At 41.8% G+C, this 126,624-nt stretch overlaps 2 protein-coding genes across 5 annotated transcripts; one reads left to right on the top strand and one right to left on the bottom strand.

Annotated features, from left to right (window-relative positions):
• The first annotated feature begins 16,349 nt into the window (after positions 1-16,349).
• On the top strand, positions 16,350-44,028 carry CNN3 (calponin 3). Its single transcript, XM_079151210.1, has 7 exons — positions 16,350-16,631; positions 37,423-37,544; positions 37,751-37,817; positions 38,999-39,136; positions 39,509-39,625; positions 41,531-41,677; positions 42,923-44,028. Exons 1-7 carry the CDS (start codon positions 16,575-16,577, stop codon positions 43,262-43,264), a joined length of 990 nt encoding a protein of 329 aa, XP_079007336.1. The 5' UTR covers positions 16,350-16,574; the 3' UTR covers positions 43,265-44,028.
• On the bottom strand, positions 43,593-121,225 carry SLC44A3 (solute carrier family 44 member 3). Of its 4 annotated transcripts, XM_079148224.1 has the most exons (16): positions 120,757-121,223; positions 120,298-120,405; positions 116,428-116,570; positions 114,374-114,510; positions 113,198-113,291; positions 102,961-103,121; positions 101,008-101,097; positions 99,665-99,789; positions 94,707-94,893; positions 81,470-81,635; positions 74,279-74,435; positions 71,746-71,829; positions 54,517-54,639; positions 49,562-49,699; positions 47,054-47,290; positions 43,593-45,769 (listed from the first exon to the last, which is right to left on the bottom strand). In XM_079148224.1, the coding sequence occupies exons 1-16, from the start codon at positions 120,781-120,783 to the stop codon at positions 45,665-45,667; spliced, it is 2,082 nt and encodes a 693-aa protein (XP_079004350.1). In that variant the 5' UTR covers positions 120,784-121,223; the 3' UTR covers positions 43,593-45,664. The 4 variants fall into 4 exon arrangements, with proteins under 4 accessions (XP_079004350.1, XP_079004351.1, XP_079004353.1 ...); XM_079148225.1 differs by lacking the exon at positions 54,517-54,639 and having other exon boundaries at positions 120,757-121,220; XM_079148227.1 differs by lacking the exons at positions 43,593-45,769; positions 47,054-47,290; positions 49,562-49,699; positions 54,517-54,639 and adding an exon at positions 66,668-69,016 and having other exon boundaries at positions 120,757-121,224.
• Positions 121,226-126,624: the final 5,399 nt, after the last annotated feature.

Raw genomic sequence — 126,624 nt, 5'->3', positions numbered from 1 at the left:
CTGCTTGATTTGGCTCTCTCTCCCTTTCCCACCTCATCCTTGCCCCCCTTGTTCAGTGCCTCCAGTCACTTCTCTCTGGTTCTTTCTTGGTTTCAAGACCATTCTCTCAATACATTTGCTCTGCCAACTTTTTCTGCTAGAAACACATTTCTCTTTTATCTTTCCAGCATTCACATCAACACTTGAACATTTCCTCTTCCCCAGAGCACCCTCTCTTAAGCTGCACATTCACACACATGTACAATGTTGGTTCACTGTCTTCATGGTGTGCTTGGATCCCTGAGATAATCTTCCCTACAGTACTTGATTGATTTTGGCTAGTGCCCTGCCCCCACTAGACTGAAAACTCCTACCGAACTTTTTTTTTTTTGGTACCAGAGGTTGAACTCAGGGGTGCTTAATCATGAGCCACATCCCCAGATCTTTTTATGTTTTTTCAATTTTGAGACAGGATCTTGCTAAGTTGCTTAGAGCCTTGCTAAGTGGCTGATCCTCCTGCTTCAGCCTCTGGAGCTGCTAGAATTACAGGCATGCGCCACTGGCCCTGCCGGAAGAATCAACCATTTCATTTTCCATGTATTCCCAAGGCCTAAAAGAGTGCAATACAGAGTTGGCACTCAACAAACAAGTTAATGAATAAATTGAATAAAATAATGTTAGCCAAAGGAAATAGTGATATGCTTCTAAGGATGCTCTCTATAAACTATATTCTAATATCTGTTATTTTATGTTCATTTGTTGGATTGTTAAAAGATAAGTTTAGGTACATTAAAATTTTAAGAGTTTATTTGAGTAGACTGCAATTCATGAATTGGGCAGCAGCAGGCCGCAAGGAGTTCAGTGCCCCACCAAGAAGATGTGAGATGTTGATACTGCCATTTATCAGTGACAAGTTCTGCTTCCTCAGATGTTGAAGTATAACATCAGAGAAGCACGCCAAGGCAAGCATATATTAAGCAGATTTTATTTAAAAGTAGCAACACAGACTTCTCCCCGGAGGGAGAAGAGGGTCACAGCTGAAGTTCTAGAATCCCAAGAAGTGAGTGTGCTATGCATCTTTTATAGATTAGGGTCTCCTTTGTTCTCCTGTTCTCTCCCCCTTTATCTCTCTCCTTCTGCCTATGGGACTAGGCCCAGGAGAGGGCAAAAAGGTGAGAAGGAGATGGGCAGAGGGAGGGCCAAATGGAGTGAGTCAGAAAGATTGGGATCCTAGGGACATTAATTAGTAATTCCCTGCCTGCAGGTTTTTGGAAGGGTCATTTAGGCAGGTGACCTTGGTGATCAAAGAGGGCACTGGAGACACTGACATTCCAATCTTGGGGTGGGGGGTTGTGGGAGGAGGTTCTCCAACTTCCCAGACTCAGATGGCCTTCCTTTCTCCATTCGATTAGATTTCTTATTCTACATTAACTGTCTGTCCTCAAGTCTGATTTCCTCCATGAGGAAGCAAGGGGAATAAAATATATGATTGGTTAAAGTGCAGAGTACCTAGTTAAGAGGACGGTTGGTGGTTATCTGACTTCTGATTGACTCAGCTCATGTTTTATTTCACTCCTTTTATCGAGTTGAGTTTTAATGGCCTCTCAATTAATTATTTGGGCAAGATAAATATTTATTGAATGATTACTATGCATAAAGTGTGGGGGATACAATGCTGAACAGAATGATCCCCAGTCTCTAGTAGTTTATAATGTATACTTGATCTTAGCCAAAAGGCTGATAAATGATTAGGAGTTAACAATGTAATGAGAAGTAAAAATTTAAAAATTCAGTTAGTTGATTTTTCTGCTCCTCTTTTAATGTTTTTGATACCATTGAACTAAGTGCCTATTTTCCCAGCTTCTTCATTATCAAAAGGTAAACACAGTTTGAGTTTTTGTTGTTTTGTTTGTGTGTGTGGTTTTTGTTTGGGGACTTTTTTGTTTGTTTGTTTGTTTTTGGTGCTGGGAATTGAACCAAACACATTTATTTCAAGAAACAGATACTGAACTTTCAGCATAATCTGGAATTACCCTCCTTTGTCAGAACAATGCTACAGGAATTGCATTTCAATAGGGAACTCTGGCCTTTGCACTTCAGAGTAAACAAGTTTACAAAGGAATTAAACAGCATTAGTATTCTGATACCATCTTAAATCAATTTATCTAAGGTTTCTAGAAGATAAGCAACAAAGAAGACTGGAATGTCACACTGGAATTTGAGTCATTTTGTATTTCAAAATTTTCTTAGCTGAGATTCCTATGGTTAACCCTACTCTTTACAAACAAAAGCTTTTGAGGTATGTCATTATCAAAATCAAGGACGTAAATCATTATAAAGAAGCTGAAATTGAGGAAGTACGTTTGACAGAGGCAAAAGGCAGTGGGGCTGAGAAACTTTTCGATCCTTCTTCCTTCTAAGAATAAATAAAAGCAGTGTAATCTCCATGCCCAGAGCCCCTCCCCCCCCAAATGTACATGAGCACATTCACATGCAAAATCATTGCATCAGTGTCTTAGGAAGGTTTCAAAGTCCAGACAAGATAGCCCTGACTGGGGCCTTCCCTTCTGGCTAAACTCGCTCTTCAAGCTGCCTAGTCTTAGGGCGTTGTGTTTTGTTAACACCTCAAGTAGATAGTCTGCAATTTCTTTGATTCTGAATGACAATAAAGTTAGTGGGGTCTTACCAATTGCTTCAGGGAGGAATAAGACAAGACAAAAGTAAAAAGAGAGAAGGAAGAATGGGAGTGAATCTATGAATGAATATGGGAACGAGAAGAGAAAGGAAAGAGACCAAGAAAAGGAGAGAGTGGCAGGAGGTGGGAGATAGGGGAAGTGGCCTGTTCTCCCTCCAGACATTCAGGATAAGTACTTGGCTCTCTGGGCTCCTGCTAGCCCCTTGAATTCCTTGGACCACTTCCCTGGGCTCCTGCCCCCTTCCTTTAGGATCCTCTGGATTCTCCTCTCAACCAGGCTGCCTTCTTAAGGACCTCCTCCTTTTCTTCTTCTTCCCACTGCCATGGCGCTCTAAGCTGCCTTCATTTCTTTACCATTTCTTCCCTTCATTCAATAATTAGATTTCCAAGTGGACCTGTGCCCTTGAGGCTTTCAATGAGAAGGACCATACTGAAAAACAAAATGGTCTTTTCTTCTGTCTCTGTTTACCTTGTATGGCTACTACTTTTCCCTTAAAACATTCTTCTTGCTTTTTTCTTGGGTTCATATTAGTGATTTTTTTCCTTGTAATTTGCAGATCTATTTGCTTTCTTTTTCTTTTCCTCCAAATCTGAGTAGCCCTAGAATTTAACTCTCACTTTTCTGTTTTCTTTACATTCCCTCCATGAGGAAACTATTGATTGTAATGATGTAATACCGTGTGGCAAGAAAAACGTAGGTTTCAGCTAGGCATGGTGGTGTGTCCCTATAATCACAGCAACTCAGGAGCCTGAGGCAGGAGGCTCAAGGCTGAGAACAGCCTCAGCAATTTAGCAAGGTCTTAGGCAACTTGGTGAGACCCTGTTTCAAAATAAAAAATAAAATGGACTGGGAATATAGCTAAGTGGTTAAGTACTCCTGGGTTCAATCCCCAGTACAAAAAAAAAAAAAAAAAAAAAAAAAGAAAGAAAAAGAAAAAGAAAAAGAAAAAGATTTCAGAAGCAGGAAAAAAAAGTGCTAAATTATAGTTCTGATCTCACTGCTGTGTAACCTTAAATTACTTTCTGAACCTGAATTTCTTTCATCTGAAAAAAACCAGGGCAATATTATATTTCCTCATAAATATTGTTTTGAGGATTATATGGGATAAAATTTGTAAAATTTTCTAAGGAAGTGCTTGTCATATTGAGCAAACATTTGGTTGATCATCTACTTTATTCCACATTCAATATAAAATCCTAAGGAATGAAGCAATGAATAACAGTTTTCTTCCCCAAATCTGCTTGCAGTGTTGGAAGGGTCATGGAGACCCATTACCTAGATAACACTGCGTCAGGAGCAAAACCAGAAATATCTACAAACTGAAAGGACTTCTAGAAAGGTGGGTGAAGGCATCTATTGGAGGCAAGGAAGTCTTCTAGGGTAAGGTGAGGTTTGATTTGGATTTTGAAGGATAAATGTTAACAAGTAGAAGCAAGGAAACAACTTGTGTGACACATCTGTGTGTCACCTAGTCAGCACTCTTACTGAAATTGAGACATAGGGTTGAAAAGGATGGAGGACAAGACTAGAAAGGTAGGGAGAAGCCAGATAACACTGTAATAATCATGGTAATAACATCCAATTATTGAGCTCTTATCCTGTATTAGATGGTGCTACATAATTAAGCACTTTGCATTTATGATTTGAAAATCCTCATTAGAGCAATCCTGAGATCTGATGAGCTTGGGCTTGGTTCAGTGGCCAGATGAGGAGCCACCGGACTTTCATGTGTAGGTTGGATACCATAATCACACGTGTATTTAGAAAAGTTATTATGGCATCATTTTTTGGTTTGTTTTTTTTTTTTAAATCATGGCAAAATCTACATAAAATGAACTATCTTAGCCGTAAAAGTGTACAAGTAGGTGGCATTGAGTACATTCACACTGTTCTGCTACATCACCACCATCCATCCACTGAACTCTTCTTATAAAACTGCCACTCTCTCCCCATGAAGCAATAACTTCCCTGCTGAATCTATAGTATTTGGAATACTATGTAGTATGGTATGGTAATCATTTATCCTTTTGTGATTGACTTATTTCAGTTAGTATAATATTCTCAAGGTTCTTTGGATTGTAGTGTATGTTAGAATTTCTTTCCCTTTTGAGGCTGAATAATATGCAATTGCATTTATATTCCACCTCTTGTTACCTGTTCACCGATCAGTGGACACCGTTTGCATCTACCTTTGTTGTAAATTATGCTGCTATAAACAAAAGTATATGAATATCTTTGAGATCCTGCTTTCAATTATTTTGGATATATGCCTAGAAGTGGAACTGCTGGATTGTATGATAATTCTATTTTTAATTTTTTGTTCCTTCTGGAGAAGGATCTGGGAGAGTCTGGAGGTAAGATGCCATCTGTGACAGATGATAAGAACCTCCTTTTCAAGCTGTTCGGTGGAAGGAAGGCAATGTTGTTAGGCCGTTGACAAGAACTTGGTTTCTGATTGGCTATAACAGAAGGGGATGTGGACATTATAGCTGTAGATTTGGGGACTCCTGAAGCTTATTTAACTTTAGGAGTCCTCCTTGAGCAAAAGAAAATAAAATAATAAAAAATGAAGTGCAGTACTCTTAAGAAACCCAAGGAAGGGAGGGGCCCTTCTAATGTGAACCTGAGGAGGAGAAGCAGGAGGCATTTTTCATTTCCCGGCCAGCCCCTCCTGACTCCAGTTTTCCTCTGGGGAAACTGCCACTGCTTCTTCCCTCTCTCAGCCCCCAAGGAGTTGGCTAAGCTGCCTACTCACCTCCCACACCATTGTCAGTCACATATCCAGACCCGCTTCCCTGTGGCCACTGTGATAAGTGTGAGATGTAGGTGTAATGGTATGGATCTGAAATGAACCCCAAAAGCCACATGTTAAAGGCTTGGTTGCCAGCCTTTGATGCTACTAGGAGGTGGTTAGAACTTTCAGGAGGTAGGAACTCATGGAAGGGAGTTAGTTAGGTCATTGAGGACTTGCTGTTGAAGGGGATGTTGGAACCCCAACCTTTTCCTCTTTATTTATTAACCATAGTTATGAGAGAAGCAGCTTTTCTCCACCATGTTCTCTCTGCCATGATGTTCTGCTTGGCTCTAGGTCCAAAGTCACGGGCCAGGGAACCATGGACAGAAACATCTGACATCATGGTCCAAATCATTTCTCCTTTTAAGTTGATTTTCTCAAATATTTTGTCGCAACAACGGAAAGTTGACTAATACAGAAGGTGACCCAAACCAACCCGTATCTGATGCTATTGTTGGAACTTTGGGGAAATTATTTACTTTTCTGATATGCTTGCTCTTTTGTTGGGCTGCTGAGAGGTTAGGGGGTAGGCCTTGACTTTGAAGTGGTGAATTCCACACCAATGGGGAAGGAAGTCATCCACAGAAGAAAAAAGGTATGTGGAGACTCACAGGCTTATGATGCCTTTGATTGAGTCCCTGTATCCTATCATGGTGGAAGCTAGATCTCCTTGCTTTTCTGTTGCTTGAACCAATTGAGTCTATTTTTGCGAGTCAGTTTGACTTAATTTTATAACTACTGTAACCAAAACATTTAGCTTCCATGTCTGTTCCATAAAGAACTCTGGTGGGACCTGCTTGGTAATTGGGCCTCGGAGGATAGCGTAATTGCTTGACATCTTCCACATGACTCCTCTGTAGGAAAAGGGGCATGTGATTGATATACTATAGTCCCCTACACATGATTTCACTTTCCACATTTTCAGCAGTGAGCCATGATCCGAAAATATTAAATGGAAAATTCTAGAAATAAACAAGTCATGGGTTTTAAATTGTACACTGACCGAGCAGCATGGTGAAATCTCACTTTGTCCTGCTCTGTCCACCTGGCATGTAAATCATGTCTGCTTTGTCCACCTGGCATGTAAATCATTGCTTTGTCCTGTTCTTTAGTCATTTAGTGGTCTTGGTTATCAGATCTACCAGCGTACAACACTTGTGTTCAATTAACTCTTATTTTACTTAATAGTGCCTCCAAAGTGCATGAGCAGTAATGCTGGCAATTTGGATATGCCAAAGAGCAGTTGTAAAGTGTTTCCTTTAAATATCATCTCACATAATCACAAGAAGAAAGGTGAGTACAGTATAATCAGAAACTTAAGAGACCACATTCGTGTAACTTTTATTACAACATAGTTTCATATTTTACTATTAGACTGGGAATATAGCTCAATTGGTAGAGTGCTTGCCTCATATTTTACTATTGCTGTGAATCAATCTCTTACTGTACCTAATTTGTAAGTTAAACTTTATCATAGGTATGCGTATGGGGGAGGGGATACAGTATGGTATGTATAGAGTCCTGGGTTTCAGGCATCCCCTGGGGGTCTCAGAAGGTTCTGAGGGGTGTGAAACAGTACTGCTATACTAACATATCACCTGGAGTGAGTGGCAGGCACTCTCAAAAAGGAAGAAAATAAAGTAAGTGGGAAGGGGTAGGAGTAGATGTGCCTTATGGGAGGGATCTCGGATAACTTCCAGAGACACGAACACGGAAGCTCCTGAAGGATGGTGTGCCTGGAGAGAGCATGGAAGCTCTCTGCTGCTTCTTCCCTATGATGCCCTCTGCTTCTTTGTCACCTGACTGTTCATCCTTTAGGGAAATTGATTTCACATGAAGATGAACAATAACAAAAGATCATGATCAAATCCTGTACAAAGTTGTTATTGTAAGAAAAAGACAATAAGAACAGGAGCATTTTAGTAGTGAATTCCAGTAAGCATTGTCCCAGGAAAGTGATTTCAGATTCTTCAGAGCTTTGGGAAGTTGGTTTTTAAGAAATCATCTGGGTTTCAAATTCCAATCCTGCTTTCTATTAATCATCTTACCCTGGACAAGTGGTATATCCTTCTTCACTAAATCTTAATTTTTGACTGTAAAATGGTCATAGGTAATATTTACCATTAGAGGGTTTTTGTGTAAGGAAATCCCACGAAACCACGCCAGACACGGGAAATCACATAAGGGAATTTATTAAGCAATCAGAGTGTCTCCCTGCCGGGTAAGAGAGAAAATGAGAGGAAAATAGAAAGGAAAAGAAAGGGTGTGCGCTAGAGAGAGTGGAAAGCCAGGAGGATAGAGAAAAGTGAGTAGGACAGACAGAAGAATGGAAAAAGATGGCGGGAAAGCTACAGTAAAACAGTTGAATTCCGCCAGGTTAACAGGAGACCAATATCAGAGAAGGATACTTGCAAGCTGACTGATGAACCAATAGCTAGCTAGGATGTTCACAGATTGACAAGTGGTTGGGAGGTGGGAAAAATGACTGTACTTGAGGGTCCGGGGAGCAGCTTTATACATTACAATTCCCCCATTTCTTTTTTTATAAGAAAATCTTTTGCTCTTCAGTTCTTTTTGAAGCCTTCTCTCTCCTTCCTGCCTAAGTGACTGGGGTTGGTTTTGCAGGTGAGATGGAAAAAGTCCATTCTCCTTCCAGACTTCCAAAGGCAAATGGTTTTCATGGACTTCATTTCCTCAATTTGACTGATCCCCTATTTCTACACTAACGGCCTGTCCCCAATTCTGACTTCATTTACCCCTCTAATTCTAGGAACTCCTTCACTGCTGTACGGAAAAGGGGTGATGACCGATCTGGCTTCTTCGAGCTGGAAGGGGGCAGCGTGGGGCAAGCAGTTCGAAGTTCCCTTTTTAGAAATCAGGTCAATTGAGGGGTTCATGGTAGAAGTCCAGCTGGGGAAGAGCAGGTTGTAAAGTCATCTGGGGATGGGTGCTTCTATGAAAGAAGAACAAAAAGATGTGAGTACTGAAATGAGATTGATAACAATATAAATGTTGCAGAATCTGGAACGTGCCAATGAATATCATAAAGGTGACAGAAGTTAATAATTCCTCACCAGGGGGTGGAAGAACTGAGAAGTTGTTCCCATAACAAGGCCTAGCAAAGGCTGGAGAGGACAAGGCCTTTATTTGGGAACTTTAACATTGTCCAGGTTATCAGGAATGTAAACACAACATTTAGTAGAGATCTCTATACTTGTGTTACTAGCAAACATAGATTAAGCCTATTTGTGTCTATAGGCCTTAAACTGACTAAAACTTCTGACTCTGTCAGTCTCTCTTGATAGTTATCAGGCACATTTGCCTAAGAATCTCTCTTTTGTAGCTTTTAGTCTTTATTCTAGCGGGCTAACACAAGTGTACATCTTAAGTTACATTTAAGTATTATTTCTTTTAAATGCCCAAGAACGGCTATATGTTGGTTTTAAGATCAAGCTGGTCAAAGTGACCTATTCCTGTCTTTAACTTCAATGTCTATGACTTTACAGTTATTTACCCCCTTTTATCTAATTGGGGTTTACATTATCTGTCCTATAGGCGATGGCTTACTCTTCCAAGTTAATTTATGGTATTTGCTCTTGAAGCAGTACTTCTGCAAAATATTGATCAGGCAACAATTAGAGTTTACAAGGAAAATACAAAATGGAATCACCAACAGTAAAACATTGTTTGTGCAATAGCTGTCATGAATTTTGGCTGAGTTATTCATTATATCCCCTGTTTGAGATCACAGTAATCTTTACAACAAACATCAAACTTTTGAACCAACTTTAAATGAGTTAAAGTCTGGCTTACTTTGGAGTCATTCTAATGTGCAGCAGGGTTGTGAGGCAGAGCCTTATCTCAGGTAAGGCGGGGCTTTTAGCTCTGTTCTCTGATGGAAATGCAAATCTAAAGAGTTATGTCAGCAATCTTTATTATATGTGCAATGTTAGGTTCCAAAGTTACTGTAAGGTGGGCAGGAACCAGAGAAGGGAGCTGATGAAACACTGGTTATCTAGCAAAAGAATTCCTTCCTGCCCAAGAGCTGTGTGCCTGAGATCAATGTACTGCCACAGCAGTTAGGCATCTTGTGCCCCTGCACAGGAGCACTCCCAGGCAACAGGCATGCCACAGTCATGAGGTCAGAGACCCCAGTCTCAGTCACTGTTGTCCCATTTTTTGCTACTGTGCATTACACTCTTTCTTAAATGTCATTTTAAGAAGTTTACATATATTGACTCCTGAGTCTATATGAACATTAGTTAACACAATTTAACATTATATCTAAAACATGAATTAGAGAAAGGCTGAGAGAGCTTTGAAGTTTCCTTTTGTATGGCAAAGTGGTAAAATGCTTTCATGCTTAACCTTTAAACAAATCAGGCTCTCAATAACTTATAGAAATACATTTAACAAATTTTAATATACCCTATTGATGACAGGTCCTATATAGAACATTAAATGGTTTGTTTACCATTACAGACAAGTTTAATTTGAAGAATAGCAGTTTGATAAATTTTCTGTTTTAAAGGCTTGTATACCTGGAAAATATGAACACATTTAATATACAAAGAATAATGTTTAAGTATGTTACCCCATGGAATAACTTTGTAAATTAATCAGATGTCTCTAACAAACACGTTTGAGTAATCCCATACATGTCAACTCTAATTCACGCATCTTATTGTAAAAAAAACAAGATATCAGACAAGTGTAAAAAAAACAAGATGTCAGACAAGTGTAAACAGTATTTGCCATCTCTTTCCTGTTGAGGAAAAGTCCTGGAAAAATTGATGTTAGACATTTTATAAACATCAACATTTTATTAGTTTGACCACCTAGAGACTTGTGAGTTAATTTTGAAGACATTTTATATCTATTAGTTTACCCAATTTAAATTGAACCTTTTTAAATCATGTGAATTGAAAATATTTGGATCCATTTTTAAAATTTTAATTTTTATGCACGCTTATATTTGACACAAAAGCAAAGGCCTTGTAATGCTTATCTCCATTGCAATGTAACAGATGTTCAAAAATAACTCCAGAGTTAGATAAAAAGAACTGATCAAAAATCATTAACCTAGTAAGTAGGATCAAAATTGTGAGCTCAAAAATATAGCATTTAAGAAAAAAAAAGTCCTAGAAGAAAAATGATAATGGTCATTAATTATAGCATAAGAAAATGAGAAAGAGAAGAGGTGAAAGGGAGAGAAAAAGTATTCTGAGTTGCAGCCCAGGAGAAATTTAAAATGGCCACTTTTTTCCTTGGGTTTGAGACTGGTTTCCCACTGAGCGATCTGGTTTCCTCCATTTACATTTCAATGTAAGCCTTGACTGAGATCTGGATCTGAAAGGGGCTAAAATGTTCTAGCAGAAACTTGATGCCTAGGGCATTTTAATTTAGGTTTGGAGGTGCTTGAGCCTGCAGGGAGAGCCAAGAAGCGAGAAAGAAAAGACTTGAAAATAAGGAATCCCTTTCCATCTGCCCGCTCGCTCATGGAAGCTGTGTGCCATTACACAAACGAATTTTGATGGCTTTAAGCCGAGGGTCGGGCAAAGGGTTCCCAGGGTTGAATCTGCCAGATTGGAGGACACAGATCCCATGGTGGGGACTGATGCAGCCGAGTCTGTGGCCAGGGCATCCTGAGGCCAGAGTACTGGGCTGGAGATGAGGGGCAGCACATTGATTGTGTCGTCACACAAGCATGTGGGGCCAGGCAAAAGCCGAGAGGAGTTGAGGACCTGATATCAGGGTTTTTGAGTGCGAACGAGATGAGCCTCAACCCTGAGAGAGATCTCCACCATAAAATCAGGAATCAACCCAGCAGATAAACCAGCGTACTCACCAACCTGAAGTCCAGTGATAAATGCAGAGCAGAGCAACTGGGCAGAATAGCTGTGTCCGGTGGGGCACTGGGGCATTGGATGGGGTTCCACTTCTTAGTCAGCGGAAGGACCCATCCCCAGTCCATGGCACCAGATGTAAGGAAATCCCACGAAACCACGCCAGACATGGGAAATCACATAAGGGAATTTATTAAGCAATCAGAGTGTCTCCCTGCAGGGTAAGAGAGAAAATGAGAGGAAAATAGGAAAAGAAAGGGTGCGCCCTAGAGAGAGTGGAAAACCAGGAGAATAGAGAAAAGTGAGTAGGACAGAGAGAAGAATGGAAAAAGATGGTGGGGAAGCTACAGTAAAACAGTTGTATTCCGCTGGGCTAACAGGGGACCAATATCGGAGAAGGATACTTGCAAGCTGACTGATGAACCAATAGCTAGCTAGGAAGTTCACAGATTGACAAGTGGTTGGGAGGCGGGGACAATGACTGCACCTGATGGGCTGGGGAGCAGCTTTATACATTACATTTTGTGAGTGATGCCTGTAAATGGGGTGACTAAGTACTTGATCATCTCAACAAGGACACGGACACTTTTGAGGGTGAAAGTGAGCAACCATTATGGGGTTTTATTGAACTGCCTGACACTAAAAATGATACTCTCATCAGTGCCTTTTTCTGTTGGGTGAGGTGACTCATGCCTGTGATTTCAGAAGACTGAGGCAGAAGGAATCACAGGTTCAGTCTTGGCAATTTTGTGAGAGCCTGTCTCAAAAATTGAAAAAAAAAAAAAAAAAAAGGATTGGGGATGTAGTTCAGTTGTAAAACACCCCTGGGTTCAGTCCCAGTGCTGACCACTCACCCACAGACAAAAATAGTGCCTCTTTCACTCTCAAAAGTGTCTGTGTTTGGGTGATAATCTCACCACCCATAATGCTTAGTACACAGCAGGTACTTAAATTTCTCTTAGTCTCTGAGCCTTCTAGGCTCTCTTCTGTCTTTACTAAAGCTGATCAATTCCTAGATCTTTGTAATTCTCAGGCATTGTGGATTGACCTGTTGCTATGATTTGAATGTGTTTCTCAAAAGTTCATGTATTGGAAATAAATTCATATCTTGGTATTTGGAGGTGGGGCCTTTGGGAGATAATTAATTAGGATTAGAGAAAGTCATGAGGGTGGGGCCCCAATGATGGTATTAGTGGCTTTATAAGAGGAAGAGAGACTGAGCAGACACACTCTCTGGCTATGTGGTTCCTTCCACCATATAGTGATGTCGCTGGCACCCTAAGAGTCTGCACTAGCTGTTGACTTCCCAGCTTCCTGAGCTATGAAATAAATAAATCTCTATTCTTCATAAATTACCTGATCTCAGGTACTTTTGTTAAAACATGGTATAATCCCCCAAACATTTGTTATTATCATCCTGGTGGCAAGGGATATGAAAATATCATTCACAGCTTTGTATCTATGGAAGAATACTTTGTCACAATTCTCCAATACCTGTTTTTAACTAATGGGAATTTGGAAGAATTGACCTACTGAAGAGCATTTATTTCAATTTGAAGTGTTCAACATATTAAGGAAACATTCCATGAAAATGCTTAAGATTACTGGGTTACACACTGCCATTATTTTGCTGATACCTATATTGTTAGAACTTGGTCAGGATTTCATATTTTTATCTTGAGAGTGATAAGGTAAAAGATATGTACTATATTAAGAGTTCGGCAATGTGGCTCAGTGGTAGAGTGTTTGCCTAGCATGCATGAGGCCCTGGGTTTGATCCTCAGCAGCACACACACACACACACACACACACACACACACACACACACACTTTTTAAAAAAGAAAATAGGTACTATATTAAGAAAACATACAACCCAATAAAAATAGGCAAAATATGTAAATTTTTTTGAAAAAAACAGATAGCAAGTCAGCACATAAAAAGATGCTCAATATCATTATTTATTAGAGAAATACAAATTAAAACTATATTGAGATACCACTCTACATCTATCAGAATGGCTAAATTTAAAAAGATTGACCTAGTATTGACTAGGATGTATAGGACCTGGGACTTATATCTGCTGGTGGGAATATAAAATTTTACATTTTTGTATATAAAAATTTTGTATATAAAAATTTTTGTATATAAAATATACAATCATTTTGAAAAGGTTAGTAGTTTCTTAAAAAGTTAAATATACACCTTTCACATCATCCAATCATTTTCTCTTATAGCTATTTATCCAAGAGAAATGAAAGTATATGTTTGTACAATGCCCTGCCTGTGAATTTTCATAGTAGCTCTACAGATGGTTTCTGACTTATAATGGTTTGATCTAATGATTGTTCAACTTTAGGGTGGTGATATGAAAATGACACATATTCAGTACCAATTGTACATTCAGGCTTTGAATTTTTACCTTTTCCTGGGCAAGTCATATGTAGTGTGATATGCTGTCCTGAGGCTGAGCAGCAGCAGTGAGCCACAGCTCCTAGTCAGCCATGAGTGATCACCAGAGTAGGATGTTCTACAGTGTACTGTGTTGCTAAACTAGGGTGTCTGGTAGGTGCATCAAAACCCTTTTCAATTTATGATATTTTCAACTTACCATAGTTTTGTTTGGGACAGAACCCAATTATAAGTCAAGGCATATCTGTAATAGCTCCAATGTGTAAACATCAAAATGTTAATCAACAAGGGAATGAATGAACACACTGTTGTATTTCCATATGATGGAATACTACTAAGTAATAAAAAGGAATGAACCAATGATCTATGCTACAACATGTGTGAATTTCAAGATAATTTTGTTAGCGAAAGAAGCCAGATAGGGCAGAGTATATAATGAATAATTCCATTTATGTAAAACTCTATCATACATTATGTATAGTGACATAAAGCATAGCAATGGTTGCCTTGTGTGGTGTAGTTTGCAAGAAGGGGCAAGGGGAAGGGGTTACATGAGGAAACATTTGGGGCTGATGGATACATCCATTGGTTGTATGATGAGTTTTGCAGTATGTATGTGTTTATGTGTATCATATTATGCATTTTAAATATGTGTAGATTTTGGTAATTGTATATCAACTATATCTCAATAAAGCTCTTAACAATTATCCCCAGCTTTTAAAATCCTTTCTCATTTTCTTCTTAAGCATAGCATTACTTTTTCCTGTGCAATGAGGTAAACTGGAAAAAGGAAGCCTCAAGACCATTAGTGGAATCCAACAGGATCAATAGTAAATAAGTTTCAGTAGTAATGTCAGAAAGAATTTCAAGTACCTTGGGGAGGTAATAATTGACCAAATGAATGCAGCAACTATTAATGTTCATTTTAAAGTGTATGGTGGCATTAGGTACATTGTGTGACCACAGCCAATGTCCATCTTCAGAACTACTTCATCTCAAACTGAAACTCTATTCCTTAAATAACTCTTGTTAAACAAAATTCATGTTTTTCATGACAGAATTGGACACAGTTCTTAAACATACTGTAAGGAATAACTTTTAAGTAGATTACAATGGTTTTGACAGTGCTTTCCATCTCTGTTGTGGTGGAAGAGAAGCTGTCAGACTTGCTTTGCTGTAGGAAGCTTTACAGGTTGCATACTGTGATTAGAACTTGGACTACCATTTCTCACACATATTGGTCTTGAAGATAAGTGGGTGAGGTTTTATGGATGACACACAGCCACTGTCACACTACTGGAAAAACAGCCCAAACTGCTTGCCCCAAAAATAGTGGGTCAATTGTGACATCTTTGTGTGGAAAGAATGCCCTAATTATACTTATTACCTCCAGATTCAATTAGCAAATCATTTATAAAGCATTTCACTTTCCTCTTTATTTGCTTCCTTCCACTTCCCTCAAGTTCTACCTTCCAAAGTCATTGGAAAACTCTTACAAAGTTAATTAGTAGCTTTGTACATTTCCTTTTCAATCTGCCTTAATCATTTCTATTCCAGGATGGCTCAACTATGATGAGATATCTGGGTTCCTCTTTTCAAGCATGTTGCCACACCTGGTACGGTGATTTCTTCCGTCACATTATCTGGTATTTGGCAAACAAAGCTCTCACACTTGGATTTAGAGGAGTGAAACCAGTCTTAGGTGTGCAACAAAAAGCAATGACAAGACGTGAGTGAAGTTTTGGAGGTAGCAGAATTTGACCCGGATACTTGGGGGTCTCTGAGTTTCAGTTTTCTCACCTCTTAAGACGGGTATGACGTTCACCTAATAGTCCTTTGGGGCAAGTAAATGGGACAACCTTTGGCGGACATATAGTGTAATACAGTGCCATGCACACAAGAAGAAGGCGGCTCTTTTGAACTAAAGGACAACTGTTTCCATGCAAAAGACTCTGATTCAAAGAGCCCCGAGGCTTCGCACATTTTCCAGTTTCTTCCACACTTTGGACAATTAGCTTGAATTTAGCCAAGAACCTTGACCGTTTCCGAAGTCAGACCAACAGGTGGGGGAGGTTGCGAGGTGAGGAAGGAACAAGCAGGTGTCAGTGGAGGGCCTCTGTTTTTCTGGCCCCTGGGTTCCAAAGTTGTTCATGGTGTTTCCAGAGGCGGATGGAGGGGCCCTGCCCTCGGTCTGGGCCTCTGGGAGCCCGAGAGGATGCAGACGAGGATGGCGGTCAGTCTTGGGCCAGTCCGGGTGGGGTATCTCTGAGCTCTGAGGGCCCGGAGCACCGCGGCGGACGCCTGGAAGTTGATGTGAGCCACCGCGGCTCGGAAGCCCCAGCGCCAAGAACGGGGGCGGAGGAGCGGCCGCTTCCAGACCGCGAGCCCGGCCGGGAGGAGGGGCCCCCTCGCCGAGGGTCCTGGTGGCGTGAGGGCTGGGGCGGGAGCCCGGGACCCGCGCGGGGAGGGAGCGCGGCGCCGCTGCCCTTCAATTGGCCGCACCGCCCCCTCGCGGGAGAGGCGGGAGGAGGCAGCCCTCTATTGGTCAGGCTCGCGGGCCAATCCCGGAGAGCCGGGGGAGGAGGCGGGGGGCAGTGTGTGCGGAGCTGCTGTGCGGGCAGCGAGCGAGGCGGCCAGCGCGACTCCGGAGCGGACCCGGAGGCTCCTGCCCGATCGAGTCTCCCAGGCACCGCCCGCGCCCCACTGTCGAATCCGGGAGTCTCCTTTGCGGCCCAAAGGAGCGAGCTCCGAGCATCTCCCTCGCGGCCACTCCCGGGCCAGGAGCGGGGAAGCCGAGTGCTAGAGACTTCCGAAGCCCAGCGCAGCCGCTTCCCGCCACCCGAACCACCATGACACACTTCAACAAGGGCCCTTCCTACGGGCTCTCGGCCGAGGTTAAGAACAAGGTACGCCCGGGTTGGGTGGACGGGGGATTCTCCGGGAGAGAGGGCTGCGAGACCCTGTCCCGGGGACCCCACCAACTGGGACAACGCGGAGCCAAGAGTCACCAGGAGCGCTTGGCCCTCTGGCTTCGCTGAGAGGAAACGTCGAGGTGGCCTGAGAGTTGCTCCATGTTCCCTTCGCGTCCTATCCCCGGGCTCGGGGCGCTGGCTCCCGGGCGCTGTCCTGGCTTTGTTCCTGCGCGCTGGGCCGGGACTAGCGGCGGGCTGTGGGTTCCCGAGTGTCTGGAATCCCGCAGCGTCGGCCTCTCCGGCTACGGGGGCTGTTCGGTGGCTGTAGGTCGCGCCCCTCTGGGAAGGGGGCGCTCCTGCGTGGCCATTCGTTCTTAGGCGGGGCCTGTCCGCGCGCCTGGGACCCAGCTTGCTGCGGCTGGCTCCCCCGCCATCCGCCCGGCCCGGCCGCTGTCGGACCCTGAGCCTCCTCCCACCTCAACCCCCTCCTTCCAGACCAAATTGTGTTGTGAGCGAAGTTAGGCGGTTACGTGGCCAAAGCGGGCCCCTCATTGTTCCTCTGCTCCAGGGGCGGGAGACCTGAGTGTCGTGTTGACCCCTGGGCCCCTCGAAGGATCGGGAGCCAATCCCTGTACCTTGAGGCAATTCTGCTGAAAACCGAGACAAAGCCTGAGAGCGCCTCTCTGGGAGTGGTATCTGCTCTAGACTTGAGACTTTTCGTAAAACCCTGAGAACTTTGTAGTACAAGAGATTGTCAAAGATATCAAAGAGTGTATTTGTGGGTTGCTTTTGTTAAGGGTTTATTTGCTGAGGCGGGTTGTAGTTTGAAGTGTCTGAGATTTGGTGACACTCAGCTTTGCCACAGAGCATAAGAATGCGTCGGGTTTATCTTTGGGACTTTTGGCCTGGGAAAGAGATGAGAGGCGTCCCCCTCCCCAAATCCTCCCCTTCCTTCCTCCCTGCCTGCATTCCAAGCCCATGACATAAGGGGTTTCTAGGGGGAGAGACCAGCCAATCGGCGTGGAACTGCGCACAGACCGCTCATTGTCTCCTTTCTGCTGTTCCGGCCAAAGCGCCACAAAGGAGGGCTGCTTTGGTTTAATTCCCATTAACCTCCCGGGAGCGCAGGCATGTCAGGATTGCCACCGCTCGGTCCCACCGCTGGTACAATACTCTGACGTTGGCAGAGCTGTAACATCCCAAGGATGCGGGTGTCCGCGGTGTGAATTACTGAGGGGTAACGAAGCGCACCGTTGTCAAACCCAAGGGAGAGTTGGGAATCTTCTCTCCCGCATTCTAATCAGCTAATAGATTTTGAACAGTCTTTGAAACAAGGAGTGGATTTTAGTCCCGTTTATGTAAAATTGAATTCTTTAGGTCTTTTACCTTTTCTAATGTGTTGTCCATGTTAGAAAACAGTTTTCTAGACTGTTTTGTGAGTGGTTCTTGTGTGATTGAGTACTCACCTCATCAGCTGAAAACTTTACTAAGTATTGAACCTTCCTACCAAAGTTTACAAACCAACTTTAGGAAATCTTTGAGGGTATCAGCATGTCTAAACTGTTGGATGCACCCTCGCCATGTATACATTAATTTTAATTCCTTTGGTGATTCTCCAACTGCAAGCAGTTAAGCCTCTTTACCTTTGTATTGTAAATAAGGTACTGATAATTTTGGCTGTCCTTCAGATGACTTGCTTTTCTTGGATGTTAATATCCAAACTAGTTTTCTTTTTGCTGACTAATGTATTAGCTTTTGCCTTTCTCTTTCTTTTTGAGCAAACCCTAGGAAATGCATAGATTAAGGCTAGATCATTATAATTATAAAAGTTTTTAAGAATAAAAACAGTAAAATTTCAGTTTTCAGAACCTTTGGAAAGTTAGTTATAAAGGCTGTGGGATTATCCCTTTAAGCACCAAACCCACTTTTTAATAACCCCTTTCATTAATTTGGTCCTTCCGTACAGTATCCTTACATAGGAAGTCTTTTGATCTGAACAGCAGAGCAACTATGTGAGGTGGGAAGGACTGCTGGGATTATCCTGCATCATTTACAGATCAGGATGCTGAAGCTCAGAAAGAGTGTGAGGGGCTCAGGATCACAAAGTTGTAATATTCTAAGAATTTCAATCCTAAAATCTGCGTCTTAGTTTAGTGAAGGACTTAGACTTATTCTACCCCAAGTCACTATTATTTGCCCCCTCCCCCTATTTTTGTTGTACACCTGTCATTTTGGACATTGTGATTATTCATGTAGTGCTGTTTCTAATCTGGGCATGGAAACCATGCTTACTATACTTTTGTGTGAGGTGTTGCATTTCAACTAATGGCTTCGGACTGTTGGATAAAAGAGTGGATATATAGAAACATGAACCTTGACGTTGCTTGGATTGGGCATCTTTCGATTTCTGCTTGTTGCTTGTTTATTGCATAATTCATGTGTTGATTAAATGTCAGATTAGTTTTTCTTAAAAAAACTTTTAGTGATGGAAACAAGTAATAAACATCTTGGGGAGGCAATGTGGAGTGGACTTCGAATCAAGCAAATGTGGGTTCTAGTCCCTCCCTTCAACAAACTACCTTATATGGTGTTAGCAAATTGTTTATGACCTCACTCCTGGTTTCCTAATCTGTAAAATGGGGAGGAATAATAATTACCACCCCAAAAGCACTGCATTGTCGAGGTTTATCTTACTTTCTAAAAGTTATTTAATTGCTATATTGTAGCTATTAACCCTGTAATAGAAAATTAGTTTCAGTATTACATTTATTAGATTTGTCTCTACCTCCTTTAAGGGTCCAGTTTATATTATTAAGCCTTTGATCTTTATGTAGTTTAGCTGTGAAAGCAGTTCATCAGTAAATTGAAGGAGCCTTTGATTTTAAATACTTTTACTCAACATCATTTCAGGAAAAATTTTTAAACTTAAGACATTTTTTCTGGTAAGCTGATGATACCTAAGAGAACATACAAATTAGCGTGTTTTTTTTTTTTTTTTTTTTTTTTAATGAGGCAAGAAGATGTCGAAACCAGCCCTCCAAAATTTGATTCCTTTAGCCTAGAATATGAACAAAGCCTCTTTTAATGACAACAAAAGAAAATAACAACAAAAGGATCAATACCTTGCAATTTACAAAGAACCATAATAAGATCAGGGAGAAAGTAGAAACTGTTATAGATTGTTCCTCAGAGGATGGAAATACTCATAAAGTGATAGGCACCTATATATATATCATGCAAGTTGAGCCACGCCCTTAAAATGCATCTTGGGGACTAAATGTAAAATAGAGTCAGCTCTGTGCCTAATCAGCTATTAAAAAACAAAAACAAAAAGTAACAGATTCTCCAGAGAAGCACAATATTTCCTGACAGTTTACTGTAAACAAAATATTGAGGTCTGGGTATTTCCACAAATTGAGGATGCAAGGAAGCATGCTTTCACCAATCAGGGCTACAGAAACCTTTCTTATAGATCTCAGGGAAAGTGGAGGAAATAAATTGGAGTGGAAAGGATGTTGCAGGGGTGCTGAAATGGCCTTTCCTCAGTATGTTTTTGGGACGGAAGCTAATTGAATTGTTAAAAGAATGAAATTGGAATATACATTCTTACAATCTTCTGTTCACATGAAATATCTTATTTGAGCAAAGTAACTGCAGACCCTTCTTGGTTACAAAATGGTATTCCTAGCCACCTGAAAACCACTTTGGAAGACTTATTACTTACGTGTTAAGTTGTTGAAGAACAAGTTAAACAATCATATAGTAAGTGTTCGTTTATATTAATAAACTTGTGCCCCACAAGGTCCTCCCAGCTGTCTACACAACTCGGAGTGAGAGTAAACCCAAAGTGACTCCAGCTATAAATTATATCTTAAGGTGTAGCACCAGTATCCGTTATAAAATTACATAGAATTACAAAAATTGTTTTTTGTTTACCTCAAGGTCTATATTTTAGAATGTAATCTGGCACATAATAGTTGCTCAGTAAACCTTTGTTGATTTAATGAATTTATTCACCATCAATAGACTATGAGACCTCTAGAAACTAAAAATTAACCCTGCTAAAGTATTCTACATAAGACAATTCTATAGTGCCTGAAGGATGGTTTTGAAGGTTGCTTTTATAGCATTTTTTCTTCAGCATTTCATTTTAAGATTACACTGAAATTTTATCACTAAGATAATTCTGTCTTTGTTGCTGATTTGTCTGGGTTCTTTCCTAGACTCCCCAGTTAGGGGAAAATGGTAGAGGACCCTTCTGCAAGGCAGTCTCCCAGAGGACTGCCAGAGGAGGAGTTGCCCACGTCAGGGTCTTTGCTTCTGGTAGGGTCTGACCATTGAAGTTTGTCTGCTTGGGTTTTTTGTTTGTTTGTTTTGCTGTTGTTGTTTGTTTATTTTTTAACCTATCTTGATCAGAGCAGATAAAGAATATGCACTTTGCTGAAATTTGAAGAGGTATCATGTTTCCTCTTTAAAGTGTTCATTCAGACTTACTCTAGAATTTTAATGAGGATGGTTATCATACTTAACTGTGCTGTGATCTACAGCTTTTTGTACTCTCCCCTTTGCGGAAATTATGTCTGCCTCTATCCACGTTTTTAGAGTTCAGAAATAGGCTTCATAGTGAAGATATTCCCAATACTATTATCATCAACCAGAGATAATATACTGGTTTTTCCCCTATGCCTATTTCTCTTCCAGGTTGTGACATGAGGATAATATACTGTTTTTTCCCCTATGCCTATTTCTCTTCCAGGTTGTGACATGAGGATTATTGAGTATTTTTTCCCCTCCTAACCTACCTACCCCACTTAACAATGACCTATGATTGATATTATCTGAGACTTAAAAAAAAGAAAAGGCATAATTGAATGGTTTGGGTTTTTTTAATCTGTCATTACCATTTTATTGAGAAGAGTGAGCAAATGCTATTTATTCCTTCTCATTATGGCTAGGTGGTAGTGGGAGAGAGCTTGTCCTTAGAATTTTTTGGCAGGTTCTGCTTTATTCTGGACATTAGCCTCCTAATGGCATGCATGTTGATTTTCCTTAATTCTGAACTCATTTTGTAACCATAAGTAGGCTCTTACTGTTAATTTTATTTTCTCGTACCCTCAGATTTTTAGGATTTCTGGAGCCTCAGTACAGACTTGGGCTTATATAGTGTTGAGTTCCTCATTGTAAGAAATGCAAACATGTCTTGCAAGTTTTATAAAAAAATATAACAACTGGGCATGGTGGTGCACACCAGCAATTAGGGAGACTGAGGCAGGAAGGTTGAAAATTTGAGACCAGCCTGTGTAACTGAGTGAGACTCTCTCAAAAAATAAGGGCTTGGATTGTAGATCAGTGGTAAAGGGCCCTGGGTTTAGTCACCAGTACTGCAAAACACATGGACACACATTACCACTGCCATATGAATCTCTGTGAACTGGAAGATGTCCAGGCAGCTCTCATCCATTGTTCTCATCAGTGAGAAAGTGAACCTGGTGGCTAGGAACATGGTCACTATGTTGGTATCCTGGTTCTGTGTCTCCTAATGTGGCCTTGGGGCCAGTGAGCATATGGTAATGCTCACCTTGATAGGGTTGTTGGGAGAAATAAATAATGAAGATAATTCATACAAAATGTTTAGAGTAATGCCTGGAACCAGGAGTGGACATCGTACAAAGATAACCATTGTTCAACTTTGCTGGCTGGCTCTCTGCTTATAGGTTTGGTCCTATTTTCTGAGCTTTGTTTATCTTGCAATTCTGCTATCTCCAGAAGCCGAACATTCATTTTCAAATCTGTTGTATCTGAGTGATGTTTCTGGCAGGTAGGGGACCAGAACACCAAAAAATACTTTTTCGTTTTTGAGTCAGAAATGTGATCTGTCCTTGGAGTCCTTATCCAGGATCTCTGCTGGTGCTCCCTTCTGTCCAAATTGTCCTTAGCACATGGGACTTTCTATAAAGCCTGAGTCTTCACTTGGGCATGGTAATTTTCTGCCTTTTTTTTCCCCCTAAAGAGGTGATTTCTCTTAAATAAGATAAATCTTTCATATCTTGATTTTATACAGGACTTGTGTTCCTCCTCAGCTCACTGGTAAACTTTTTTTACCTTTGAATGTTTGCATCTTGCTTGTTACTGGAAGCTTTCAGTTTTAAATGCTTTTATGAAGCTAATGTCTTTTTATGAAGCTCTACGTCAATGCGTGTGAAGCAAGTCCATGGTTAGAGAGTACCAATTCCTGGTTTTCCTTTATGAGGTAGGGAGGGAGCTTCCTCTATATCTCCCCTCTGCCCCCAGGACTGGGAAGTTTTAGGGTGTGGATGTGACTCTTAGCTACAGCATCTGCAGTGGGAAGACAGGGAAATTGTAGAATCCCTTTGTGTTTGAAAGGACTTTTCTGACTAGTCCTGTCCTAAGTATGAATAGTCATTTCCGTGTCTCTCTTTAAGAATTTTTAAGGGGAGGTAGCTGTGAAGTAGCTGGACTGAGCTGACTGGGATACCTGCATTGTCTCTTCCCCTCTGCATCTTTGGACTGGGGTCTTTCTTTCTTCCTTACCCCCAGCTTCTCAGCCCTCCTTGGTGCTTTACAGGCTCCACCAATGGCTAAAGTATGAGCTTCCTTGTTGCACTTTCCCCTCTCCTTTTGTTTCACGTGGGAGGAAATAGGAGAGAAAATAATGAGTACCATGTGTGGCAAGTCTCTCTCTTGCTGTTGGTTAATTCAGACATGTGATTTTACTTTGAATGCAAAAATAGCAACAACAATCATATTATACTACTGATCAAGTATGGAAAGCACAGGAAACCTCATATCGTGAGCTTCTTGTGGTCCCTGTCCCAAAGCAGCAGAGCTGGAACGCTTGGGCTGCTCCTCAGTCTACACGTGGCTGGAGACCTTCCCCCTGAATGTGCTGTTCTCTGCTCTGAAGTCTGGGTGCATTTGGTCCTGGTTTATCCTTGCCTTTCTTCAGAAACCTGAATGTTGTATTAAACACCCTTCACCCTCACCCTATTCACACACAGGCATATACCTTGCCAGCCAGCTTTTCATTTTTAATTTTCTTCTTTGGTCTTGATTTCTTTCTCCTTCTTTTTCTCTTTTTACAGGCTGTGGAACAGTCTTTCCTGCAGTTGGTCTTACAGAACCTTCCAAAACACTCTTGTGGCAGGAGGCTACTTTTTAGAGGGGTTAGTCTGAGACATCTTTGCCAAATAATCTTAAGAACTTTTGAACCAGCGACCTTTGAGCCTGCAGATTCAGGTGGGGGACTGGAATCAGTGCTCTTTAACTTGGCAACATGTTCATACACTCAACATGTTTAGAGTATCCACAGTAATACTACGTATCAATAGTTGTGACGACTTTATCATTACTATTATTTTTGCAACAGTGTCTCACTATGTTGCCCAGACTGGTCTCTAACTACTGTGCTGGGGATCCTCCCACTTCAGCCTCCCCAGTAGCTAGAGCTACCTCATATTTCTACTTTTGAACCTACCTTCTTTTAATTTCTTCATGAGTTGAAAAGGACTTTATGTTCAGCCACAGAGCCTAAGCTGCCACTCAGCCTGCTTGTTGTTCTTAAGATCTGCATGTGGCACAGCTGTGGAGTTCCTGCCGAGGCTTGGCCGGGGCTGGGGGAGGGGAAGCAGCCTGTGGTGAAAAAGGATCAGACTTTGGAGCCAGATCTGGGTCCAGATTCCTGCTGAGCCCACAGCCTTTGGACAGGTCATCTCTGTCATCTTCCTTGCTGATGAAAATCTCTCTCTTTTTAATCTTCATTTTGTGAATGGAATAATTGTTGTGAAAGGTGTGAACAGTGCCCAAATGTAAAAAAGTAAAAGAATCCTATATTTCTTACCCCCACCCCAACCATGTGTATAACTGAGTTATCATTCAATCATTTTAGAAATGGAATTATAATCTGTTTGAATTTTCAGCATTTATTCACCACATCCTACTGGTGGACATTTCCTTGAAAGTTCTTGTGTAGAAAAGTGCAGAACTCTAGATCTAACACTTGGGTGTGCATTAGGTATCATCAAATTGTTCTTTTGAAAAATCAGTTTATACTTATTACCAAGGGTGTGAAAGAGAAGGAAGATCTCCTTGGATGTTCAAAAAACATAAAAAGTCCAAAATCATATCCCATGACCTTGTCAAATTTTGGGTCTCTTGCTTTACTTCTTTTTTAACTATGTCTTGAGTCATTGACATCTGTGATCCCTGCTCCATCTCACCCCCACCAGACTCGTGGGAGCTGGCAGTGGGAAGGAGTGAGGTTATCTCCTTTACAGATTATTTGATAATATAAATAGTTCTTAAAGTGGAAAGCTTAAGGCAGCACCCAAATGGCTACCAAATAGTGTCAAGTAATTGGTTTTATGACATACAGTCAGCCCTCCATCTCTGTGGGTTCCACATCTATGAATTCAACCAACCATAGATTGCAAATATATTTTTTAAAAAATATTTTTAAATGTACAAACTTTCCCCCTTTATTATTCCCTAAACAATACAGTATAACAAATGTTTATAGAGCACTTACATTGTATTGGGTATTTTAAGTAATCTAGAAATAATTTAAAGTTAGGGGAGGGGGCCAGAGATGGAACTCAGAAGTCAAGCACCTGCTTAGCATATGTAAGCAGAGGTTATGTGTAAATACTTTATTTATTTTGGTATTGGGAATTGAACTCAGGGATGTTTTACCATTGAACTACATCCCCAGGCCTTTTTATATTTTATTTTGAGACCGGGTCTTGCTAAGTTGTTTAGGGCCTCGCTAAGTTTCTGAGACTGGCTTTGAACTCCCAATCCCCCTGCCTCAACCTCTGGAACCACTGGATTACAGCCTGAACCACTGCACCCAGCATAAATACTAATCTAAATACCACCTTGTGTGAAGGACTTGAACACCAGTGTATTTTGGTATTCATGGGCAAGAGGTCCTGGATCCAGTCCCTCCTGGATACTTAGAGACAATTGTGTTCAATTTGAAGGAGGAAATCTTTCCAATATGTGGTTAGAAATGGCCAGTGAAGCATAGATAGAAGGACAGTGTTGACATTCATCAAGGTCTTAGTAGTGTACATGAATTAGCTTGTTGATTCTTCCCAGCAACCCTGTGATGTAAGTGTCATTAATGATCTCTGGTTTACAGAGAAAACTTGGTGTACAGTGGAGATGGGATTTTTAACCCAAGTAAGCAGTTTCCAGAGCCCATACTCCTAACCATTTTAATCCTAGGCCAGAACTCAGGGAGAACTGATGTCTTTCAAGGGGAAGAGAAGAAGGGTACTTAATCTGGAGAGAGCGGGTTAGAGGGTGAAGCCCCAGGAGAGTATCATTTAACAAAAGGCTGGGAGAAGAAGAGATGGACGGGCCCCCAGGAAGCACTGGTACTGCAGGGAGGCCAGGAGAACTGGAAACGGGTTATTGGATGTGGCTGCTGAGTGGTCAGTCACTAGTGACCTTTTGAGAGATCGTCTTCAGTGGAGCAGACTTCCAGAGTGTTAGGAGGGAACACCAAATGAGGAAATGGAGAGAGTTGGCATGACATAAGAGAAAGCAGGTCAGTATTTGAGGCTGGCAGCAGGTTCAGTCAAGATGGGTTAGCCTGAGCCTGTTGGAGAGTCAGTAGAGGGAAGGGCTCAATACAGACAGGATGGGAGCAAAGAGCAGAGGGAACGGGGTTAGCAGGGAAGGGAAAGGAAGAGGACTGTGGAAACTGATGTAAATAGAACGTCTCCTTCTACCTTGCTGTTGTTCCTCTTCTCATGTGAAATGGAGATGTTACTTTGCTCCTGACTTTGGTATCCTGGAGCAAATGAAGTCTGAGGTGGTAGGCAAGAGGGACAGGAAGAGATGACCTGGGCTGAGGCCTGCATGTAGAATATACTGTTGGTTCTACAGCTTCTCTCTGCTGAGTCCTGTGAAGGTCACTTTGTTGCCTGGATACTTGTTCTTTCTGCCCATTGACTCCCTTGGCTCTTGAACGGATGGGCAGCTGGGTTTATTATCTTGGTGCCTGGTTGTCTATGGTAGGCCTTTGCCACATCATCTCCTAGAGACCTTTGTGTTGGGCATAACATGGATGGAAGGCATAGTGCTTCTGGGGGATTTTTCTCCCTCTTTCATGCTCTCAGATTGCATTATGATCTTGTGAAACGTGGAGTTGCCCTTACTGTTGATGTAGAGGTGCTTCATCACACTGTCCTCTCATCACACTGTCCTCAGGAATGGAAAAGGGAACCTTGTTCAGACCCCATCCCACCCCCCAGGGCCCCCAGGGCCCTAGGAACTCTGTGAATCTTATACCTGATCATTTCCATGTTTGTCTTGGTGGATAAGAAACTTGGACAATAAGGTGTCTCTAACCTATTTGGAATAGCATTTGTGGGGGACTTGGTGGCATGCAGGTGTATGAACCGTATCACTGATTTCATCTCTTTTCACATAATATCATTAAATAAAAATAAGCCCAAAACCCTTTACTGTCTTTATATGCATTTCATGAGGCACAGTATACATTTTTTTTTTTTTTTATAAAGGAAATGAGAAATTCCATCCTACTATTTAGTGGAAACTTCATATCCTTTTATTTTTGTGGAGGAAAAACATTGGTGCTATCTTGCAGAGTTAATATATTTGCAAGACTTCTGTGTAATCCCACTAGCCAGCATCTGTCCCACATTTAAGATGAGATGTTTCAGCTCTGTAGCTGGTTGTGTAAAGCCATCTCTCTCAAATGGATGGACTCCATTGTAGTAAGCAAAAAAGACATTCATGATCTTAGATCTAGATCTGGGTACCCTAGAGGAGTTCCAGAATTACCCACAACTGACTAAATTGCTGGAAGCCCCTTTCTTCTTGGTCTCCCACCCCTACTTGTCCTATGGGTAGCTCACAGTAAGGGAGTGGTGTGGTGTTCTGGCTCTATTTCCTGGTTGGCTGATGAGAGCACATGCACTGGTCAGTGATATGGGTGTGAGGAAGGTTTCCCAGGCCAACTTAGACGAGCTTCTGAACAACACAACTGACTCCTGGGTGCATGATGGTGAGGTGGACTTCATGACTTCCTCAAGTCAGTAGACTGTGAGGACCCATACTCAGGTGAACTTCCTGAAGAGTTGATGAGGAATGAATATATGTACATTCTAAAGTTACTGAAATGCAGCCACCACATTCCAGAGTGACTTCAGTTCTACCATGCATCCACCCAAAGGCTATTTTATTTAATTAATTTTTTTTCAGTTTTTTTTTTAATTATTATTTTAAATTTATTTATTTTGATTCATTGTACACAAATGGGGTACAACTTTTGTTTCTCTGGTTGTACACAAAGTAGAGTCACAACACTTGTGTAATCATACATGTATATAGGGCCAAAGACTATTTTAGAGTCACCCAGAGTCCAAGCATCAAGTGCTTGGAAATCTAGACAACAGCAAAAAGCTGGCATCAGCAAATGCTGTAGGCATGTGGTATCTATTTTTTATTTATTTATTTATTTATCCATTCATTCATGCTGGGGATTGAACCCAGGGCCTGTGCATGCAAAGCAAGCACTCTACCAACCGAGCTATATCCCCAGCCCATGTGATGTCTATTTTAATGGTGGGACAAAGCAAACAAAACTTGCAAAGCATCTCTGTTTTAATTCATTTTAGTTATGGGGCTTCAGCTAGGTTCCTTTCAGCAAAATCCTTCTAGATTTCTAAAAGTCGAGACCTGGCCAGCCTCCTTACCAGAGAAATCCATTCTCTGGCAGGCCTTTGGGAAGATCATCCTCCGACCTGTGCTTCTTTGGCACTCAGAGTATTCCTCCATTCCTGTTTGCTTTTAATCCATTTCCTTGGAATTTCTACATGTTTATCTGGGTCTGCCCTCTTTGGCATTCAGAGTAAATCAACTCCCACTTCTGTATGGCTTCCATCTAAATATTTAGATGGTAGTTAGCCTGTTTCTTCTAACCCACAGGTTCCTTCTAGGTGGTATATAGCCAATCCTAGTTAGCCAGTTTCTCATAATGGACTGTATCTGATTTTTTTTTTTTTCCTAATCCTTTTACTATCCAGTTTGATTTTTCTAGAAACTGATGTCAATTTGTCTGTGTCCTCTTTTAGAATTTATTGCTCAGAATGGACCATAGTAATGTCACAGATAAGGTTAATCTAGCAGCTATGGTGGGTTAACTCTCCTCCTGCGTTTGACTACAAAGCACTAACTCCTTTTTCTTTGGTCACTGTAAGAACCTGGTTAGGCTGATGAGACTGGTAAGACAGATGAGGCACCTTCCTGCAGAAGGGGGATTCTAATCCTTGCTTTGGCAAGTGGATTTCCCTTTCTGTAAAGTAGGGTGGTGCAGGTTTTACAGCTCACATACTCCTCTCACACTCATTTCTTGTAAATAATGCTTTCCTTGGCTATCTCATGGAACTGTTGGAATTCAAGCAAATAACACAAGCAAAGAGTTGTATAGATGTACAGACCAAGATAGTGTTAGTTCTGGAAGGCAGGGATGTTTTTAATGTCTTTGACTCACTGAGTTCAGCATGTGAGTTGGCTTTTCATCACTATGACAAGTGCCTGAGAAAAAGCTTAAAGCACACACGATTTATTTTGTCTTATGGTTTGAGAGGTTTCAACCCATGGCTGGCTGACTTCATTACTCTGCCCCTAAGGTGAGGCAGAACATCATAGCAGAAGTGGGGATCAAGGAAAGCCACTCACTCCTGGCAGCTGGGAAGCAGGGAGAGAGAGAGAGAGGAAGAGGCCAGAGACAAGATGTAAAACTTTAACCTCTTGTAAGTTTCATAGTGTTTGTACATCAACTTGTGTAGTGTCTTTGTATTGCCTGCCTGTTTCTCATGTGTTAAAGACTTGGTTGCCAGCCTGTGGCACTCTTAGGAGATGGTGGAACCTTAAGCAGGTGGGACCGAATGGAAGAAAGTTTGTGTGTGTGTGTGGGGGGGGGGGGGGCTTAAACGATTTATTGGGATGCTGGCCCCTTCATCTCTCTCTTGCTTCCTGAAGAGCAGTTTCTACCACCAGGTGTTTCCCATCAATATGTTCTGCCTTGCCACAGGCCCAAAGGCAGCAAGGCCTAGTGACTGTGGACTAGAACCTGTGAAACTGTGAGCCAAAATAAATCTTTTCTCCGAGTTGTTTATCAAGTATTTTGTTACAGTGACAGAAAGCTGACTAATCCACCGACTATACATAGTTAGAGAAACATAATCATGCTGGTGCATATGCGGATAACTTGACTGAAGTTATGGCTGTATTTTTGAGGGAAAGGCCTGACTCTAAGCTGCTCGTAGAATTCACTCTTGTTTACCTGCCACAAGCATGATTTTCCATGACTTGAATATCTTTAGCATGTTCATACTAGAGAATAACTAGGATTCTGTAGTGACCTTGAGGAATGCATATGCTGTCTCTCCTGACATTGTCCCAAATATAAGTGATATTCCTCTAGAATTCCAACTCTCACTCCCTATAAGATTTAAAACTGCTTTTTAAAAAGAGTTCACTCTTTTCATGAGCAATGATCTTTTAAAATTGAGAATTTGGGATGCAAAGACATTCTGAGTAGAGGGGTTGGGGTTGCATTTCAGTGGCAGAAGGCTTATTGAGCATGGGCAAAGCCCTAGGTTCTATCACCAGCACTGAGGTGGGGGGGAGTCTAAGTTGAGAAGAGAGTTCAAGCAAAAACAGAGAAGCAGGCAGGAGCATGCATAACGGCTGTGGGACTATAAGGTGGAGAAGAGCAGCATCCCAGCTGAGCTCGTCTGCTGAGGAGCTTTCTGTTTTATTGTAGACAATAAAATGAACTGGTTGCAGTGGGATTTCGTTAATAGAAAGCTTTGTACCTCTGTACTCAAGCTAATGTAAGTGGAAGGCGTTAATTCTGAGATACCTCAGGTTCTGGGATAGGCTCTTTTACCTATAGTGGTGAAGGGATGGAGACCACCCAGGAGAAATAGGGTGACTTTGGTCTCATTGGAATTGGGAACACAGATTTTTGAAGTTTGACTTCAACACATGTGATCTTTATTCTGTTATAGCCCCCATGAGAATACTTTAAAATTTCAAATGGCCTGGTGGAATGACTTGTGCCTATAATCCCAGCTACTCTGAAGGCTGAGACAAGAGAATTGAGTTCAAGTTCCAGGGCAGCCTGGGCAAGTTAGCAAGACCACATCCCCTGCTCTCCCAAAGCAAAGGTATTTACATGTTTACAGGATCTTTTGTAAGAGAGATTTAAGGCAGGCAAGAAATGTTAAAGCCTGTCTTTTGTCCTTACATTAAGAATGACAAATGATAATAACAAGGAAGGGAAGGGAATCTGATATTGAGGTGGAAATCTATTTGTTTCCTGTTTTGAGACTGTTCCTGTACTAGCTCCTATTATCCTCTTCTCCCTTTATTTGAAATATCTTTATTTTTTTCATATTTTTTTAATATACCTTATTTATCTCTTTACTAAAATGGAAGCTTTCAGGGCAGGAACCTTGCCTTTGAACCATGCCTTGAATGTACTAGCCATTTGAATGAAGGGCAGAAAGAATTAGTAGTGGAGAAAGAAGTTCAAGAATCCAGGAAACACTGGAAAGAGATGCTGACATTGAACGTAATTTTACTCTGAAAGTAAATGGGATAATGCTGGCTCATGCTCCTGGCTCCAAACCAGGCTCCCTCATGAGATTTGGGAGTCTTGGGAGACCGTATTATAATCATGAGAGACAATAACCTGGAATTGCCTGCTTCCAGATTTTAAGAAGCTCTGTGATATGAATCTACAGTGAGAAGGAATATACAGGTTGACCCTCCCTATCCATGGGCTCTTCATCTATGAATTCAACCAAGCATAGATCCAAAATCTTAGGAAAAAGATTGTGTGTATACAAAACATGTACATACCTTTTCTTCCTTGTTTGTGAAACGATGCAGTATGCCAGATGAGCATAGCATTTGCATTATGTTAAGTTCTATAGTAATCTAGAGATGATTTAAATATACAGAATATGCATAGTTTATGTGTAAAGACTGTGCCCTTTTATTTAAAGGACCTCAGCATCCAGGGATTTGGGTGTCTGGGGGGGGGGGTCCTGGAGTGTCCCCTGTGGTGGATATACGGGGTTAAAAAGCAAGTAGTGTTAATTTTTTAGTCCACTCTGGAATGTGCCTGGCTGTGAGTGGGGCCCTCAAGTGAGAATCATCACCCTGCCTTATGTCAAGTGTACCCCCATCTTTTTGGTGTTTCATTGAATGCTTTCTACTTACACTAAGAACTAAAAAGCAGTATAAGAGTCCTGCTTTCAGGTCAGTTGTTGAGATATTTTTGAAACTTAGTTTCTCTCTTTAATCTGTCTCCCTTTTTGAGGATTCTGAGAGGGAAACTTGTCAAAGCCCTTCAGTGCCAGGACGAGCTTGGCTGTTTCTTAGCAACCAGAAGGCTTTTATGGGATCTGGTGCCTCTTTCCACTGTCAGGAAGTGCAGGTCCTCAGGGCTTGTGTTTTTGAAGAGGATCTTATGCCAGAGCTGTTTTATATGTAATGAGCTGTAGAAAATATTCATGGTCCGGAAGACTTGACCGAAAGATACCAAGTGAAGAGATACTAGTATGTTTTAATTCTTAGTGTTTCTCACCCTTGTTTTCGTTATCACTGGCCCCAAGAGTAATTTATAATTTAGATCTTTTTCCCAGTTGCCTCCCAGCCCTGCCAGATTTGACTCAAAGAAATAAGATTTTGTTGAGTAGGGTTGAGCTTTGGACAGTGCTAAGCTTTTATAAAATCTAAGATATTTTTCACCATCTATAAGAACCAGTGTGGGGCCTTCTTTGAGAACAGTGTCATCCTGAAGCAAAGCTTGTTGAATGGTTGCTCTACATACTTATGTGTGTTTAATTTTCTATAAAACTAATGTGATTTTAGAGCTCTTAAAGATTGAGGGAGGATTAAAGAAGGTACAGACAACCAGAAAGGACTGATTTGCATTTGAATTGAAGTGTGACTCCAAACTGGTGCCATCCTAAAAAAGAGCCAGGGCAGAGCCCAAACCAGAAGCCCCTTGGGATGAACCCTGAAACCCCTGGAGTCTCTGGAAAAAGTGGAAGGACAGTTGACACTGCAGAAGAGCGAGAACAGAACCAGCCAGCACTGAATGACGGGGAGGATGGTCAACCCATCCAGTGCTCTGAGGCCTTTCCCTTGGCTTTTATCTTCTTGCTCTTGAGGGTATTTGATAAGAGGAGGTTGGTGAGCTTCAGTGAGGAAGCTTCAGCTCGCCTGTGCAGCACACTTTGACAAGGTCGAGAGGCACCTCTGTGGAGAACTTGTGAGGAAGAGTGGGCATATAAACAGAGGGGCTGCTGTGGACTTGACAGGATGAGGCCGGAAGTCTGAGAAAGCTTTAGAACATTAAGTAAAATAAATCGTGAAGAAGAATAATGGAAATAAATTAAACATCTCAGAAGAGTGACTTTTTTTCCCTTTCAAAAAACTAGAGTGAAATTTCTGTGAGTATAAGATTGTTAAAGTTAACCTTTTTGTTGTTGTTACAAGGAAGAAAATATCATCATTTTCTGCCCTATCTTCAGAAACTAAAGTCTTTCAGATGAAACTAGTGAATAAATTTTATTAGCCAAAGCTTACCTTTTTTCCACTCAAATACTGGGAATTGAACCCAGGGCCTCCCATGTGGTAGGTAAGTGCTGTACTACCTAGTTACATCCCCAGTTCTTTTTATTTTGAGATGGGGGTCTCACTAATTGCCCAGGTTGGCATTGAAATTGTGCTCCTCCTGCCTCAGGCTTCCTATGTAGCTGGAATTAAAAGTGTGTGCCCTCATTCCTGACTCATGGCTTACCTTCTTATTGCCTTGATTTTAATAGACAGGAGTATTTAGCTGACTTGACTTCAGGAATCTCCACTTACTAGAAAAAGGTCAGTGGTATTTGGGTGAAAAAAATCTTTGTTGGTCCTTTAGTTAAAGGAAAACTGTGAGTCAAAACCAATAGTACTATGACCCTGATGCATTCCCAGTTTTGCTTTTTAGTTTATCAGGTATGGCCTTGAGCTCTGCATGTGTGTACTTAGGAATCGCTTCTGTGCATATGCTGTTGTACCTAGTGTCAGAGTCAGAATCACCTGCCAGAGCTCCACTCCAGCCCGTCATTGTTAAGACTGGGATGTGAACCAGGTCCCTTTGACTCCAGAACTTGATTTTTCTATATCATCACTCCTTGGAAAGAACTGTGAGGGAAGACGAAAATTTCTCACTGGGATCTAGGAGTCAGGTCTGTAATCACTTTGTGGTTTGGGGCATGGCACCAAATCTGTTGGACGCATTTTAAACAAAGGGAACATAAATATGCTCTTATACATTTTTTTTTTTCAGGGGAGATAATATTGATCTTATTTGGTATATGATCCATCATCATAAAAAAAAAAAAACTTAACACATGCTTTTATCTCTCTACATTTAAAAAATGAACAGCATATTCCTTCACACACAAAATTTTTTTCTTTTTAGTTACTGGGGATTGAACCCAGGGGTGCTTAACCACTGAGCTACACCCCCAGTGCCTAGTTATGTTCTGTTTAGAGGCAGAGTCTCACCGAGTTGCTTAGGGCCTTGCTAAATTGCTGAGGCTGGTTTTAAATTTGCAATCCCCCTGCTGCAGCCTCCCAAGCTTGCTGGGATTATAGTCATGTGCCGCTATGCATGGCTCCTGGTAATTTTTGGTGATTGACCAAATTGTGTAGATAGCTAGAGTAGGAAGGAACTTGGTGCACTCATTGAGTTACGCCTTCCTGTCATTTAGCCAGGAACTGGATCCAAAGTTAGACAAACTTGGCTCATGGCAAAGACAGCTGGAGTCAAGGCAGAACTCTTCACCCTACCGTATTATGTCTTTCTATTGAAATACATCTTCTAGTTGAGAGTGCCTTCCTTCACTATTCAAATAAATCAACTCACAATCAGTTTGCCTTCTGTAGCTAGTGTGTAAGGAGTGCTGGCTTCTTCTTCTCATCTTTGCCTGTCCCCATCTGTCTGTACCTCCTGTTTATATGGAGAGTTTTTCTCCATCTAGAACAATACTCCAGTGTGAAAATATAATCAAGAATTAAGAATTTGTCTACAATTTAATATTTATTCCATTTTCTAAAGATACCATACATAATTGGGTTTGTTTGATATATTGGAGATAAATTATCCAAGAATATTTATCTGTGATTGCTTCCTCTTTACCAGAGACAAGGAACATCTATGGCAAAATCATCCCTCTCTCCTCTTTCCTGATCCCCCATCCAGAAGTCAGTTTAACCCAAATTAGCACAAAAATAAAAAATACAAGTGTTTTTTAGGGAGTGAGGGTAGGAGGGGGGCAGGAATCTTGTCACACATGAGGTAGTTTTACATTGTGCCTGAGTACTGTTTTATAAACTAACTTCTAGGGAATATCTGATTCATGCAAATTGCAGTGTTAATTATATTAGTATGAAAACATAAACTCACTGGGCATGGTGAAACATGCCTGTAAGCCCAGCTACTCAGGAGGTTGAGGCAGGAGGATCAAAAGATTGAGACCAGCTTGGGCAATTTAGCGAAACTGTGTCTCAAAAAAATAGAAAGGACTGGGAATATAGCTCAGAGGTAGAGCCCTTGCCTATTTGTGAAAAACCCTGGGTTTAATCCCCAGTATTGCAAAAAAGAAAAAAAGAAAAGGAAAATTCAAACGTGTTGGGTTTCCTTTTGTACTGCTGGTTAAGTAAATCGATAGTTTATTCATTATATTGTAGAGTCATTTCTCTTATTTGGTGGAGTGAGTTGTGTAGGGAATAAAGAACTGGCTCTCTTAATGACATTGATAAGTAAAGTCATTTTCTATCTCAGAGTAGAGCTTCATCTTGGTGGTGCAGTTTGGGGAGAGGGTCACTGAAAGCCTCAGGTGTAGCCTAATTATATTCCAAGGGTCTGTCAAGGCTCAGCCATATAGTGAGCCTGCAAGAAGGCGACATGACTCTTCCACGTGTGTGACCTGAGAAACAGACTATTTTTCCTATCTTGGAAATTATAAAAGGCTATCATGACCGTGGCAACATGAAAAGGGACTGTAATCAAGTATGACAGTTTGCTTTTAAGACTCAATGCTGGTTTTCACTGTTGGGGACTTAAAGGTGAGTTGGCCACCAGCTTACATGTCTGTCTTGCTCCTGCTGACCATGATTCTCACATTTGGAAAGGACCCCAATGCCGCCTGCAGTCCTATGCTCTGGCATCAGGAGCCTAAACATTTCCTTCAGTTCTTGCATGACTGGTTAGACTGGGGCTGGAAGGACCTCCTCGTGACCAAATATCATGATGCCATTTTTTTCAGTAATTCAACCTAATTATGTTTTATGGACAGCAAACATTTCTTCTCTTCATTTCCATTTCCAACAATGCCGCAGTTGACTCCCAAGCTCATGAACTCTGTCCCCTGGGCTTCACCTATCTATGCGTATGTAGTTGGTACTTTTGCCTGTGCTGAATGGAGACAAGTGTTACATGATCTTTCCTTGTGCCCAACTGTATTCTTAATAACTCATTGACTAGCCTCCTTAATACTCTAGGACAAGGATTTGAGCATGTGAGTTTCAATAAAAAATTATTTTAAAACATTTGAGTTCTGTGGTCTTTTTTTCTTTTTTTCTTCTTTTTTTTTTTTTTTTTGGTACTGGGGATTGGACTTAGGGGCACTCAATCACTGAACCAGATCCCTAGCCTTTTTTTTTTTTTTTTTTTTTTTTTTTCCTATTTGTATTTTATGTAGAGGCAGGGTCTCACTGAGTTGCTTAATGCCTCACTATTGTGAGGCTGGTTTTGAACTTGTGATCCTCCTGACTCAGCCTTCTCAGCTACTGGGATTACAGGTATTCACCACTGCCTGGTCTGTGGTCTTCTTATTATGAAGGGATCTTTGAAAACCTGTGTTTAGCAGGTAGTTTTAGCATGTGTAATAATAGCGCAGTGTCTGTGTTCATAAGTTGCCTTTACTGTAAAAAGTTAACCAATTTTCTTTAGTTTTAATAAATGTTTGAGTGTCAGGGCACTGTGCTGGGTACCGAAAATGAATTAAATTCTTTGCCTTCCTGTGAGGAGTCTAATAGGATAGGGACTAACTATATGAACAGAATTTAAGTATCATCATAAGTACAGTCTGTACTGAGGAAATTGTGTGTGGCGTGTGTAGCATGTATTTGGTTAAACAGAAGGCACACACCAGTACTTTCCAAGCAACACAATGATTAGAATGACATGTGTCGGCCAGCTTGAGTTGCTGTGTAAAATAGCTGCATGCATCAGAATCCTCTCCCATCTTTTTTTCTTTTTTTTGGAATATGATGATTAATGACTTAATCTTTAAAGTTTAAGTCATGGCCGATGCCGTATTGTACCACACTATTAAATCCTTGTCATTTTTGTCATTTGCCCTGTATCTTGAATGGGACTGTCTTGTCTTGATGGATCCTTTTCTGGTTCTCAGCCCCAGCTTCTATGTGCTTGCTCTTCTAAATTTTGTATCACACTGTATTCACCCAAAATTTGTGCTTAGTTACTGAAGCTGTATCTGCTGATTAAGTTCACCAATGAACTCTATTTAGAGTGTAATTTACTACTTGTCACAGATGTGGTCTTGGTGGATAATGAACGAAAGCAGAGCACATTGTGAGTCAGCAGTTTGTGATGCTATAGAGACGTTGCTCTGAAGTTAGTTAACATGTATTTCAGATTGCTTCCAAGTATGATCACCAGGCAGAAGAGGATCTTCGCAATTGGATAGAAGAGGTGACAGGCATGAGCATTGGCACTAACTTCCAACTGGGCCTAAAGGATGGCATCATACTTTGCGAGTAAGTTAGACCTCCGGGAGTCCCTTCTGGTCCTTTCTGTGGGCTTCTGTCTGACCCTGCTTCCTGGTTCAGGGTGTCAAACCTTGTTATTCTGCAAATGTGTTTAATGCTTTTGCTTTATTGCTATTAAGGGAGCCAGCGTAATATTCCAGTCCTTGTTTTTGTGTGACCAGTAAATAGGGTGTTTCTTATATTTTTGTTTCTAGACTTATAAACAAGCTACAGCCAGGCTCCGTGAAGAAGGTCAACGAGTCCTCATTAAATTGGCCTCAGGTAACAGCCAAACCAGTCCTCTCTGGTCCTAGTTGGTTTCTCTTTATGTGGAGGAAAACTTCAGGTTTTTTTAAATTATTTTTTTTATTACGGTTTTAAAATAGATGTTAGCAGAAATTTATGCTCATGCCTGTATTTATTTATTTATGCAATTTAAATAAGTGTTTCCATAATTATTTTTTGAATTGGTTCTATTTATTATCAGTAGATGTTTAGCCTAGAAGATTTCCTATATTCAATGTGTCTGCTTTTAGAAAGAATTTGACACAACATACACTGAGAAATACAGTCTAGACCATAAGAATAAGTGAAGGAGAAAGTAAGGCATTTAACATAACAACTACTGATTGAATAGTGTGTCAGACGTGATGTCAGCTCATGAATGTACATGTAACATTAGACATTTATTTGATCTGTGTATATGTTTTGAGATGAGAGAATAAGCAATTAGTAACCATAAATTTATTTTGAAATTGAAATAGTAATGAATTTACATAATGAATTCTTTATTAATGTAAGTATGTAAATTGGGGGGGGGGTACCAGGGATGGAATCTAGGGGCACTTAACAACTGAGCCATATCCTTAGCCCTTTTTAAATTTTTATTTTGAGACAGGGTCTCACTAAGTTGCTTAGGTCCTCAGCCTCCCTAGCCACTGGGATAGGCATGTGCCACCACACCTGACAGTATGTAATTTTTGACAAGGAAAATTCCAGTCCTGGATAGTTTTTACATAGAAGTCTTAAAAATACATAAGGAAGATTTTGCCATTAGAAGACTGAAAAAAACTCACTTCTTCAGATTATTAAACCATTTTATTACACCTTTTCCAGAAAGAAAGCTATGCTTAATATGTATGTGGTGAAGAATCCTTGCCAAGTAGCTTTCTATCTGGCATCTTGTAACTAGTCATAGACTTTTTTTGAGGTGCTAGATATTGAAAACAGGACCATGTGCATGCTAGGCAAGTGCTGTACCAATGAGTTATATTCCCAACAATTTTAATTTATTTCAAGTCAGGGTCTTGCTCAGTTGCCCAGGCTGACCTTGAACTTGTGATCCTCCTGCCTCAGCATCCTGAGTAGCTGGGATTATAGGAATGAGCTATTGTACCTGGCAAAAATAGAATTCTTAAAATGTTAACATGTAGTTCTAAAATGATATCTTTCTTTCTTTGTAGTTGGAGAATATTGGCAACTTTATTAAAGCTATTCAGGCATATGGTATGAAGCCACATGACATTTTTGAAGCAAATGATCTTTTTGAGAATGGAAACATGACCCAGGTTCAGACTACACTGGTGGCTCTAGCAGGTCTGGTATGTACATGTCCATGACCCGTTTAAAAAAGAATCCCCCATATATCGGTGACGAATTGCATCATTGTTCTCCCATAGGGGGCTCAGATCAGATGGGGAGGGGGCTGTCTCTCTGTAACTGTTGGCTTTTTGGAAGTCTGCTGACATTAGCTGCCTTGTACTAGATAGGTTAATTAGAGCTCTCATATATCAGGGGGGACAGTGGATCCGAATAGCCTTATATATGTTTCTCACCTCCAGTTTGGTCTCACATAATGAAGCCTGTGTCTGTGGAAATATCATTTCTTATAAAGTGTAAAACATATCATTTCTGTAAAACTCTGCCAGTGGAATAGCTGAATGTTGCTTCTTAGTATGTGTATCTCTGTCCAGGCTAAAACAAAAGGATTCCATACATCCATTGACATTGGAGTTAAGTATGCAGAAAAACAAACAAGGCGTTTCGATGAAGGGAAATTAAAGGCTGGCCAGAGTGTGATTGGTTTGCAGGTAAGTGAAGTGGTGTTGCTTTTCAGTACTTATTCAATGTTGTTAATCCTTGCCGTGCAAAAGTTAAGTCTCTCATAAGTAAAGCAGATAGAAGTACAATAATGTGGATTTCTGGGATGGATATGTGGTTTATACAATTTATATCTCTTTAAAACCTATGAGATGATGATGGTTTTTAAAGAAACTTTAGTTATGTCACCTGACTTGGTAATTGTATCTCCAGGAAATGAATTTTTTTTCCTGATCATATTATTATTTTTAAGAAAATGTATTTTCTAAATTCCTAAATATTATCAACCAAATGAAGCATTTTATAAAACCCTAATGCCAGAGCCATTTATTTACACTAGTAGAGCATACAGCAACTAAGCCCTGTTGTTGGTTTAATTTTGGGTAAATATTTGGTTAAGATGTCTTTTTTCTCTTCACATTGTCCCCTTGAGTGTCACAGAAACATCAGTGCTTAATACCATGGACTTCACTCTCTCATACCTACTGAATGCACTGCCCCTTGCTTGACTGAATCTATGTCAGGTGGATTAGTTTTATAAAGTACATAATTGTATAAGTGGTGGGAAATTGGAAACTTGAATTTCTAAATAATATAATAGTTGGTTAAATTATAACTCCATAAAGAACCCTTTAATGTGAAAATATACTCATGTTTGACAGATAGGTTGAGGAAAAGAAATTAGGTTTTAAAATACTATGATCAGTGTGACTTTTTTTTTAAGTAAAAAGTGCACATGCATATTTTTGTAAATGTGTGTTTATTTGTATGCACTGCTATAGATATACACACAGAGCCTCCCCTCCCCCAAGAAAAGCTACAAGGCATTCAAAAATTACAGCGAATGTCTGAATGGTAGTATTACAATGATTTTTTTTCCCCTCTTTTCTTTTTTTTTTTTTTGCAGTGCTGGGGATTGAACCCAGGGCTTCGTGCTTGCAAGGCAAGCACTCTACCATCTGAGCTATATCCCCAGCCCTTTTTCCCTTCTTTTTGCTAATATGTTTTCTGAATCTTTTCTAATGATTGGGTTTTACTTTCAGTGATAAAAATTTTCTTTATTCAGCATTATTTTTAAGGAAAAACAGAAACAAAAAACAAAACAAAACAAAAACAACAGTAGAAACTTGTTGCCAGCCAGTAAAACAGGGTGTACTGGTTGGTCCTGAAGCCATATAGTTCTGTGGAGAGAAGTTAATTATTGTTCCTCTGAACTTGGTTGAGTTAGGATAGGATTCCTCATTCTGCCCCTATCCTGCTCTGGCTAGTGTATGAGAGTTGAAAGAATAAAATGTGATCCTTTCCCATGAAAATGTTGGCAATTTTTAAACTTGAAGTTTAAAAACCTGTTAAGCTCCCAGAGACAATAGCTGGCATTTGCCTTCATGTTTTATGTAAACCATAGCTAAAGCAGGGAGTCATACTGCCTGGCCTTTTGTCTGCTTCTGTGACTGAAGCAGATACCCCTTAATTTAGTTATCTGTGCTACAGAGAATAGGGGAATTTATCATTCTGTCACTTTAATATCTTGTGTATCCTTCCAAATCTGTTCATTTGTGCAAGTTTATGTATGGTTAATTATACTGTGAGGTTCTAGATACTTTGAATTTTTTGAAAACATTTCTTTTTAAAATTATAATTTGAAATGTATTTGCAAAAGCATAAAGGAGCATTTGTATCTAGTTGACCAGAGACTAGGCTCAAGAGCTCATCAGTTGTACCCGTTTCCTTTGCGTGTGTGCTCGGGATTGAACCCAGTACTGTGCATGTTAAGTTTGCACTCCTATCACTGAACTCCACCCCCAGTCTACCTTCCATCTTTTTAGTACCACAGAGTTTTGTGTTCATATCATTGACTTCTGTAATTAATGCCAATTGTATTTTTAATTTAAAAGATGGGAACCAACAAATGTGCCAGTCAGGCAGGCATGACAGCCTATGGGACTAGGAGGCACCTTTATGATCCAAAAATGCAAACTGACAAACCTTTTGATCAGACCACAATCAGTCTGCAGATGGGCACCAACAAAGGAGCCAGCCAGGTAAGCAATAACTTTTAATATTTATAGTAAAGAGTACAAAAGGGCCATTTTAAATGAACATTTGCCTTATTAACTAAAAGTTCAAAGTAGGTATTTTTTGTATAGTATGTTTAGAGTGTAAGTAGATTTTTTCTGGGAAAGCAGCATAAAGGGCTTTTATAACAACAAAGAAAGTGTGGCGTGGTTTGTGGGTTTTGTTGGCGCTTAGAAGAGACAACCTTACTACCTAACCAGAAAAGAAAAAGATATGTTTATTAGTGTTCTTGCTCCAAAATCCATGTAAAGGACTATACATTTAAATGCTGGTCTTTTGTTTTGTTTTTAAAGGGTCCCTTTTAAGTTGGTAGGTAAAATGACCTGATCTTCTACTAGGAGCTATTTAACTATCATTCCTATGAAATGCTAAATAATTCCTAAAAAAGTAATGAAGTAGTTCTTCAATAATAGATGGGAATGCAGCATGGTGAAAACACCAACGTTCTAACCCCATATTCAAGATAAAATACTTCCTTGTTAAAAATAGATTACCAGCACCTCAGATGGTTCCACAAGCAACAAAACCCTCTCTCAGTGACCCCACGATGAGATTTACTTGCCCTAGACAGAACATGTCCCATTGCATTTTTTCATTGCTACAACTCAAGTTTGCTTTTTTGCCCACTTTACATCTGAAAGTGTGTGCTTAACCTAAATGGGAAACTGAGGTATGAGGTACATTATTGAGAAAGATGGGGGCGAGCTGTTCTGAAGTGCTTGGTTTTTCTGATTCAGAGCATTTTGAAGAGACGGAAGTCCTCAAGGTCTGCAGAAGCATAGTTTTTGCTGAATGAATTGTAAATGCTAAAAATTGGTAAGCTGGACAGGGTGTGTCATAACAGGCATTCAAATGTGACTTTGAAGTGTGCCAGCATTATGCTTTTACTTTTATATTCTGTGTATCTTATCCTCTCCTAGATCCAGAGTAGGTAGTCTTGTTTCCATTGCAGATAAGAAACCTAAAACTGAACGTAAGTAAACTTAGTTGAGGCCAATAGCAATTTTATAGTAGAGCAAGGATTCAAAGGACAGTCTGAGCTTGCTTCAAAGGTAGTGAATATGGCAATAAAAGTGATTTGGCTTCAGAATATTTTGGCAACCTAGGTTTAGCCCTGAAGCAAATGAAAGCAAATTTCATAATTTACAAAATATTAACAAGAGTAGATTTTAGCTGCCATTCCAACCTTTAATACTATGTTCTGCTTCCAGGCGGGGATGTTAGCTCCAGGTACCAGAAGAGACATCTATGATCAAAAGCTGACATTACAGCCAGTGGACAACTCGACAATTTCTCTACAGATGGGTACCAACAAAGTTGCTTCCCAGAAAGGCATGAGTGTGTATGGGCTTGGGCGGCAAGTATATGATCCCAAATACTGTGCTGCTCCCACAGAACCTGTCATTCACAATGGAAGCCAAGGCACAGGAACAAATGGGTCGGAAATCAGTGATAGTGATTATCAGGCAGAATACCCAGATGAGTACCATGGCGAGTACCAAGATGACTATCCCAGAGATTACCAGTATGGCGACCAAGGCATTGATTACTAGATCCAATGGAGGAGTTCAGTATTTAGTCCATTGTTTTTATTCAGTGAGAACCAAGCTAGCCTTGAGTAATTTTTATCTTGTCTTCCTAAAACACTATTATGCTTACTGTACCTAAAAAAAAACTTGCCTTACATACATTCCTTTTTCTGCCTCTTCCCTAAATAGTTGCCTTTTAGTGCTGTAACAATTAAATCCTACAGCATAACCAATAACTTGCATATGAAGTAAAAAGGAATACTGTGAAAGGGGAGTACTCTTGTACAGCCAGTTCTTTTATTAAAGATCTATGCATTTTTACAATCTTACTGTATTTTCAAACAATATGGAATTTTTTTTTTTTTTTTTTTTTTTTCAGTTTAATGTATCTGGTTTCTACATGGAAGACTAAGTTCATGCTTATTGCTAAATGTGGTCTTTGCCAACTAAATCTAAGATGCAGCATTTTAGAAATTTACATATTGTTTCTACAGTATTGTTTGCTAATTTTTAAATAAAGTCATGATCAGTGTGCATTTGTGATTATATGTGTACTCATTCTCTTCCTTAAGCTGACAAGATCTTTTCAGAGTGGTGTTTCTAAAGGAGCATGTAAAAAAACGGCCTGCAGACATTTAGGTCTGGGTGGTGCGGTTGCAAAATCTTCATTTGTGCCAATGTATCAATGTAGAGTTGCTCTGTTTTCTCCAACTGTATTTATTGCTGCATTTCTCAGCATAAACTTATCCCATTGTATTTTTTATAAATAAATATTTTTTTTGAACATTCATATGAACCACAGGCTGATTATTTTCTGACTAGCTTCCAGATAGAGTTAAATTAGGGGGGAAAATATTTTCTCCCAGCTGCTGTGATAAGGTACTTTAACATTATTTAATCCACAAAACATTGCCCTCTATGCTTAAGGAGAATGAGGCTTAGAAAAATAAAGGGACTTGTCCATTGCACATAGTGAATGACAGCCAGGAATTATCTGACCTTGTTGATTTCTCTGTGATTTCATCTTAAATTCAACTTGGAATAATCTTAAAATAATCTTCAGAAAATTATGGTGGGAACGGGGGGTATTTTATTATATTCTATAGAATAAGAAACATTCTGGGTCAGAAACAGGATGTGTTGTTTGATAATAACCAAGGATGTGTAATAAAACCTAAACCTTCTGTCATGACAGAGAGAAAGTCAAACAACAGCTAAGTGTCAAAATGACAAGGATACAATCACTGAAGGAAATTGGTAACTCACACTTTCTGACACTGTCCCAGCCTGGTAGAATTTTCTATTAGGCTTTGGGGCAAAAGACACCTATTTTTTGCTGAGGCAAATAAGAAGGACATGTTTTGATGAATCCATAAAACTGAAGTTTACTTGCTTGTAATTCTTAATGACTGAGTTTAATGTTTCTGAGAAACTGCTCTGCAAATCCCTTTCATAAAGGAGACTTTAAATAAATTAACTCAATGCTAACAACAACAAGAAATTTGCATTTAATGTAGACCTGAGCTGTCAGGCTGTTTATTGTCATCTTCAAAGAGGCACTTAAGGAAGGAAAAGCAGCCTTACATCTTCCTACCTGCCCTGCCAAATAAATCAGATTGAACCTCCTCTTAGGAGGGTGATTAATTTTACCCAGTCATGTAACAAATGAGGCTGCTGGTCAACATGTTAAATGTCCCAATTTGTTTAAAGCTTTAAAAAGGAAAAGCTCTCCCTTAGTCCCATCTAAATCTCAGATGGGGTGCAGGTCTCAGTAGCTCAAAAAATCTTCCTTCAGGCAATTCTCAGGTGGGATTGTGGTTGAAAACTGCTTCTCCAGAATATGTGCTAATCTGTAAAAGTACCTCATGCTTTTAACCAGCTAAGTTATATCTGGTTAAACTTCTGCCTGTTTTCTGTGTTTGCCCATTCCAGTTAGAGTTCAAACTTTGGGAAGTAAATATATTTAACATATTTCCAGGATTAGATGAGTAGGGGAAGGACCCGACCTGTATAATAAGAGCAACATTCCAGAGATTTCTGCCAACATTCAGTTTTTAAAGAGATTTATTTATGGGTATGCCCTCATAAACTCAGATAGTGTTCACGTATTCTGTTTTTCATTTATTTATTTATTTATTTGCGGTACTGGGGATTGAACCCAGGGCCTTGTGCTTGCGAGGCAAACACTCTACCAACTGATCTATGTCCCCAGCCCCGTATTCTGTTTTTTAAATTGATGCATTATAAAAACATTTTTTCTGTCCTAGATGGTATGAAAAAGACTATAACTTATGGTTACAGTATTGTAATGTGGTCAAACAATAGCAAAAATAATGAGGAAGAACAAGGTCTATCTTAACATTTATTTTGTCAGTAACCGGTTCTGAAGGTCACTTCCTCCAGGTACAAATGTCTGCTGGGCTGCTATCTCCCAATGGGCCTGAGTTCTGTTCCTTCTTCAGTCCTTACCGAGTCCTTGTCTCCCTGACCCCTTGCAGTGTTAACTCTGTTGATCCTTTTCACAAAACTCTGAAAAACAAAAGAATGAATGAGACCAGTGATGAATCTGCATTGTTGGTAACCATTTTCTAGGGTTCTTGCCATAAAATTTGGGAGAACTGAATCCTTAAAGTTTTCTCTGTTGAATTAAAATATTTTAGGGGTAGATTTCAAAGTAATCCCCCACCCCCATACTAGGGATCCAACCCAGGTGAACTCTTACCACTGAACCACATCCCCACCCTTATTTTATTTTTGAGATGGGCCCTCCGAGTTGGCTGAGGCTGGCCTCAAAACTTCTGATCCTGCTGCCTCAGCCTCTCTTTCGAGTTTCTAGGTGCCACAGGTGACACTGTGCCTGGCTCAAAGTGAGTGTTTAACTGGAACAGTATAAATTAGGAAAAGAAGACAAAGCTAGCCTCATACCATCATCAGAAGCATTTCCTTTAGAGTACATACAAATAAGTCAAACAAGGAAAAATTTTATGTGGATTAGAATTGAGGTTAATTATAAAACTACAGAAGTGCTTGTTAAACTTCAGTGCCTGTAGAACTGAGTGCTTTGAACACCATTGAAAGCTAACAGGGCTTTAATGCCTAAGTTTAATGTCAACAGAAGGAAAGAAAATTATTAAAATGTCACATGACCTTGACAACAAAAGGATGGGACGTTCAGTTAAACATCCCTGTCTACACAGGATAAGGCGAACCAGCAACAACTGTAGTGAAGAGCTGTTGGAAACAGCTGCCTGCTATTTCCAGATACAAGCAGCATGGGAGGGGGAGGTGAGGAGAGGGTGTGCCTTGGTTAATAAAGTGCACGAGGGCTGCAGATCTGTCAATATTGGCACAGAAGGCAGTTCGTCTACAGTGGAGCCTGCTCTCCCTAAAGTGCAGTGGGTATGAGTGACATTGGGGGATACACAGCTGTTTTAGAAAACAATCATTGCTAAACTTCCCAGACTGTTCAAGAGGCCAGTCCAAGCCATTAGCAGGAAAGGTACTCGGACTACAACTGCGTCTAGAACACCTTCTACCCAGGGTCCCTAGGTGCTGCTTCTACTAAGGAGCCTATATGATCAGTGTTAATTGTTGTCAGACTTACTTTTCTCTAGGGAGAAGTGTTCAGTAAGGGAGGTGGTTCAACCTTGGAAAGCTGAGCCCAAATCTCACTCTGGACATATAGGCCATGTGGTGGCAGAAGCCCACAGAGCCCTCTGGGAGAGAACTGAGGCTCGGTGAGCCTCCTTTGTGTGTGAGCCTTTGGAGATTGTGAGGATGGAGATTGCGACACAAAATGAAATGTTCACTTACCAAAAAATCTTGGTCCATTAAGTAGGGCTTTTCTGAGGATCCATCATTTGTTTCCAGATCAACAGCAAAACATAGGAAGAGTGCATCCAGCACAGTTTCAAACACAGATAGAAAACTATGAGCAACTAAGTAGGCAAAAAAGGTGACCAAAAACAGAGGGATTGTCCACACCTGGAGCACACGGTTGTAGTTAAATGCCATCAGTCCTCCAAAAACAGTGAAACACACCACCAACACCTGTCCAAAATGAGAGTTTGTTGAAAATTACAAATTGGTTGGTTAGAATATTTTAGTAATGATTTTTTTTGTCAGTTACAAGTAATTATTTTTGTGTGTATGATTTGTATTCAGATGTGCCCTGCTAATAAAGAGGTGGCAGAAAATTTGGCAGAATGAAATAGAAAAAAATGAAAGCTATGATTAAAACAAAATCGTTAATTGGAGTAGGTAGGAAGATAAATACATGGGCATTCTGTCCAGGCCTAATCTTTATGCAGATATAACAATATCTCAAATTTTTTATTCTGGTTTTTCACTTAATATCACAATAAGCATTTCTACTTGAGAGCTTTTTTATAAACACAATTTTTAAACAGTGCAATGAGTGGGTACACTGTAATTTAATAAGTTATTAGTTTTATCCCCTAGGTATTAAAATGGAGAGAGAATAGTATTATTTCAGACTTTTATGATATGCAATTATTATATTTCCAGGCATATAATTATAGGTCATGGTGTACTTAATTCCTTAACTGATATAAGAGTCCATCTAGGGTCCTGTTGATCAAGGATGTCTAAATGCTCCTTCACTAAAAAAAAACAAGGAATTGTAAGCAAGCCCCTGGATTTGATCGGCATGGCAAAACAAACAAAAAACCCCAAAGAATCACTGGTTATCTCATATTTATTAAAAGCTCATCAGTCGTATGTTTCTTACAGAAAATATAAGAAAATGAATTCTAATCTAAAATAAAAAGAGTCTATTAAAAATGATGAAACCTCATTCCAAAAATTTTTGGAAGTAGTTATAGAAACTATATCATCCACAGTCCTACCAAGCTAGTAATATAAACAGTATTATCCATTAAGTACTATAAGGTCAAGTGTGGTGGCATATGACTGTAATCCCAGCTACTTGGAAGGCTGAGGCAGGAGGATCTCAAGTTTGAGGCCAGCCTTGTCAACTTAATGAGGACCTATCTCAAAATAAAAAGGGCTGAGGATATAGCTCATCAGTAGGGTGCTTCTGGATTCAATCCAGCTACAGAGTTCATTGTACTTTGGCTGATTTGAAAGGCATAATTATTCTGTGCTTCTATTGCTATTGTCACATGAAAGATCTCTGGGGCCTTGCTGAGCTTTAAAAATAAATGCAATTAACACCCCTGTGAAAGCCACACATGTTACAACTGGTTACCAACAGGTAACTATGATGGTAACATAACAAAGACATACACCAAATACACAGAAGGACAAAATCTTAAATGAAGAGCATAGTCCCCATATTGGGCACTGGCCAGGTCACAACTGGTGACCAGGACCATGTTCACTTGTGGGCACTGCTGAAAACAGGAATTCATGTCACATGTGGAGGGAATGGTTGGAAGATGTGCAGACCAGAGAGCTTAGTTTGGGCTGGAAAGTACCAGTCAGGTTGTCTGTAGTCAAGAATCTGAACTGCAGTCAAAAGGAAGTGAAGTCAGGCAACTAGAACTAGACCCAGTGAGTGAAAATTACATGGAAAGAGACATACTGTGCTGCACAGAAAAATCTAACGAAGCATTGGCCGAGCAGTAGGGGCAGGGTTGTTATGCCATTTTCATAGTTATTTCTGTGACTATTCCCAACAACCCAGAGCATGGGTATCATTATGTGATAGGTATGAAAACTGAAGTTCAGCGTCCAAGCTCAGGGCTCCGTCCCGTCCTTTACACCATAAAATGTTGGAGTGATAAGATGTTCCTTTACTCCACAAGACTATATAAAATTCCTTTTTAAAAAATTCAGATGACAACAGAAATGTAACTTTGGCTGCGCTTAGGATATTAACAATTTACCTTATTTAAAGAATTATTGCTGTTAAATAATGTACATTTCATTAAAACAATTTTTTTGTGGTACTGGGAATTGAACCTAGGCAAGCATTCTACCAACTGAGTTAGTCCCTTAACCCCCTTATTTCTGTATTTTTACAACAAACCCACAAAACATACTTATTTGCTGAAGTCAGCAGCATTTTCCTTGTAGACTTGAAAAAGTGGGAATCAGAATGATAGAGACAATCTGTCACAGGTGAAAAAGTAAGAATAGAATTAAAATTCTGGCTGTACCAATTGTGGGATCCTTAGTTTCATCATCTGCAAAAGAGGGGTGCCTTGCAGATTGAGGATTAAATGAGATAATGAAGCACAGCATTATAGCAAGTACATAAGACATTCATTTCCTTTCAAATTGCTGCATAACGATTTTTTGAATTTCACGTTTCTTTACTTAGTCAAGATATCTCACCTTTCCTAGGAAAATCATGAAGTCTCCAAAGTAGTTAATGGGTGCAAAATGACTTGAATTCTTGGATGCGATTTTGAGAGCATCTTTCGCTGATATACAAAAATCTGTCCCATTAATGGCAGTTGCAGTATAAGCATTCTGAAACAAAAGACAATAGTTAAAATATAATGGTTCATTAAACTGTTGTAAAGACAGTAGAATGATAGTACAGAATATGGGGGAAGTACAGAAAGATGGCGACCATAAACCCATTATCTTTACCCCTAACAAATAAGTTCATTTTCCAAGTCACTTTCAATTTCTGATTATGTTAAAAAATATTTTCATTTAGTAGCAGTAAATGGAAAAGATAATACATACAGTCCATATGGTGGGTTGAATGTCCCATGACAAACATGGAAACAACTGATAAAGCATAAATTACTCTTCAGGGCACAGCACAGTGTGAAGGCAGGACAGGAAGTTTAGGTTTCAGAAGAAGATTTATGGGGCCATTTTCCACAATTCCTTCCCCTTATGACTACATTTAATTTCGATACCATTTTCTCTTTTATAATATCTTTTTTATTTGTTCTAATTAGTCATACATGACAGTAGAATGCATTTTGACACATTATACATGAATGGAGTATAACTTCTCATTCGTCTGGTTGCACATGATGTAGAGTTACACAGGTATTGTAATCATATATGCACATAGGGAAATAATGTCTGATTCATTCTACTATCATTTTAACCCTCGTGCCCCAACCATTTTCTCTTAATCTTTCAAAATGCTACTTGGTACTGCAGTTCACAATAAGAATTATAACTTTCCTGGGAAAACACACTAGAATACTACACCTGCCTAAGTGGCTGTCAGTTCTTTTGGCATGGATAAATCATGAACATTTTTTTATCACATAATTTACAAATCAACACTTTGGAACCCTCTTCCAGAACCTTGTAAGGAAAACATTTTGGAGTTCACTGCTGTTTTCCAGCCTCCAATGGTGCAGATTGGAATGAGAAAAAAGTGAAGAGGAGATGGGAGAGGTATAACTAGTATGGATGAAGGAAATAGAACTAACTGCCCCAATTTACCAAATTCCCTCTTCACTGCAGCAAGTAGAGAAGAATGTTTGGTTCTCAAAGGCCAAAGGCTAGTGATCAATTCCCTGCACAAGTTGCCCAGACTGTCCTGGAACTTGGGAATCCTCCTGCCTCGGCCTCGAGTTGCTGGAATTTCAGGTGTGCACCACCATGTCCAGCTGCATACATGATTTAACTAAACATCTTCAACCGTCCAAGATTCCTCAAGTCCTGATAGCCCATTCATTAATCCTCAAAACACCAGGAGTGGTGGTACCTGCCTGTAATTCCAGCTACTCTGGAGGCTGAGGCAGGAGAATCCCAAGTTCCAGGACAGCTTGGGCAACATAATGAGACCCTGACTCAAAATCAAATGAAAAGGACTGGGGATGTAGTTCAGTGTAAGGAGCTTGCCTAGCACGTGTGAGGCCCTGGGTTCAATCCTCAGTACTGCAAAAGAAACAACAACAATAACAATAGCAACACACATGCATGTGCACACACACAGTGGGGTCTGCGGGTGAAGAGTGGCATATTCATTCTTTTACGATTGGAAACCAAGAAAGATCAAGGGCATTTTCCTCAGATTCCTATTGAATCAGTGAGACAGAGAAGTTTATTATTATTATTATTATTCTAACCTTTTGGGCATTACACTACCAGATTTCATTAGGCCAAAATGCTATTAAAAGCTTGGTGGGTGAGGTAAGCACAGGCTCTGTAGCCAGACTGTCTCTGGGTTTCAAGCCCAGTTCCACCAGTGAGGAGCTGCTGGTCTCGGTGAGACCTCCTTTTCCTGGTCTATAAAGGGAGGGAGAGCACCTCCTGCAAAGGGACTGGGAGGATTAAAGGACATATATGTTCCCTATAAAGCCTTCAGCAAAGCACCCGGCAATGGAAAGCGAGCGATAAAGGCTGTAATTACCAAATGCGCTCACCAGAGATGACCTCATCTACAACAGGGACACAGAGCAACTCCCTGAGCCCCTGGGGAGGTGTGGGAAGGGCCTGGATTTCTTTATCCTCAAGCTTTCCTCCCTCACACTCCTGGGATCCAGGATGGTAGTGCCAGTGTGGTCGCCGTGCCACAAGCCTCTTGCCTCCTCTCTTTTTTCTCTGGCTCTGTCCCCAGCCTGTCCACCCCCTCACGTTCCCTCTCTGAACAGAGGTTCTCAGTGTACTTCCTGAGTCCTGGGGGGGGGGGGGTGCAGTTTTTGTGGGAGCTTCCTTTTCCTGGAGCCCACAGCCTTATAATCAATTTAGTACCATTGCTCATAAGCAATAAAAATAGATTTTGCTCCTTGGATAACATGATTAAAGGTTAAAGTGGTACTTTCTCGTGCATGTGTTGACTCCACAGATTTTTGGGGACCCATAACCATTTATCTTTCCTTTAATGTCTCATGTGCCTCTGAAAGAGGATATTAAAGCCACTCTGATGAGGAAATTATATGTGCCTTCCTGCCGTTACTACACCACCAGCATTTTAACACAGGATTCAACCCTGAGTGCCACAGAGAGACCTAGAATTAATGTCTGGATGAATAGGTAGAGGAGGGAAGGCTCACTCAAGGCAGGATATGGCCTGAATGTTTCTGCCAGCTCAGCATTAGCTAATTCATACTTACTCCAAGGAGAAGCTGCTTCCTTGTCAGGCAGCTGGAAGAGGGACAGAGCTTGTTTCCATATCATAGGTCTGTTCTGGGTGTTCGTATGTGCCTGGGATATAGACCCGGGGGTTCATGCATGAGGGTCATCTGCAGAGCCTGATAATGTCTGGGAGGAACTGGCTGTGGTGAGGACTTGCAAGCACACGGTGTTGGTGATGAAAGTTAGCCAGGAGACCCCCAAGGCTCATCTTTGAGCAAGGAAGCAAGGGGCAATAGTGATCTCTGGCTTCCAATGTATTACCACACACAATTCAGTGGGTATCTTTCTTCAGCGTCTCAGAACGGCACGTCTGTGATCCCAGCTACCCAGGAGGCTGAGGCAGGAGGATTGCAAGTTCAAGTCCAGCCTGGGCAACTTCACAAGATCGGGTCTCAAAATAAAAGGATAAAAAGGGCTGGGGAAGTAGCTCAGTGGTAGAACACCCCTAGGTTCAATCCCTAGTACCCCAAATCAAAACAAAACATGGATATTTCTGTGTCTTGACATTGAAAGCTATTAAAACTTGACAATGTCACACCATGACAGTATTGAGGTCCCTATTCTCATTCCCTTGCCTGGAATTAAGACTTCTCTGAGTCCAGGACAACAGATCTCAGACTTTCATAAACTGTCCACTTGGGACTGTCCCAAGCTGCTGAGAAGGACAAAGGCGAGAGCAGCAAGAAGTAGCACCACAAGCTGGGGGTGGGGGAAGTAGGGCATGGGGAGGGATTGGGGGGATTTCACGGATGTGGCACCGGAGCTGGTCCTGGTGTTGGCTGTCTCTGGCGGGGAGTGAGGCAGCATCAGGAGCCAGCAAGTGAGACAGGTGTGCATGTGAATGTGAACACACCTGTCGGACACTGTGAGGTGCAGCAGAAGAGGGCAATGGGAAATGGATCTGGAAGAGTCACGAGCCACACCTCAGTGCAGGGGGGCTGAAAGGTCTCCTTATGTAGTGAGGGAGCAACAAGAAGTTTTGGGACTCATGATTTTTACACTGTGCTTCTGGAAGCTCTCCCAGGCTGCCCTGGGAACGTCCCTCGTCACCATCTTCTGTGAGTCACAGGTTGAGGACTCAATCCCACAAGCCTTTTCTCCTAGTGCACTTCAGATGCCATTCACCAGCCCCAGGTTATTTTACCTGTGTCTCTGACCAACTGGCTATCAGTTGGGATTCTCATAACACAACCACCTCTTTGGGTCCAATTAATTTGGAATCAAATTAATTATGGCTCACAGAACTCAGGGAAACACTACATTCACAAGTTTATTATACAGGGTATTAAAAAAGGATACAGACAAAGAAATGCAGAAGGCAAGGTCTGGGAAAAGGGGTATGGCGTTTCCATGCCCTCTCAGGGCACACCCACCCTCCAGGAACCATCTGGAAGTTTTCCAAACTCTGCCCTTTTGGGTTTTTATGGGAACTGCATTGCAAAGGCATGATTGAAATGTGAACACAAAGGGTATGATCTAACGCTAGTAGATAGGGCAGGAAAGCCCAGCAAGCCTGCCTGTTCAGTCTTCAGCATTTCTCCCTCAGTATGGGGCAGGACCCTTTTCTGAAATGGGAATGTTTTAGTTAGCTTTTGCATTGCTGTGACAGAAAAGAACAACTCAGAGAAAGAAGAGTTAACTGGGGGCTCACAGTTTCAGAGGCTTCAGTCCATAGAGGACTGGCTCCATTGCTCTGGGCTCAAGGTGAGGCAGGAATCATGGGGGAAGGGCCCCATGGAGGAAAGTTTCAAAGGCATGTCCCGGGTGACCTACTTCCTTTAGCCACACTCCACCTGCCTACAGTTACCAATCTAATCAGCACAATCATCTGCTGATTGGTTTACAGCTCTCGTCATATAATCATTTCATCTCTGAACATTCTTGCATTTTCTCACACATGAGTTTTTGGGGGATACTTCCTATCTGAGCCCCAACAGAGGGGTCTTATCATCTACTATCAAACAAAATAGGTCAGAGATTTTGAGGTCAGAGTTTCGATGCCTGCCTTGGGAAGAAAAAGGAGTAGGTAAAAGGAGGGCAGGAGATGGTTTAGACTGCTTTGTAAGGCCTGCCTCGGAGGCCGAAGTGCCTCAACGGCACTAAGGAAATAACAAGGGTTATAGGAGTCATGACTCAGGGACTGTGGACAGAAACAGAAGAAAAACATAAACATGCCATGATTTCACAGCTTCCCCAGGCTCATTCTCACTCAAGCCTTGGGAGCCCCTAAGTACCTCCATAATACCCACAGGGCTCTGAGGAGTTATGATAAATTTGTGATCATACGTCCACTGAGCACTCTGGCCCCAGTAGCAGTCATGAGCCAAAGGCCAGGCCCAGAGACAATCAGCTCTTACCTGGGGAGAAAACAGAAGTATTAGTTACTGTAGTTCTTCCTCGGTAGTCTGGCTCCCCAAGACCCCTACCTTAGGAGATGCTTTGCCATATGTTCTAAATGGCCTGGCACAGACCTGACAGAAACTTCCTGGTTTGTACCTATGGACTTTAACGTTTTTCTCAGTCACTAGATTGGTGTGCAACTTCTATATGTAAATAAATGGTGATTGTGTGAATATATATCATCTATGAGCATCTAGGTTGTGTCTGCCTGAAGGCATTAACTCATTTAATCCTCTTAACAACCCCAGCCAATAGGTAATTGGGGAAATAAAAGCACAGAGATGCTAGTGCATGACCCTGGTCACACGCATGCAACTGGTGTGGTACCATGGTTACTCTAAGTGGGCCTGATTCATCTGGACCCATCCCAGAAAGACTTTGGGCTATACTTTGTGCTTCTCCTTCCAAAAGGTTCAGAATAATAAAGGGGTGCTCTCATGAGATGTACTGGTACAAAAAGCAAAAAACAAGGCAGGATGGTTTGGTGGAAAAAGACTGGGTTCCAATCCTGTTGCCTTCAAACACTTACTGAGTGGCCTCCAGTAAGTTTGCCACTTCTTGGGTACACTGTCTCACGGCTTGTCAAAGGTGTCTGCCAGCTCTAAAGTCTTATGTTAAAGATGCTTCGTGTTCGTAAAGTGCTTTTTAGTGAACCAGGCACCCTTCCTATTATCGCTTTATTTGATTTTCTCTGGTCACCACAGTTGAGTAAAATGATCACATGAGTACTACTATTCTCATTTTACAGAAAATTCTAATCACTGAAGAAAAATGAAAGAGTTAAGTGTTCTTTTAGGTAACAGAAAAGCTAGATCACCTCTTTAATTTACATTGAGTTTCCAAGAATGTTAATCACAGCTTTTAGATAGAAAGAACATTTTTTTGCTCCCTAAGTTAAAACCAAAGGCTATACAGTTCAGCCTTCTGTACTATGTCAGCTGAACGTAGCCACAGTCCTTACCCTGAACTGAAGTGGTTTCTTCTTTTGGTGGCAGAACTGTGAACCTGAGTTTCTGTTGACTCTTCAAAAAGGTAAACAGAGTTCCCTTCCACAGAGGAGAGAAAGTATTTGCCAAAACCATATGCCATGAATAGTCAGCTTTATTTTTCAGATGGCTTCCCAACAGAGTTCTGATATTTATTAACTCAAAATAAAGCAAGAACTATTAAAACAAACTGAGAAACTGGATGATGAACAAATAACATACTGAGATTCATACTTTCCTCACAAATGAAAGAAATCATGAAATCTGAGTCCAGCTACACCCCTGTATATCCAGGGTCCTCTGTGGCTCTACAATAAAACTTGCAGGAACCATCCCAAAGTGGTTTCATTCCGAACTGGTTTTATCACAAACACATGCGGAGTTAGGCAGCGCACAAAAGCCTCTGGGCCTTCTAGGGCCTGGCATCCACCCTTCAGAGCCCTTCAGGAATTCACTGGTCCCGAGGTTGCAAACCAATGTCCAATGAGATGGATGACTGGGAAATCTGCTGGTCCCTTCAGGCCAGGGTGGAGGTGGGTGGAAGGAGGAGTTCACTGAACTACTACTGCTTGCAAAGTGAGGGGCAAGGCAGTGCTGCCTAGTTTGCTCTTTTAAAATTTAATTTGTATTTTAGCCACGTGCAGTGGTGCTGGTCTGTAATCCCAGGGATTCAGGAGGCTGAGGCAGGAGGATTGCAAGTTCAAAGCCAGCCTCAGCAACTTAGTGAGGCCCTAAGCAACTTGGCAAGAATCTGTCTCAAAATAAAAAGGGCTGGGGATGTAGCTCAGTGGTTAAGTGCCCCCAGGTTAAATCCCTGGTACCAAAATAAATAAAAATATAAATAAATAAATATTTGTTTTATGCTTAATTTTTACAATGGCTTTATTATTTCCATGCTCATCATCAAAAGTTGAGGAACACAGAGACAAAGAATAAAATAAGAAAATCATTCTGATACCTAAGCACCACCAGGAAATAACCATTCCTAGCATCACCTGGACTTCACCCCAAGATTCCTCTGCAAATGTACACAGACAGAAAGAAGGACAAACAGACAGAGCAGCAGAACTATATGATTCTGAATGCCCTGCCTGTTTCTGCAGGCCTAGGATACAGGACCACATAGAAGTGCTGACCACGTGCAATAAACTCCCTCCCAGTTACAGAGTGCTGTCATATCCATTAATCTCATTTGACTTGTGCATAATGAGTAGAGGAAATGAGCAAGCCAGAAGGGAGGCCTGGTCTTTTGTAAGGCAAAATTAAACTGTGGAGCCATGAAATGCTGAGGATGAGGAGTGCTTGTACTGTTACTGACTTCAAGCTTTATCAGGAAGTCTCGCGGGTGGACTTGTCCCTGGTTAACGAAGACCACTGGTCTCCTCCTCCTGACCCTTATCCTTGACAAGGAATTCCAGCCAACACAATGAAGCTGGAGGCCATGGCTTTTGGAGTCACATAGATTACCACATAATAGTGCTATCATCTTAGATAAGCTCTTCAGCCTCTGGTGGGGGGTGGTAATACCTACCTAACACACAGAGTCCTTGAGAGGATAACTTCAGACAGCATGTGAAAAATATTTACATGGTCACTATCATATTGTAAAACCTCTACAAATGGCCACAGTATTTATAGACTTTAGAAGATTGGTTCTTTGATTAAGAGAATGTCGAGCATCTCTAACTGGAAGCTCAGAACTGTGGAGTAGATAAGAAAGAGATGGACAGCAGAAACGGGAATATTCACATTTTTCATGTATTTCATGATCTTGGGAAGTCATTTTAAGTCAAGTCTATCACACTGTTGGTGGGCATGGGGTTGGCAAAGCAAAAGCTGACCTCTTTAAGTCACATGAGAAGGGCTTAAGAGAATCTGGCATTTTTAGATTTATTGAGAATCTGGTAATAAATCTGTTAACTTTCCATTGCAGTGACAAAATACCTGAGAAAATCAACTTAAGGGAGGAAAGATTTATTTTGGCTCATGGGTTCAGAGGTTTCAGTCTGTGGTTGACTAGTTTTATTGCTTTGGCATAAGAAGAACTTCATGGCAGAAAGGTCGTTGGGGACCAAAGTTGCTTCCTTCATGGAGGCCAGGAAGCAGTGAGAGAGAGAGAGAGAGAGAGAGAGAGAGAGAGAGAGAGAGAGAGAGAGGGAGTGGGGAAAGAGAGAGGGTGGGGGAGGGAAGGCAAGGCAAGATAAAGGGCCCAAGGACCCACACCACCAGGGACCCACTCTCTTTAACCAGGTCCTTCCTCCTACAGTTTCCCCAGTAGTCCATTCAGCTATGAATCCATCGGTGGAATAATCCTCTGATGAGGTCAGAGCTCTCAGAATGCAATCCCTTCCCTAAAAGAACCTTTGGGGGACATTCTAGATCCAAACCATCATGAAATCAAAAGGTCATACCAGTTGCCAGGAATACCTATCGCTCGGAACCACAGCTTAGTCCATCTTCCAGTGAAAACCTCTTATTAGAAAAATGAATTTGCTTAAAAGATATTTCCTATAATAACATATCTTTTCTTCTTTTTATTGTGGTAAATGTATAATATTAAATTCATTGTTTTAACCATTTTTAAGTATAAAGGCTCAGTAGGATATTCACATCTGTTGATCTCTAGAACCTTTTCATTTTGCAACCCTGAGAGTCTATATCCATGAAACACTCATTCCCCCAGCCCTAGGCAACCACCTTTCTACTTTCTGTTTCTGTATTTTTTACTACTTTAGACACTTTGTAACAGAGGATGCATAGAGTATTTGTTAATGTCATCAAGTTTCATTTGTGCCATAGCATAGGATAAGATTTGCTTTTTTAAAGTTGCATAATATTCTACCATATGTATACACCACATTTTCTTTGTCCATTCATCTGTTGATGAGAGTTGCTTCCACTTGTTGGTTTTTGTGAATAATGCTGTGATGAACATGGATGTGTGAATACCTCTTTGAGACCTGCTTTGAGTTCTTGTGGTCCTACACCTAGAGGAAGGATTGCTGGATCATATGGTAGTTCTACTTTTTTGAATATTTTCAAAAAAGATTTTCTAATTTGTTCTTTTTAGATATACAAGACAGTAGAGTGTATTTTGACATATTCTACGTACAAGGAGTAAAATTCATTCTAATTAGGATCCCATGCTGTGGTCAAACATGATGTGGAGTTTCATGATCATGTATTCATATATGAACAAGGGAAAGTCATGTCCGATTCATTCTGTCTTTTCTATTCCCATCCTCACCTCCTTTCCCTTCATGGCAGTTCTATTTTAAATTTTCTGAACCGTGTTCCAGAATAGCTACACCAATTACACTCCCACCAACAGTGCACGAGGGCTCCAACTTCACATCCTTACCAACACTTGCTATTTCCTGGTCTTTAGATAGTGGCCATCTTGATGCGTATGAGGTGATATCTTGTGGTTTTGATTTATGTCACTAGTGATTAGTAATGCTAAATATCATTTCATGTGCTCAGAGGCCATTTGTGTAAGTTCTGTAGACAAAGGTCTCTTCAACTTCTTTGCCTATTTTAGAAATGGGACTTTTGGTTTTTGTTGTTGAGTTGTAGAAGTTTCTTATACATTCTGGCATTAACCATTTATCATATTTGATTTATGATTCTTTTCTCCCAAACCATAGGTTGACATTTCACTCTGTGGATCACTCTGTGAATGGTTCCTTTTGCCAAAGTTTTAAATTTTGATGTAAACCCATCTGCCTATTTCTTATTTTGTTGCCTATGTTTTTGGTGTTATATCAAGAAATCACTGCCAAATCCAATGTCTAGACACTTTCCCTCACTTTTTTATAAAAGGAGTTTTAGTTTTATACTTCCAGGTCTTAAATCCATTGTGAGTTAATTTTTCCATCTGGTGTAAGGTAAGGGTCCATCTCAATTTTCTGCATGTGAATATCAATTTTTCTGAAGGCTATTTATTGAAGAGACTATCCTTTTCTCACTGTGGTCTTGTTCTCTTTGGCCATATATAGCAAGGTTTTATTTCTGGGCTCTATATACTCGTAAGCTCTCTCTCTCTCTCTCTCTCTCTCTCTCTCTCTCTCTCTCTCTCTCTCTCTTTCTCCATGTATATATATGTAATAAGACCATACGTCATAGTAATTACTGTAGCTTTGTGGTATGATTGAGTTTTCTTTTTGAACCTCAAAAGACTGACTTCTGAACTTTGCGCGTTAGCTCCCTCTCTCCATTGGCACTTCTGCTCAGAAATCAACTTTCCTTGTAGTTTCAAGTGTGGTTAAAACAGCTTCAATAAGAAAGGTCAGCTGTTCTTTTTCTGTTTTATTTTTATTTTCACAGTACAGGGGGTTGAACCCAGGACCTCATACATGCTAGGCAAGTGTTCTACCACTTGATACATCCCCAGCCCTTTTTTTATTTTGAGACAGGGTCTCTCTAAGTTGCTGAGTCTAACCTCAAACCTACCATCCTCCCTCCTCAGCCTCCGGAGTCTCTGAGATTATAGGCGTGTGTCACCACACCTAGCTAGGGCGGCTATTTTTAGCTAGTCTCCTTTTTCTTTATGGTCTCCCTGCTACTCTTAGCAGATGCTAAGAGCCATGTAGGCAGTGTGTGCTCAGAGCTGGGGCTGAGGCAAATGCAGAGCCTGGTATTCATCTGTCAATCCCCAGACATGTAGGGAAGGTGTCCCTTAGTCAAGCTCCAGGCTAGACACTGCGGGCAGGCACTAAGTGAGGTCAGCAGCCTCTTGTTCCTTGTACTTCACCAAGTTTCTCTGCTCTTACCTTGATGGAGGTGAGATAGGGACAAGGCAAATAAGCCCAGGGAGCTCTCTCCACCCACATTGAGTGCTGGTGAAGTCATTGAGTCTCAGCTGCTGGAGGAATGCAGGCTAGCACCTGCCCTCCTTACTCCACCCAGTGCCAGCTGAGGCATTCTGTAAAAGGCGACAGGAGGGGAAGAAGAAACCACTTGAAGAATTGCCAAAGCCTGCACCCAACTAAAAAACCTCTTAGGAACTTTTTAGCCCTATCTACTTAGGAAAGCTAATTGAACCAAATTTATCTATACCACTTCCTCTCTTACTTTTCAGGTCACTTGTTCTCAAAGTCTGTAGAGATGAGACTCCAAATGGAAGGCTGTCCAGCTGTCCCTGATAAGAAGATGTCCAGTCTACAATGCTTACTGGCTTTGGTTATATAAACTTAAGTTCTTCGAGCCCTTAACTACAGTAGAAAAGGTGAAGGAAAGGGATTCCCAGTATAAGCCAAATGTTTTGCAACAGTGGATGAGAGTGCAGGTCTTCCTCTACCCCCAGGAAAGAAAATGAGATTTCCCTGGGCTGAGGGAATTGAGAACAGAGGTCTGTGTCCCAATCACAGGTCCACAGCTGGTATTTGCAGAGTATGGATAAGTTGCAAGACTCTTCTGTGGCCATTCCGATGGTCCTGGTTTGCCCAAGAGTGAAGGGGTTCCAGAGATGTGGGCTTTTAGGTGACCAGAGAGTTGGTCACCTACCACTAGGACATCCAGGCAGATGGGACTGTAGGTGGCCTTATAAAAAAATTCCCATTTTGCTAATCAGGGTTTGAAGAATCATGAAGATGGGAAGATGGATGTCTCAAGGGTAATCTGTGTCTACTAATGTCTGGGAACACCTGAAACCTAGTATAAATCTATGGGGGAATAGCCCAAGAATAACAGATAAGTTTCCTGCCAGTCCAGTGGAATAGAGCTTGAAGTCGGAAATCAAGTTGAGAGACATGAGACAGTGTTTCCTGCACATCTGCCTTTGTGGCTGAGATTTGCATCCATGTGGAAGCCATTCCAAGATGGGACTTAGATGGTGGCAGCCGGGAGCATCATTGCATTCCAGCTCAAAACAGAACAGGAATTAGTGACTGCTAAATCGAACTGGCTTTGATTCCCTAACCACAAGGACACACCTCCTTTCTTTTTTAGCTTTTTCTTTTTAGGAATGCATTCTCTAGCCTCTAGCCAACAATCACTCCCTTCTCCCAACAAGTCTCAATATCCAAGACAAAGACAATTGGAGAATGACAATTGAGGAAGGTACCCACTGGGAGTGCCTTGCTTAGAAGCCATAGAAGGGTGGGGGTTGTGGGCTTCAGAGGTGGGTAGTGGGGGCCCTGGGACAATAATCCTGCTCTAGAAGAAAAGAGGAGACAGAGAGAAATGACTTGGAGAAAATGCTGTCCTCCTGAGGAAGATTAGATTTGGGGTTAGAGCTACTTAGTGGTTTAATTTCATTTCCCATGCTAAACAAATTTGGGACATGTTGAAACCAATCTATAATCTTTGCATTTTTGAAGTACATGGGGTATTATTGAAAAGTTAGATTTTGATTCCTCTTACATTCTGAATGTCCTCCCTCGCCCTAGCTGTGATCACAGATGACAGGCTGGCCTGGCCTGAGCTGCCAGGCATACACTGCACCCACTGCAGATGCAACCTTCAGAAAGGAAGAACTTTGGAGGAATCCAGTCTGTGGCTACCAGGTCCTCACGCCCAAACACTGTCACAGCAGTATTGACATGTGTCACCTCCTTCCCTATTTTTGAGGAAACTGGGTTTTGTTGATTTCAAAGGTGGAATCAAAGTTAAAAACATGGGCAGTTTTCCTCAGCATATTACCAATGTACCTAGGACATGTCATGACGGGAAGGTACAAAGAACATAAAGGGGTTGCATCCTATTCTCGGAGTTCAGGTGTGTGAAGGGAATCTCATCATTTAAAAAATGGCAGTTTCTTGGATCACACTTGATCCTTTTAAACTAGTGTTGTTGGAAAGCGTCCCACTTACTCTTGCTGAGCAGTGACATAACTACTCTTTGCCGAAAGAGAGGAGTGAAGAGAAAGAAAATGAGGGCCAGATGCAGAAAAGAGAGGGCTGGAGGCCACCACCTGAGGACTGAGGGCTGTGGAGACTTGTTTTCTCCAACCTTCAGTCAGTCGTTTTCTGCCTCCTGCTCACGGTTGGATTTGAGGGCTGAACCTTCTCTCATTGCCCTTCATGTTGGGGGAAACTTGGGCATTTTTCTTGATCGCAGGGACCAGAAGTGGTGCTCTTAGAGGTTCAGCTCTACCCAGCAAGTGATGAGTGCAGTGCTTCTGGGTGCATTTGTAAGAGTTCCCTGTGGATGTGGCAGAGCCCTGACTGAGCAGGTTTCATGAACAACCTTGGCAATGAGCATGACTCCAAGTGCCACAGCATTTCACCTGGAGTTCACACACGAGGTGGCAGGTTGATAATAATAACCTTCATTTATTCAGCTAGCACTTCTACATGCCAAACACAAAACTAAGAGGTTTCCAAAAATTCTCTATTTATGGTAATCCTGGGAAACAGGTGCTTTTATACAAAGGTGTCTGGTACATAGACTTCTAGTATTTGGTGAATAAAAAAATCAAGGATGGTTAAAGCCTCCCTGACTCCAAGAAACTATTTTTGGAGCATGTACTAAGAGTCAGACACCAAGCCTTAATAGTTCTATGTATTAGCTCATTTAACCTCTCCACTGCCTGTGAGGTAGGTATTAAGAATTTTGCTTTGTAAATGGTGAAATAGAGGCTGAGACAGGTGAGGGTCCCAGGTCCCTCAGTGAATGAAGGAACTACAATTCAAACCCAGACCTGTCTGCCTCAAAGTCTGCATCCTTCCCACTCTATCACACTACTGGAAAAAGGACATAGGAATCCCAGTTCAAAGAGGAGGAAGGGAGGAGGGAGAGAGAATTTTCACAGATGTGGGTAACTGTCTCCTGAAACAAGGGGAGGGCTGAATGTGAGGAGAATAGGGGAGGCAAGGAGCAGGAAGCTGCGAACTCAATACCATTAATAAAAGGTAAGACCCTGACCTTCCGAGGACCCAAAGCCCCTCACCCTTCCAACCCTCAAATGCCTGTCCTCCATATTGCCCAAGGGATGGGGGAGGTCTACGCTTAGTTCTGCTCAAGATCCTGTGTAATGTGACGGACTGGTCAGTGGAGGCTTCTGGGTGAAGCTGGGAAGGCAGGGGAAGAGAAGACATGGATACAGAAGGGGTGAATCAGAAAGGGCACCACTCATGCAGCTCTGGGTGAGACTCTCCACACCACAGACTCTGCTACAAGGAGGGGAGGGTGACCGTGACCTGTACAGAGTTCTGGGGCTCCGAGTACCCCGTCTGTGAAAGGAGGGTCCTAGAGGACTGCTTGAATACTGGTGTGAGAGTGACCTTGATTCCCCTGGCTTTGTACTTCCACAGCAAGGGACCTCCTGTGACAATACCTCTCATTTGGTCTCAGGGGAGGAGGCAAATGTAAGGGACTGGTGAGTCTGGAGGGAGGAGCAGAGAACAGGCTGGCTCAACCCTTCCTCATTCTCTTTTGGGGTCACCGATCATGGAGGCGACACCTTCTCAGCCCCAGCTTCTGCCTTGTTGGCCAGCCCTGGGAGAGGGGGACTCCGTCCTTCTAACTTAAGGGTGAAACATGGACAAGCTACCTGCCTAACGTTGATCCTGTGGTGCACTGTTCAACCAGCCAATTTGGTATTCGAGCTGATATTTTAAATCTTCATCTGCTTGACGCTTTACCTCTCAATTGTCCCAAACTTGGAGAAGGAGGAGGGAAGACTTACTGGGTCCTCAACACCTCAACAGTCAGCTCTGCTGCTCTTCTTCTCTCTCATTTTGAGCAGATGATTACTTCACCTCTTGGAACCTCAGTGTTATCTATTTTTAAAAGAAGATAATACTAGAATATCCCTCACAGGATGATTTGTGAGGATATGGGTAGTTAATGCACATAAAGCAGAACAGCACCTGGCACATAGAAAGTGTCTGATGAGTGGCAGATATGCTTGTCTTCACGAGCCACACACTTCGGAGAAGTCAAAGTAAGTCACGCTGAACACTCGGTTGTCTCCCAGGAGAGAGGCCTGATGGTCCCAGTGCTGCTTATAACTTTTCCTCTCTTGCTTACAGTGATGCAATAATTCATTTAACAACCATTAATTGCTTCTCCCAGGAGGTAGAATTTCAAGTCAGGAAAGGCTTCAGAGTTCAGCCTAAGATGGCAGTTGCTCACGGGGCCCTACCCCAAAAGGTAAGAAGGGGCTGAGGCTCACTTGGGGAAGAGGGCTTTAGGGCCTTGCCCTCCTGAGCCATGGCCCTTGCAACATGCCCACAGCAGGTGGGAGCTAGGCTCCCAAGACTCTGCTCCCAGGAAAGTCACACAAAGACTTGGTCATATGCTACCAGCTTTGGAGCCATGCACCAGGAAACATGAGGACTCAGTTTGTTTTCTCCCAGACAGTCTGGGGCCACGGACAAAGAGGTGCCTTAATTCCTTTCTATTTAAAGTCAGGATAGTAGTAGCATTTGCCATGAAACAGCTGAGTAGGGGGATTACCTTCATCTATAAATGAGCCTTAATGCAAACTATCATATTGACACAAATGTGAGCTTTTTTCTAAAGCATGCACACATGATGCATCTCTCTAGGGCTCTCACATCAGCTGGGCTGCCCCAGAATAGCTCTAACCCAGCTGGTGAGAGAGGCAGGATTTAGGACCAACTCTGTCATAAAAAAAAAAAAAAAAGGTTGACAGCATGCTGTGCCGCGAGGTCACCCATTTTGGTATTGCCCATTCTGGAAGAACTCTCTCTTCTTAAGAACTTTCACATTATTTTATAATCCAGTTAGAGAAAGTTCACACTATTCACTCCCTCCCCCTGCCCCAGATGCACATGCTACTCTGCGGGGAGGAGAGAAGAGAAACTGGAGATCTGCCCACTGGCTCGGGATGAAGCAAAACCTGACATGGAAAAGTCACTGGGTGCTGTTGCTATTGATGGACTGTGAGAAAGGCAGTCATTGAAACAGAGCCAAGTGTAAGGCCGGGGGGGCGGGGGGGAAGAGAAGCTCTGAGATTGTACAAGGGCAAGTCTACCACAAAGGCTTAGAAGACAGACCAACATTATGTTCACTGAAAAAAGTACTTGTGGATGGGGCAGGTGGAGCGGGGACTGTGAGGCAGGGAGGGAGAGATGCGTGTATTTCCCCAGAAGCAGCAAGTTCTTCTCTGCGCTTGATTCCACAAGACTATCTGGGTCCTTTCTGCCAGTGTATTTGTTCATCAGAAAGGCAGGAAGCCGCCGGCAATTCTGAGCAAACACCAAGAAGAGACAATCAGGGCACTGGCTCAGTAACTTGTGTCTAATGGGGGCCAAAGGAAAGTAGGCCACACACCTCACAGCCCACACCAAGGTACATCTGATTCACCCTCTCCCCTCCACAAGGAGATGTAGCACCAGTTTGTCAGGCCCACAGAGAAATGGGTGTGAAAGGCACTGGATGTTATGGTACTGAGTGACTGAGGAGACTGGCATTTTACCCGAATCTCATTACCAGTAATTTATTTATCACTACCAAGCAGCACTACTGACGGAATGGCTGTAAGTGGGTACAGCTAGATGGCTCCCCTTTATCCACTCACATTTGCAGGCCACTCTGCAAGACTCTGGAGGCTCAGGGATCAGGATGTGATAAAGCATCAGGGATCTCTGTGGTTTCAGGGTAAGGTCTTGCCATGGATAAGAAATACAACATGAAAAAAGGGAACCTGCCATTCTGGAACACAACAGGAAAAGAAACAGCTCAGGTCTCTTCCATCTTCCCCTTTCCCTGACCCCACGCAATGGAGCAGGTGGTACCCACATGCCCCAACCCTGAGCTGAGCACCCCAATAAGGGTCAGAAAGCTGTACAAGGACCTTAGGGATTATGTGATTCAACCCTTTCAGAAGCTCAGTAAAGTTGAGTGACTCACCCAAGTTACACAAAGGAAGAGACGGAGAGGCAAACTGCAGCTATACTTGACTAAGGGGTCACCTTCATCGGGGAGTATCTCCCAGGAGACTGCACGGAAATGGTGGTTCTCAATTTTTTTAAAAAAATATTTTTAGTTGTAGGTGGAAACAAAACATTTACTTATTTATTTATTTATTTATTTTTATGCGGTGCTGAGGATCGAATCCAGGGCCTCATATGTGCTAGGCAAGCGCTCTGCCACTGACCCACAACCCCAGTCCCTCAAAAAAAGTTTTTTTATACTGAGGTTTGAACCCAGAGTTTCATATCCCCAGATTTTTTAAATTTTTTATTATAAGGCAGGGTCTCCCTAATTTACTAAGGGCCTCTCTAATTGCTGAGGCTGGCCTCAAACTTTCCATCCTCCTGCCTCAGCCTCCTGAGCTGCTGGGATTATAGGCATGCACCACTGCACCCAGCTATCTCAAATAGTTTTGACATCTGCTCACAGCTCACTTCCTACCTATTCCCACTTCTGCTGGAAGAAGGAAAAAGGATCAAAAAGTAAGGCAATGTGTAAGATGACAAAAATAAACGAATAAATAAGAACCAAGTAATCAATGAAAGTGTGATGTTCATGACAGCAATGACTACACTCGGACAACACGGTCTTGGTTGTAGCAAGGTGTTCTACCCCCAATTGGCAAAATCCCAGTTCTCTACACAGGCACATTTACAAACTATGCAGGGAGGCATCACCTCAGCACTGACATCTTCACAGAACAATGATATGAGTTCTCAGGAAACTACATAAAACACCAATTTGGGTTTATCAAGAGCATGTTTTAATAACATACTCTCTAGTTTACTGACTGGTAAATAGTAAAAAATGAAAATCTACCGAATTCTGCTTTTGCCTCTAAAAATTGAAAAAGAGCTTTTCTGAAAAGTTCAGATCAGTTTGGAACCGTTGGGAAGAGTGCCGTGGCCGCCAGTGGGTTCCACACTGGGAGGAACACTGACGTAAAACCACATTGGTGCTGGGACAGAGGCCTGTGTTTACTTGGGGAGGGACTTCCACAAGGAACTGCAAGTGGACACCATAAGAAACAATACGCCCTTCTTGCCGAGTGGTTAGCCTGCACAGTCCCACAGGGGACTTCTCAGACAGGTCCCACCAAAGTGCTGGGAGAGGCTACAGGGGCTCCGTGCCTGCAAATCTCTGAAATGAGTCAGCCCACGCTGACAAAGGCTGGGACCACTGACTTTCCTGAGGAGGGGAGGTGAGGTTGCTCCACCTGACAAGGCTTTCCTGGACCTACAATTGCATGATTCAGAGTTCACTGCCCTTGACAGCCCTACGCCTTTCCTGTCCTCCACCAGTCAGCTGCTAACAAGACTTGCTCTGCCAGCAAACTAGCTCGTCTGGCCCTGGTTTGGAAAGGTGCCGCAGAGAATAGCCCGCAATGGTGGTCCTGAGTCTTCTGTCTGGAGAAAAAACACTTTGTGACTAAGAGCTTGGTCCTGGAGGCAAAACAGTCTTGGATTCCAGTCCTAGCTCTGTCACTAATTGTGTGCTTTCTCTAAGCCTCAGTTTCCTTATCTGTGAACTGGAGATACTATCTACATAATGTAGAAAAAGTGCTTAGGTTACAACTGGCAGTATAGTAAGTGCCAACTGCCCACAGCTATCATCATTGTGATTTATGAGCTGCTAATCTCCAGTGGGTGCTCCACACTTGGATCCAACCTGTTCTATGAATTACCCTAATTATTACATTAAAAGACCTCCTTCAAGGCTGGGTGCCGTGGCACATACCTGTAATCCCAGCAGCTCGGGAGGCTGAGGCAGGAGGATGGCAAGTTCAAACCCAGCCTCAGCAACTTAGCTAGGCACTTAGCAACTCAGTGAGACCCTGTCTCTAAATAAAATATAAAAAAGGGCTGGGGATGTGGCTCAGTGTTTAAGCACCCCTGAGATCAAACTTCAGTACCAAAAATAAATAAATAAATAAACAAACAAATAAATAAATAAATTTTAAAAGACGTCCTTCAACTACCAAGATTTTCCTTTTCTAAACTTCTGCAGCCCTCATTCCAGCACTTAAACATGCATTTTTTTTTTTGTACTACTACATAAGTGTCTCATGCATATAACCCTTACTGTCCCTCCCTCTGCCACCTAAGTCTCCATATAGCCTGTCAACTACATGAAGGCCAAGTTTATGCTTCATACTGACTCTAAATCCTCATCAGCCCCACCCTACCTACAATGCCCAGGTTCCACTGGTTGCATATGGTGTGAACAAGTAAATGGTTATCATAAAAATGAACACATGAGGTGACACAATTTAAAAAAAATTATAGATATATTTGGTGTTTATGATGCAGAGAGAGATGGATTAGAAACTATGAGGTTTGAGGTTTTATTCCGCATTCTGTGCCGTCTTGGTCTGGGTGTCTACAGAACGTGGCACCTGTCTCCCTCGCAGGACACAGTGAAGATGGATGAGGTTTTCAAAAGCATTGGTGAGATAGCCGGCTCCCTGATGTTAAAGAGAGAAGCACATCTGGGTGCTGAGGGTGACAGATGCATCTCATCCCCTTGTACAGTTTCCCAGCTTCCCTTCCATAAAACAAAGAAAATAAAGTAGGCCTCGGCCCTTCAAAATCTGACTTCCAGATACAGATGCCAAAGCCTCCCCTAGCCACTCATTCTAACACCAGGGCATTTCTCAAAACCTAATCTGAATTCCTTTTCGCCCTCTTAGACCACTGTGCTTTGTCTGCCTCCAGATGAGACTTACAAAAGCTCAGATCACCATTTCGCTATCATCATCTTTCTTCTGAAACATTTTTACTCCACTCTGCGTCCTGGTGGTCGGTTTAGATCAGAGGGAACCTCTTCTCATCAACATTCACATCAGCTCTTTTTTCTTTTCCATTCTTCCTCTTCTTTCTCAGTCTCCTAAGCCTCAGGAATCCTAGCAGTGTTCACATCAGTTGTACACATCACCCCAAGGTAAGGACACGGTGACAACTGGTGTAGGCCACAGCCTGGTGCACAGCCACTGTGATTGGAATCCCAAAGACCTGCCCCTGCTTGCACCACTGATTCACTACAGGAGCCAGGTCAAAAGTAGCTTAGCCTTTCTGTGATTCCAGATCATTCCCCCTGTATGTCTGTTACAAGGCTTCACCACCTTTACAATGGTAATTAGAGTGTGGTTAATATTAACGTGATTTAATATAAACACTCTGAACTCCCAAGGGAAAAGGTCCCGAGTGCATATAAAGAGGTGAAATTTCAGAAGGCAGAAAACATGTCCCACAGGATGACAAGGTAGAGGAAACAAATGTGACCATGGTATGAGACAGTGCTTTTCAAATATATTCAGTGGCAGAGTCCTATCTTCAAACAAAAGCTTCAGGAGACTCCCAACCTCAGCCACATGGGTGGAGCTCTCTGCTTGAAAGACCTGGCAGGGTGGGTGGCGTGGAACTGGAACCACCTTTCTTCTTCCTCACCCGCTTCTCTCCCCTCCTGACACCTCGATGCCAGCAACATCCACCTCTAGGCTTCCATGGAGCAGGCTGGAAACCGTGATTGAAAGAGGAATGTAGAAAGAACTTGAGTTTCATAAAGTGGTGGGGGGAGGTTTCAAGATGGCGGCCTAGAGGGTGGCTGCATTTCATGTTGCTCCAGGACTCAGGATTCAAAAGAGGAGATATTGAGACACTTGGGACCAACTCAAAGCAGCCGGGTGACTCTCACCCGTTGGGAAGGCGTCCCGGATGGGACAGTGGTCCCAGAACGTAGGAAACATAAGGTGGTGGGATGGCAACTCTAGCTTGGAGCCCTGGAGGACCATACAGTCAACATATTTGTGTTTACGGTCCTATAGCTTTTGTCTTTTTAGTCTACCTATGTGTTTCTTAGTGTTGACTTTTTGTGTAAATCAATCTTGTCCTGGTTAATATATTTTTGTAATGCATCTCAAAAATCTTCATGGAGTAAGTTGGTGTCTAGATCCACATGCACAGCTGGGAAGAGAGGCATGGGATCTGATCCCAGGACAAGTATATTTCCAGGGTTTGACTTGACTTTCTTCTGGACTCATATTCTGAAAGGTACTATAGTATTTTATTGTGCTTTATATATGCTGGCTTGTGGCAATGCAAATGAAAACTAAACATGCTCTAAAGTGTACTCCAAGATTCTAAAGAAAAGCCTTAAAAATAGAACTTTACTGTAAGTTCTATTATAGTACTGAATTCTACACTTTCCCTGAATAATGAAAGGCATTTTAAATACTACTTAAGACATAAACATGGATGGTCTAATTAGTCCCTGTACTTCTAATGGTACACTTATTGGGAAGATGGGTAATAATAAGAAGTACTATTATTATAATCTCTAAGTGAGATTTCTGTGAACATTTAAATTTTAAAAGCAGCCTGCTCTCTTATAAAAATACTGCTTTGTGTAAATTTGACAAGGGCCATTAAAGTTTCCTCAATGATCTACAGAAAAACAAAACATATATTTAAATTTCTACCAACTTGAAAGATTCAGGAGAGAAAAAAATTTAAAGTTCAAACAATTGCAGGATATCATTTTTATGATTTTAAAGGAATATTTATAGCTTGAAAGGGAAAGCCTGGTGAAATATATAAAAATTAGGGAGGCAATTCTTTTCCTAGTTCAGGAAAATTATAGTTCATGGAGAAAACCCTGAAAATTAGCCCTTAGTTGATACGTATTCACTAGGCTAGGGTTTCTAAAGACTCCCTTTCCTTTTCATTTTGGAAAAGAGAAACACATTTCGTTTAGAATTTGAAGAATGTCTTTAATGCGTAAGGTCCCATGGCAGGCGTCTGCAAACTACAACCCAGTGGCTAATCTATCACACTACCTGCTTTCCTCTGGCTGGAGCTAACAAAGATTCTTACAACTTTAAAATGGTTAGGAAAAAATAAACAAACAAAAAAAAAGAAGTTCTCTTGACATGTCATATGAAATTCAAATTTCAGCATTCACCAATAAAGTTTCATTGGAACACAGCCATGCCTGTTCATTCACGTTTTTGTCAATGGCTCTCTGCTGCTGCACTGGCAGAGTTAAGTGGTTTCCACAGAGACTATATGGCCCCAAAGTCTGCAATATTTACACAATCTGGCCTTATATGGAAGAATCTGCCAGTCCCTGACATAAATGATGGAGACCACCCTCCAAGCCCTCTGTGTTTTCCTGAGGCGCCGGTAGGGCACGTACCTGGTTGAGATGGCGCAGGTATCTGGCAAGACACAAGAAACAGCAGTAGCAGCATCTGAACGTGCCCCTCGACCAAGTACTGTGCTGTTGGGATCAGGTCCAGACCGCAGGAAGAGTGGAAAACAACAGACAGAAGGTAAGTAGGCAGTTTCTGAGGAGGTGCACTTGCTTTCCCTATGGATATCTGCACCCAAGGAAACGCCAGAGCAGTCCTCACTGAGGATGGGACAAGTTCTGTTTTTTGCATGCTTCAAATTACTATTATTGGGAAAAGCTCAAATTCTCTCCTGGGCTTACCTGTTAGGATTGCTGTCAACCTCAACAGAAATGGTTAGTCCAGATTCAATAGCAAGGGAAAAGTGAGCCTTCTGGTTCCAGTAAAAAATCTCTCCTCCCTCTCCATCTGCCTCTAAGTGTCTCAGATGGTGCATTTTGCCTTTTGAACCCAAAGTTTATGTTCTTGAAAATTTCACATCCCAGAGACAGAAAAACAAACAAACAAATAATAAATAGAAAAGCAAGCAAGCAAACAGACAATACATTTGTAGATAATAGTTGTGGACCCGGAAAGAATTGAGCTTAACTTGGGCAAAATAAGCCCTATCCTGAGACTTTGGGAACTAAATTTCAATATATAAATCAGACTTTTGAGATACATCTTGAATTTGTGCATAACTCAAGAGTGAATAATTGAATGAGCTGCCTGGGGGAAGGGTAACCCACCCACAGCCCAGAGTAAAACAATCTCTGCTCACAATCCTGAAATAGCCTACTATGGGGACCCCAGGAATAACTCAGCCTTATATGGACATTTTCTTGTTCCAGCGTTAATTCAATTGGATGAAACTTGATCTGGATACTTTTGGGCCTGGCAGCGACTGTGAATGAGGCTCTTTAAGTAGAAAAGATCACCGGGTGGCTGTGTGAAGCGTTTGAACTGTAGACGGTACTAGGCTTTAAGGCTACTGCTTTTTTTTTTCTTTTTTAACCCAAGAAAAGACATATTTCCCCAACAGCAACATCATTAAAAGGGAGTTCGACCCCTTGGTCCTTATGGGATCTGCAGAGTGATAAATAACTCTTCAGACCTTAGTGGGACAGACCTTGGGTCTTCTACTGACTTCTCTTTTAGGTTTAAGGAAAACTGCCTCCCCAAAGAATTTAGGATGTCTTGCTTGATTATCTATTACTAATGCACATATAAGTAAATATATGTATTTATAATAGATATATAAGTACATATCTATATGTAAATACATACACATAGAAATACAAAATACTTAAAATAAAATGCTATTCCATTCTTCAAGAAATTCTTTTCCAAGTTTTCTAAGATTGAAGGATTAATTTCAAAATGCAGGAGCCAGAAGTAGCTAGATTTGTCCTGGATGTGGAAATGGCTTTTCAAGTCACCAAATTGTAGCCAGACAAACTTTCACAGAAATAGAAGAAAATACAATCAGGGGCAGCTGCTTAGCATGCATCTCAAGATTAAGGAAGCCAGACAATTTCATGTGAAATTTAATCCATTGCTCCTAAGTGATATACTTACTTTAAATCTTGATTATGGATTTAAAAGTATCAACAACTCAGATTTCTGTTTAAAAGACCAAAGAAAAATAGTTGGGGGAAAGTCCAATCTTCCCTTGTTTGGCAGGACAGAAATACCATGAGAACAGCTGTTTTCCTGGTGTTCTGGTTTCCACTGGCATTCATACCCAAATGTGCATGGAAATAAAAACCAGGGAGGAGACCCTAGCACAAAAGCCCTATAGTTTTCTGTCCTTTGAGCTGAGATGTAGGTCAGCTTGCTCATTTCTCACTCTCAAACATGTGCCTGCGAACGCTCATACATATACTCTCACACCACTTACACACTCACACACACTTGTACACAGTCGTGCACACACACACTTGTACACAGTCGTGCACACTTGCTCTTTGCCTCACATGCACACTCATTCTAACTCCCTTGTTCCCCCTCATTTCCTCCTCACAAATACCAGGAACTTCCTATGGCACCCTCTAAAAACAAAACAGGCAAGGAATATTTTAGCAATAAAACTGAAAGATCTGGAGGCTGAGGCAGGAGGATCGTGAGTTCAAACTTAGCCTCAGCAATTTAGCGAGGCCCTAAGCAACTCAGCGAGACTCTTTCTCTAATAAAATATTAAAATAGTGTTGGGGATGTGGGGTGTTTAAGCACCCCTGGGTTAGATCCTGTCTTATAGCGTATTCTCTTACTTAAAAAAAAGCATGATAAATATCCACAAAATTTGCTTTAATTTCACCTTCAGAATTTAGTCCATTTATTTCAACATTTAAATAAGAAGGCAAGTCAGCTAACCAGAACTCCTGCCTGCCCACCCTCTACCCAACAAACAAGACCATACAGCCTGGCACAGCAAAGGCTGGGAACATGGTCTGGGTCAGGGTTGGGGGCTATGAAAGGCCACGATCACGGTCACAGTCCTGTCCTGGGACCTGCTGCAGCCTCCCAGACCTCAGCTTTTTTGTATTAGGTGCTTCTTACCTTCTCTTTCAGGGTGTCATAAATGCACATGAGAATGGTTCTTGGAATCCTCGTCACAGTGATTAAAAATGACCCTTTCACCACTGTTCCCTGATGGTAGCAGAAAAGAATGGAGAGAGACGAAAGGATTGGATGGTCAGGAGGGTCATTTTTATTTCTGGGAATAGGAAAAAAACAACAACAAAAAAGGAGCATTTAAAAACTATTGTTTAAAAAGCAACAAAAGACTTCTCTGTTCAAATCACCCATGGCACTAACAACTTTAAAAGCAATGATGCAATAAGTATTCAGCAAAATTTTTATACTCCATGGTCGCTAAGGTTGCATTCATTATATCTTGGATTAATTTAATTCCTTTCAGAGGCATTCAATGCAACAAATATAGAACAGAAAAAAAACTATTTTGAAAATGCTAATGCGTTAAAATGAACAAGTTTGCTCTTTACCGCTGCTACTACTTCCACCAACCCTTCAAGTAGCCCGTTAATCTCATTTTCAGAAGTTTAATTCTATCACAATTTCCAAGGTTTAAATTACACAGGAGCATATGTAAATATTGCCAGCATTAGCTTGGTGATTAAAATCATCACCAAATCACATGACCAGGACCAGGGCCAGTGAGGTCAACAGTGAGTTCAAGTTTAAAGGGAAGGGACGCAGAGCTCCCGGGTGCTTGGCTTCTGCACAGCTCTTGGCTCCTGAAATGCAGCTGATTTTTTCCCCTACTCTTTAAAGGTCACTTTAGTGTGAATCATTTACAGGACTTGTCATGACACAGCTCCCAAGAATGTGTCCAAGTCAGTTTCATAGGCAGGGAAAAAGAGTAAAAAAGAACAGAATGGTCACAGTTTTTCTTCTGCCCTGAACCTGAAGGATAAAACAAAGGAGGGCTGATGCAACCTTGGGGGTGACCTTCTGAATTCCCATGGAAGCCAGTTCTAGAAAAGGAGGCCCTTTCTGAGAAGCAACTCCACTGATTCCAAGGGAAGCTTGCTTTCTTCAGAATAGATTATTCTACAACTTGCCCGGGTTGCTAATAAGTCACTATGAATTAAGGTTTTGACAGCAGCCTGGGTTTTGAGGGAGGAAAGGACTGCAGCCAGAAATGTTTCAAGAGTTGGCAACCGTTGCATTTTGCTGTTACTTAAATCATCCAGGAAGAAAAAGAGAACATGACAGTAATACTGGGAGCAGAAGAACTGTAACCCAGTTGTCCACAAAAAGGTGCTGTGTTTCAACCCAGTGTTATTGAAGATGGAAAGACCGGGGAAGCTGTCACTGATAGGAATTCATTTTGATCTGATAAACTACAAGAGTAGTGCAGGCCAGGAAAATCTGACACATTTTTTCCCTTTCCTCATTTTTTAAAAAGGAAGAATGTTTACTTTTCTATTGAGATTTATGCGCCTTAGAACTTATTATGGTGCTTAGGAGATCAGGATGCAGGGGGAAGAGAAGGACACCTGCTTTCCATCTGGGAGGGAACCAAATGATTCACAGGCCTCTGTGAATGGAGCCTTGGGGTCTGCTCCTCTAGGTATTGAAGTCTGGGATTGGACGCCAGCTTTTTGAGAAGATTTCACTGTGATGATATGAACCATTTCAAACAGAGGGGTGCCTGCACTGCCTCTATTTCCCTAGTCCATAAAATACCCTGGTTTTGACTCAAGGCTCTGCAGAGTTTGGCTGGAAGAAGATACAGAGGTTCCAGCAGCAGCTGGGTTATCACATGATGAGAGAGGGAACTTAAAAAGAAGGCCCTTTCAACCCACGCCAGTTCTCTGTGCCAGGAATCACTCAATACCTGCCCTCAAAACTAGAAACAGTCCCGCAGAAAAAAGGTCTAAGTGGAGTGTCTTTGAGACCACCACCTTCTCTTCTTAGACTCTTTTCTATATTTACAGGAACATCATCCTGTCATCCCTGCCCTGCTGTATGTCAGCCCCCCTACAACCAGCATAACCTGATTTTGATTGCACTGAGTAAGGCCTAAAATCATACTTAGCTCTGAACTTGACTGTATTGTGAGGATTGGCATTGCAGTGTTGAGCACACTGGGTAACTCAGCGATGAGTTCATTAGGAGGCTGGGGAGGACCAGGGCTCTAGTCAGGCACACCCACCTGTCTGGAGTGGGAGGCGGGAATGCGTGTTGGGCACCTCTGACTGGGTCACAATCAGTTCCTAGTCTACAAGAGGTGGCAGGAAGGAAGACCCAGGCAGTGTTGGAGGGTAAAGGGACTCCAGAGTGTGCCCCATGAAGTCCAGCTTCCTTCTCCTTTTAAAGCCATGGCTGCCTGTATGCCGAAGGTCCCCTGCCCAGTACAGCAGAGCCAGGTTCTCAGAACACCACTCCAGTCCAAGTTGCTGGGCAAAGGGTTTAATGGTCCCACCACACAAGTCCTATAGCACCCATACATTAAGTACCATTTTTCAACTTGTAAGTTGCATCAGACAACACAGAGCATAAAACCAAGCAAGCAACTCCAGAGTCCTGGAAGTAAGTTTTAGTTCTAGTTAGATCCAGGCCAGTGCACACTAAACACTCTTTAAATGTAATGGAAAATTATTATTATTATTATTTTTGGTGGTGCTGGGGATTGAACCCAGGGCCTTGTGCTTGCAAGGCAAGCACTCTACCAACTGAGCTCTATCCCCAGCCCTGAAAATTAATTTTGTCTGAGTCTCTTGGACAAAGTCTGAGCTGCACGGGATGACTGGCTTTTACCACAAAGCTGGTTCTGAGCAAAGGAGAACCGTGTGGCCTCTGCAAAGACCCTGTCCCTTCCTGAATGTCTCTTTCAGCAAAATCACTGCAAGATGGGGCCAGTTCCTCAGAAAATAGGAACTGGTTTTATTATGAAGAACAGAATTTTTTAGCTCTTTTGGGAAACTCTTGCTAGGGTTAGAAATTCACCCATCCCTACCTCAAATTCCTTAGGCTCTGCTGTGAATGCATTTCCTTCTTTGCCAGTAGAGACAGAGAAGCTGGAAACCATCTCTTGTATATTTGAAAATAATGATGAAGTCATGCCTCCAGTGTCCCTTTTCCAAGTTGAACAGTTCTAGCTTCTTTCTTCTACATCCCTAAGTAGCACTTTTTTTTTTTTTTTTTTTTTTTTTGCAGTAGTGGGGATTGAATCCAGGGCCTAGCCCATGCTAGGCAATTGCTATGCCACTGAGCTACATCCCTGGTCCTTTTTATTTTGAGACAGGGTCTTTCTAAGTCACCAACACTGGCCTTGAACTTGACCTCTTCCTGTCTCAGCATCCCTGGTAGCTGGGATTACTGTTGTCCACCACTGTGCTGGCTTTAAGCAGCATCTTTATGGCTCTCCATTGACCTCTCTTCAAGCAAATGATTGTAAAAGGTATATTTTACAGCTTGCCCATGTCCTGGTACTTGGTGGTCTTTGCATGAACTCTTCAGACCTCTTAGGGCTTAAAAGAATAACAAAGATGAAGGCACTCTGGTGATATTTCATCCTCACCATGTGTGCAGGCCAGACATGGCATTGTAAACTTTGAGATAAGCAAAAAGCTTGAGGTTTCAAAATTAGGCAGACAGCCCAAAATAAAGCAGAAGTCCTTAATAAAGGAAATAGTAATGCTACAAATAAATCATCCCACAATTTACTTTAAATTAATTTATTTTTTATCAAAATAATAGGCAAAGCATCTTAAAAAGCCAAATAGTACTGTTGGGCTTAATGGAAAAAAGAGCAGTTTTCTTTACTCATCCTTAATTCTCTTTCCCTAGAGGTAATAGTCTAGCTGTTTCTACCATAACTCAACTCCACACTTTAAAATCCTGTGTTCTTACAGCTATTTCTTGATTTCTTTTTTCTTTTTTTGGTGCCCACTCCCACAACTCACTCATTTTTATCCCCACTTCTTCCCAATAGAATTACATTAAAATTTTTAGTTAATGCTTCATGTTTACATCATCAGTACAAAATAATATGTGTGGTGAATGATATTCACAACTGACCCAAGTAATACATTCTATTTCCATTCCTGCACAACTTTCAGTTTTTCCTAGAGTTAATAATTGCATCACATTTTTTATTCCCTTTATTTTCCCTGGGCTTCGTTGAACGCTTCCTCAACATATTCAAGCACATCTAGTCTCCTCTCAGTGTCTCTGTGAATTTAGAGATACTGTCTTTTTGGAGAGCTCTCCTACAGCCCACTGCCTTCTTGCTCCATCTAGCACTGTTTTTTTTTTTTTTTTTTTTTTTTTTAACACTGACTACATAACTACCTTCCAGGGAATTCCCTTCTTTTATGAAACTCATGTTTTCCACCTTGGCTTACTCATGAGTTTCAGTTGGGAACAGTCTTCCTAGAAAGGGCGTGTGTGGGGGAAATCTTTTGGGACTTTCTGTGTGTGAACCTGACTATTCTCCTTTACTCTGAATTGATGGTAGGAATAAGTATAGGACTCTAGGTTAGAAGTAGTCTTTCCCTTGCTCCTTTGCTTTTCTGGTTCAAAGTTGCTGTTGAAAGTCAGATCCCATTCTGGTTCTTGATCCTTTGTCATATTTTTTTTCCCTAGAGAAAAATTCTGGGTTCCTTTCTTATGTTCTTAGCTCTGGGGAATTTTCTTTGATAATTTCTTCTTTCAATTTTTGTTGTTGTTGTTGTTGCTGTTGTTTTCTGTTTCTGGCCTTGAACTTGTCAAGGTGGTTCTCCTAAATAACTCTTACATTTTTGTCCCTTCTCCCATTTTCTACCTGTGTCTTGTTCTGTCCGCTGGAAGAATTTTTCAACTTTATATTCTGATCATTCAATAGAAAAAATTCACTTTTGTAATTTTTAATTACTAAGGAGTTTTCCTTGCTATCTCACTATTCCTTTGTTTTTTGAGGGGGGGGGTCCTTTGTTTATGATTGCAATATTTTTGTTCTCTCCGATAATATTACAGGGTTGTTGTTTTTTTCCCCAGTTTGTTTTATTTTGCAGCCTACATTGTATATGTTTCCCTAAATTCCTTTTGTTTGCTTTGTTCATTTTGATTTCTTTCTTTCGTGGTGCTGAGGATTGAACCCAGGGCCTTGTGCTTGCGAGGCAAGCACTCCACCAACTGTGCTATATCCTCAACCCCTTGATTTCTTTCTTATATTAGTGGTTTTCACCAGATGTGTAATAGTCACTGGTTAACAGTTCCAATTTCAGTGTGACTTGGACACTCTGTGAGGAGTGTTGCGTGTTGCCTAGAAAGTGTCATTCTGAGTCAGGGAATCTATCTAACAGGGGCCCCAATGTGGCTCTATCTGTGGCCTGTACTTGGGCTAGAAAGTTTCTCACAGAAGCCTCCTCTAGCCTCCTCTGAGGGGATCAACCTTGCTTCCCCACACACAGGGAACTGAGCCAAGGAATGTGGGGTGTTGGTGGTGGGGGAAACCTCACTATTCAGTGTTCAGACTTCCACCCACTCCCCCTACTTCATTACTGACTTCACCCCCAGCCTCAGCTGTGCCAGATACCCCAAGTCCAGACCCTCTCTGGTTTATCTCTCCCAGAAGCAAAGGTCTCTTCTGCTCATCTGGAGGAGGGACTTGGGGGTCTAACTGCTCCTCAGGAGGACTTACAGCTAATCTTAAGAAACACATTTTGCACTTGAATTCCTGAGCCTCTGGATTTTTTTTCTGACTCAGTTCAGCTTCTATCTTATTTGCACCTTCTTAAAAGTCAACACATGTTGGTGGCCTTTTTGGCTTTTCCCAGAGAGGCCAGTCACCCCTCGTGCCTTCTCTTTTCGGTCTCGCCATTTTGTTAATGTAATGTTTCGTACCCACTGTCTTCTGTTTCTCGCTGTGGTTGTGTGTTTACTCCTTTTTCATTCGCTCATGATTTTATTTTTGGGGGCGGGCTGGGGAGTGACTGAGATTAATGTATATGCTTCACAGGAGCTCCACATCCAAGCCCCTGAGGAGAATGCTTTGGTTTGTTATTCTAAGATAACACAAAATCTCTCTGTCTGACAAATGTTACCTGCTGGCCAATTTGGCTAGGATGATTTTTGCTTCCCTACTCAGGAGCAAGCGGCCCCTCTACTCCCCAGCTGCTGGGGGATTCTTAATGCCAAGAGCAACAGCCCCTCTGTGGGTCCTCCAGAGTCGCTAATGATGGGGCTCCCAAACAGCACCACTATATTAAAAACCCACAGTGCTCTTTATTGTCAGGAGGTAATGGCTCAATGGCATGAATCATCCCTGGTTGACTTTCTTACCCCAGGAAAAGTCATGTTTATCTACTCATTTGGTCTGAGAGATTAGAGGAGGATCAGTCCTATCGGGAGTAAACTTCCTGTTCGGAGCCCAACCCTGTCATTGTCCTGGGCCTGCTCTTCTGGCTGCAGTCTCATTATTGGTAAAGTCACACACAAGAGAGGCGAAGGGTTCAGGTGTGTGGTATGGTGTGTGTGTGTGTGTGTGTGTGTGTGTGTGTGTGTATGTGTCTTCCATTATTTTCATGAGGTAATAAACTGTAAACATAGAAGCGAGTAATACATTCACTAGTACTTAATTAACTATATGGACATGAGCTACAGTTTATAGTTACACGATTCATTTAGGATTTAAAGTTATTTTCTAAACAAGCATTCTCCCAATTTTGCAGTAAGGAAAGCACCGGAACTTATTGAAATGTATTCAAAAGAGACTGGCAACTTTTTATTTTTTTATTTAATTAATTTATTATTATTATTATTTTATTTTTTGCAGTGCTAGGGATTGAAACCAGCCCTTTTAAAATCTGAGACAAGGTCTCACTAAGTTGTCCAGGCTGGCCTTTAACTTGCCATCTCCCTGCCTCAGCCTCCTGAGTGGCTGGAATTACAGGTGTGTGCTACCTGTCTGGTAAGACTAGTTGTTTTTAAATCTGAAGTTAATAAGAATGAATATTTACAGAAGGAGTCAACCTTTCCTTCCATCCTAAGCAACTGATTAGTTCACCACTTTGGTGCCTTCTTAAATATTCTAGCCCAAAGCAAAAGAACCTGGCAACGTAATGGATTTGAGGGAGAACATTCATTCGAGCATCCAGTGAGATCCTGGCCCAGTTTTTAGCTTCATCTTTCAACTCTTGTCAACCCCTTTTACAGAGTCAGGTCAAAACTCCCAAACATCTTTGAGATACACAACACGAAGCACAAAGACACTCCAATAAGAGAAAAGGCTGGACCTACCTGTTGAAATAGCACGTAACCACTGCCCCTGCTATAGTCATTTGCTGGCACGCAAGGATGAATTCACTAGTCCAGATGAGGCCGATTAAATGGTACCACCACATATATCGAATGCCCGAAAGAGGTTTGTATTCCACTTGGCCACCTTCGATGACCTGGGCCACGCCTAAAGTTTAAACACAAACATGCTTTACTCCAGTGTTTTCCTAAGCATAAAGATGGTTTGATAGGCCACGATTCTTCGTGCTTGGTCTTTGGTAGTCCATGAAACAGATGCCAGAGAAAAGTTTGAAGCACCCAGTGTAATTTAAAATCTCCACAGCAAAAACTAAAAAGAGCACCTAGGTTGTTTCCACAATCTATCAATTGTGAATTGAGCTGCTATAAACACTGGTGTGACTGCATCACTGTAGAATGCTAATTTTAAGTCCTTTGGGTATAAACCGAGGAGTGGGATAACTGGATCAAAAGCTGGGTCCACTCCAATTTTTCTGAGGAGTCTCCACCCTGCTTTCCAGAGTGGCTGCATCAATTTGCAAGTGGATGATGATATATAATGGGGTTGAGGGGGTGGGAGGTGAGAGAAGAATGGAGGAACTTTAGATTATGTAGAGGGAAATGGGGGGGGGGAGTGTGAAAAATGATGGAATGAGAGAGACATCATACACAAATGGTATGAATCTACATCGTGTACAACCAAAAAAATGAAATGATGTACCCCATTTGAGTACAATGAATCAAAATACAGTCTGTAAAAAAACAAACTAAAAAGAGAACATATTTAAATACCATCAACAATAATAATTTCAGTGACTGATCAGAAGGCAATCGGCAAGACACTTGACATGTTCTAAAACTCACTCCACTTTGAGGATGTGAAAACTGAGGTCTGGAAGAGTTAAGTGACGGTCTCACTGTTCAAGATCAGTGGAAGGGCATCTTGGACTTCAAACCCCGTGGCTTTCATACCACACCACTTTGCGATGCAAACCAAGTGTGTTATGCAGACGAAAGCACACAAAATCATAGGACCACGTTATGGGTCCTGACTTCACCCCAAATTAAGGCTTTATAAAGACAGACAAGTATCTTTGTTTTCTGACAGAGATTCAGTTCAGATTTCATTCCAAGAGCAAACTCATCTAGCACATTTAAAATATCTGCCTTCCTAGGTTTAAATCTCAGCTCTACCCTTTTCCTGGTAGCCTGGGACACTTTGCTTCTTGGAGCTTTAGTATCCTTGGCTAGAGTATCCATTTCCTGGTAGTAGTCTAAGTATGGAGATGGATTACCTGGGTAGGGCTTGGTATGGGGCCTGGGCTATGGAACTATCACTCTATAAGTGATAATTACTATTATCATTATTATTAAATTTCAGGAGCACAGTACTGCACTAAACTGCAGCCAGTAAGGAAGCACTAATAATGCTCTGCCATTCACATGTCTACGCCCTGTTTCTTTCCCCTTATCTGAAGAAGCCCCTGAGCCAGGAACTGTGTCACATACTTGTAACCTCAGCTACTCAGGAGGCGGAGGTGGGAGGATTGCAAGTTTGAGGCCAGCCTGGGCAACTGTGTAAGACCCTGTTTCAAAATGAAAACATAAAAGGAGCTCTGGATGCAGTTCAGTGACAGAGTGCCACTGGATTCAATCCCCAGCACTGGGGTGGAGGGAGAAAGAAAGAAAGAAGGAAAGAAAGAAAAAGTCCTTGAATTAGCTCTGTAGACATTGGTATCCAAATCCTAGTTTTGTAGCTGCATTTGATTTCTAGATGCCCTCCCTCTTTGCATTTTAGAGAAACTGCTACAAGGAAGAGGATGACTACTTTGGTGAAACCGACAGCTCAGACGTCATTTTAAGATGGCTTCATATTTCCTGTCACAAACTGACTTTATGTTTATAGTTCATGTGGTTTTAGACACTCATCATAGGTTCTATGAAGGAAAGGGAGGAAGATGATTATACTGTAGAACAAAACAGATATCATACTGATATCATATAGATAATCATACTGAAGACCAGGAACTAGGGCTGGTCTTTGCTTCTGCTCTGTGTTCTGCTGAGCAAGAGTCAAATAGTGAGAAATAGTGGAGTGGCTTGATTCACAGAGAGAAGTCACAGTGGGCTCTTGACTTGGAGGCAATACATTTCAGGTAAGGCATGGGTAAATGCCTGGGCTTTTCCAAAATGGGAGTGTTTCAGAAAAGCATTCCCAATTCTGAAGGAGGTAGCCTCTCACAACTGGAATGCAAGTGTATGTAGATCAGGCTGGTGGACCTTGAGAACCACTCTGTGGACTATCTGAAGTGCTTCGGGCCAGGGACAAGCACACTGCTGAGTTCCAAGCATAGACTATGGTTTTGCAAGAACAGGTTTTCAACATCACAGATGGTTTGGAGGCAGAGAATGTTTCCACAAAACAGGAAGGATCATTTCCTCAGGCAGACACAAGGACAGTATGTAGTCCTTGGATGGTAAGGGCATGATCTTGTCTCTCAGCCATCCCATGTAGCCAAAAGCACATCGCACACATTCCAAGTCAGCACACTAGTGGCAACATTTGGTCAGTGGAGCCGTTGAGGTGATAAGATCCACTTAGCCCTCAAAACCTTTACATTCCGTAAAGAAGCAGAACTCACCAATTATTTTTTTTTAATCAGTTGCTTTGTTTGATATTAAAGTTATTTTCCATTTGTTTCTCTGGGTCAGTTTATAGACTGTTCATGAGTTCTCATTTAGGACTGGATTTTTCAAACTCTTAATACACCAACTGACATTTTGGACCAAATACTTCTTTGTTGGGGGGTGGCTGTCCTGTGCACTATAGAATGTTTAGGACCATACTTTGCCTCTATGCACCAGTTATGACAACTCAAAACATCTCCAGATAATGCCAAATGCCACCTGGAGGGAAATCGCTGCTGGAGGAACTACTGCTCACTTCAGCAATCAGGCGCTTCAGGGAGAGGCTGGCTTCAGGGAAAGGCTGAAAACGGAAGAGATACAAGCAGAGTTGCTTGTAGCCTGTGAGTTGCAGAGCCTGTGGGTGGGGCAGAAGAGTTTACGTGCATGTGCCTGCCCCCTCCTGGATGCCTGTGTCAGTGCAGGCAAGATCCTTTCTCCAAAGGACCAGGCGCTTCATGACTATGGACTGTGCGCTACAGCTACGGTAATGGGTAGCTAGCAAGTGGTAGTGGGAACTGAAATACAGACAGATCCCAAGATATGATGGACATTGGGGGATGGAAGTGGAAAGGGCCCTGCACTGGGAGAAGTCTTGGTTTCAGCCTCAGCTTTGACACATGTGTAAAGCAATCTGGGCCACAGTTCCCATGGTAAAGGTAAAGAAGGTGGGCAAGATGAGTATTGGGGCAATGGTTACAGCCTGGGCTGGAGGGCCACACAGGCTGAGAGTCACATCTCTGCACTATCCCCTGACGGCTGCCAACCTTGGGCAAGTTGTGGGGCCATCTACAAAATCTGTTTCTTCTCCTGTCACCTGAGGATGACGATACCTACTTCTCACTCTCTTGGGGATTTCATGCCATTGTGGTTCCAAATGCCATACCTGTAGCCACTAAGAGTCAGTATAATAAATGGGTAAGGTGCTTAGAATACTAAGTGCAATGCAGGGTTAGTTATAAATGATTCCAATTGTGAAATTAACTTGCACACTTGTTGTACATTTGCATGCTAGCACTATGTTGGACATTAGAAAATGAAAAAGGCAAAAAAAAAAAAATCAGAAAGAAATACCATCTAAGTGAGTCAAGAAATCACATGTTATTATATCGGTCTCTTCATCGTCTAATCTCCATCTGGATAATTGTTTTATAACTTCTCCTCTAACCTCCGAATTTCTTTCCCACCCTCACTCTCAGCCAATGACCTCACTTACTGCTGCTCTGAGAAGAATGAAGGAATCAGAAAACCTCTGATAACCCAGGTGTGGTGGCGCACACCTGTAATCCCAGCAGCTCAGGAGGCTGAGCCAGGAGGATCTTGAGTTCAAAGCCAGCCTCAGCAACTTAGCGAGGTCCTAAGCAACTCAGTGAGACCCTGTCTCTAAATAAAATATAAAAAAAGGGCTGGGCGTGGCTTAGTGGTTAATTACCCCTTGGGTCAATCCCCAGAAACTCTGCTGATTCCCACCCACATCTACCTGCTATCAACACGTCTCCATCTGACACCCTCCCTTAAAATCGTGCATGATCCTGAGGCCAGCCTCTCCACTAAATGCCACCCTTCTCACCCACTTGAAGATACTTCTTCAGCAATTCTTCCCTTCCCCTGAATTGTTTGTATCTAGTCCCATCTTTTAGAAAACCTCCTCTGAATTCTTTCCTCCTCCAGCTTCCTCCCCATTTCTCTTTTCTCTTTACCAATTCCTCAAGATTATCCATATATGCTCTTGCAAATTCCTCTTCTTCCACCTTCTCTTAACCTACTCCAATCATGATCCCTTCCCCTCTTCTCTGAAATTATTTTGTCTCATCTCCAGGTTGCTAAATTCCATGGTGAGTCCTTAGTTCTCACCTAACTTGTCTGCAGTACTTGAGATACTGGACCATTCGCATCCTCTTGAAATCCTTCATCTGAATTCAAGGGCACCACATTTTTTTTTTTTTTTTTCATTTATACTTTTCAGTGCTGGGGATCAACCCAGGGCTTTGCACAAGCTAGGCGCCAACTCTACCTTTGAACCACACTCCGAGCCCTCCAGGGCATCTTAACATTGAAGTGCTTCAAAACAGTCCTTGGATTTCTTCCCTCTATCTATACTCATTCTAATCTCATGGTTTTAAATACTACTTATTTGTTTCCAAATGTAAATCTATTGGGGGCCTCCCTCTGAACTTTGGACTCATACAGAAAACTGCCTATTGGATATTTCCATTTGTTAGTCTAAAAGATATTTCAACACAGTCACAAATTAATTTCTGATCTACTGGCTCTACCTTCAAAGTAGAGGTGGAATCCAATGTCATACTACACCCACCACTGCACCACCATCATCTCCACCTTGGACCACTGTTATTAGGACGAACATCAAGTCATGTTTCTATTCTCTTCAAACTCTGCCAGGGGGCTGTGATTCTGGCTCAGTGGTGGAGCCCTTGTGTAGCACATGTGAGGCATTTGGTTCGAAACTCAGCACCACATTAAAAAAAAAAAAAAAAAAAAAAAAAAAAAAAAAAAAAAACAGATAAAATAAAGGTATTATGTCCACCTATAACTAAAAATATTATTTAAAAAAATAAAAAACTCTGCCAGGACTTCCTATCTCAGATCAGGAGCCAAAATTCTTATAAAGGCCACCAAGTCTGCGGGATCTGAGCCTGTACCCTCTCTGACCTCCCTTCTGAACCACACTCTCCCTCCACCACTCCATTCTGGTTGATTGGGCTTCCTTGTTGTGTCCTAGAACGCTGGCTTATTAATGCCCTGTAGTGGGGACATTGCCCCATTCACTTAGATAGGCTTGTAGCTCTTCCCTTCAAGTCTCAGCTCAAGTATTGCCCTTTCAGTGAGGCACCCCGTCACCAAATTTCAAATTGCACTCCTGGCCTCTTCTGCATTTCCTATTCTTCTTTGCTTTATTTTCTTTCATACCACTAATAAGCTTTCAAGGTTCTATAAAATTCATTTAATTGTTTTATTTAAGTCTACCCCCCTCAAACTAGAACGAAAACTACATCTCCAGCATATCTAACAAGGTCTAACATATAGTAAATGCTCAGGAAATACTTGTTGAATGAATAAATGAATGAATCTCTCTCAAATCAGACATTCTATCAAAAAGACATGGAGAAAACTTTCTAGAGATCTCCCTACAAGTGCATCAGAATAATACAGAGGATATTCACCATGCAGCTAGCTGCGAATCTGGACATTATTGGCAATCTTTAGCATTTTAAGATACTAAGGTGATTAATGATCATTGAAAATGGCAGATTCTTAAGGAAAGCAGTCCAGCTGGGATAACTTCCAAAGGGAACAGACTTAACTTGAAAGGACTCTACTTTCTGGCACATTGTGTGAACTTCCTTGGGGCCCTTCTACCAAACTGGTCCAAGGATGCTACTGACCCCCCATCTTGCTGACTTCCTTTCTGCTTATGTCTCCATTGGCTTCTGCCTCTGCTCTGGCAGCTTGAGGATTAAAAAAAAAAAAAAAAAAAAAGGGACAAAAGAAAGAAAGAAAGAAAAAGAGAGAGGAAAATCTCATTGACAGAGTCTATAAAAAATCAAGTTCTTCACCATTTGACCCTGCTATCCCACTCCTTGGCCTATACCCAAAGGACTTAAAATCAGCATACTACAGAGATACAGCCACATCAATGTTCATAGCTGCTCAATTCACAATAGCCAGACTGTGGAACCAACCTAGATGCCCTTCAATGGATGAATGGATAAAGAAGCTGTGATATATATATATATATACAATGGAATATTACTCAGCCATAGAGAATGATAAAATTATGGCATTTGCAGGCAAATGGATGAAATTGGAGAATATCATGCTAAGTGAGATAAGCCAATCTCAAAAAACTAAAGGATGAATGATCTCACTGATAGGCGGATGATGACACATAATGGGGGATGGGAGGGGGCAAGAATGGAGGAAGGAGGGACTGTTTAGAGGGATAAGAGGGGTGGGAGGGGTGGGGGAGAAATAACAGAATGAATCAAAAACTATTACCCTAGGTAAATGTATGATTACAAAAACGGTATGCTTCTACTTCATGTACAAACAGAGAAACAAGATGTATCCCATTTGATTACAATAAAGATGAATAAAAAAAAGTGATCCTTATGACATCAAAATAGCAAATTAGTATTGTTAATATATATCTTATCTCTTGGTCATATTTAAAGAACAGAAAATGTTATTTCTTAAAGAAAGTTCATTAAAATGAAAATGAATGACAAAAAAAAAAAAAAATCAAGTTCTTCCCTGTATACATATTCAATAATCAATGACATGTGAATTGAATTCCAAGTCAGCTGACAGTGCGTTCACTCCGGCATGACACACTGAACCTTTATAGACTTTCAAAATTCTATAAAGTTCACTTGATTATTTTATTTATGCCTATCTTCCTCAAACTAGGAAGAAAGCTATATCTCCAGCATCTCTAATAGGGAGAAAAAGAGAGAAAGATGTGATTCCTGCCCTTGGGCCTGCTTGCTCTTGTGGGTGACAGCGCATATTGCTTTATTTTTCTTCAGGGCACTTTATCACGGTGGGACAGCTAACTTATTTATGCCACTCCCATCACCCACTAGAAAGTAAGTGATTGGAGAGCAGGGCCCTTGTCTTGCTCCTTGTTATGTTTTGAGTACCCAGAGCACACAGTGGGCATGCAGTACAACTCTGGTGTTGAGCACATAATAGGCATGCAATGAATATTTGTTGAATGAATGAAGAATATTTAAGAAATGAAGAATAAATATCTCAGTACGCCTGAGAAATTTGTAGATTTTCTAAGAAATCTAATAATGAAAACGAATCTTGGAGAATGGCTGGTTTCTTCCCACCCCAGGGTGGGAAGCTGGGGTGAAAGTGAGGAGCAGATTCCAGAGCAGGTGGCACAGGGGTGAGGCATGGAGCCATCTATGAAGGCTGCTCTCCTCTGCCCCTGCCGGAGGCGTCCTACGCGTCTGAAAGGCAGGTGCCATTTCCAACCTCTGCTGCACAATCTCTCTCCACTTCGTTCCTAGAACAAGGCTGGGCCAAGAGCAGGCTATTGTGAAATAACTTCGATTATAATTTAGATCTCTGATTTTTTTTTCTAAACAGTAATTTTCTTTTATATGGTGTTCCCAAGTATGTCAGACAGAGCAGAGAATAAACCACAAAGCTGAAGCTAGTACTAGATATTCCTTAGCCAATGCTAATTCCTAATAAAAGAACACACGCGGTCCCTCATTTGCAATGCAAAGTTCTCTTTCCATCTCAGTCTTCTAACATCCTTGGGAGGCAGACTCACATCATTTTTCCACTGAACAAATTGCAAGAGGGAAATACAGATGACTAATGCACAGGAAATCCAGATCTGCCTGGGTTCCAGGCCCTTTGATGGGAAAATTCTGTCTGGACCTACTGCCTCTTTTCCAATCCTGCCTGTTGCCTGTTCTGAGCCTGCCGTAGACATACTGTGACTCTGGCTCCTCCACCCATGGACCTTTTCCAGACCACCTTAATTGGGGGTGCTCAGAACATCTGGGCTCTTTCCCACCCACAATAGCACCTGCTGGATTTCCAATGGTTCCTACAGCTTTTCCTTTTTTTCCCCATTGAATTTTAAAAATCCCTGTCACATTGCTTGTCACAGATAAATTCCAGTGGACTAATAAATGTCATTGCTGGGGAAGAGGTCAGGGGGTAAGATTCACATATTCTGCTGAAATGACCTGCAATCCAGCCAGAATATGTCAACTAGTTAATAGACTGATAAACAGTCACTAGCTCATCTGGACAAATGTGATTCACCTAAGTTCACTCTTATTTTTTCCCCTATTAAAATATTAATTTATTCAACCGTCTGGCCCAATTTAAAAAAAAAAAAAAAAAAAAAAAACTCACAACTATTTACCTAGTGAGGAACCACACACACAAAACTAGATGCTAGACTGAAGAATGAGCCTGTCCTCCTTGTAGCTGCCCAAGAGGAGACTTAGTAAGACAGTTGGGCTCCGTGCAGAGGGTGCTCAGCCCTCATCATCTGGTAGGTGTGGTTTCATAAGATGCTCACGGCCTCCCCCAAGTGTAGCTGGGGCATCTTCGGCAGATCAAAAAGTGATGCAGCTGCTGACCTGACCAGCCCTGAACCAGGTCACTCTGGCACTGAAAAGGCCTTTGAGAACAAAGGGGATTCTGTGCGGATGGCCAGGTGTGTGGAAAGGACAGTCAGATGGTGTGAGGGAGTGGAACAATCTGGTTTCCATGATGCAGGTTTAGTCGGTTTTGTTGTTGTTGTTGTTGTTGTTGTTGTTGCTGTGTCTCAAAGACCTAACCAGAACAACTTAAAGGAGGAAAAGTTTATACGAGAGTTCACAGTTTCAGAGGTCTCAGTCCATTGACAGCCGGCTCCATTCCTTAGGTCTCCAGACCTAAGAACAGAACAACCTAAGGCAGAACAACATGGCAGAAGAATGTGGCAGAGGGAAGCGGCTCACAGGATGATCAGAAAGCAGAGAGAGATGCCGCTTGCTCGTTACAAATATATACCCCAAAGCCATGCCCCAATATCCCACCTCCTCCAGCCACAGCCTGCCTGCCTTTAATTACCATTCAATTAATCCCACCAGGTGATAAATTCACTGATTGGGTTAGGGCTCTCACAACCCAACCATTTCCCCTCTGAACCCTCTCACATTGTCTCACACATGAGCTCTTGGGGGCCATTTCACATCCAAACCATAACAAAGTCCCAGTGAGAGTTGGGGGGTGACCCTGTGAGGAAACTTCTCTCCCCTAAAGCCCAAGATTGTCTTGCTTGTAGACACCTACAGTAGGTCCTGGGCACCCAGTTTTCTTTCCTGCCTCCTACTCCTCTCACTCTTGCTCCTTTTATTCTCCCACTGATGGAGAACTGCCATGCTCCAATACATGATCCTCTGAAATGCCTGTGGAGCAAGCAACCTGCTACCTTCAGCCCTGAGGAATAACCTCCTGTCTCCCTACCCTCCTGCTTTCAATCCTGTGGCTGAGGCTGTCCAGTGTCTAGTAGGCCCTGGGCCCAACTAGAGTCCAAACAGGAGGAAGTTAAGGGGCACTGTGCTGGCAGCTAACCCCAAGTCAGCCTTGGGGCTATTCCTCTTTGTCTTCAGTCCCCCAACGCTCAGACTGGGCTCTTTTCTTGTCCCCCGAGACTGGGTCCTCTCCTGGTATGGTCTTGACCCCCACTGAATCCCTTTTTGCCTCTTTCTGTATTTTCTTGTCATCTAGCAGTTTCTAGACTATCCTCTGAGAAGCCTTCCCTGACTCACAGAGAGGGAAGTTCTGGGTTCTGACAGCTCCACAGATTTCTCCTATCATAATGTTCATTAAGCTCTACTATGATCACGTCTAACTGTTGTTCTGTCCTGCTTGAGTGCTCTACACCATGGGCAGAGATACCTGGGCCTTGTTCCCCATCTGTCCATAGTGTCTTGACCAGTGTCTTGTCCCCACAGTGTTCACCAAGTATCTGTGAGTCTAAGAATAAACAAACACGCTCTGCTCCAAAACACCATGGGTTCTGACCATAAACTCAGCTCCCTTGGCCGAGATTCAGGGGCAGCCCTGTTATAAAGAGGCTGGGGAGGCAGGTCCTTCACTGGCCCTGAGTTGTGTTTCCCAAGAGCTGAGCCAGTCTCCAGGGACCAGGATACAGGTGCCATAGTGCCACCACCCAGAATGCTGTCTCCTTCTACCTCCTGCCACGCTTCACTCCCAGCTGGCTCTGGCTGTGAACCTCTGGCCCTGTTACACTGCCCCGTGGTTGCAGGCTCAGATTGCACATTATGGGTACACCCTGCATTGACCAGAGAGCTGCAGCAGTAGACTGTTCTTCCTGAACAAGCAAATGTGAGGAGTCCTGATTCTTACTTCTTAGTTTTATATCCCAGACACAAGGGAAGTTCACCCCCAAATCACACTAGGGGCTATTCCTCTCTGAATTCACTGCTCCCACAACTCTCAAAACTAGGCACTTATCCTTTGAGATCAGGTCCTCTCCTGGTATTGACTTGGCCCCCACTAAATCCCTGCTGCTTCTTTCTATATGTCCTGCTATTCTGGCAATTTCCAGTCTATCTACTCACAAAGAGGGTCAGTGACTTGTTCTGGAAGTGAAGTAGTGGAAGTGTGCAGGAGCTACTCTAGAGCTCTGTAGTCAGTCATCGTGCCTCTTAGCTGTGTGGCCTTCAGCCAAACGACTTACTCAGAACTCAGTTTTCTTGCCTGTAATTTGAGAATAGCACATAAGTTGCAAGAGAATTAAGATGCTTAAAGGGGAGAACATGAGGAAATGCCTAGTGTAGAGCTTAGAATCCAGAACATTTTCAACAGCACGCACCAAGACCCCTGTGCTCCCTTCTGACCAGGACTGAGAGCACTTCAAGTCAGTGAGCTAGAGGAAGGCTGTTCAGAGCTGTCCTGGGGAGACTTCCAGCTGTCTCATGATCCCTGCTTCCCTTTTTTTTTTTTTTTTTTTTTTTTGGTGGTACTGGGGATTGAACCCAGGGCTTCATGCATACTAGGTGAGTGCTCTAGTACTGAACTACATCCCTAGCCCTGTTTCACTTTTCCTTGGTAAAAGAACCTCTAAGTTTTTACCTATACATGGCTGACCAAAATGAAACAACATTTCCTGGCCTCCTTGCAGATGGGTGTTACCACTGACCTAGGATTTAGCCAGAGAGGTGGAGGGAGAAGTGCAGCCTATGACTTCCAGGAGGGTGCAAGCTCATCCTCCTCCCTATCACCTCCCTATAGGCTGGAATAAGTAGTAGAGGTGTATAGCAAGAAGGTAACTGGGTACCTTGAACTCTGGGGGACTATGCTAGCAGGGATCCTCCTTCTGGACTTCACTTTTGTGGGAGAGAAATTACTTGACAGAAATTACTTGTTTGAGCCAATGTTTGCTTTGAGTTTTTCTATCCCTTCCAGACAATCCTAATCCTGATTGATTAGTCTGTTTGACCAAGGTTCCTCCCTGGATAATTATCCAAAGTTCACTGCAGGCCTTCAGGAAGCTTTCGGAGACCTGCAGCAAAAGATCCTGTCCCTACTGCATCTCTGAGGCCAGAAATAGAGGCTTCCAAGGGCTGCTGACCACCTTGACTCTGAGAGTCGTTCACTCCAGAAGAAAGAGAAGGGAACCAGGTTCATTAAGAACTAACCAGGGCAGTTGCTCTTACATGCAAGATTACACATATTGGCTTCTTTCACTGGAGTCAATGAAGGACTTGATAAAACATTAAGGAATTACATCAGTCTTATTAATTTGACATCTGCTGTGGTTCTTATCTGCCTGGTGACAGCCTCGGAAAGCAACTTACTATTTTGTACTCACATTAGGGTGTGATTCTGGATTGTCACCAAATCAAGTAGAGGAGTTAGAGAAGAGCTAAAGCGTGGTCATTTGAAGTGTGGCCCACAGATTAGCTGCCTGTCCTCACACTGTTTGTCATGGGTCTGCAATGAGATGATGAACTTGTGCCAGAATGAAGATCAACGGCATCATGAGCACACTGATTCCTTCAGATGATTTCTTTTTTTTTTTTTTTTCTCATAGCAAGACTTTCTCAGGCTGGGGTTGAGGCTCAGTGGTAGAGTGCTTGCCCAGCATGTGTGAGGCACTGGGTTTGATTCTCAGCACCACATATACATAAATGAATAAAAATAAAGGTCTATCAACATCTAAAAAAAAAAAAAAAAAATATATATATATATATATATAAAAGACTTTCTCAGTGAGGGAAGCAACAGAGTGATACACATTCCAGGCCCAAGCTCTGTGTCTGGTTTCAGAGCACTTTGAATAGCACTGTTCTGGAATGTGGTGGCCCTGCTGTGAAACAAACACACACACACACACACACACACACACACACACACACACACACACTCCTACCCCAAAAAAAGTAAATCAGAATCTCTGAGTCTCTGAGGATGGGGCTCCCTTCTCTATATTTAATAAAGCAGCGCAGTCAGCTCTGAGGAGCGCTCCTGCAGGGAACCAGTGGTCGAGTACCACAGGAGGATGGAAGATGCAGAATTATCTTCCGGAACCCACACAGGATGAACTTCTGCAGGCACCCATTTTCAACTTAAGCTGGCCCTGCTGGGCACAACAAACTTTTAACAGTCTTTCCTGGGTTCTTTTCACCTACTGATTTGATAGAGGTTGACAAATTACCTTGGATAAAATTTGAACCTGGGGACATTTGATAATATTCTTTCTACAAGCCTTTGTTCCTATTGTAGTTTTTCCTAAAACTTTCAGTCCTTACTGAGTTTATTTGCTCATGAAATACAAGCCCAGCTTCTTCGAAGTCAACACAAAAGAGGGAAGGGAACTTCCTGCTTCCCCCATGACAGAGCCCCTGGCACCATCCCTGCTGTCATCAGATGCCTCTGGCTGCATGAGAGGTTTGGTACCCACAGAAGCAGGCAAGGGTCCCACGATGGTGAGGTCTCCTGTGTGTGACTCCAAGGGAAGGAACCTGCACTCACTGTCCCTTACCGGCAGTTCCCAGGCTCAGCAGCACAGCCACCCAGAGGATCCAGAAGAAAATGAGGGTGGTGAATGCCCATAGTGGCTGGAACAGCAGGAAAGGAGAGCTTCTGATGACTTTGTTGGCGACTTGGAAAATCTCAACTGTCAATTTTATCCTTTTTCTGAGGACAAAAATCAAGACGAGCAGAATTGCCTGGTGAGAAAGGGTTTAGAGTAAATTATTTCAAAATAATGCGGAACTGGGTAGAGCTTAAAGCAAGCCCTATTTACTGACATCTCTGCAAATAGCTCTTTTAAGACAGTTACACCTGACTTTTGTCATAATTGAACAGGTCAATTCCCAGGCACTAATTGAACACCTACTATGTGCTGGACCCTGTGCTAGATCCTGTACCTATAATATGAACACTGCCTAGTCCCTTCTGCAAAGAAGCTTGCAGTATGGTCAGAAAGCAAAGGTAAATGAGAATTAGGTCATCTAGGGTCAAGGAACCATCTTCTATGCCTCCCTTTAGAACCCAAGATGCTCAAAGAAGGGCAGCCAAGGCAAGGAAACATGAGTGTGAAGGAAAAGGACAGTGAGTATGTCCCAAAGCAGCCCCTGTACCTTCTCTACTGCCTTTTTCTGCCCTGTATATAAGTACCTACAAGTCTCTCATGGTAAAGATGTCATCATCTTTCACCCCCACATTGGTCCAGCCACTGCCTTCTGTCTCCTTCTCCTCACAGCTTAGTTTCTTAGCTTGTCTTACACTGGCATCTGCACTCATCCCCAAACACCTGAAAAGCCCTAGAGTCCCACACTTTCCTGAAACTGTGCCCCCTAAGGTCACTTCATTTGAAGTCTGCTAGATCCCATAGAACATTCTACATTCCAAGTCTTTTGTTTTTAATTGTGGTGTTGGGGAATGAACCCAGGACCTTGTGCATGCCAGGCAAACGCTCTACCATTGAGCCATATCCCCAGCCCCTCCAAGTCTTGCTTGACCACAGCATAGCATTTCGGCTTTCACAATCTCTCTGCTGGCTCTCCTATTATTTCAGTTATTGCTTCTTAGGATCTTCTGGGGGAGGCATCTTCTATTCCTTTGTGGTTTTAGCATCCTTCCCAGATGCCAATGACCTTCACATCGAAACCCTGGGCATTGGATGAGGAAGCACATTAGATATTGAAAAGGCCATACACACCCTACAGTGTCTCAAAGTCAACCTTTCCTGGACCAAATTCATTATCTGCATACCAAAATCTCTTCTTCCCTATATTCCTTTCCTCCAGTGGTCCTAATTTTTCTCAAGTCCCAAGATTCCTTTCTTGCACGTGCCCATTCTGTCCTATAGTTACATGCCATAGTATTTGACATGTCCCATTGGAAATGTTTACATCTGAACCTCCCCTTAGATTGAGTTCCATGAGGGCAGGGTCACCCTTAATTGTCAAGAACTGACACAGACAGTGCCCAGCACACAGCACAATCTCTATCATCTCTAATCTAGTTTCTTAAATATCTCTCAAGCCATCCTCTCTTCTCTAACGCCACTGACAAAGCCCCAGCTCCAGTATCATCCTCTCTTATCTGGTCCCCAATAGCCTCTTCTTTAATTGTCTGCATTTAATTTCCCTGACACACCTGCACCTCAATCCTTCCTCTACCACACAGCTTAAAAACCTTTCTAAAGGGTGAAGCCGTAGAATGTCATCTCCTTGTTAAAAATCCATCAATGGCTCTCCAGAACATCTGGATAAAGATCAGACTTATTATCAGCACAGATCAGAACCTTCCAGACATAAGCCCTCCCTGCACCTGCATCAGACTTTCATCAAGAGCACCTCTGGCAGGTGACTCTCTTGCTCACGTTACCCTGTGCAGTCTGTTCCCTTGCCTGAGCTGCCCTTTCTCTTCCAGCTGGACTGAGCATTTCCGCTCTCAAAGATCTCACAGACAAGTGGAGAAAAGATATCAGAGGACAGTAGGATGAATTATACAGAAGCTACTCCAGGATCTGGGAGCAGAACCCCTACTGAGGGGTTCTTGAGCAGCCAAGCCCAGAAGAGGCCTTAAGATTGCTAAGGGCTCTATTTTCTGAATGCCTAACACACTCAACAAGAAACAGGGACTGTTTTACTTTAACTGTTAAGGAAGCAAAGTGATATAATCTTTAGGCAAATAAATTTGGCTTCTGGCTCCTAAGAGGAACCCTAACATATGTGAGTATTTAAATATGTGTATTACAACTTGTATTAGAAATATTTATGTAATGCCCTGATGATCACACTTATAACATACTATAAGCATGTTCATTACAAGTGATGGGTTAACTCTAATCTGTTCCTTCCCCCAATCTGGATGGAGATCAGTGTCTTCACCCAGTGCTGGGTGGACAGAGGGGACATAGGCATCAAGACTTCACTCCTCTGGGCCCTAAGCTTCGGGAAGCTGCCTTTCAGCTACTCATCCTAGAGTGGTTGGATGAGATAAGCATATAATGCTACTCACCCCATTTTCTTCATTGTTACAAGTGGTTATATTGAAACTCTTTAAGTGGTATTCTCAGCTGGCCCCCATCTTCCCAGGACAATGTGCTTAAGTTTATTTGGAAGGCTCCTGCTAGGAACTCTGGAAGACAGGAACACATCCCTGCCCAGGAGGTCCTGGCAGCAGACAAGGGTCTCTCTGGAACTCAGGCCACTTGGAGGCTCTCTGGGTTCCTGTTGGGCAGCACCACAGGAGGGGAAGGGACTCTGAAGTAAGCAAGAAGGGATGAGGATTGAGGGAAGTGACCCCCTTCTCCTTCTATTCCTTTCCTGCTAATGTCAGTTTACCTCTTTCTCTCCTTTAATGAGCAGGGCTAAGAGAAGAAGAGTCAGAGAAGGGAAGAGGGGCTTCTAATTACTTCTTTTTCCCTGTGGAGACCAAAGCTTCCCAGGGGCCAGGACTGGTGCTGGACTGGGAGGGCAGAACTTGCTTTCTCTTCTGTCTCCCCGTGCAGGTGTCTGTGGGAGCAGACTGAGCTGGCTAGTGTGGGGACTAAGCAGGGCAGGCAGTGGCTTCCCTGGGCATGGCCACCGTCTTCCCTACCCAGATTAACTCTCAGCTGAGCAGCTGAGCAGGTCACCTGCCAGGCAGCAATGGGGGTGACTCTCTGGTGGACACTGAGCCTCCATGGTGGAGCTGGCTCTCAGTGAGGAGGGGTGTCCACACCTCTGCGACAGCATTCCCATTTGATGCAAATGGAGACCGGGACCTGAGAGGTCAAGTCATTTCTCCCAGGTCACAGTGGTGGGTCCTGGATTTGGGCACAGGCCTGCGACCACACAGGCTGACTCTTTTCCTGCACAGCGTGCCATGGCGCTGCCTGCTGAGCACTTCACCTGGTCATGGGCTGTGCTGGCTTCCATCAATGCCTTGCTAGCTCCACTGTTCAGTGCTGAGCCCTGTGTATGCTAGAAGTTGCGTATAACTGATGATGGAGACAAAGAATCTGGGCTCCCGTGAGGGTAAGAGTAGAGCTAGCCACACCAGCACAGGGGAGGAACCCATGCCAATGAGGACACACGAGCCCAGGCTGGATTCTGCCCTCTATACAGCCACGTGAGACACTCAGAGACAGGTGACACAGCCTCGCCTTTCCCTCACCTCATACTGGGTGAAGAGGAGAAGTCACCCCTGACCCTGAGATCTGGTGGCCATGAATAGTGCAGTGTGTGGAGACAAAGGGGGCCCTGTGGAGGGCTGGGGAGGACCTGGCTCTCTCCCCAGGCCTGAGCCCCACTCCTCCTCCTCCATGCCCCAAAGCCCCAGGCCTGGAGTGCTGGGGAGCCTTTTCCTCTACAGCCTCCTTCACAGCCCTGCTTATCAGTGAGCCTGGCAGTCTGGTGCTTTCCTTGGTCTCCACACGCTCCCTGACACTTTTTATGTGAAGGACACAAACCTGAAACCTCACTGTGGAAAGGAGAAAATGAGAAGACAGTACTCAATATGAAACCTGAAGGTTCTCAGGAGAGAGAACAGAGCTGGTGAGAGAATCTGCATTTGCTGAAAGGTTTCATGGGCTGTGGAAGCCCCTGGCGGCTGCTCTCCTGCACAACTGTTAGTGAGCGATTGCTGGCATTTGACTGGGGTTACCGGAGGTTCCACACCCTCCCTAGGACCTGGTGATTCTAGCACTTCTAATGCCATCTGTGGAGTGATCCAAATGATTTCTGGTTGCCAACCACCCTCCCCAAACAACCACTATCCACTGCTTCAATATTTTAAGTTCTCCTGTTTTCAACTAGGGAGTTCACCGAAGAGGCAGCAGGTTGTCTGAAAACCAAAATAACTCAGCGGTTGGCAGGTGTGGAGACAAAGGGCCCTGTGTGCTCAGGGCAGTGGAGTTGGCACACCCTGGGAGAGCTGAGCACCCACTGGCTCCCAAACAGGAAATGGGAGCTGTCATAAACTGCTCCCTCCTCCTCACAGGTCACCTTAGAGCCCCTTGGGACAGGAATGGCCTAACAGCAGGGATAGTGAATCAGCCTCTGGAGGGCAGCAGAAACGACTTCGAAAGAATTTATTATTATTAATATTTTAATTTTTTTTTTATTTTTTAAGGTTTTGATTTATCCCTATACAGGTATCTCATGTGGGCACGTTCTGAGGTGAAAGGAAAACAAATGCTCGTTGTTTTTGGCTAGAAATCAATGATTTGGGTTCAGAGCTGTGGTTGGTGACAACCCACTGCTGGGTTTCTTTTTCTTTTCTTTTCCTTTTTTTTTTTTTTTTGATATTAGGGATTCAACCCAGGAAAGCTTAACCCCTGACCCATACCCCAGCCCTTTCTATTTTTTATTTTGAGAGTCTCACTGAATTTCTTAGAGCCTCACTAAGTTGCTGAGGCTGGCTTTAATTTGTGATCCGCCTGCCTCACAAGTCTCTGGGATTACAGGTGTGCACCACCGTGCCTGGTTGGAAGGGGTTTCTTACCGTGATGACTGTAGATACAACAGCAAACCCCAGCACACACTTCATATTTTCCTTTTCTGTGTCCAATTCTATGCTAAGGTCGTTGGTATAGTCATAATACAGCCACCATAAGATACCGCAGACAACTAGAAAACAATACCAACAGGGCTCAGCATGCATGCCCAGAGACAACCTCTCCCCTGCAGATCCCCAAAGGAAGTCCAACCACTGCAAGCCCCCTGGGTGGCCCTTCTCAGGAGGTGGGTCCCAAGTTCCTGGGGCATTTATAGCCAGCAGTTGTCCTCTGGAGGAGTTGGACAGAGTCAGGGCAGCTCCTAGAGTACCCACCAGCCCATGCTAGCTGTTTGCCTTTGGGACACCCAGGGAGGTGGCCCCAGAACACAGGTAACTAGCCCATCCATAGGTTGGTCTATAGGTTGGTGAGCAGGAAAGAAGCTGCATCAACAGGATGGTGAAGGGAACTATGTTAGTGTCCAAAGTCTAAAATGTTCAGACGAACTCTACTGGGGCTCTCTGCTGCAGGAGCCCGGATACTGGCTTCTTGCCCACCAAAGCCAGGCAACTTACATGGGTTGTGGGACTCATGTAAATCCGAGGCTTACTCTGAGGATTCCCCAATGTTGCAAATACTTTGCATTTAGATATAAAACACAACCATAAGCCACCTCCACAGGAACTCTACAAAGGTCACAGCTGCCCACTAATTGTAGGTGGGGAAAACACCCCTCACGAGTCACAGTGTTGCTGTCCAACACAGGGCTCCAGGGTGCTCCGAGGCTGAGGGCAGAGTTGATAGTTCAGAAGAATGAATCAGTATGGTTGTATCTGTCATTAAAAATGGATAAAGACTGATACCAATCCCTTTCCCAATTATTCTAGGAAGATCCACAATCCAACAACTGACAACCCCCGTGGGCCTTCAGACCCTTGTGCCTACTTAGGCCTGCTCTTCAGATTGGTCAGAACCTTTGTCCGATGACTCTGGCCACCCACATGCCAAAGGGTGAGGTGCAGGTTCAGAAAAGATCCTTCAAAATGCTTGTGAGGCACTGAAACTCTCTTTTAGTAATATGGGTACTAGGCTCATCTCAGGGCCACAACAACAGTACCAGCAACAGTACAGTACAAGCAACAGCAGACTTGGCGTTAACTTTGCCATGATCTGTGAGACATAAGCTACTCCCATCCTCCTTGGGTCTGACTTTTCTTACATGTAAAACAATGGTGCTGAATGAGACACTCTGAAACTCCATTTAGCTCAAAAAGGCCAACTTGTAAGTTCTGTACTTAATGGAAAGGCTTTCATTTAATCAAAAAGAAATCAACCAAGAAGAAATACTTACACAGCAATCCAAGAATAACCAATGAAATGAAAATGTGAACCAGAAGAGTGGTGATGAATCGGAAGGCCAACGTCATGGTCAAGGACAAGGCTGAAAAATCAAGTCAAACACATAAACCCCAAAAGCAGCAAAGGGCGAGGGTGCTAGTGGGAGAAGCAGGAAAAGTGAGGGCCAAGGGTTTTCCTCCATCTCCAAATATCTTGGGACACCTGCAAAATGCTAAAGAAAAGTACAGGCTGCAACCAGGGCATCCTCTGTAGCCTGTGCAGGGTTAGCAGGCTACAGTAAAGTCAGTCTTCCTGAGTTAAAATTAAAAAGCAGATATTTTATTCCCAAATGCTCAAGTTTCTTTTTCTTACAAGTCCAAATGAACTGTTTAAAATTCTTACTATACTAAGTTTCATACTAGGCTTGTGTAAAGTTCTAACTTTAAATGTCCTTAGGTACTTTTATTAAAAGAATAACACCTTTAAAATGAAAATTATATAAAGTAAACTGTATAAAGTATTATATTTCATTTTCCAATATTTTATCCTGTATGCTTGTGAATTTTTTTAAATAGTTCAGGGAATCTCAAAATGCTATTTTATTTTTTTCTAAACATAAAATCAGGATTGCATATAGATATTTCAGTGTGGTGGTTAAGAACATAGAGTTTGGAATCAGACACCTGGGTTTGAGTCTCAGCTCTACCACCCCATTATTCTACTAGCTGTGTGAACCTGACCAAGTCATTTACCCTCTCTAAGCCTCAGGTTCCTCTACTCTGAGTAGGATGAGGTCCCAATGAAGCTCTAGAGTGGTAATAAGCACAATGCCTGTACCTGATTATGCTTGGAAAATGACAGCTGTTAATGCCATCATGATTCTAAAGTACAAAGCCCATGGGGGAACATTAGGTCAAGGTATTATGATATCAAGACTAGCCTGGATTTTTTTGGTATCCGTGGTCTCTATGTCAATGTCTGGAAGTCAGAGCATCCTATTTGGGTCATTTGAAGTCATTCTCAGTCTAAGTAAAAAGTCCAGATGTTACATATGGTGATTAGTTAAGTTTCCCCAAGCACTGGGGAATTAGTAACCTTTTGGTAATGAAATTAAGGAAAACTCAGTTTGTGGAACTGGCAAAAATATGTTAATGGCTGACCAAGAGTAGCTTTCTTTTTTTTTTTTTTTTTTTTTTGGGTGCTGGGGATCAAACCCAGGGCCTTGTGCTTACAAGGCAAACACTCTACCAACTGAGCTATCTCCCCAGCTCCCAAGAATAACTTTCAACCGAGAGGTTGGGGGGGCTGCCACTGGGAAGGGTTAGATAACATTTTATTACTATCATTGGAAGTAGCAGAGGGCATTAACCTGTTCAAAGAGAAACTTGGCTCCAGGGGCTCAGCAAGTGGAAACAGAGAGAGTGGGAAGGTAAAGGTCAACAGTGGGTCACTGCTTCCAGACATGCCCAGGGGAGGCAAGTCTTGGCTCAAGGTCTTCTTCTGGCTACAACCCAAAGCAGGGATGTTCCTATGAGGAGCTGGATTCACGGGCACTGCAATCTGACCCTCGTAATGTGGATGCACACTCCTCCTTCTCAGGCTCACCAGGCAGCCCTCTGATCTGGCTCACCTAAGGTAGAAGGTATGTTGGCCAGAAAGTGTGTTTTCTTTTCCCCTGATGGTTGTACTTTTCATAGACAAAGAACAAACTGACAGTCTGCTTTATACATCCATCCCTTATGCAGAGCTGAGGACAAAAGACCCCAGAACATGGCAGATAGCCAGCTGACCTCTCCCATTCCCACTGTCCCTTTCCCCACTTTAACATGAAACTCTGAAAATATCTACAAAGAAAATAAATATAAACTTTTATATTTAAGTCAAGAAGCTAATTTCAAGGTATTTAAGCAGTAGAAATGTTGGCATTCCATAAATAGTTGCTAATATAAAGTTAACCGAAAATTACCTAAAGCGAGGATACACAGGCCAAGGATTGTGTCTCTTGCTGACATTATTCCACTTAGAATTCGATGGAGAGTGTCAACATCATTTATCAAAACAGATGCAAACAGGGAATAGCACTCAGGTGTTTGAGGCATGCACCGGTTAAACAACGGGAAAGATTTGCTAAAAGTAAAAGAAGTGATGGCAAACATGTTTACTTAATTACTTTGTCTTTTAAAAGATGTTCATTTAAAATTCTTTACAACCAGGAAAGGCTAAGATCTGTAGTAATAAAAGGGTGTTTAGAGGGTTGTTCTCAAAATATACCTTAGGATGCCAGGCAGCAGATGACGGGAACCTATGGAAGCCCAAAACCTTGGGGAACAACATTTTTGTTTTGTTTTGTTTTGTTTTGTTTCTGGTGCTGGGCATCAAACCCAGGGCCTTCCACATACAAAGCAGGCGCTTCACTGCTGAGCACACTTCCAGCCAGAACCAAACTTAAAAAGTGAAAATAGTAAATATTTAAGATGTACAGTATAATGTCTTGATATATGCATTGTGAAATGATAACCAGAGTCAAGCTAATTAACAGGTCCATCACCTCACATAGTTACTATTTCTTTTTTTATGATGAAACATTTAAGATAACTCTTAGCCAATTTTAGTATACAACACAGTATTATTATTATAGTCTCCATGCTACGCCTTATATCTCTGGAAAGTATTCCTCCTACATAACTGAAACATACCCTGTCACCAACATCTCCCATTACCCCGCCCCTGGTAATCACCATTCTACTCTTTATCGCCATGAACTTGACTTTTTTAGACTCTCTATATAAATGAGATCATGTAGTATTTGTCCTGTTTCTGGTTTATTTTACTTAATATAGTGTCCTCCAAGTTCATCTATATTGCAAATGGCAGGATTTCCTCCTTCTCTTCCTCTTCCTTATTCTTTATTTTTAAGACTGAATAATAACCTGTTGTATATGTATATACCACATTTTATTTATGGGGAACAACATTTTTGACTCTCATGTCTTGTCCTTCCCAGACTAACTACCAGCTCCAACATGAAAATCAGATTTCTTTAAGACACTGCTAGGGATATGCACTGGACCAAACTGAAGCTGTGTTAATGAAAGTACCAGCTTCATTCTGTCCTCCCCAGGAAGCACTCAGAGTGAGTGCTTAAAAAACACACACAGAGTGTTTTTAAAAAAAAGCACACAGAGTGAGTGCTTAAAAAACAAGTAATATAACAGAATGAATCAAACATCATTACCCTATGTAAATGTATGATTACGCAAATGGTATGCTGTTACTCCATGTACAAACAGAAACAACATGTACCCCATTTGTTTACAATAAAAATAAATTAAAAGAAAAAAATGAGTAATAAATATATGATTGACAGCTTGGGTAGATGAGAAAGCTAACCTTTTTAGGGTTCTTTCCTGAGATGTGAAAATGGCCCAGGAACATATATTCTGAAGAATTTTAAGAATTCAATAAGATTCTAAAGAATTTTAATGAGGCCATGAATACCTTCACAGACTTCTGGTTTTATTTTTTTCCCATGGTCCCCAAACAATAGAAATAATACTAACCCAAGAAATGCCAAATTATCTAACAAATTGTTAAAAAAACAAGGCGTCATCAATTGTTTTGTGAAATGTATGAAGATGAAACAAGGGAGGACACAATTGCAAGCTTCTCCATGCAGTGAAGAAGGAAAAGGCTTCTGGAACTTCAGTGAATACAACATGGAATGAGCTTCCTTAGGAAGCGACAATATTACAACAATAGTCCTCAAGTCGCTAAATAGTGACTAAAGAGAGAAGCAACACTGTAGAAAAATTAAATTTAAATCTTGAAAGGGGTAAAACAGCCACCTGGCTCAAATTCCAAAAATACATCAGACTAAGGGTCCTGAAATTGCCCATCCTTGTTCCTGAGCCATGGAATCTGTTTCCTCACAGGAACCCTTGGTCTTGGTTTCTCACCTGTCGTCTAAAGACATTTTTTTTAGCATATGCAAATGTAACAGGAAATTTAAATAGAAGTTTGTAGCTGAGCTCAAAAATAACAAAAATTATATTCTAAAAACAAAATGTCAGATGCGACCATCCATCCAGCGCTTGCCAACATAGAAGGGGAATGAGCGGGGGGAAGTGGGTTAGATTTTTCTTAACCCCCACACCCACACCAAAAACAAAGAGGGCTGGGAGTCGGTTAGAAGAGCATTTTGAAAAATAAACTTTGTATATGGAAATAATTTTAGAGTTACAGAAAAAGTGCAAAAATGGAAAGAGAGTTCCTGTGCCCCTCACTGGCTTCTCCCCAATGTTAACGTCTCACACAATACAGTGCTTTTCAGATTAAGACTTAACATTGTCCCTGTGCTGTTAACTAAACCACAACCTTTATTTGGACTTCATCATTTTTCACTAATGCCCTTTTTCTGTTCTGGGGTCAGTCAGGATCCCACAGTGTGTTGAGTTGTTATGTCTCTTCTTTGGTCTGTGATAATCCTTGGTGTGTCCTTTTTCTCATGACCTTGACGTTTCTGAAGATTTGTGGTCAGGTATTTTGCAATATGTCCTTCCATTTGTAGAAATTCTGTCTTGTCTTCTCATGATTAGACTGCAGTTATGGGTTTGGGGGAAGATCACCATGAAGGGGAAGTGCCTTTCTCAGAGAAAGAAATGGTCAGGGAATACGATTATCAACTGGCAAACTTGGGGCTCCATTAAGGTGTGATGGCCATGTCTCTCACTGTGGAGTTACCGTTTTTCTCTTTCCATACTCTAGTCTTTGGAAGTAAGTCTTGCCTACTCTTAAGGGGAGGGAAATTAATCTCTACCTCCTAGAGGGAGAAGTATATATCTTATTGGGATTCTTCTGTAAAGATTTACCCACTTTTCTCTATTTATTTACTTATTCAATTATTCATTTTTATCAGTATGGACTCATGGGCATTTATTCTATTAAATCTAATATGATCACTAATTATCCACTAGCTGGTATTTAAGGGTTGACTCCTGTGTCCTTCTGACGTGCCTGGTCCTTTTTTTATTTTTCTTCCTGAGCACTTTTTTACTTTCTGGCTCTGCAGAATGACACCAGGCTTAGCTGGTATTTTCCTCATCAAAACTCTAGAATCCTCCATTTCTCCAAGGATCTTTTGGAAAATGGCAATTAGAAACCAAGTTCTGAGTATTAGACATGCTCATTGCTACTGGGGTATCTCTAGTCTAGGTCCCTTTATAATCAACCCTCATGTGGCACTTTCAGAATGCTAATCAGACAGGCCCATGCCTGTAATGCAAGTTCAAGACCAGCCCCATCAACTTAGGGAGATTCTATCTCAATTTTTTATTTTATTTTACTTTTTGGTAGTGGGTATTAAACCTAAGAATGCTTTACCACTGAGTTACATCCTCAGTCCCCCACCCAACCCCATGGCCTTTTTTTTTTTTTTAAACACAGGTACTCTCTAAGTTGCTAGGAGTCTCGCTAAGCTGCTGAGGCTGGTCTCAAACCTGCGATCCTCCTGCCTCAGCCTCCTGAGACACTGAGATTACAGGTTTGGGCCACTGCAGCCAGCAAAATAAAAATTTAAAAGAGGACTGGGGATGTAGTTCTGAAGTAGGGCACACCTGGGTTCAATCTCCACTATCAAAGAAACAAGTCCATAAATAAATAATTTTAAAAAGTTTTTAAAAAGAATTGCTAGTTAGCAGTGCTGTGATAAACAAATTCACTCACTCAAGCAGTGTTTATGTATAGCTCTTTTGGTCTCTAATTTATAAGATACAGTCACAAAGCTGTTTTCTAAAGTTAGTTAGGACAGAAAATTTCTCTGCCTCCTTCAGTGAGACTGTCAGATATTTTTAATAGAATTCGATTCATTTGTCATTGTCTGTGTTCTATCCTGAGAGCTCCTGACACCTTGGTTGATTTTATTTTTTATCAGCATACAGTGAAATTCGCTCCTGTTCGGTGTTGACGAGTGCAGAAAGTCATTAGAAGAGCAATTGTGAAGTTTGTTTGTTTGTTTTTTCAGGACACTGGTCATATGTCCCCATATGACCCTAAGGGGATGAAAGTGATGGGTGCCTCTCCTAAGTCAGAAGGGGCAGGGGCTTCCCGGAAAACTCATTGAGTTTAGGGAACCCCAAAGGCCAAGGTCTGAACCAGCCTGGGGAAATGTGGAGGGAGAGTGGCTTTGGCAACAGAGTGAAGAGCCATGACATTTGTCAGGGCCAAGGATGCCCTCCCTGGGGCACTGCCTCAACCGTCTGTGAAGGTGTCCATTTCCCCACATCCTTGCCCGATCCAGAGCATTATCAAACCTTTAGAGGTTGCCCATCTGTTAGGTGAAGACACTGGAGACTTAGATGCTATGTCCTTTATCACGAAGAGGTCCAGTCTCTTAAACACTGCGTTTTTTCTTTGAAGCATCTATTCATATTCCTACCCCATTTTTATACTGAGATATTGGTCTTTTTAAAATTGATTTGTAAGATATTTCATAAATTAGAGAAATCAATGTCTTTTCTTATATGAATTATGACTATTTTCCTATTAACTTTGTATGACAGAAATGATTCTTTTTTTATGTAGTCAAATTCATGAATTTTTTATGTCTTCTGAGTTTTAAGCCACAGATAGAAACTTTTCTACTCTTAGATTATAAAAGAATTCTCCCATGACTTCTTCCAGTACTTTCCAGTTCATTTTTATGTATGAAAATCTTTAATTCATTTTGAATTTACCCCTATAGGCAGGAGGTATGGATCCAGCTATTCCTTCTGGATGTTAACTGGTTGTCCAACACTACTTGTTGAACAGTGCATCATTAGTCCTTTATTTGAGATGATAGTTTTAAGTATTTGAGTCTAATCCTGTTATTCTAATCATGATAAACTTACTGATCAACTTAGGGAGAATGAACATTTTTCTTTATATTGTCACACTGTATTATTAAGAACACAGTATGCCTTTCCATTTGTTCAAGTTTTCTTTGTGCCTGAAGAATGTGTATAGGTTTTCTTCCTACAACTCTAGCAGATTCCTTGTAAAAATTGATTTCTAGTCACTTTTGTGTTTTTCTATGTGTCTTTTCTTGCTCTGGTAAAAGAAGCATTTTCCAAAACACATGCAGATGTTCAGGCTTCAGTATGTTAATCATGTTGCATGCCACCTAAATGAGTTCTCTTATTGTTTGTAGGAACTTGTCAGCCAATTCTCTTAAGTTTCCAGGTCTATAATCATACCATTTTCAGAGTAGCAATTTTATGTTCTACTTTTCAATTTTTAAACCTCTAATTTCTTTTACTTTTTCTCCCACTACACAGATTCTTAAACACCAATAAATCTGATTTTTTTTTCTTTTTCTTTTTCTTTTTTTTTGGTGGCGGTGGTGCTGGGTATGGAACCCAAGGTCTCACGCATACTAGGCAAGCACTCTTACTGCTGAGCTACACTTCTGAACCCCAATCTCACTGAAATGTTGTGAAAGAAAATGCTTTCTGAGCTTTCATTCAGTGCTTCTGAACATTAAGCTCAGATACAATTTAAAGACACTTAGTTTTTCCCTCAAACACGATTCTTTGTAAGACCTTAATTTTGTCAACAGGGTTTTGTCAACTATGGTGATTTTTAGGCATTTAATGACCATATGATGGTAAAGAATGACCCATCTTGACCCTGAGAGCAACACAGAGAAGCATGTGAAGTCTAGGCCACCCAGGTTGGGTGGTTGACCAGTTGCCCGCTGAGTATATCATTAACTCAGGCAGGGGTGCATCTTTAGGCCACAGCCTGAGGTTTCCTTTCCATGTCTCCTCTTCTTACCACTAACAAAGTCACTCAGACTTGCAGGAGAGCTGCCTGCATATTTAGGTGACCTTGTCTATCTGGAATTCTCAGAGCAAACACAGCAGTGCCCAGTTGGAGCCCCTGTGTGAGAGCCTCCAACTAGAATTTACTGGGGCTGGGGGAGGAGTCTCAAAACTTTTAGATTTTAAAAACACAGGAGACTCAAAATATAGTATTACATTGAACACCAAAAGGAAAAACAAAATATGCTTGCTTCTTATCTTCTACAGTACTTTTTTTGCTGCTCTTGAAAGCTCATACCTAGATATGCAAACCTTCTTGATAGTCAGCCTTTGCACAAAAAGGGGATGTTAATACCTCATATGATTAACAGAGGAAGAAGAAACAATTGGTGTAGTCAAAAAGAGTTATTTAAAAAACGTTCTTTGGCCCTATAGCCATACTTCTCATGTTTTCTAGCTTTTAAATCTTGGCACAACTCTTCCATGATAAATATGATAATTTCCATCCTAAACAAACACTTGCTTGTGTAGGAAAAGGAAAGGGAGCCCTGGAGCCTATTTCTGTTTCCCTTGCTCTGTCCAAGAAAGGCCAGTCAATCAACAGTTTTGTCTTCACTTGAGAAGTTAGTATTGGAAAGGTCTGCATTTGAGAGTGGAAAGAGTTAGGACTGGCTCAAGAGGCAGAAAGACGGTAACCTGAGGACACAAGGTACGGGACGGTTTCTCTCCCAGCTTGGTGGAAGCCTAAGGAAGTCTCTCCCCTGGTGATTCAGTCTCGCCTTGGCCCTTTAGATTAGATTAGAAATAAACATGGACACTGCTGGGGTGCAAATGCAAGTCACCCCACTGGCTGGCCGGATGACTGGTCCTCTCTTGATCAGCCTTCTCAGCTTTAAAACAGGGGTGAAAATAATACCGGCAGCACAGAGGCTTTCTGAGGCCCAAAAAGTTAATAGACATCATGAACTTAGAAAGTACCTGACAAACATCAAAAGTTCAGTAAATATTCTCCATGATCATCGTCAGTATCAAGATGGAAGCTTGCTGTGGAATTAGAGCTGTCATCCCATTTATTGTAGGAGGAGAGTGTGTCCAACTCTGCTAAGTGGCAACCTTACCAGTTCCATCTGCAGGCATAAGTACAAAGGGGAGTCCTAAAAATCCTTCTCCCTAAGCAAGAAATAATTTTCCTTCAACCCACTTAAACATACTAGATTTTTTCCCCTGGTTAGGTTTCATTGAGACATATTTATGATATATGACAACAACCAGAATTAAAAAAATAAGAAATTATTGAAACAAGGACTGAGTACCCTCTTCTGCAAATAATTCTGGTCTCCTTCAGTTACCAATAACACAAACATTCATTTTAGAAAAGAATGCCACCAATTTCATTCTCTTACATGAATTTACAGTTTTCCCAGCACCATTTGTTGAAGAGGCTATCTTTTTGCCAATGTTTATTTATGGCACCTTTATTTAGTATGAGATAACTGTATTTATGTGAGTTTGTCTCTGGGTCTTCTATTCTGTTCCATTGGTCTTCATGTCTATTTTTGTGCCAATACCATGCCTTTTTGTTACTATAGCTCTGTAATATAATTTAAGGTCTGGTAATATGATGCCTCCTGCTTCACTTTTCTTGCTAAGAATTGCTTTGGCTATTCTGGGTCTCTTTTTTTTTCCCAAATGAATTCCATGACCACCTTTTCTATTTTTATGAAGAATGTCATTGGAATTTTAATAGAAATTGCATTAAATCTGTATTGTACTTCTGGTAGTATGGCCATTTTGACAAAATTAATTCTGACCATCCAAGAAAATGGGAGATCTTTCCATCTTCTAAGGTCTTCTTCAATTTCTTTCTCTAGTGTTCTATAGTTTTCATTGTAGAGGTCTTTCACCTCTTTTGTTAGATTGATTTTTTTTTTTTTTTTGAGGCTATTATGAATGGGACAGTTCTGATTTCTCTTTCAGCTAATTTGTCATTGGTGTATAGGAACACATTGATTTATGGATGTTAATTTTATATTCTGCTATTTTGCCAAATTTGTTTATGAGTTCTAGAAGCTTTCTAATGGAGTTTTTTTGGGTCTTATACATATAGAATCATGTTTTCAGCAAAAAGGGATAGTTTGAGCTCTTCTTTTCCTATTTGTATCTCATTAATTTCTTTCTTTTGTCTAATTGTTCTGACTAGGGTTTCAAGGACTACGTTGAACGCAAGTGGAGAAAAGGGCATCCTCGTCTCATTCCAGTTTTTAGAAGAAATGCTTTCAATTTTTCTCCATTTAGAATGGTGAGATTCTATCTCACTCTAGTCAGAATGGCAACTATCAAGAATACAAGCAACAATAAATGTTGGCGAGGATGTGGGGAAAAAAGTTAACTCATACATTGCTGGTGGGACTGCAAATTGCTGCAACCACACTGGAAAGCAGTATGGAGATTCCTAAGAAAACACTGAATGGAACTACCATTTGATCCAGTTATCTCACTCTTTGGTCTATACCGGAAGGGCTTAAAATCCGCATACTACAGTGACACAGCCTTATCAATGTTTATAGGAGCTCAATTCACAATAACTAAGCTATGGAACCTACCTAGGTGCCCTTAACAGAAGAATGAATTAAGAAACTGTGGCATACATATACAATGAAATATTACTCAGCCAAAAGTAAGAATGAAATTATGGCATTTGCTAGTAAATGGATGGAACTTGAGATTATCATGCTAAGTAAAATAAGCCAATCCCCAAAAACCAAAGGCCAAATGTTCTCTCTGTTATGTGGATGCCAACTCACAATTAGACAAAGGGGAATGAAGGGAAGGGAGGGTGGATGGGAATAGGAAAGACAGTAGAATGAATCAGATATAACTTTCCTATTCTCATATATGAATACACAACCAGTGTAACTCCACATCACTTACAACCACAAAATGGGAAGTTATACTCCATGTATAATATGTCAAAATACAATCTACTCTCATGCAAACCTAAAAAGAACAAATAAAAAGAAAAGAATGTCATCAAAATGGCTAACTATATTCTGCCTCCTATGTAATTAAACCCTACTTGAGTCTTTTTTGAGTACCTATGATTAGTATTTTTCAAGTTGCACTTGCAACCAACCACTTAAAGATTATGAAATACATTATTTTTTAAAGTGCAGCAGAATAGGAACTATTATTGTGAATAATATGCTGGGGAAGTCTTGTTTTGTGAGACCTCCATTTCTGTTTTCTACACCTAAGTAAATTTGATGGTATGGGTATTCTGGGGTTGTGATATAATATTTTACTTATGTGGGTCCCAACCAAGAGTTTGACAAACACTGCACTAGAAAGTTGGCACAATTCTTTTACTTAAATTATTATTATTTCTCAGGGATTTTGCACAGAGTTCTTACTCACTATAAACATTCTTATGTTTTCTAAAGAATGACAACACCCAATCCAATTCTCCATTAGCAAATCTCAGTAGCTTAATGGTGGTAATAAATTGTATTTTCCCCTTTAGACTTTGCAAAGGTGCCAATGTGAGCCATTTTGCCCTGGTAATCACTACTTTATCATTACAACTTAATTCTACAAATATTTGTAATTTGCCTACAATGTGCCATAGTTGATAGGAAGGAGTAAGAACTGCAAGGAATTACCTTCCTTGAGAAGAAAGGTATGGAACCCACTCTGCATTTTGCCCTCCCAGACTGTTTCTGGTGGAGAAATCTAGTTATAAAAACTAACAATGTGCTGGGAGCGGTGGTGAATGCTTATAATCGCAGAGCTCAGGAGACTGAGGAGGAGGATCGTGAGTTCAAAGCCAACCTTGGCAACTTAGTGAGACCCTAAGCAACTTAGTGAGACACTGTCTCAAAATAAAATATAAAAAGGGCTGGGAATATGGCTCGTGGTTAAGCTCCCTGGGTTCAATCCCTAGTACCAAAAAACTGCCCCCCCAAAAACCAAAATGAAAAGCAAAACTAACAATGTCTAGTTGTCATGAGAAAAGCACAAGTTCATGGTTTGTACTTTGCAATGAAAGAAAAAAAATGCAAACCAATTACTTCATAAAAATCACTCATTTGGTAATAAATTGCATATTACATATATTATATATATTTCTAGCTTTAGGGTTGTTGTTTGAAGACTGCATCTATCTTTATTGTTTGCTAAGTTTTCTCCTTATTTCTCCTGGTTTCTAGGTCATTGTCCCTTATGTGTGTTGCAAAGGTCCTTCCTTGTTTGTCCCTGGCCTCCTGTGGAACCTTAAGCTCCCTGCAGGCGGGGACTCTACTCAGTATGTCCTTTGTGATTTCCACAAAGCCTAGAAGAGTGAAAGACTCACACCAAGTACCTGTTACCTATTGTTGATACATAAGAAAGAAGTATAGAAGCTTTTACCTTGGAGGAACTGGTAGCCTAGGACACAGTGAATCTGCATTTGGATCCCGGGTGTAGTTGAAGGAATTCAAACTGTAGATGCACAGGAAAGACCCTGAAAGCAGAAGACACAGACAGTACTACTTTCCTACATTAAACCCATCATCCTGGGGAAGCCACTAAGGAAATCACACCTATTTTGCCAAGGCAGGAAGGAGACAGAATACATTTTTATCCAGATTTAGGAAACAGGTAACTGAAATACAAAATCAACAGACATACAATCTTAGATTGAGTTAGGGCCTCTTTTCTTTCTCTCCAAAACCACAAATTCAAAACTAAACATTAAATGATTGGTACTAAAATGACTTGAAGGTTAATTGAAGATGATTTATTGCAGGAGCTTGATATTTTTAACTTGGCTTTGCAAATAATTTTTTTTAGATCTGGCATTCTTTTTCTTAGATAAAATTTGCATTGGGTGGCCTCAAATTTCTCTTCCTTCCATTGTTTAATCCTTAAAACAAAAATCTGAACCAGTGGGTCCAGAGCAAGGTATTTCAGCTACATGAATGCTTTTGGTACAACTTATGATTATTCAACAGGTCAATAAAGTATCCACTGGCCCGGACAATTTCATCAAAGAACCTACTTGTGGGCAATTGAACCTGAAGCCTCAGGTCCTAAGAATCTGCTGTCTCTCCAGTAGTGCATGTCTATACTCCCAGCAACTCCAGAGGCTGAAGCAGGAGGATTTGCAAATTCAAGGTCAGCCTCAACAACTTAGACCATGTCTTATAGTAAAAAGTCTGGAGATGTAGTTAAGTGGTAGAGTCCCTATGGGTTCAATCCCCAGTATCACCAAAAATAAAACTTAAAAAAAAAAGATAAAATTTAAAAAGGAGTATGCTGTCTCCTCTGTGCTCTTTGTGGAACAGCACTTTGCTACAGGGAACAAGGAGCAGGCACAGAACAGCCAGGGTCTGATAAATCCAGACAGACTAGAATGAAATTGAATAAGCTCATGAGAAAATAAGTTTAAGTCCTTTTACATACAAGAAGAGGCACCTGCAAAGGAGTATCACTTGCAACTTTCCAGAGAAAGCAGGGTCAGGGTCAATTACCCCATCTAGGTCCCCACAGGTCACTCCACAATGGGGGTGTGCAGGGAGAGTGAACTGGCCCCTTGGTGCCTACCAGTAGTGTTTGCAAAGAGCTGGACCTCTTCCAAGGTGTTGAGCTGCTCTTCAGGACAGCTGGACACACAGAGGGCAGTGGAACCAAGCTTCCTATCTTTGATATCCAGGTTGCAGGAATTCATAAAGAACACGTGTCTAAGGAGATGGATGAAGTAGAAGCATGTTTTAGAGCATGGCTTCTCTTTGGGTTTAATTATAGACTTTAAAAGGTACCTACATACTGACAACTGTGAGAATTACTAAGGCAAACTTTTAATCAAACACTTCAGCATAACTGAATATTTATTATGCCAACCAGGGGTCATCTACAGAATAGCACAGCTTGTGAACCATACTCAAATGTTAACAAAACTTTCCTCCTCCAGATTCAGCATTTTCAGGGCATAATTCTAGGGAGTTACTCAAGGAAGAGAATGCATTAAACTATCTTTGGATTGCCAGATAAGGATGCATAAACCACTCAACGGCATCCCTGCCAAGTATATCATGCCCAAGAGTGTTCAAATAAACTCTAGAGAACAGCTGAACACACGGAAGTGACAGATGGAAAGGAGTGGGTGACCAAGGTTGGGAACTAAGGACAGTTTAAGAGCCAGGACACTCAGATGACCCTTACTACAGCTACCCAGCAGCTGGGTAAGTGAGCGCAAAGAATAAATCTAGGCCTAGCAAGGTGGTGCATGCCTGTAATCCCAGCAGCTCAGGAGGCTGAGGCAGGAAGATCACAAGTTCAAAGTCAGCATCAGTAATTTAGGGAGGCCCTAAGCAACTTTGAGAGAACTTGTCTCTAAATTAAAAAAAATTTTTTTCTAAAAAAAAAAAAAAAAGAAAAAGAAAAGAACTGGGGATGTGGGTCAGTGGTTAAGTGCCCCTGGGTTCATTCCCCAGCACCAAACCAAGCCAAAAACAACAACAACAACAACAAATTGGTATTACCATTCATGGGTCATTTGCTGGCAGTGGCAGCTCTTGGGCCCTTGTCTAACATTTATCTAGGCTGCTAAAATTAGGAATGTCAGAGGAATGGCCCTGTAGGATGTCTACTATGGGAAGGACCTTGAGAAGGGGTTCTAAAAGTCACTTTCCCTCCAGCTGGGGATGGCAGGAAGGGAGGCAGTGCAAGAAGAGAAGGGGGAACACCAGGCAAGGTGATGCATGCCTGTAATCCCAGCAACTCGGGAGGCTGAGGCAGGAGGATCTCAAGTTCAAAGCCAGCCTCAGCAATGGCAAAGTGTTAAGCAACTCAGTGAGACCCTGTCTCTAAATAAAATGCCAAATAGGGCTGGGGATGTGGCTCAGTGGTTGAGTGCCCCTGAGTTCAATCCCAGTTACCACAAACCAAAAGAGAGAGAGAGAGAGAGAGAGAGAGAGAGAGAGAGAGAACAGATCTCCTGGGAGAACGGAAAATAGATATTTTGTTTTTAAAAAAATTTAAATTGTATTAAAATACATACAAAATTTACCATCCTAATCATTTTAAGTCAGAGTTCAGTGGCATTTAGTACAGTCACACTGCTGCCATCACAGGTTGCCATTGCCACTGCCCATCACAGACCACTTTCCCTCTGGCAAAACCGAAACTCTTCCCCGTAGACAGTAAGTCCCCATTCTCCCTTCTCCTTTTCCCCCTGGCAACCACGCTTGTCCTGTTTCTGAGGATGACTACTTTAGCGACCTCATAAGAGGGCTCTTCCAGCGCTGGCCTTTTAGTGATTCTAATACATTATGAATAATAACAGTAGCAACATTTATGGTGCCTGAGCTCCCACAGTGTATCCTTAGGCAGCCTTGTGAGATGGTATAATAATTACAAACTGGGCTCAGAGGGGCTAAGGATTCTGCCCAAGGCCACGGAGCTGAAAAGCAGCGGAACCTAGCACCGGCTGAGGGCGCAGCTGCACCTTTACCTCCACACATACACGCGACCTTCCTTCTAATGAGATGGGCTGACCATTTTGAATGGGAAAACGGTTTCCAGTCTCTGAAGGACTAATTTATACAGCTTTGAAACACAGCCCCTCTATAGGTTGGGGACTTAACTCCGACACTTACTTTTTTAGGGTCATGTCTTGCCCTGAAAGAGAGGCCCCTTCCACTGGGGAGTTCCTCTTGCCACACACGTTGCCAAAGCTGTCATAGCCCAACAGGAGTCTTTCTGCGGCTCCAGCCACTGCCGAGTAGCCCATGATGAACATCTAGAAAAGCCCGGGGACACGTGAGGGCCTGATCACAGGACTCAAAACACGGCTCCCCGTGTACCTGAAGATGTCGATATAAAATGAACCAGGGAAAACACAGATCTCTCCAGCTCCACAGCACGCCCTCCTTCAGTAGCAGCAACTGAAACCGCCTAGTATCCTGCTATTTGGGGGGAGCAAGCTGAAACACTCAGATTCCTATCCTATTTCTTACCTCTTATTTTCTTCGAGAATCTGTCATTTTTTGTTTTTTGGCACACTTCACTGGGTCAACTCATTTTTTTCCTTGAGGTTTTTGGTTTATCTAAGTGTATCAAGGCTATGCTAATTTTTTCCCTGAGTTCCCTCTTCCTTCTCTCCTCCTCCTCCTCCTCCTCCTTGGTGATGCTGGGGATTGAACCCAGGACCTTGTGCATGCAGAGCACTCTACCAACTGCGTTCCATTCCCAGCCCCTCTTCCTTTCTTCTTTTTTGGTCTTTTAGGGATCTCTGTAAAGCTCACAGTTGAAATGGATCAAAATACTATTCACAAGAAGCCCCAGAACAGTGTTTTGGAATAACTGCTTTAAAGTTCACAAAATAAAGAACTGAAGAAAAAAGAATTCCAGGAATTCTGTTGGACACAAACATCTTGCAATCAATAGTCTTTTTTTTTTTTTTTTGGTACTGGGGATTGAACCCAGGGAAACTTTATCACTGAGCTACATCCATGGACTGATTTTTTACTTTTATTTTAAGACAGTCTTGCTAAGTTGCTGAGACTGACTTCCAAATTGCAGTCCTCCTGCCTCAGCTGGGATTATAGGCATGCACCTCCATGCCAGGCTTGAGAGTAATTTTTATCCAATTTTATAGTGAATGTGAAATATTTGAAATTTCAGCTCAAACAACTATTTCATTGATATGCATTACCAGGCCCTCTGGCAAGACTGAATGTTTTTCTTTTCATAACAGAAGCTTGGTTTTGCAAATTTCCCAAAATACAATACCTATTTAGAATACCGCTTGGTATTTGATGTTAACAAGCTCATTACAGGACTGAGGATATAGTACATCATTCGTTAACATACAGTATGGATATATGTTCCAAAGGGGCACTGCCCCAAGGTCAAACACATTTCAGATATTCTGCATCCAATACTAATTTGGAAGTAAAAGTATCAAACATTCTTCCAGTGCCAAGTGTGTGCCAAGACTGCTGGAGTTTCATACAAGGGTGAACAAAACTGAGTCCTTGAGCGGGGTTTGTGGCTTAGTGGTGAGGCACTTGCCTAGCATGTGTGAGGCACTGGATTCAATTCTCAGCACCAAATATAAATAAATGAATAAAATAAAGGTCTATTTAAAAAAAATTAAGAAACAAAACAAAACAAAAAACCCTAGTCTCTGCTCTCAAGAAACTCAGCCTAGAAAAGAATAGGACTTTTCAACTACAGACCTTGAGCTCTCTGCTCCTCCCCATTTTCCAGGTTCATCCTCGGTCTACGAGACCAGATTTGAGAATGTGTAGGTCATTCATTGAGAATGAGTAGGTCACCCCGACCAGTAGACAGAATCCCACTCACTTAAAGATTGTGGATATAAAGATGACTTTGTGCCCACAAGGCATGCATGGTAAGCTGGCCCAGCAATGACATGCCCACCTCCTGTCCTTCTGACTTGGAGCACAGTAAATAAGGTACTGATTGTGTGTGAGCTTGGGGGGAAGAGAGGGGTCTTATGCTTCTGCCCAGCTCTCCAGAGACCTAATTATGAATTGATATTTTCTGTTTTCCATGAGGGGGTATGTGATCTCTCCCTTGGAAAGCTTGTGGGGAGGAATGGACAGTTTTTAGGAGGAGGTGGAAATAGAATTTGAGTTTTCCTGAATCTCTGCCTTAACACTACTACTAGTACTCTAAACCATCATTGTTCTAATTGCACACTCACAGGCAATTGCACATGAGAGGTGATACAGGAGGTAAGTGTACTTGTCTCTTGTGGGAGGTTACTGTCAATTGTGCATGGGGAGATTATTAGGGAAATGGAGACTTGAAATATGAATAGAAAAGGACAAGGTGGGAGAGGAGCCTGGGGAGGTAAGTAGAGGCCAAGATGGCCCAGCATTTAAGATGTTCTGTTCTGTGTATTTTAGGCAAACATAAGCACTAGCTGGTGCTCTTCCTATCTGCAAGAGACCATCACTAGTTATAATTCTGGCATCAACCCCCAAGCCTTCATTGTCCAGCCCTAACTCAGGGTAGCACCATCAATAATAATCCTGTCTAGTATATCACCAGTTAGAACATCTGTCACAAGACAAGAAGCAGATTGGCAGAGACAGGAGGGAAAAGAAAACACTGCTTACTGTATTTTAAATATGTTCTGTGGCTAAAAATGTTGCAGAAGATACAAAAAGTCAACTAAGAAAGGACTTTCCTTATTAAATCTGAACTCAGTAAAGAGAACTTGGGCATATGGAAACCTTCAGATTTATTCTGCAAATAAAATGTAATTTTAAAGCAGTTTCCAGCTGCATGTCATATTTCAGCTGTTTCATAATTGCTCAGGCTGGGATGGACCATCTATAAATCCTTCCTGCAGACAGTTGCTGGACTGAGATTTGGTAGTGACATATTAGGTTTGAACCATGGAAAGGTTAGGGAAGATCACTAAATAACAATAGCAATCCAAGGTCAAAGCTGCCAGGCACAAGGCAAGACAGCTGCTCCCTGCACTGATACAATAGCAGACCCAGATAAAACACCTGCCATCTGTGGGGTAGGAAAGCAGAAGGCCTTGTAGATGCACTGCCTCTCTCAGCTCCTCAAGGCCATGGTATAAGCAGCAGCAGCAACAACAACATAAAATTGGTGTGTCTTTCAGGTCAACCTGCCACCGTGTTTGTAATCTAGTCTGGCTATGTGAAACCAATCTGCAAAGTCAACTAGTGAACACATGAATGCCTTTCTTAAAAAAAAAAAAAAACAAAACAATGAACATGGTATTTTAGGGTCTATTCTAATTGAACTCTTTTCAACAAAGGTAATTACTAGCTGGTAGTTATTATCAGGTTTTATAAATTAATCATTTACCATGCAGCAAATAGCATGGCATGGAAAATTTCAAGAACATGGCCTTTGAAAAAGTTGAGTGAGACTTTTTCTGCTGCACTCTCAAGTAAATATAGAAGTGTCAAGGTTCAGCTTCCAAGAGACTTTCCTAGGACTAACGTGGGACAGAGGATGAGGTCTACCAGCAACTATCTGGAAACTAGAGTGGGAACAAATATTACCTATTTACCTAAGAGGGTTAATTTTGAGCTACTAAATACAATATAACCAGAGTGTGCATGTATCGCAGATAAAACAAAAGTAATGTATTTCTAGGTTTTCTCTGGATTTTCCTTTGTTAGAGACCAGCAAAAGCTTAAGGAATATTTGATTTAGGGGTGTGACAGATGGTAAGAGAACTTCCACTCAGAGAGCTCGGTGGCCTTACTATACAATGATCCCACTGCAAACTCTGATTCTCAGTTCCTAATGGAGTTATCCACTGTCATGCCTGTAGCAAGACTGCCTGTGCAGCAAGTGCCAGACAAGATTTCCCAAGGACTAAGGTTCAGTCTGGGCTAATGGCAGAAGTCTCTCGTTGCAGCATAAACTTTAAGCAATTAACGTTTGAGGCACATTTGTTTCAGCACACACACACACTGGCCTCTTCCCTGCCAAGCAGCTACACTTACCAAACCGGTCCAGAAGAAAAAGAACAGGAATAACCATGCTGTATCTGTGCATTTCCTATAAATCTGGGGTCGCCACTCTCTTTGCCTGGGAGTTCTCTCTTCAGAAACCTTCCAGAAAAAAAGGAGAGTTGAAAAAAAGAAAGAACAACCAAGTAGACCCAACCTAATAGAGCCGCTGTTAAATCTCCAGTCGCTAAGTTCTTACCTGGAGGTGCACCTGAAGGCAGCCCCCTGTCCCGCCCCGCAGCCAGCGTCTCCCTAGCCTCTGCCCCAGCACGGGAGTTGGGCCCAGAGTCGTCCCGGCCAGGTGCCCTCAGGTTACAGAGGTGCCGGAGCAGAGGCTTATTCCCGAGCGTTGGGGCCGCAGTGTCTCCGCGGGCAGGTGGCAGGTGCCCGTAGGAGTCAGCCCGACCCCTCCCTCGGGGTTCTTCTCCGAGGGGCAAAGTTGCAGGCACTTACCAGGTACTCGGCACCCAAGCACTGCATCGTGCGCTTGGCAGCTGGGCTGGGGACTCGGAGCCGCTTCGGCCGCAGTGCGCGTAGAGCCCAGATGCACCAGCCAGTTCGCCCAGGAGGGGCGGAGGGCGCAGCGCTGCCCAGCGGCCGCCTCTGCGCGCCCTGCGCTGGGCCCGGCGGGCCTTCCCCCGCCGCCGCGGGTCGGGGTCCGCCCTTTCTCTGCGTTGGTTTTCAGCTTAGCTCTTTCCGCGGTTAGTCCGCTTTCTGCCCTGCGCCAAGAAGAACCCCAGGACACCTGGCTGCCTGCTTGATCAACCACCTGCGCGGCAGCGGCTCCCGGGAGGTGGCCAAGGCCCGGGAAGAGCCCGCCACGCCTGGACCCAGGGCGGGCCCTCCTGCGGCCTGGTGTAGGTGTTCTGCCACCGCAGTGAGCAGGAAGTAAAGTTTCACAAAATTGTCCTGCGGGGTGGGGAACTTCCAGTGGTGAATGACAGGTGAGCAGCAATTACTGTATGCCGTCTTCTGTTCGGACCGCTTTACAAGCATTCTTCAATAAGCACTAGGCGGAAACTGTTATCCCTAATGCACAGGTGAGGGAAACTGAGGCGTTGGAACTGCTGGAGGAGACGCAGCTAGGAAGTTGTACAGAGGCAAGAGTTGAAGCCAGCACCTCCAAGAGGCATGCTCTCAAGGTGGCTCCTCGATGTTTATGCAAGATGGTGTATCCCGAGGCTGCAGGCTCTCTCCCCGCTGTCTACCCTGGAAAACCGAACCCAGCAGAGCCTGAAGACTGCCTTAATCCCTAAGTGTGTGGGAGACCGGGGACCAAGTATTTTAGATTCCGGTCTCACCTCTCTCTGCGTTGCGTCAGGTTGATCATTGCCTGACTTCACAGTTGAAATGTCAGTAACACCTGAAGCAAGGGCGCGGGGAGGGCAGTTTTCCGGGTAATATCAGATCAGCATAGAAGTGCTACCGGGCTGAGGATTGATAAAAACCACCATAGATGACCATCTCTCCCCCACTTCACATTCCTATCCTTCTTCAAGCCCTAAGGGCTGCTAGATTATTACTTACTTTCAGTGTGGCTGCACGCTGGAGGTTGAACCTCGGGCCTACCACATTTTAAGCCTGTGTTCTGCCACTGAGTTGCATCAGAAGCCTAGCTGCAGATCCAGAAACTTCTTTCTGGGCTCATTGCCACCTCCCACACCAAACTCACTGGGTCTCCCTGGATGCTTATCAGACAGAGGTAGATGGACATCCAGGGGAACACAAATTCACAGGACAAACAAGTAGACAGGTGGATACCACTATAAAAAAGTCACAGTTGAACAACATTAATCTATCAGAAACTGAACTATTAGGGCAGATGGATCCAGAGTTTTAAATACACAATAAGTATCTTTAAGATGAGATATGATAATAACAATAAGAAGCGGGAAAAAATATCAGGAAACTAAAAACAAACAGGGATATTAGGCATGAAGAATATAATGACTAGAATGAATATTTATTGCTTCTGTTTATTAGTGTGGAATAAATAGTAGAATAGATGTAACTGAAGATGAATTAGTAATTGGAAGAACAGTTTCAGCAACTCTCCAGAGTTAGAATAAGATAGTTCATTTTTAAAATTTCTAACGTATCCAAGATAGAAGTAGAACAGAAAAGGAGTGATAAGAAAGTGAAGAGGAGAAAATACTTGAAGACATAATGGAGATAAATTCCAAAGCTGAAAGAAAGAAATTAGTACATATGGAAAGGGCACACTCAAGTTGTGTGTGTGTGTGTGTGTGTGTGTGTGTATTTATATATAAGAATGATAGTTCTGAATGTATAATTTTCTATTTCACATATAATTTTCTATTATAAAATGTAAGGATATAATGTAAAGATGTGAAGACCCACTTGGATGATATTCTTGGAAGAACTAATCAAACAAGAAGAAAAACAAATTCTGGATGAAACTATAGATATACCAAGAGAGCCACACAATATTCAGGCTGAATTTACTGTTGTTATATTAGAAAAAAAGCTAGGAGCTTTAGTGACAGTTATAAAAAACTAGGAACAACACAAATATGCAAGAACTGATGAATGGCACAAACTGTGATACCTCTGTATGATGGAATGCCTCTCAGCATAAGGAAAGAACAAACATATAAACGGCAAAAGCTTGTTAAGTGAAAGAAGTCAGGTGTAGTAAACAATTCTATGATTCCACTTATGTGACATTCTGAAAAAGGTTAAAGTACAGGGACAGAAAATAGATCAATGCTTCTCAGATGCTGTGGGCGAGAAGCCTGGGGGATCTTTCTGAAGTGATGGAAATAATCTATCATTTTTGACCACGGTAGAGATTACCCAATGCTGTCTGTCAATATTTACAGAACTAGACACCATAAGGGGTGAATTTTATTGTATGTAAATTGTATTCTATTAGAACTGGCTTTTTAAAACTAAAAAATTGTCTAGAAATAAAGAAGAGTATATCCATAATAACCCAGAACTAAAATCCTAGGCAATACTAATATTGTGAAGAGTATGGGGTTCAGAGAGAAGTGGAGGCCACGGTGACACTTCAGTGGTCTAAAGAAGTGCTACTTACAGGGTGGTTCACCAGGCAAGTGTTAATGGTTCTTCATGAGATAAGGAGCTGGGACCAGACACAAATCAGCTATGTCACAGCAAACTGGTTCACTGGACACTATTTTCTTTTTCTAAAAAATATTTTTAGTTATAGATGGACACAATGACTTTATTTATTTATGTGGTGCTGAGAATCGAACCCAGTGCCTCACACGTGCTAGGCAAGTGCTCTACCACTGAGCCACAACCCCAGCTCTGGACATTATTTTCATAGCAATACATTCTTGCTATGAGGGTAGAGTATGTTGATTTGTATTCAGACTCAAGGCCCTTATTTCATCCTAGAAAGGCACTTCTTTTCAATAGTACTAGGTTTGATTACTATCTTATTTAGGAGGAAGATGAAACTATAGATCATTTAAAAATATCAATAGGAATGAATACTTAATATTCATAAGTTTAGGCCTTAAGGGTAGCTACCATACAAAGAAAGAATAGATTATATATAATTCAGATGTGTGTATATGTATATAATCTATATATGTATATAATATATAGTATGTGTGTATGTGTGTGTGTGTGTGTGTGTGTGTATTTCTTGTGATACTGAGGATTGAACCTAGGAATATACTACCTCTGAGTTATATCCCCAGATCTTTTTGAAAAATTTGAGACAGGGTCCTACTAGGTTTCCCAGGCTGGCCTTGAACTTGCAATCCTCCTGCCTCTGTCTCCCAAGTAGCTGGGATGATAGGTATGCACCACTGTGCCCATATTAGAATATTTAACTTGTGTTTTTAAGGTTTATTTATTTTATTTTTATTTTTGGTACTGGAGATTGAATCCAGGACACCTAACCACTGAGTCACATTCCCAGGCTGACCTTGAACTTGTGATCCTCCTGCCTTAGATTCCCAAGTTACTGGGATTATAGGCATCTGCCACCATGCCTGGCAGAACATTTAGCTTTTAAAGCAGCAGAAGAAAATTCTATCCAATAAAGGCAAGAAAAGAGGGGGAGGTAAGAAAAAGAAAGTATAATAGTTGAAATATGTGAAATCATATAGCAGAAATAAAAATACTAATGATAGCTTTCATTCTCAGAGTCCTATGTTCTAGATGCTTTTCTGGGTGCCTCTTATTTCAGCCTCATAATAACTCCATGAAGTAGGTACTATTATCATCCTCATTTTGTAGAAGAGAAAAATTAAGGTTAAGGAATTTGCTAGAAAGTGGCCAAACTAAGATCTGAACCCAGGCAGTCTGGATCTAGAGTCTATCCTTGGCCCATTATGCCATGATGCCTTCCTAATAGAGCAGCAATTACAATAATTATAAGTAATTTAAACTCAACAATTAAGAATGTCTTATTGGGCATGGTGATGCATACCTATAATCCCCGCTACTCAGGATGCTAAGGCTGGAGGATTATAAGTTTGAGGCCAGTCTGGGCAACTAAGTGAGACCCTGTCTCAAAGTTAAAAACTAAAAGGGTTAGAGCTATAGCTCAGTGATAGAGCTTCTCTGGTTTCAATGCCCAGGACCCTCCCCCAACGCAGAACAAAATAAAAAATAGTTTCAAACTGAATAAAAATAAGAGATTCGACAATAAATTTTCTTTTTTAAAGAAATAATTCAGGTGACTCAGATCACTATAAATTTTTTTCAATATTTCTTTAATTATCAATGGATCTTTATTTTATTCATTTACTTGTATATGGTGCTGAGAATTGAACCCAGTGCCTCACACATGCCAGGCAAGTGCTTTACCACTGAGCCACAACCCCAGCCCCTCAACAATATATTTTCTATAAGAGACATATTTAAATCAGTAAGGTTAAAACTAAAAGGCTCAAAACAATTTAGCAAGCAAACATGAAGCACAGAAAGTCCATGTAATACTTGAAAAAAAATTTTTTTTAGTTTTAAATGAACACAATACCTTTATTTTATTTATTTGTTTTTTATGTGGTGGTGGGAATCAAACCCAGTGCCTCACACATACCAGGTGAGTGCTCTGCCACTGAGCCACAACCCCAGCCCTCTTGTAGTACTCTAAAAGCTTCACAAAATAGAAGTTAAGACAAAAAGATTGTAATGAGTGTTATATATATACCTAACAATACAACCTCAATAGATTCCAAGCAGCAGAAACTGTATGCAGAAACAGATAAATCGAAATCACTGGAGATTTTGAACCTGCTTCTCTCAGAATCCAAAAGATCAAGCAGACAGGTAGACACTCCTCTCTTCTCCATGCACAAAACAAATACAGAAGATATAGATGGCATAATCAATAAACTTGAGCTATTAGATATTCATAACCCATGGATATTTCTATCAAACAGAAACTACTTTTCAGGTACATGTGAAACATAAAAATAAAATAGATCATATGTTGGGTCTTAAGGGAAGGCACAATAAATCCCACAGTATGGTAAAATTAGAAATAATATATACAAAAGGTATGTGACAGACTAAGGCCTCCATGAACCCCACATGCTGGTGTTTACACCGTTATATAATTCCCTTATTTGGGCATGAGTAGGCTCTGTGTTGTGCCTCTAACCAATTATGATGGTAAGTTTTATGTGTTAACTTGACTGGGTCATAGATAGCCCATATATTTGGTCAAACATTATTCTGGATGTCTGTGAGGTGTTTCTGGATGAGATTAACATTTAACTTGATAAACTGAGTAAAGCGGATTGCCTTCTCTAATGCGGGTGGGCTTCAGCCAGTCAGTTGAAGGCCTGAGTAGAACAAAAGGTTAACCCTCCCCCAGGAAAAGAGAATTTTCCTGCCTGATGACTTTCAAAATGACATTGACTCTTGGTTCTATAGTGGCTTCTGGTCCTTGACCTTGAACTAGGACATAGGCTCTGCAGATTTGGGACCTGCCATAATCCCATGAGCCAATTCCTTCTAATAATTCTCTGTAAATGTGTATTTCCTATTGACTCTGTTTCTCTAGAGAATCCTTACTAATACACAAGAGAACATGGCAAAGGTGATGAGATGTCATTTCTATGCTTATGTTACAATATGTAAGAAAAAGAACCCAGATAGGTTGTGCCCAGTGCTGACGATATAGTCGGCCTCCCATGCTCGAGACCAGGGTTCGAGAGCCCAGCACAGTTAGATTACAGAAATTGCAAACAAAAAAACGAGGCAGATTCAGAGCCTCCCAAACTTCCAGATAGGTTGTGCCCAGACCCTGACCAATAGAAATGATGTGTTTTAAAATATTTTTTTAGATGTTGATAGACCTTTATTTTA

Source organism: Sciurus vulgaris (assembly GCF_902686455.1).
Source record: "Sciurus vulgaris genome assembly, chromosome: 1".
Lineage (NCBI taxonomy): Eukaryota > Metazoa > Chordata > Mammalia > Rodentia > Sciuridae > Sciurus > Sciurus vulgaris.
The sequence above is the reverse complement of the archived record's forward strand: the minus strand, read 5'-3'. Positions and strand labels throughout refer to the sequence as shown.

Excerpts from the sequence above, each read along its gene's own strand:
- CNN3 (XM_079151210.1), top strand. The coding sequence starts at position 16,575 with ATGACACACTTCAACAAGGGCCCTTCCTACGGGCTCTCGGCCGAGGTT. Across the intron at positions 39,137-39,508 it reads TGGTGGCTCTAGCAGGTCTG|GCTAAAACAAAAGGATTCCA; the intron begins GTATGTACATGT and ends ATCTCTGTCCAG. Across the intron at positions 39,626-41,530 it reads AGAGTGTGATTGGTTTGCAG|ATGGGAACCAACAAATGTGC; the intron begins GTAAGTGAAGTG and ends TTAATTTAAAAG.
- SLC44A3 (XM_079148224.1), bottom strand. The coding sequence starts at position 120,783 with ATGCAGTGCTTGGGTGCCGAGTACCTG. Across the intron at positions 103,122-113,197 it reads AGGCTACCAGTTCCTCCAAG|CAAATCTTTCCCGTTGTTTA; the intron begins GTAAAAGCTTCT and ends TTTTACTTTTAG. Across the intron at positions 101,098-102,960 it reads CCTGTGTATCCTCGCTTTAG|CCTTGTCCTTGACCATGACG; the intron begins GTAATTTTCGGT and ends TTGATTTTTCAG.